Genomic DNA, 144,179 nt, shown 5'->3' with positions numbered 1-144,179 from the left:
GTTGATTGATCATTATTCAATATATATTCGCGAAGTTCCTAGAGTGTCTCTTGGAGGTGACAAGGAGAGAGTTGTGAGCAAGAAACCCAAATCTCTACTCTTTTACCTTTACATTCTATTTAGAGAAGAGAGAATAAAGAAATAAAGAAAGTTAAATAGAATGATAAGTAATTACAGGAGCCATGAATAAAATTTAACAAGGTCAACAGGATACAGAGCAATGAGAAAGGAAGGTACTTTACTGAGGCCCTAACCATGGGACTGGCTGTTCCGAGCCAAGGGTCACACCAAGGGCAAGGCACGGAGGGGCTTTGTGAGAAGGATGGGATGAATGTGACCTGAGAGTACGGAAATCCTGAGGATCTATGAGCATGGAAGTTAGATGGTTAGCTAGGGACCACTCTGCAAATTCTCACAGCCAGTGGTAAGGAATTTATTTTATTCTAGTTGCAATCAAATATAAAAAGAGTGCAAATCAGACGAGAGCCTTGAAAATTACATATTGTGTTTGATTTTGTGGATGCTATAGATGTATATTAGACATTTGAATGTATAATAGGTATAGTTTTGCATTCTTGTAAGGGAGAATGTTAATAAGGAGTATTATCAGAACAAATAATAATTTAAAACCTGATTTACTTTTTGTTATCTTATGGAAATTGAAATAGAGTTGCATTAATTTGGGTAGAATTAAGGAGCTTTTCTACTTCATATGTTTACCACGTTGTTTTCAAATCAGTCATTGAAATCATCCACGTATGAGATTGAGGTCAACTCCTAACAAAATTAGTCATCCACAGCACAACCCGAGCTCAGACAATTCTTTCAATGCTATTATTGAAAATGTTTTTTAAAGGATATTCAAAGAACTAAAAAGAGTTATTTTGATATTTTTCTCTTAATCTTCATAAAACTCTAATAATTGAAGAATAGCTCAGAATGTACAAAAAAATGTGAGATAATACTGGATTTAACAAGGTGAAAGTCTCTTTAGAGACTCCAAAATCTTGAAAGGGTTTCCTTAGTTTTTGCTTTTATTGTAACTACATTAGGTGCAGAATTACCCAGTAGTGGCATCTTACATCACTATAAAAATCCTGTTTTTGGCCGGGTGCGGTGGCTCACGACTGTAATCCCAACACTTTGGGAGGCTGAGGTGGGCGGATCACAAGGTCAGGACATTGAGACCATCCTGGCTAACACGGTGAAATCCCGTCTCTACTAAAACTACAAAAATTAGCCGGGCGCGGTGGCAGACACCTGTAATCCCAGCTACTTAGGAGGCTAAGGCAGGAGAATCTCTTCTACCCAGGGTGGTGGAGGTTGTAGCAAGCTGAGATCGCGGTACTGCACTCCAGACTGCTGGGTGACAGAGTCAGACTCTGTCTCAAAAAAAAAAAAATTCTATTCTTTTTTTCTGCTTGTGACTAATACTCTTTGAACAACATTTTAAGATACACAGTGTGTGAGTTGCTATATTAAAATAAACGGCATTGCATTATGGCACTTTTCCTTTTGATATATTATACAGCGCTTCCAAGATGTTCTAATGAATAGCAGATGAGCTGTGTCTCATAACAAATAGGTTAGTGTATATTCTCTCCTTGAACTCTGTTTTCAACCTCTATTAATCCTAATGTGAGTTATGTCTTCCATGTGGGCTTTAAAGATATCAACTACTGTAAAAATTACATTCAATGAAAATCAGCATTTGGTGATGCAAATTTTTTGTATTATACAAGAAATAAGCAATGGGAATGGACTCGAAGTAATTATTACATGCCAAAATCTAGTTTTTTCTTTCTTGTTTTTAGCAACACTTTCCTTTAAAGCTCTTGTTAGAAGATTAACATAAAGGTTTTTCTTGTGATGGCTCTAAAAAGCTGAAGTTATAATTGAATTATTTTCTTTAAAATGACTGACGTGACATTAGTAATTTATCCTTCTCTCTCATTCATCTCCAATATACCACACAGGTAAATGGCTTTGAACAGGTTTGGGACTTAACAGGTGCTGTAGCCCAGTTTAACTTATCAGAAAGATGTAATTAAAATTTTTTTTTTACTAAAATTATCTGATATGCTTTTCGTGTCATAGACAGATTCTTACTGACAGGATGTGGAAATGCCTGCTTGCGCCAATTTATTTTCTCCACCAGTTTGCTATATTACCTGAAATTCTTTTCATTAAAATCTCTTTTTGATCAAAGCATTGTGCCTCTAGATGGCTCCTTTAAAGTAAGGTTAATGCAAAATCTCAATTCATTATTTAATCTGTTATGTGATATCAAATACCAAAGTGAGAAGCAGAAATTTAGACACACCTCCAAGGCAATGAAACTCAGAAAAAAAAAATACTTTGTGATAAGAAAAAGGGAAAAGATGGATTGTTTTGTTTTTGTATATTCTATCCAGGTGAGCATAGCTACTCTGAGGATGTAAGGTATTTGGTGTATGCGCAGGTATTGTGTATGTGTGGGTGACAAACTTCGCCCATCCTGTAACATTTCTTCCTTTTCCATCTGAAGAAATGACGTTTGCTGATGCAAGTATTTGTCCTTCACCCCAAATAGAAGATAATGAACTATTATATTTAGAAAAATACAGTGGAATTACCATAGCCAAGTCTTCAAAATGAGGTTGTGGACCCTTAAGTGCACATGAAATCTTGGGGACGAAGTTATGTTAGGACAGGGATTTTTGATCTCAGCCCTGTTGACATTTTGGGCTGGATTATTCTTTGTTGTAGGTGACTGTCTTGTGCGTTGGAAATGTAGCAACGCGCTGCTCTTGCCAGACACCAGTAGCACCCCCATCCAAACTCCGACACCCAGAATTGCCTCCCTCTGTTCCCACACGTCCCCTGGAAGGGAGACAAAATTGTTTCTCTTCTAGAATCAGTAGTTTAGAAAAATCAACTTCTAGATGCTTCACCGCTACATGAAGTGTTTCTTTTAACAGATATGTCTGAGAATGTGGGGTGTGAATAAAGCATCCTTTAATAAGGCAACATGAACATATAGCTGAGCTTCGTGACTCAAGCACATTTCTGATAATTCTGAAGCTTGATGTAAGAAATGGTGTTTTAACCTGTGTTGAGATGTTCTGAACTGCAAACTGAGTGGCATGAATAATGGCAGTTTTTAATATACAAATGTACATTTACATTTGTCCATTCTAAGGAGAAAAGGAAAGAAGGAAGGAAGGAAGGAAGGAAGGAAGGAAGGAAGGAAGGAAGGAAGGAAGGAAGGAAGGGAGGGAGGGAGGGAGGGAGGGAGGGAGGGAGGGAGGGGCATTGCTCTCCCGGAAAAACAAACAAACAAAAAAACCCAGAAATACTGGTGTTAAATCTATTGAAGGCAATGACACATTGTTTTATTCAGCAAATAATATAACTATGGGCAAGTAATACTAAATCTATCTATTCATTTTCAAATTATAATTAGATGTGATTTTTAAAAATTACAACGGGATAACCTTTTTAAAAAATTATTTTAGGTGATCTTAAAGCAAAAGTTAAGGACTGTTGGATTAGCTATTTTGGATCTTACCAGTATTTCCATCTCTTTAGAATACGACACAAAAACCCACAGGATTAAAAAAACTATTTTGTAGTCAATTTAGATGACACAAGAAGTTTCAGTGCTTACATTTCATTGTATTTATTTTTGTATGCCTTATCTACAGGAAATTTCCTTACTCCAAGTTTACTTATTGTTAGAGTACATGAAATACTTACTGGCTGATACAGCATCTGTCTGAACCTGAAAACTATTGTCAGAGTTGATTCGGTAAAATGTCTTAACTTTAAATGTAAGATTTAGAAACGGATAAGAAATAATTATTTTTTTGTGGGTCAATTTCTCAAGCATCTTTCTTAAAGTGTTCAAAGGTATAAACGATTGTTTTCTGACGTTCTCAACATCAGTTGGAAACTGCTTTTACAGTGTTGCAAAACTTTGATGTGTTATGTTTCCCAAACTTACCAAGAACAAGATCTCATTAATCAAACTTGATTTTGAATAGCTTTGCTACATTTTAAAATAATGTTTTCTTCTGAGCCATCAATATTTTCAATAAATAAACTTGTATTTTATTTTATTTTTGGATTTTTTTTTCTTTTTTCTTTTTTGAGATGTAGTCTCACTCTGTCGCCCAGGCTGGAGTGCCGTGGTGCCATCTTGGCTCACTGCAAGTTCCGCCTCCCAGGTTCAAGCCATTCTCCTGCCTGAGCCTCCCCAGCAGCTGGGATTACAGGCACCCGCCACCATGCCCGGCTAATTTTTTTGTATTTTTAGTAGAGACAGGGTTTCACCGTATTAGCCAGGATGGTCTCCATCTCCTGATCTTGTGATCCACCCACCTCAGCCTCCCAAAGTCCTGGGATTACAGGAGGGAGCCACCGCGCCCAGACTATTTTTGGATCTTCTAATAAACCATAAGGAAAAGCAAGGAGAAAGAGACTTGTAAAATCGTGGATTTACAGAATGGTTATCTTTAGGCATGTTTTTGATTGACTATGACTATCATTTAGTTAACTGTGATGTAAAGAAGAAAAATAGCATAGGATTTGATAACTCAGTAAAAGAATTCAGAATTAAGTGAAGAGTATATATCAGTTTCTAGTTTTTGTTTGTTTGTTTTGTTTGTTTGAGATGGAGTCTTGCTCTGTCGCCCAGGCTGTAGTGCAATGGCATGATCTCGGCTCACTTCACCCTCTGCCTCCTGGGTTCAAGTGATTGGTCTGCCTCAGCCTCCCGAGTAGCTGAGACTTCAGGTGCGAGTCACCACGTCTGGCTAATTTTTTGTATTTTTAGTAGAGACAAGGTCTCACCAAATTGGCCAGGCTGGTCTTGAACTCCTGACCTCAGGTGATCTGCCCACCTGGGCCTCCCAAAGTGCTGAGATTACAGGATGAGCCACCATGCCCGACCAGCAGTCTCTAGTTCTTTAAAATTTAATGCTTCTTTTGCATATGTGACTTTCTCAAGACATATGATGCCATTGTCTTCTGAAGCTGGTGAAAAGAAAGCATTCTTTTTGGATAATATTTAGAAAGGCATGCGTCAGCCTACTCTCCTGGCAGTCAGATTTGGTTTCATCAAACATCGATGCTTGGTTTGAATATGTTCCTGAAAATAAATAGTATAGTGTAGGAAACTCTATTACTAGATATCATTTTCAAATAAAGGTTATTCTTTCTCTAAAGAAAGAATATATACTACTGAACATAAATTCAAACATAACAGTTATGAATTAGGATAGCTTGAGAAATGAAAACAAAGAGGAATTTCTTAATTTTATCACAAAAATAAGAGTTCATATTGAGCTTTGCAAAAGGACAGTTTCAGCACACATTGACATGTGACTTACCTCTTCTGACTAATGTTAGAATCCTTCATCCCTTAAAATACTGCTTTCTGCTAATTGGGCAAAAAAGTATGTAACAATTGAATGTAGCATTTTTAATGGACCCTACATATCTAGAGTCCCAAAGATATTGCAGTTTATCACAAATCCTGATCTTGAAGTTGTAATCACTTGAATTTGTGTATGTATGTATTGGATTTTAAGCTCTCAAAAGTAGCTTTGTCATGACAAACTGTTACCAGATCACATACTGTGTTTTCTCAGGTGAAATGATTACCCTATGTGAAATCAGACTTTGACAGTTGTATTCCTTTTTGTTCTGTCAAGAGGAATGCTTTCTCATTTCTTGAAGAAGAAAATAATATTCTTTAATTCCTGAAAGAAATTGTGTTTGCTAGAACTTGATTATTAATCATAATTTTAGAATGTTCTAGCACCTGCAGTTGAATAATTTTCACTGCTAGCCCACTGTGAATGGAAAATAGACATTTCTGAACTATAATCTATATGACATCCTAATGTGAGATCCCAACTTACATTGGTTCAATTTAGAACTTTTCTACTTGACAAATGGGAAGAAAGCAATACACATTCAGTACGCTTCTCAGTTTACCATGGGGTTATGTCTGAATAAACCTATATGCCAAAAACATACTTTTGACTTGTTATTTTCAACAGAGAATGGGTTTATTGGGACACAACTCCATAGTAAGTCAAGGAACACCTGTGTAGTGTTACAACTCAAACATTTCTTAGTGACCGAAAGTATTGACCCTTTTGGGGACTGCAGATTGTCCAGTTTGAGCTTTCTGTCCTGGAACTGTGGTGAATTTAATGATGAATCAGACCTATATTTGCTCTCAAGGAGCTTTTAATCTGGTTAGTATATCAAAAGGATCAATCCTGGGGCCCGGAACTTGTTTAAAGATTTTAAGAATTCTGAAAAATACACACACACACACACACACACACACACACACACACACACAGAGTTACTTTGAGCTTACTATAGAAAATAATAATTGTGGAGGGGGGAGGAAAAACTCTCACACATTGTGGAGGAACCTGAATTCAAACTGAATTTAGATGTGAATAGAGTAGTTCGTCATGGAAGAAAGTAAAAGGCGTAAGTTCTGCAACAAGCAACAGCATGAACAAAAAAACAAAAAAGGGAAATTACTATCACATACATCAAAGAATAAGTAGGTCAAGAAAAGTTTATAAAATATATATTACAACAATAATACTCTATGGGCACAGTTATAACTGTCAAAAAATACATAATAATGTGTGTTGCCTAATTGAGCACAACTTATTATCTATATCTGCTTGTTTCCCATGTATTACAAAAGTCATGTTTTATTGATAATTGTTGGGTTGTGTCATATGAGAAAGACCATTAGATATGAGATTAAATTTATGTATTAATATGCAGAAATCTTCATGTGGCATAAAAAATTTAACACACGAAAGCATACAGAGGTTTATCATTGTAGTGCGAATTGTCTCCTGTTCAAGGGCCTATTTCTTATGTGTTAGACAATACAGTGTAGTAAAGCTATATTCCTTTAAGAACATAAAAAAAAAGTCAGGATTATAATGATTTCATCAGTTTCCAAAGATCCAAATGGGTTTATATTAAAAATTCTGTGCTTTTTCAATAACATATAAAAAGTCTTGGACAATTTAGTCTTTCTCTTGCTGTCTTAGCATGCAGCTGCCAGCCACAGCATTTTATAAATAAAACATTTCAATAAATACTCCATAAAAAGGTATTTCCTCATGCATATGTGCATTCAGGCTGGAATCTTGTTTTAATAACTATTCATTGTTGAAAGTCACTTACTCTTACAATGCAACTGTTGACATAAAGTAGATATAACTTCTGTCTTACGTTAGGTTTGTAAGTAACACACACACTCTCCCTTTTATAATAACTTTCTATAATGCCTATCAGTCCCAAGAAATTGATAAAACATGTGAAAGATGTTACATTATTTGTAATGAGAGCCCTGAGTAGTGACATTTTTCTTTTCTGATAGTTCTGTTCACTAATTTGATTTTTCAGATTAACTGCCAAATAACTCCCACATAAATAAATCATTCTGGAATGACCTTGAATAGGTCCACTGAGATGAGACATATTTTTATTATTATACATATTTATGTACGAGATCACATGTTTATATTTCCACAACATGTCCTAAATTTAGATACTTCAAAAAAATCAAAAAGGGAATAATAATCCCAAGATTAAAATATTAAACCTCAGGAAGTTAATCTTTTTATGTTTTATATATGCAGAGTATTTTGAACCTTTGAAAACTAACTATATCGTGCTATCCGGCATGGGTTTCCATTTCAATTTATATTTTTAAATATTGATGTGGAATTCAGTGGAGAAATAGAACTCTATTCCTGAAAAATAGTATCATTATTCTACATAAAAGAGATTGGTGATCATATGGATATATATATGTATATACTCTTTTGACTACTATTAAATAAAGTTGCTAAGTGGCAAATAGCATACATCTATGACTTCACTTATTTTTTCTTCATCTTGGTTATATATATATGTGTATGTGTGTGTATGTGTGTGTATGTATATATATGTGTATGTATATATGTGTGTGTGTCTGTGTGTGTGTGTGTGTATATATATATATATACTCTTTTTGATGCCCATTAAATACAGTTGCTAAGTGGTAAGTGGCATGTATAATGGCTCACTCTTTCTTTGTTCAGACTTTCTAATATAAATATGCAGTCTAAAGTTCAGATTTTTTTTTTTTTTTTTTTTTTTTTTTTGCTCATTTTTATCAAACTTTAGACTCCTAGAGGACAAAGACCCTGGTTTTATTCTTATACTAAAAGTCCTATCATAATACTTGCAACATAGAAGCACTAAATTAATGAGTTGTTTAAATAATTTACATCAGATAATAGTCAAGAGCAAAATACAATAATGCAACAAAATACTACATACTTCTAAATGCACAATTTGCCAGACAGGGTATACACATTATTAAATTAAATATTTTAAAATATTTGCATAGATAAATATATACATACACACACATATATGTCACAAGAAAATATTGACAAATAAATAGATATTGTTTGAATTGTAAAATAGTTTAGTAATTGATATAACAAGAGTTTTTAAAGAAGTATGAATATAAGTATTTTGAATTGCACAGTTGTCATATCAGATCGTTTAATCAATTGTAGAACTCATTATTTAAGAATTAGAGAACACCCATGTTTTTAAAGTTCTGGAACACATATATTTTATTAAATGCTAGACTCCAGTGAGGCATCAGAAAACTATTAAAATTTTCAAATCAAATAATTTGATATAAATGCAATAATATTAACAAGCATTGACAAAAATTTACCTTAAATGTAATGGAGAAAATATTTGAAGAAATAATGAAGATAAACCAACCATAAATAAGGGTGAAAGATCTAACATTGAAAGGGCACATGATGTGCCAAAGAGATCAGTAAAGACTTGTATGTAGATACAAGTCATGTTTAACTATATACAAAAGAAGGGTAAAAAAACTTTTAAATAAAAATTTCCCAGCACACAAAATGTTTGCAAAAAACAAACAAACAAAAACGGATCTTCATCCGTGTTTCTCTTTTAACCACACTATGAGATATAAGAAGATAATTGGGTGGCATTTGTGAAGTATTAAAGAAATGGTACTTAGAATTTAGAATCTTCTTTTTTGAAATGGAGTTTCACTCTTGTTGCCCAGGCCGGAGTGCAATGGCACGATCTCGGCTTACTGCAACCCTGCCTCCATGGTTCTAGTGATTCTCCTGCCTCAGCCTCCCGAGTAGCTGCGATTACAAGTGCCTGCCACCATGCCCGGCTAACTTTTATGTGTTTTTAGTAGGGACTGGGTTTCACCACGTTGGCCAGGGTGGTCTCGAACTCCTGACCTCAGGTGATCACCCACCTTGGCTTACCGGACTGCTGGGATTACAGGCATGAGCCACTGTGCCTAGCCCTAGAATCTCCTATTTAGCCATAAAATCAAATCCAATAGTATTTTGGGAGAGGGAGTGATGTCAACCAGGCTAAAGTGCAGTGGTGAGATCATGGCTCACTGCAGCCTCAGGGTTCAGGCAATCCTCCTACCTTAGCCCCTGAAGAAACTGGGAATACAGGTACAACCACCATGCTCAGCTGACATTAAAATTTTTTCTGTAGAGTCTCACTATGTTGCTTAGGCTGGTCTCAAACTTCTGGGCTCAGGAGATCCTCCTGCCTAGGCCTCTCAAAGTCGTGAGATTACAGGCATGAGCCAGGAGCTGGCTCAATAGTATTTAAAAGGGTAAAGTATTTCTTAAAATAGTGGAGTAGGAAGCACCAGTAAACTATTTCCCTGCTAGAGAACAATCTCACTGGTGGTATCTAATCAATGTAACTATTTTGCAGCCCTAGAGCGTTCTGAATGCTTGCAAAAGAAGACTTGGATCACAAATGATGATTAAGTTTGGTCATTTCAACCCTGAGCAGAGTAGCAGCTACATACCTTCTCCCATCTCAGCCTTGAGGCAGGCAACTCTAAATGTATTCCTGGAGCAGCTTGCACATAACTCCTGGGAGCACGGGTGGACCAAAAAGACTCTCCCTTCCCAATACGAGGGGTTATTACTGATTGCCGCTTCTGAGCAGAGAGGTACAGACAAAGAGCAAAAGCCATTGTTGTTGCACCTCTCCCATTATCACAAGCCTCTCCCCCTCTGGCTGAAGTGACTTCCAGGGAATTTAAAGGGCTGGTGCTTCTTTATTGTCTTGTTTCGTTTTTCTCTTTTTTCTCTTTCAAAGGCGGGGCATTGAAGATTATGACATTTAAAAAGTATCACATAGGACCATGCACGGTGGCTCCTGTTATCCTAGCACTTTGGGAGGCCAAAGCGGGCGAATCACCTGAGGTCAGGAGTTAGAGACCAGCCTGGCCAACACGGTGAAACTCTGATTCTACTAAAAATACAAAAATTAGCGGGCATGGTGGCGTGGCGGAGGTAGCAATGAGCCGAGACTGTGCCACTGCACTCCAGACTAGGCAACAGAGCAAGACTTCATCTCAAAAAAAAAAAAAAAAAGGCATCACATATATATATATGTGTCCAGTTTAAGTCATCTTGGTCTCCAGGAGACGGAGGTTGCAGTGAGCAGAGATCGCGCCACTGCACTCCAGCCTGGCTGACAGAGTGAGACTCTGTCTCGAAAAAAAAAAAAATGAGAGACATTATAAAGTCACTTGGCATGCCTAGGGGAAGGAAGAGGCTCAAAAAGATATGAGAACATCTTATGCTCATATCTCAGACTGATCCTCAGTACAGAGACAGCTTACAACAATAAAAAATGAAAAACAAAAACAAAATACAACAAACCCTAGGAAAAAAAGGAAAACCTGATTTCCAGAGTTACCATATGCAATGGGCTGAAAGTTTACGTCCCCCAAAATTTGTATGTTAAAATTATACACTTGAAAGTGATGGTATCAGGAGGTGGGGTATGTGGGAGGTGATTGAATTATAAAGCGGGAGTCCTCATGAATGAGATTAGTGGCCTTAAAAGAGGCCCCACACAGCTCATTAATCTCTTCAGTGATGTGAGAACACAGTGAAGAAGTGCCATCTATGAACCAAAAACCAAGCTGTCCTCAGATCTTCTGGCATCTTGATCTTAGGCTTCCTAGCATCTAGAACTATGAAAGATTGTGATGGTTAATATTGTGTTAACTTAATTGTTGTGAGAGATGTTTACATAGCTGATAAAATATTGGTTTTGGGTATGTTTGTGAGGGTGCTGCCAGAAGAGATTGACATTTGAGTCAGTGGACTGAGAGAGGAAGACCCACCCTCAATGTGAGTGGGCACCATCAAATTGGGCTACTAGTGCACCTAAAACAAAGCATGCAGAAGAAGAGAATATAAGCAGCAGAATTTCCTCCCTCCCTCTCTCTCTTCCCATGCCAGACACTTGCTTTCTCTCCTCCTGCCCCTTGGATATCAGACTCCAGAATTTTGACCTTTGAACTCTGAGACTTGCACCAGTGGCTTTCCAGTGACTTTTGGGCCTTCGGTCTCAGACTGAGGGCTGCACTGTTGGCTTCCTTGGTTTTTCTTTTTTTTTTTTTTTTCTCTTTTCTTTTTTTTTTTTTTGAGACAGAGTCTCCCTGTATCAGCCAGGCTGCAGTGCAGTGGCACGATCTCCGTTCACTGCAACCTCCATCTCCCGGGCTCAAGCAATTCTCCTGCCTTAGCCTCCCGAGTATCTGGGATTACAGGCGTGTGCCACCATGCCTGGCTAATTTTTGTATTTTTATTTTTTATTTTATTTATTTATTTATTTAGAGATGAAGTCTCGCTCTGTTGCCCAAGCTGGCGTGCAACGGCGCGATCTCGGCTCACTGCAAGCTCCACCTCCCAGGTTCACACCATTCTCCTGCCTCAGCCTCCCGAGTGGCTGGGACTATAGGCACCTGCCACCATGCCCAGCAATTTTTTTTTTTTTTTTTTTTTGAGACAGAGTCTCGCTCTGTCGCCCAGGCTGGAGTGCAGTGGCCAGATCTCAGCTCACTGCAAGCTCCACCTCCCGGGTTTGAGCCATTCTCCTGCCTCAGCCTCCCGAGTAGCTGGTACTACAGGCGCCCGCCACCTCGCCTGGCTAGTTTTTGTATTTTTTTGTAGTAGAGACGGGGTTTCACCCTGTTAGCCAGGATGGTCTTGATCTCCTGACCTCGTGATCCGCCCGTCTCGGCCTCCCAAAGTGCTGGGATTACAGGCCTGAGCCACCGCGCCCGGCCCCGGCTAATTTCTTTGTATTTTTAGTAGAGATGGGGTTTCACCGTGTTAGCCAGGAACGTCTCCATCTCCTGACCTCGTGTTCCACCCGCCTCGGCCTCCCAAAGTGCTGGGATTATAGGTGTGAGCCACCATGCTGGCCTAATTTTTGTATTTTTAGTAGAGACAGGGTTTCACCATGTGGGCCAGGCTGGTCTAGAACTCCTGACCTCAGGTAATCCACCCACCTCAGCCTCCCAAAGTGGTGAGATTACAGGCGTGAGCCACTGCGCCCGACCGCCTTCCGTGGTTTTGAGGCTTTCAGATTTGTACTGAGCCAGGCTACTGGCTTCTCTCTGGCTTCCAGATGGCCTGTCATGGAACTTCACTTTGAATGTGTGTGAGCCAGTTCTCCCTGATAAACTCCCTTTTATATATGCATATGTCCCATTAGTTCTGTCCCCCTGGAGAACCTTGGCTAGTACAGATATTGAATTTCAGTTATTTGTAAGCTACCCAGTTTACAGTATTTTATTATAGCAGTTCAAACTGACAAAAAAAAAAACACATTATTAGATTCAAATCTCTAGTTTTCAACAAAGAAATCACAAGGAATACAAACTGGTAAATACAGCCTATTCAAAGGAAAAAACACACTAACAGAAACTGTCCCTGAAAAAGAACTAATAGCAGATCTACTATACAAATACTTACAACAACTATCTTAAATTTGCTCACAGAACCAAAGGAAGATGTGGAGAGACTTTCCAAAAACATAGGAACAACAACAACAAAAAAAGACTTGTCAACAAAATGGAAATGTCACAGAAAGAGATAGCAAACCTAAACAGAAAATAAAAATAAATTCTGGAGCTGAAAAGTACAGTAACTAAAATGAAAAACTCACCTGAGGGAATTAAAAAGAGGTGGGACACGGAACTAGACTCAGGACCAGACTGAAGACTGGCTGAAACAGAAAAGAGGTAAAAGCACCTTTTTATAAGACATGCCCACTAGCGCCATTTACCATTAACAGTTTACCATTGCCATAGCAACACATGGAAGTTACTCCCCCTTTCAATGGCAACCACCCAGAAGTTACCACCCTTTTCCTAGGAATTCTGAATACCCTATCCTTAATTTGTAGGTAATTAAAGGTGAGTATGAAAGTGACTGCAGAAGTGCCCCTGAGCTGCTGTTCTCTCGGCCTGTGGGGTGGCCCTCCTCTGCAAGAGGAGTCAGGGAGCTTTAACATTGCCACCTCAATGAAGCTGTTTTCTTCTACCACCAGTTCCCTCTTGAATTATTTCCTGAGTGAAGCCAAGAACCTTGCCAGGGAGAGCCCTAATTTGGGGACTCTCCTGCCCTGCATCAAAAGAAAACTTCAATGGGTAGAACAAAAAATCAACAAAGTTGAAAATAGTACAATAAAAATTATGTAGTCTGAGGAACAGAAAGAGAAAAGGAAAACTATACATCTGATAAAGGTCTAATATCGAAAATATGTAAAGAACTCAAACAACTCAAAAGCAAGGAAACAAGTAACCCATTTGTGAAATAGGGAAAGAACCTAAACGGTGCTTTGGAGAGAGTGGGGAAAAGGAAAGGAGAGAGAGGAAGAGGTGAGAGAAAAAACAGAGCCATTTTAAAATTCAGTTTTAGAATGCTTTTATTATACACTTTCAATTCATGGAAATGTTTTACTTTTCAATTCATTGAAATTTTTTTACTTTTTTCCTTCCAGCCATGTTTCTTCCTGAAAAGTCTTGCCCCTCTCACTACCAGCTTTTGTATGAAAACACACACAGACCAAAAATAAAAAAAAAAACCACACACACACAGAAACACACACACACACACACACACACACACAGTGGTCTCCTTGATAAAAATCAAAGCTGGTTGAGCAACTCTGTCTCAGTGCTTGGTTTTGTAACCAGAAATGTAAACAATATTAAGATATCTAAATATTGTTTACATATTCTCAATAATGATAATGGTGAAGCTGAAAGGAAGCTGAAAATTTATTAGAGACAATCCATAAATAACACCAAAGTGAGAGAATGGCAGCATCAGCGATATCCTGAATGATGTTGTTTCTGGTAACCCTCCAACAAAAGTCTTTTTGAGGTTTTATGCTGCTAATCCCATTAAATTGAGCTCCACAGACCAGGGCATAATGTTCTGTTCTTATTGCTGCATTTGTTTGTTTTGCTATTTGATGGCTCTCATTTTTAAGCTTAACCTAAATTAGGAGATGGTGCATAAAAAAGCCAAGCAACTTAAGGTTTGACCTGATGAATATATCCAGGAAAGCGTATGAGATTTGGAAACAGATGCTTAGGCCTCTGGATGAGGAGAACTTACTGCTGTGGAGTATGAGACTGGGGGAGTCAGGACTTTAGCTTTGAATTAATCAAGCTTTGTTCTCTAGATATTTGACTCAGTCTATTCTATAATACTTCTCCAAAATGGCTCCAATCCCCCTCACTTTTTCACAGCTCAAGTTGGAAGGAAGTCATAAAGAACAGAGTGTAGAAATATGGGGGATATTCCCAAGCCTAGCTAGTACAACATAGTTCCTCTGGGTCAGTAACACCTGCATTTCCAAGGAGACAGACACTTTGAGGAAATTCTTACCAAATCATAAATACGTATTTTTTTTTCTTCTCAGAAATTCTATCAAGCAAATTTAGTTAACTTGGCCACAGATCATAAAACCTAAATATTGTGAGGTTGTTGAATGTTTAAACATAACATCAATGGACAGTCCTACAGACACTGAAATGTTTTCTGAATTCAGATCCTCAATGCAGAAGGATAGAAGCTAAACATAAGTTGGAAAGGCATCAATTTCTCTTTAACCTGGGCACCAGGGAAAAATGAAAACCTGAGACAGAAAAAATAAATTTATTACAGGGCTTTCAGGAATCTACAGAGTTACGGGAAATTAGCCAATTATCGTACAGAGGGATAACACAGCATCTACATGTTTCCTTCTAGGCACACAGGCCATTTCACACATATTATTTCCCTCATGCTCCCCACAGCCTGGTAAAGCAGGAGAGGCAGGTGATTTCATCCCCATGACCCTCATCTAGTCTTAGACTTTGTCCTCCTGTCAATGCCTCAAGGGTTTCACTACTGAGTGATCAGTACATCTATACATTTCGCATAAGCAGAGCTAAAGTGCTGTCTCTCATTCAGCTTCTTCATCAAAGCTCAGATCCTCAGAACAATGATTGACTTTGCATTCATTTTTCAACTTCAGCTGCCTTATCTGAATGACACTATTTTAATGACAATAAATGTTGTATGGGCACTGGGAAGTGAGAAATATTACCCTACATTAATAACCATCTGCCTGCTATCTCCCTAAGATCCTGAAGCATGTTTCAAAGTGAGCATAGGAGAATTTACACCTCATTGAAACCACAGGGCGAATGGACTGTCAGAGGCAGAATTTAGTTCATTTCTTAGAATTAGAGTATTTCTGGGACTAGCCTGTCCACCAAAATTGCCTAAGGTGTTGGGGTAGAGCGTATGCATGAGAGTGGAAGTATCAAGGAAAGAGAGAGAGATGGGTTTGTTTTGTTTGTTTTTCATAAAAATGCCACTTAGGTCTTAAGGAATGAACGTGTTAGAAAATAAACTAACTGAACTAATTTTTGCCCTCACAATGTTCTGTTTTCCCCTACATGCCTAAGTCCTATAACTACCCTTTCAGTAGACTCAAAATACATATAAAGAAGTTTTGGTAGAAGTAACTGAACAGCTGAAGGATGAAGAAACTAGTCTGAACAATCCACGAAGCAACGACCTCAGATAATAAAAAATGAAAATGTCTTCTTTCGCCATTTAATAAGCTAAGGTACAAGGAGGAAAGGGACCTGGCCTTAACTGTTGTTGTTGTTCTAGTTTACTGTCTATCTTTGCCACTAGTTCTTAATTCTCATGCTGCAGAGAAAATGAAAGACCGAAAATATAAGTTTTCTTGTTTTCCACTTTCATGTTATTTTAAAGACTTAAGAGCTCATCTGATAAGACCTGTGTAGACTACCTCACATGGGGCCTTAAAGTCACAGCTAAGCAAGCCATTTTATTTTGTGTCCATCATTAAAATATTATGCTTAAATTTGTGCATTCAACAAACATTGGAGAAAATGAAGAAATGACATACAGAATAAGGACATATGGCCCCCAATAGGGAGATGGGAAGACTGGATTCAGGCAAGATGGAAAATTTTAAAACAGCACACGTGTACACACAATATGATAACATCTATGGGTGGGAAGCTTTACTTTGAAGGCTCACCTGGGGCTCATTAGGCCCTTTGCAGAAATTCTAGTCTCCCAAATTTATACAAAACTGCCCTTAAACCAGGGTTAGTCAGGACCACTTGGACCTGCAGGAATGACTTGACTCTGTCATTAACTTAGATAGTCCTATCTAGGAAAGAGCATGTTAATCACATTTATAGTGAGTATTCCTTTGAAGGGTAAGAGAGGATTAAAAAGTTTAACTTTCCAAAGGACTCTATTTTATTTTATTTCCAGTAAAAACAATCATAGCGCAGAATTTGCATCCCTCATTCAATTCAACTCAGACCTCTTTTAGCTGCCAAAGAAACATTTATAGGTTCAAATAATTAAAAGGTCATCCCAGTAGCCCTTCAGAGCAGATTTAACTTTTTAGTCATGTTTCCCAGATTCTTCCATTCACTCCCCATCTGAAAACATAAAATATTAAAGTTAAGATTTAATATAAAGTGGGAGTTCCCCTTCCTCAACAACCTCCAATCTCCAAGTAGGGATAGTGTCTGTACTCAATTTTGCCTCCCCATCATTTGTCACCAAAGTTGAAAAGTCTATCTCCCAGCCCTTTTGCTGCTCTCCTTTTCTAGATACTGTACTTCTCCTCTCCCATCCCTGAAATTCAGCCCTTGCCTTTTGCCATCCAAATTTCTTATCACTCTATCCATCCACCATCCATCTTGGCTTGTAGGTGGTGCCACAGGTAACTGGCTAATTTTTTTTTTTTCAGCTGATGACTTCTTGAAAGCATCAGGCTATTTCAGTAGAGCAATCATTCGTCCTGGAGACTCCTGATTTGAAATATTTTGTACACACCACAATTTTGGTTTGTACAAACTTGTTTTAAAATCAAGGCTGTGGTCAGGTAGTAAAGGAGAAAAGTTTTCTAACTCTTTTTCCTTCCCAAATCAGTGCTAGCCCATATATAAAGAATAAATGACAAAGCTCCTCCCCTTTCTTATCCTGGGTGTGAGTTAAGCAGAAATAACTGAGGAATGAAAGTTGGTGCCATTTGCCAAATCTCCCAGGGCAGTCCTTGCAACCCACACAATAGAAGAACAGGAACTGGGCACTGGGGTGTGTATGTCACAAGAGGATATTACTGTATAAATTATTTGAAGATTATTTACTGTTTGGGATTAGCTACACCTCAGTACCATTCCATTAGAATTTGAGAAGTGGTGAAAAAACACAAAGCTGGCTGTCTAATATCTGTAGCAGATGAAGACAATTAGAAAACATTCATTTTTGTTGTGTTCATACTTCTACTCCCAAAGCTAATCATGTACTTTCTAGATTCTGGTTTGAACACTCAGTTGATATCTACTGGCATGGAAAGAACGATTTTGCTTTTTAAAAACATTTTTTAAATGTTTGCATTTTAGAAATGCCTTTCGTATCTCCCATTATATGAGAAGGCTAAGTTCAGCCCATAAGCAATTGTGCTGGGAATTCTCATTAAGGTTAAAAGTCTGACAAACAAATATTAGCCTACACAATCAATTGTTTTAATGTAAAGACTACTAGGTTAATGTCAGGAGAACTCAGTTCTAAGTTATATGGCAACTTTGGATATGGCACCCTTTCTAAGCCTAGGTTTTCTGGGCCTACCACTAATTGTCTTACTCACCTAACAAAGGGGCTAGCCAGCTCAGATGATTGAGTTTCTAAATAGCTTTGAAACTATTAAGCTCCGCACAAAACAGGAGCATTATATTTCCCTTTTAATTCCTAGAGGTCTTCATTCTAATACAAGGGTGACTTATTCATTCAGTGACATAGCATGTGTACTAGGTACTATTACAAAGAGTTTCCAGAAAGTAGAATAACTACCTTTGATTTTTTTAATAGATTTTATAATTATTAGGGAAGGTAAGGTGAGTGAGAGGAAGTAGTTCAAAATGGAATGTTTTCAGAAAAAAAAAATGCAATTAGGAGAGTAAAGGGTCAATACTTGTGCTACATGAGGAATGTTTGATGGAATTGATGGGAAAAATTTAGTCTAGATATGTCTGGAGGTGGTAATGATGGATATGTTTAGAAATCTGAAGGGCTGTCACATGCAAGAGAGATTAAGATTTTTCATGGCAGAAGGCAGAAAAATGAAAAAAAAAAAAAAAAGTCAACCAATGGAGGTATGTCAAAGGGACACAGGATCCAATTGAAAAAGTTCCTAATGACCAAAACTGGAACAATTTTAAAAACAAATTAAAGCAGTATCTTACTATAGCCCAATGTGTAAAATACGTATTCACGAGTCCACAATAACATAAATAAATGATTAAACAAATAACTGAGAGAGAACAGACACATCTCCAGTGCAAAATAATTCTAAATAACATGTAAATACTCTGTCCTCAAGGTGCTGGCACATTACTCCCCGTTCTTAAAAGTGGGACTACCAAAAGTGATTCTTTCCAGACAGTACATTTTGGAAATGAGCAACAAACTACCTTCATACCTGGAGAAACTTGATGAACAACAACTGAACAAGGTCATCACTATTAACATCAATGATGTTTAGTTGTGCGGATACAATGTGCCCTTGTTAGGATGTGAAGAGAAGGACAATTTACCTCTGTGGTTTTCCTCCCAAAAACCCACTACCCTTGTTTAATCATGAAAAAAAAAAAATACGAGGCAAATTCCGGTGGATAAATATTCTACAAAATATCTGACCAAGAATCCTCAAAATTGTCATGGTCATCAAAAACAAGAAAAGCCTAAAAACTGTCATAGTTGAGAGATGACTAAGAGATAGGATAACTAGATGTAATGTGGTATCCTATATGGCAGTGGTCCCCAACTTTTGTGGCACCAGGGACCAGTTTTATTGAAGGCATTTTTTTTTCCATGAGCTAGGGGTAATGGGGATGGTTTCAGGATGAAACTGCTCCACCTCAGATCATCAGGCATTAGATTACCGCAAGGAGTGTGCACAACCTTTGTCTCTCACATGTGCAGTTTACAGTAGGGTTCCTACTCCTATGAGGATCTAATGCTGCTGCCGATTGGACAGGAGGTGCTCAGGCAGTAATGCTTGTGCTCCTGCTGCTCACCTCCTGCTGTGTGGCCAGCTCCTAACCGGCCACAGACTGATGCTGGTCCATGGCCCAGGGGTTAGGAAACCCTGCTATCTTGGATCTTGAAACAGTGAAAGGACATCAGGAGAAAACTGAGGAATTGTATATGAAGTGTGGAGTTCAGTTAATTATGATGCATAAATATCAATTTATTAGTTGTAACAAATATATTGCACTAATGGAAAGATATTAATAATAAGGAAAACTGGGTGTGTGGTATGTGAAAACGCCCTATACTGATATACCACTAATTATGTAAATTTAAAACTGTTCTAAAATAAAAAAGTTTTTAAAGAAACAAGGAAAATCCCAAAGATTCCATAAAACGAATAGAACTGATAAACTACTAGAAAGAATAAATTTAGCAATTTGCAGTATACAAAACCAATATGCAAAAATAAATTGCTTTTCTATACACTAACAAAAAATCAGAGAATAAATTTTTAAAAAAATTATTTAAAGAACCATCAAAGAGAAGAAAATACTTACGAATAAACTTAACCAAGGAGAAAGACGGCAAGGCACGGTGGCTTTTACCTGTAATCCTAGCACTTTGGGAGGCTGAGGCGGGCAGATCACCTGAGGTCAGGAGGTAGAGACCAGCCTAACTAACATGGAGAAACCCGGTCTCTATTTAAAATACAAAATTAGATGGGCGTGGTGGCACATGCCTGTAATTCCAGCTACTCGGGAAGCTGAGGCAGCAGAATCGCTTGAACCCAGGAGGTGGAGTTTGCAGTGAGCCGAGATCGCGCCATTGAACCCTAGCCTGGACAACAAGAGCTAAAAAAAAAAAAAAAAAAAAAAAAAAAAAAAAGGGGACTTGTACTTGTACACTGAAAAGTACTACATATTGATGAAAAAATTAGAGGAGCCACAAATAAATGCAAAGACAATCTGTGTCCATAGATTGGAAGACTTAATATTGTTAAAATGTAAATTCCACTCAAAGTTACCTACAGATTCAATACAATCCTTATCAAAAAAGTCCCAGGTAATATCACACTCAGTGGTGAGAAGCTGAAAGATTGTTAACTGAAATCAAGAGTAAAACAAGGATGTTCACTCTCGTCATTTCTTTTAACGTAATACTGGAAGTCCTACCCAGTACAATTAGGCAAGAAATGTATTCTAATAAAAGAGGAGGAAGTTTAATGGCTTCTCTTTGTTGATGACATGATTTTATATTTAGAAAGCCTAAAAACTTCACCAAAAAACTCTGTAATTTCAAAACATAGTATAAAGCCATTGTAATCAAAACAGCACAACACTGGCATAAAAATAGACACATTGGCCAATAAAATAGGATAAAGTATGCAGAAATCAACGTATCCACTTATCACCAATTTGATTTTGCCAAAGGTATCATGAAGACAATATGAAGAAAGAATGGTCTCTTTGATAAAAGATATTGAAGCTTTTTAGTTTAGTTGTTTCATTTGTCTACTTTTGCTTTTGTTGCTTCCAATTTTAAGTTCTTTGTCCTGAATTCTTTGCCTAGACCAATGTTTGGAAAAGTTTCGCCTATGTTTTCTTCTAGTATTTTAATAGTTTCAGGTCGTACATGGAAGTCTTTAATTCATCTGAGTTAACTTTTGTATATGGTGTTTTGTATATAGGAGTCTACTTTTATTCTTTTGCATATGGCCATTTCAGTTTTCCCAGCACCATTATGTGAAAGGGTGATGCTCCCCCAGTGTTTGCTTTTGTAAACTTTGTCAAAGATCTGTTGGCTATGGATATGTGGCATTATTTCTGTGTTCTCTATTCTGTTCCATTGATCTATGTATCTATTTTTATACTAGTAAAAATAGACTTTATGCTATGGTTATTCGTAAAAAACATTAACAAAAGATGTACATGTAATTAAGCAGTTCCACGTCAGCTATGTAATCAAAAGAATTGAAAGCAAGGTCTTAACAAGATATAGGCATGCAATGGAGACACTGTGGGCTCAGTTCTAGATTACCACAATAAAGTAAATCTTGCAATAAAATGAGTCATGCAATTATTTTGATTTCCCAGTGAATATAAAATTTGTGTTTACACTATACAATAGTTTGTTTACATGTGTAGTAGAATTATGTCTAAAAAATGTACATACCTTCATTAAAAATATAAAATAAATTATGTCTAAATTTTTAAACTAAAAATTGAAAATAAATTATGGCTAAAAAATGCTATCAATTATCTGAGACTTCAGAGAGTTTTGATCTTTTTGCTTGTAGAGGGTTTTGCCTTGATGTTGATTCTGCTGGCTGATTAGGTGGTGATTACTGATGATTGGAATGGCTTTAAGAATTTAAAAAAATAAGACAACAATGAATTTTGCCACATCTATTCACTCTTTCTTTCACAAAAGATTTCTCTGTAGCGTATGATTCTATTTGGCAGCATTTAACTCACAGTAGAAGTTCTTTCAAATTGGAGTCCTGCCTTTATCAAAAAAAGTTTATGTAATGTTCTAAATCCTCCATTGTCATTTCAACAATTCACAGCATCTTCACCAGGAGTATATTTCATCTCAAGAAACCACTTTCTTTACTCATCAGAAGAAGCAGCTCCTCATCCATAAAAATGTTATCATTAGATTGTAGCAAATCAGTCACACGTGCAGGCTCCATTTCTAGTTCTTTTAATTTTTGAAATTACATCTAGAGTTACTTCCTCCCCTGAAGTCTTCAACCTCTAAATGTCATCTATGAGGTTTGGAATCAACTTCTTTCAAACTTCTGTCAATATTATTTTGACAACCATCCCTGAGTCATGAATGTTCTTAATTGAATCTAGAATGGTGAATTCCTTCCAGACAGTTTTAAATTTATTTTGTCCTGATCCATTACAGGAATTACTCTATCACAGCTATAGCCTTACAAGATACATTTTTTAAATAATATAACATGAAAGTCAAAATTCTTAATCCATGGGCTACAGAATGTCTGTTGTGTTAGCAGGTATAAAACAAACATTAATCTCCTGGTACATTTCTATTGGAGTTTTTGGGTGACCAGGTTCATTGTCAATGGAAAGTAATATTTTGAAAGAAGTATACTTTTTATCTGAGCAGTAGGTCTCAACAATGTGCTTAAAATATTCAGTAAACCATGCTGTAAACAGATACAATATCATCCAGGCTTTGTTCTTTCATTTATACAGCCCACAGAAGTAGATTTAGTATAATTCTTAAGAGCCCTAGAATTTCTAGAATGGTAAATAAGCATTGGCTTCAACTTAAAAATCACAGGTTGCATTAGTCCCTACCAAGAAAATCAGCCTATTCCCTAAAGCTTTGAAGCCAATGACTTCTCCAATCAAGCTATTAAAGTCCTAGATGGCATCTTTTTCCTATATAAGGCACTTTCATCAACACTGAAAATCTGTTGTTTTGTAGGACTTTCATCAATGATCTTAATTAAACCCTTTGGATAACTTACTGAAGCTTCTACTTCAGCACTTTGCATTTTCACTTTGCATTTTCATATTTTGGAAGTGGCTTCTTTTCTTAAATCTCATGAACCAGTTTCTTCTAGTTTCCAACTTTTCTCCTGCGGCTTTCTCACTTCTCTCAGCCTTCACAGAATAGAAGAGAGTTAACGCTTTCCTCTAGATCAGACTCTGGATTAAAGGAATGCTCTGACTGGCTTAATCTTCTATAGTGACTACAAAAACTTTCTCCATATCAGCAATAAGGCTGTTTGCTTTCTTATCATTTGTGTGCTTACTGGAATAGCATTTTAAATTTTCTTCAATAACTTTTCCTTAGCATTCATAACTTGGCTCTTAGCTGCAAGAGGACTACCTTTCTGCCTAACTCAGTTTTTGACATGCCTTTCTCACTAAGCTTAATTATTTCTAGCTACACACACACACACACACAAAATCATATATAATATATACAAATATAATCATGGGGTAAAAGTGCAATTTTCCTACATTGATACATTACATGACGGTGAAGTCTTCAGTGTATCCATCACTGGAGAAATGCACATTGTACCCAACAACCAACCTCCTATCTTCCACTCTCCTCCCACCCCCAAACCCCTGAGTCTCAATTGTTCCTCATTCCATACATTCCATGTATATGCATTATTAAGCATGCATTTATAAATTAGACATGTCATATTTGACATTTTGAATGAGTCGTTTTACTTAAGATAATGCCCTCCAGTTCCATCCATGTTACTGCAAAAGGCAAGATTCCATTTTTTAAGGTAGAATATATTCCATTGCCTATATATACCATGGCTTTTAAAATCCATTCATTCATAATGACCCTTAAGTTGATTCCAACTACTTGCTATTATGAATAGTGCTGCAATAAACATATGAGTGCAAGTGTATTTTTAATATAACACATATTTTTTTCTTTTTGGTAGGCACCTAGTAGTGAGATTCCTGAATCAAAATGGTAGTTCTAGATTTAGTTCTTTGTGAAATATCCATACACTTTTCCATACAGGTTGTATTAATTTACATTCACACCAACAGTGTATAAGTGTTCCTTTCCTCCACATCCTCTCCTACATCTGTTATTTTTTGCCTTTTTAGTAATAGCCATTCTTATTGGTGTAGGTGGTATATCTCATTGATTTTAAATTCCATTTCTCTGATGATTAGTGATGTTGAATGTTTTTTCATATGCTTCTTGGCCATTTGATTTATATTGAGAGACATGATACTCTTCCTTTCATTTGAACATTTAGAGAGCCTTGTAAGGCTATTTATTGGCCTAACTTCAATATTACTGTGTCTCAGAAAATAGGGAGGCTTGAAGAGAATGAGAGAGACAGGGAATAGTTGGTTGACAGTAATAAAAAAGCTTGAAATTTTATAAAAATTACCAAATGTGACACAGTGACAGGAATTAAGCCTATGCTATTGGAAAAATGAATAGACTTGCTTGGCTCAGGGTTATCATAAAACTTCAGTTTGTAAAAAATATAAGGAATATCTTTGAAGCAAAATATAGCAATGCACAATAAAATAAGGTACACCTGTATTTGTATACTCATGTTCATAGTAGCATTTTTCACAATAGCCGAAATGTGGAAGTGTTCACTGGGAGATGAAAACATAAACAAAAATGTGATATGTACATACAATTGGATACAATTCAGTCTTAAGAAAAGGAAGAAAATTCTGACATATGCTGCTAAAATATGGATAAAGGTTGATGACACTATGCTAAGTGAAATAAGTCAGTCATATAAAGACAAAGGCGGTATGATTCCATTTATATGTGGTTACCTAAAGTAGTCAAAATCAAAAAGACAGAAAACAGAATGGTGGTTTCTAGGGTTTTGGGGGAGGCAGGTAATGGAGGAGTTATCATTTAATGGGTATAGAGTTTGGGCTTTGAAAGATGAAAATAATTATATTAATGGATGGTTATGATAGTTGTACAATAGTATGAACATACTTAATGCCACTAAACTATCCACTTAAAAGTGAAATAAGGGCCGGGCGTGATGGTTCATGCCTGTAATCCCAGGACTTTGGGAGGTCAAGGCCAACAAATCACTTGAGGTCAGGAGTTTGAGATCAGCCTGGCCAACATGGTGAAACCCCGTTTCTACTAAAAATTCAAAAATTAGCCTGGCATGGTGGCGCACACCTGTAATCCCAGCTACTTCGGAGGTTCAAGGAGCATGTCTTGAACCCAGGAGGCGGAGATTGTGGTGAGCTGAGATCATGCCACTGCACTCCAGCCTGGGCGACAAAGCGAGACTCCATCTCAAAAAAAAAAAAAAAAAAAAAAAAAAAAAGAAAAGAAAAAAATCAATAAGATAGCACTTTTTATGTACATTTTATGTTATGTTTATTTTACCACAATAAAAGCTGAAAAGTAAGATTAAATACCATGACTATGTTTATTTTATCTCATACATACAAAGAAGTTCAATCTATAAATTTAATTATCACATTAACAGAATAAAATAAAATCTCCAGTTATTTACACAAATGCAAAGTATGTATTTGAAACCTTTTATCATAAATTTGTGATAAAAATGCTCAGTATATTAAAAAATAGGAAAGTGTGTTTCTGTATCTAATATATTTTTTTAAAAGTATGTTTATTGCAGCACTATTCACAATAGCAAAGACTTGGAATCAACCCAAATGTCCATCAGTGACAGATTGGATTAAGAAAATGTGGCACATATACACCATGGAATACTATGCAGCCATAAAAAAGGATGAGTTTGAGTCCTTTGTAGGGACTTGGATGCAGCTGGAATCCATCATTCTTAGCAAACTATCACAAGAACAGAAAACCAAACACCGCATGTTCTCACTCATAGGTGGGAACTGAACAATGAGATCACTCGGACTCAGGAAGGGGAACATCACACACCGGGGCCTATCATGGGGAAGGGGGAGGGGGAAGGGATTGCATTGGGAGTTATACCTGATGTAAATGACGAGTTGATGGGTGCAGCACAGCAACATGGCACAAGTATACATATGTAACAAACCTGCACGTTATGCACATGTACCCTACAACTTAAAGTATAATAATAATAAATAAATTAAAAAAATAAATAAATAAAAGCAATATGTATTGTTCTAAATGTGCAAATGCAGAGCGCTTTTCATTTAAAATAAAAAACACAACACAAGGAAGCACATTTTCACAATTTCAAATAATACATATTTTGGAAACCCTAGCATGCACAATAATATGATGAAAAGAATTTGATGCAGGGGGATTTAAAATAAAGAAATAAAACTGCCATGTTTGTAAACTATATGACTATTTACTTAGAAAACTATTTAGACACATTATTACATATTATTGTACAGTTTATCTAGAAAGCAGAACATAAGGATAATACAGAAAGTTCAAATGCATATCTTTATATCAGCAACCACCAGCCAAAAATTATTTAAAATGAAATCTCATTAAAAATATTAGACAATATAAGTAAATAAACACAAATTTAATAAACGGAGTGCTGGACTTTCCAAGAAGTGCAATCAAGGTTTATTAAAACATGTAACACCTAAATTAATTTTTCATCTATAGGGTAATATACCATTTAGAGAATGTTAGTTATTTTGAAATGTACCTACAAATTACAAATACAAATGATGTGTAAACACTAATTTGTTTTAAAAGATCAGTGTTTCTTTGATGTAACAACCTCACAAAGACGCTGAAAAAAAGGGAAATTATAAACTAGCATTTCTCGTAAATACAGGCACTTTCAATTTAATTCAGTAATATATCTCAGGAATTTAAAGCTAGTTAGCATTTCAAGACCAGTTAGAGTACTTAACACATGAACTGTATAAAGGAGTAAACCATATAATCAACTCAACTCAATAGTCATCCATTCATGAGAAAATTTATAAGTTAATTACAATTAGGATGGTATTTCTTCAATCAAATAAAAAGCAACTATGACAAATCCTACAAGTAATGTCATTTTTAATTGTAAAATATTGAACATTTTTTCTCTATTTTGAGAAAAATGCAGACGCCACTTTTCATAACTTCCATTCAACATTGAAGTGGATTTCCTAGCTAGTGAAAGAGGGCAAGAAAAACAAATAAAAAGCATATTAGAAAAGAGTAAGTCTATATTCTCAAACAAGATTCTGTTGAAGGTATAAAAATATTAAATAATCCACCAAAACAAATCTCCTCTAGTTCTAAAAAGTGAATATTGCAACCTCTCAGGACATGGAGTATCCATTTTAGAGTCAATTGTATTTCTACATAGTAGCACCAAAAAAGTATAAAATTAAATAAAAATATCTCTTTCCAATAGCATCAAAAAGACTGAAATACACAGGAAGAAATTTAACAGCAGTCAAAGCAAGATATCTATTTTGGAAATTATAAAACATTGTTGAGAGTAATTAAAGAAAAAATAAATGAAGAAATATAACTATCTAAAAAGACTGAAATTGTGAATGTTTTTAAAATGATAAATCTCCAAAATTGGTCTATAAAATCAACAAAATCTACATCATAATCTCAGCAGGCTTTTTGTAGTGAATGACAAGATTATTCTATAATTAAAAATGCAAAATACTTAGATTAATCAAAATATCTTAAATAAGTACAAATTAATTTGAAGACTCACGTTATCAGATTTCACAGCTTACAAAGAAGCTACAGGCACTGTGGCAGTGTCATGAATAGACAAACAAATCAATGGAACAGAAATGATGGTGGAGATGTAAACTAATGCTTGTAAGTTCAATTGATTTTTAAATGAAAGTTCCAAAGCAATTCAATGGGAAATACAAAGACTTTTTAACAAATGGTGCTGGAACAAATGGATATCCATGTAGAAAAAAATAATCAACCCCATTTTATATACAACAACACATGCAAGCTTAATTCAAAATAAATCATGAACTAACTGTACAAACTGAAATCATGAAGGTTAAAAGAAAATAAGTGGCTTAAAACTTATCAGAGGGTGAGGAAAATTTTCTTAGGCAGAATAAAACAATTAGCATAAAAGAAAACAATGATAAATTATGTTTTATCAATATTTAAAAAGTTCTGATCATCAAAAGGCACTGTTAAGAAAATTAATAAGTGAACCACAGCCAGGAACATATGTGTTACAGAAGACATATATCCAGAATGTAGTTTTTAAAAATCTTATAACTCAAGAGTTAAAGTACAAAAAGTCCAATAAATAATTGGGCAAATGGCTTGAACAAACACTCTTAAAACAAAAATACACAAATAACTTAAAAGCTTAGGAAAAAGAATATTATCATTAGCCAAGAGGGAAATACAAATTATATCCACAGAACAACTTTATGTGTTCACCTTAATGACCAAGATTTTAAATAAACTATCAATATCAAATATGGGCAAGGGTGTGGAACAATGAGAATTCTCATATATTGCTTTGTTAATGTGAAATATAGCAACTGAAAAGGTTTGGCTGTGTCCTCACCCAAATCGGACCTTGATTCGTAGTTCCCATAATCCCCACATGTGGTGGGAGGGACCCAGTGAGATGTAATTAAATCATGGAGGTCACTTCCCCCATGGTATTCTCGTGATAGTAAGCAGGATCTCACAAGATCTCACGGTTTTATAATGAACTTCCCCCTTCACTTGGCGTTCATTCTTCGCCTTCCTGACACCATGTGAAGAAAGATGCATTTGCTTCCTCTTTCGTGGTGATTGTAAGTTTCCTGAGTCCTCACCAGCCCTGTGAAACTGTGAGTCAGTTAAACTTCTTTTCTTTATCGATTATTCAGTCTCAGGCAGCTCCTTTTTTATTTCCATAATCACTTTATTTTTTAAAATTTCGTCTTTTAATCATGAAAACACTTTTACATATTAGAGTCAACCTCTTAAGTAGCATTTCTTAAGTTACTATGGTACAGGTGGTATTTGTTTACATGAGTAAGTTTTTAGGGTAATTTGTTAGATTTTTGGTGTATCCATCATAAAAAGGAGCCCACACAGCCAAAGCAAAACTAAACAAACAAAAAAAAAATCTGAAGGTATCACACTACCTGATTTCAAACTCTATTATAAGGTCACAGTGTCACCAAAACAGCATGGTACTGTTCTAAAAATGGCACATAAACCAATGGAATATAATAGAGAACACAGATATAAACCCAAATACTTACAGCCAACTGATCTTTAACAAAGCAAACAAAAACATAAAGTGGGGGAAGGACCCCCTTTTCAACTAATGGTGCTGGGATAATTGGCAAGCCACATGTAGGAGAACAAAACTGGATCCTCATCTCTCACCTTATACAAAAATCAACTCAAGATGGATTCAGGACTTAAACTAAGAACTGAAATGATAAAAATTCTAGAAGATAACATTGGAAAAACCCTTCTAGACATTGGTTTAGGCAAGGATTTCATGACCAAGAACCCAAAAGCAAATGCAATAAAACCAAAGATAAATAACTGCGACCTAATTAAACTAAAGAGCTTTTGCATGGCAAAAGGAACAGTCAACAGAGTAAACAGACAATCCACAGAGTGGGAGAAAATCTTCACAATCTATACGTCTAGCAAAGGATTAATATCCAGAAACCACAATGAACCCAAATAAATCAGTAAGAAAAATACAAACAATTGCATCAAAAAGTGGACTAAGGACATGGATAGACAATTCTCAAAAGAAGATACACAAATGGCCAACAAACATATGAAACGATGTTCAACATCGGGCAGTTCTTTATACCAGCATGAGAATGGACTAATACAGTGAATATTCTATAAAATGCTTGGCAGTTTCCTGTAAAGTTGAACATACAGTTGAATATACAAAAAAGTAAATAAATGAATAAATAAAGCCTTTCCCTACCCTTTGACCTAGCAATTATATTCCTCAGGATTTATCCAAGAAACATTAAAATATGTCTACAAAAGGCAGGCACGGTGGCTAACACCTGTAATCCCAGCACTTTGGGAGGTCAAGGTGGGTGGATCTCGAGGTCAGGAGTTCAAGACTAGTCTGGCCATTATGGTGAAATCCCGTCTCTACTAAAAATACAAAAATTAGTCAGGTGTGGTGGTATGTGCCTGCAGTCCCAGCTACTCAGGAGGCTGAGGCAGAAGAATTGCTTGAACCCGGGAGGCAGAGATTGCAGGAGCCGAGATTGCGCCACTGCACTACAGCCTGGGCGACAGAGTGAGACTCAGTCTCAAAAAAAAAAAAAAAAGTCTACAAAAATAGAATATATTCACACATATTTATAGGAGATTTATTTATATTATCTTAAAGCTGTAAATAATACAAAAGTCAATCAATCAACAGAATAGATACACGCTGTGCATCAAATTCATATAATAAAACATTACTCATCAATAAAAAGAAAAACTGATTTCTTTACTATTTATAAATCTCATAGATATTTTGATGAACAAAATAAGCTGAAGACAAGAAAGTACATATGATAAGATTTCCCTTATATGAAGTTCGAAAGTATTCAAAACTAATTTATAGTGAAAAGTTAATCTAACTGTGGTTGCCTCGGGTTTGCGGGGGTATGGGGAGATATAATTTACTCCTATGGCAAATGAGAGAGTTCTTTGGTTTGAAGGAAATTTTCTATATCTTATTATTGTTAGTCATTGCATGAGTGTATTCACTTGTTAAAACTCATTAAACTCAGTGAATTTCAATATGTGTAAAGAAGTAGACAGGTAGTAAACTCTAGTTAATATATTGAAAATAATGAAATCCATGTTTCTCACTGTTGAGAGAGTTTCAGTATTGGAAAGGGGAAAACTAATATATGCTATGTGATGTTGGATTGAAAATATCAATATTTATTTACATCATATATATTTTGTGTGTGTGTGTGTGTGTGTGTGACAGAAAGAGAGAAAGAGAGAGAGAGAGAGAGAGAGAGAGAGAGAGAGAGAGAGAGAGAAGGGAGAAAGAAGAAGAGGAAAGGCCTGAGAGAAAAAAAGAATAAGCACACCCAGCATTCGTATTTAAATACCATTTCCCACTAAAAGAATCCAGGGCTTACTGGAGAAATGGTTACTATTTTCAGGGCTAGAAAAGAGCAATATAAGCCTGGAGCATCTAGTTGCATTGTGGAAGAGGAGCTCAAAGAATTAGAGAAATATGTCAAAATGACACAAATCAGTTTGACAGGGCTCCCTCTTGTCATATTCAAAGTAAATATTGAAAGGGTTGGATTGAAATAACTCAATAAAGTAACAAATCATGAACCCATACTCACAGAAGTAAATGAATAAATAAATAAAGCCATTCCCTACGCTAGAGTGCCAAATGATAAGCTCGGCAGAAATGATATATTTGAAATTAACAATGGATGCTAAACTTACAGGGTAGATGTTGATTGGAACAGAAATTATTTCAAAATATCTCAAAAAATCTACTCATTAAATTCAAAGGAAAAATTGTAATAATATCATTCAATAATGTAGGTAATACCACCTGAACCAAAAAACAAGTATAGCATAATCAAAATCGAGACAAAATTGTGTCTAATAAGATACTCAGAGAAAGATAAAACATTATTACTTCTGTTAATCTAATCATGAGGAGGCATCAGATAGACCTAAGTTGGGAGACAGTCTACAAAATAACTAGGCCCGTCCTCTTAAAAAATGTTAAACTCAATACACAGAAAGAAAGACTGAAATATGACAATTAAACACAATATGCGATTGTGGAATTTATTTCTGGAAAAGGAAAACAAATAGCTATAAAACACATTATTATAAAACTTCATTAAATGTGATATTGTCTGTAGATGGGATAATTTTCTTATTTTTCCTAGTATTTAAAATTTATCTGTGGTTTTGTAAGAAACTGTATAATTTCTGAAGAAATATGGACTAAATTATTTAAGGTTAAAGAATCAGGATACTTTCAACTTAACTATAAGATGTTTCAGTCAAAGAAATAAAATCCTGTATGTATAAAATCCTGTATGTATAAAATCTGTGTATTCACAGATATGTAAATAGTCTAAAATGAAATAAGTGTTGCATTTGGATAAAGGGTATATAAGACTTCCTGACATGATTCTAGCAACTTTTCTGTAAATTTAAAGCTATTTCAAAATATAAACTATGCTCCCTGTGATGGTTAATATTAATTAAATTAAGTATCAACTTGATTGAAGAATCCAAAGTACTGTTCCGGGGTGTGTCTGTGAGGGTGTTGCCAAAGGAGATTGACATTTGAGTTAGTGGGCTGGGAGAGGCAGACCCACCCTCAATCCAGGTGGGCACCATTTAATCAATTGCCAGCCCAGCTAGAATAAAGCAGGCAGAACAGGAAGGGACTTGACTTGCTGATTCTTCTGGCCTTCATTTTTCTCCTGTGCTGGATGCTTCCTGCCCTCGAACATCAGACTCCAAGTTTTTCAGCTTTTGGACTCTTGGACTTATATCAGTGGTTTGCCAGGGGCTGTTGAGCCTTTAAGGGCAGACTGAAGGCTGCACTGTCAGGTTCCCTACTTTTGAGGTTTTGAGATGCGAACTGATCCACCACTGGCTTCCTTGCTCCTCACCTTGCAGACAACCTACCGTGGGACTTCATCTAGTGATGGTGTGAGTCAATATTCCTTAATATACTCCTTTTCGTATATACAAGAAGCCTATTATTTCTGATCCTCTAGAGAAACCCAGACTTAAAAAAAAAAAAAAAAAAAAAACTCCAAAAAAAAAAAAAAAACCTGGTATGATCTCAGATCCCCTTCCCCACTCCACAGTCAAGGAGGGTGCTCTCCCATCTCCTACCTTCTGACCCTTCACACAATACTTGAGAATTATTCTCTTGCCTAGGTAAAACAGTATCTGTAGATCGGGAAACATAGACCTGACTTATCACAGGTGACATAGTGTAAACTGGAAATAAATGAGAGTTTACTTGATGAAGATGGAGACTCCATTATCATTTCATTCATACCAGCCCTCTTCCTCATTTTGCTGTCAAAATGCTAGCATATAGGTGGAAGGGTGAATCTAGTCTCTTCACCAGAATCAAAATTTAAGAATTGGTGATTATAGAGATCTTTGACATAATCCCAAGGTTTTGTTCCCATTGGAGCACTGTAAGGCTGAGTAAAACTTTTCTCCAGCCTTTTCCATCTCAATTAGTAACAACTGCATTATTGAAGTTTCACCTGCCCAAACCTCCAGCACCATCCTTGACTCTTTTCTTTCCCCACCACACACACCATCCATGTGAAACTCATCCTATGAGTTTCAGGCTTTTTCAACTTTTGTCCTTTTGGAATGCATTGCTTTTCCTCAGTTATTTCTTTCCCATCCAAAAAAAAAATGGACGTACCTTCATCTATTCTGCATTTTTATTGAGCAATTTTTACCTTATAACTTACAATATGAATTGTTTATTTCTTATGTTTAAGGTACGTCCCTCTCATTTAATTTAAGCTACAAAGAGTCAGGAGTGGTTTTACTTAAGTGTGAATTAATGTGTCTTGGGTGCATTGAATAATTCTGTTGACACACTAAACACTTAGTATTTGTGGAATAAATGTTTCTTTTCTACACAATTCTAATTTAAGTAACACCTATTCCATTTGAATCTAAACTGTTAGATTCACTGAAAAATAAGGTTTTAGTAAGATGTTTATACTTGGACTAACATTTTGGGCTTTAAACTATTGCTGTTATTTATTGAGCATTTTTGTATTTGTTAATGTTTGTGCCAAAATGTTTACAATTAATCTTTCAAACAACTATATTATCCTAACAATTTTACATATGAAACAAATCTAGGCTCTTAGACGTTAAGCAAATTGCCCAAGGACACAAAGTCAAGAAATTAATAACTTTTTAAAACTTTTTATATGAATACAATTTACATACATAAAACTGAAGAATCATAAGTATAAAGCTAGATGAATTGTTGTGAAATAAATATACTCATCGAAGCATAACCTAGGACAAGAAAAACAATTGGATAAAAACCTACTACTGTGATTCCTTGTTTACAATCTCTACTTCTCTCCTCTACAAAGACAACCACTATCTCTTAGCACCATGGATACTTTTCCATACTTCTGAAATTTATGTAAGTGAAATCAGATATTATTCATTATTTTGTGCCTTGATGATTTCATTTAACACTATATTTGTAATCACTGAATAATATTCTAACTGTATTGCTATACAACAGGTTGTTTATCCATTCACCTATTGAAGAACATCTCAGATACATTCAGATTTTGGAATTATGAACAAAGCACTATAAATATTTGCATGCAGGTTTTAGTGTGAACCTAAGTTTTTAATAATTATGTAAATATATAAGACTGTAAATGCTGGATTAAATGGTTTAGCTTATTAAAAAGCTGCCATCCTGTGTTCTAAAGTGGCTAAATCATTTTGCATTACGAACAGCAATGAAGGTGAATTCCATTTGTCTGCATCACCTGCAGCAATTGATATTACTTTAAATTTTAGTCATTCTAAATGATACGTAGTGTTATTGCATAGTTGCCTTAATTTGCATTTTCCTATAAACAAATAATATTGAGCATCTTTCATATGCTTATTTGCAAAAATGTATTTTCTTAGAAAGGGTCTCTGTTCAGATTATTTGCCTCTGAATATCGTCCTGGTGACTTCTCCTTTAGAATGCTATTAATTATTGAATCAATTTTAACAGGTACTAGGTTTTTAATAGATTACTTATTACTTAATATTTTGTGTCAGTTTGGTAGTTTGTGTCTTTCAAGAAATAATTACATTTCATCTAATTTATGAGAACGGTGGACATAGGTTTATTCATAATATTCTTTTATTATTATTTTAATGAATATGTATAGGATATGTTTAATGTCTATGGGCCACTCTTTTGTTTCAAATATTTTCAATTTATGTATTCTCTCTTTTTGTTCTGGATTAGCTTGACTACAGATTCCTTAATTTTATTGTTCTTTTCAAATAATAAATTGTATTTATTGATTTTCTCTATAGCTTTTCTATTTGTAGTTTTCTTCAGTTCTTCACTGATTTTTATTATTTATTTTCTTCTGCTTGATTTCAGCTATAATTCTTTCCCTGGAACTTATATGATGGAAGCTTAGACTATTATGGTTAGAATTTTTTTTTCTATTCTAACCTATGTATTTAATGTTAGTTTCTCACTAAACACATCTTTCATTGCATCTAGCAAATTTTGGTAAGTTATAGTTCTATTCTGATTTAGTTTGAAATATTTTAATTTCTCTTGATGCTTCTTTTATCAGTAATATTTAGAAGTGTGTTACTTAACCTCCAAGTATTTGGAGATTTTGAGCTATTCTTCTCATTGATTTTTGTTGTTGTTGTTTTATTACCCTTTGCTCTGAAAATGGATATTGTGTAATTTTAAAATGTATTTTATATGTTTTATGGCATCAATGTGATGTATCTCAATTACGTATCATGTGATATTGAGAAAAATATGTATTCGGCTGTGGTAAGACAGAATATTTTATAAATGTCAATTAGATCAAGTGGATCAGTAGATCTGTTCAGATCACTTATATCTTTAGTAATTTTTTGCCTGCTTGATCCATCAGTTATTAAAAGAGTAGTATTTATCTACAACTATAATCATGAATGTGTCTATTTCTCTTGGTAGTTCTATCAGATATTGCCTCACATATTTTGACACTGTTTTTATCGACATACACATTAAGCAGTATTATGCCTTCCTAAAGAACTGGCCTTTTAACATTATGTAATCTCCCTCCTTGTCTCTAATAATAGTCTTTATTCTAGAGTGTACTTTGTCTGAAATTAATATAGCTACTCTAACTTTGTTTTTATTATAAGCACCACATGTTTTTCTCCATTCCACTTTATTTAACCTATCTGAGTCTTCATAAAAGTGGGTATCTGGTACAAAATGTAGAGTTAGGTTTCTATTTAAGTCCACTTCATGGTCCTTGGCTATTAATGTCTCCCATTTTTGGTGTATTTAGACCATTCATATTTGAAGTGATTATTACTGTATTTAAATTAATATATATTATTTTTGTAATTGTTTTCTTTTCTCATTTTTAACATCTTTATTTCTTTAATTACGAACACGTAATATACTCATATAAATCCAAAACTACAAAGGCATATAGAGTCTTCCTTGACTCCAACCCCTCACCTCACACCCTTGATGTAACAGTTTGATTTGTATACTTTCAAGTGATTTTTCTGTGATGTACCAACAAATAACATCATGGTGGGGCTTATTGTTTGTACAAGTTTACACCAGGAGTCTGCAACTTAACTTTTTACTTAGTAATAAGTCCTGGATTCATACAGAAAGATCTTTTCTGTTCCTTTTAATACATGCATAATAGTCCTGAGCATGGATATACTATCTCTTTTTTAAAAATCCCTGATTGATTGATTTAGGTTGATTTCAATATTTTTGGCATCACAAAAACTCTGCAATAAATATATTGGAACACATAGTGCGGAGACCAGCTCGGTCGGGGAGACCCTAACCTAGCAGTGCTAGGGGAATTAAAGACACACACACACACACACACACACACACAGAAATACAGAGGCGTGAAGTGGGGAATCGGGTCTCACAGTCTTCAGAGCTGAGAGCCCCGAACAGAGATTTACCCACATATTTATTAACAGCAAACCAGTCGTTAGCATTGTTTCTATAGATATTAAATTAACTAAAAGTATTCCTTATGGGAAACGAAGGGATGGGCTGAATTAATTGCAGCAGGAACACGCCCTTAAGACACAGTTCGCTCATGCTAATTGTGGCTTAAGAATGCCTTTAAGCGGTTTTCGGCCCTGGGCGGGCCAGGTGTTCCTTGTCCTCATTCCGGTAAATCCACAACCTTCCAGCTTGGGCTTTAGGGCCATTGTGGACATATCACAATGCTGCGGAGATTTTGTTTATGGCCAGTTTTGGGGCCAGTTTATGGCCAGATTTTGGGGGGCTTGCTCCCAACACATAGTGTGCATGGTGACATGAATGTTTCCAAATGAGATGCCTAGAAATGGAAATGCTAGGCATCTCATTGGAGTATGTACATGTTACCCTCTGGTAGATCCTTTTCTCAGTGGTTGCACCAATTTCCCCTCATGCCAGCAATGGCTAGGAATGTTCATTTCTCCACATCTTTTCCTAAACTCCATGTTATCATCTCTGTGATTGTTGTCAATCTGATAGACTCAAAAAAATTGTTTATGATGGCATCTTGTTGTTTTTGTTTGCATTTTAAAAATTTTTGGTAAGGTTAAGTCTCTCTTCATATGGTCCTTAGCTATTAATTTCTCCCATTTTCAACATCTCTAATTATTAAAAAATTATTCTTGCTGGTGATTGTATATCTTACTTTCCATAAATTCTACTTATTGATCTTAGTTATGTTTCTGTACTCAAATGAAGTAGGTCTGCTCTAAACTCTTAAGTGGCAGTTCAAATATTTGGAGAGTTCTACCAAATGTCCTTCGAGTCTCCCTGTCTTTAGGCTAACATCCTTAACTCTTCTCTCCTATAAGAGCGATTTTGAAATAGTTGGAAATTCTAAGTTCTGCCCTCTGGACTACCCTGGTTATCAATGTCCCCTTTTACAACATTTCTTCAGAACTAATTACAGAACAACAGCATATATTTCTGATAAGTGCTGGGTACAATAGAAACTATCATTTTTGGTTATAATAATGTAAGTTTAAATGTGGGGTCCTGGCCGAGTGCGGTGGCTCACGCCTGTAATCCCAGCACTTTGGGAGGCCGAGACGGGCGGATCACGAGGTCAGGAGATCGAAACCATCCTGGCTAACATGGTGAAACCCCGTCTCTACTAAAAAATACAAAAAACTAGCCGGGCGAGGTGGCGGGCGTCTGTAGTCCCAGCTACTCGGGAGGCTAGGCAGGAGAATGGCGTAAACCCAGGAGGCGAAGCTTGCAGTGAGCTGAGATCTGGCCACTACACTCCAGCCTGGGCGACAGAGCGAGACTCCATCTCAAAAAAAAAAAAAGAAAAAAAAAGTCCGGGGTCCATTTTACTTGAGTATATAGTCAATTAAACAAAAAAGGTGTATTTTCGCATGGTTGACTTTTAAATCACATTTCTCCCTTTTCCTATTATGCAGCTGATCTTTTTCAGCTTTGCTACAGGTTTTTGTATTTACTCCACTCAGGCAATCATCTACTGTTTTTGGATCTTTTTTGGGGCCAATAGATTATTTATTTTTTAATTATTTTGTGTAGCATATTAGTGACTCCTGCCATTTTATCTGTTGTAGTTTTATTAGGCAAATTTTTATTTTAAAAAAATTAAGCAGAACAAGGCCAAAGATGTAATCTTACTTCAAAATCTGCATATATCCAGGCTCTTCCACATCCTTTGGACTTGGTCATGGAAGTAGCTCATTCTCATTCTCAGCCCACATTTCTTCATTTAGGTCAGACAGAAATATGATATGACCTTTTTGGAATGTGATATCTAAACAAGCTTAATTTCTGATTTTACTCTCATACCCCAGTCCAAAACTGCCCAACAAAGAAAATAAACCTCATTGAATATAGCTTTCATTGTAATGAAACTGTGCTAGGTCTCTCGTTATCATGACTTTCCATCTCTTTAAAAGGTTATATAAGTTTTTTAAATTTTTTTTTTCAATAGGTTTTGGGGGAACAGGTGGTATTTGGTTAGATGAATAAGTTTTTTAGTGGTAATTTCTGAGATTTTGGTGCACCCATCACTAGAGCAGTGTACCTGTACCCAATGTGTAGCCTTTTAACATTCTATGCAGGAAAATTTACCAGTGATAATTTTTTTTCAATTGCTCTTTGAGAAAGCTTTAATTTCCTCCTTACATTTGAAGAATAATTTTGCTGGAGGTAGAATTCTAGTTTGGTGAATTTTTTCCCAATACTCTAAATATTTTACTCCAGTTTCTTCTTGTTCACCTAGTTTCTGATAAGATGGCCAACATATCCTTATTCCTCTATAGGTAAGATGCTCCCAATACCCCAGCCTTTTCTATGATTTTATCTTTGTCTTTAGTTTTCTGAAATTTGAATATGATATCATTAGGGTGTTTTTTGTTAGTTTGGTTTGGATTTTTTATGATTTATTTTATGAATATTCTCTGAATTTTCTAGATCTGTGGTTTTGGATCTATCATTAGATTTGGAACATTCTGAGCCATTATTACTTGAATTATTACTTTTGCTCCATTCTTTCTTTGTATCTTCTTCAGTATTTCAAATGTGTATGCAAAAGATTTGAAATTGTCCCATTGTTTTTGAGTTTTTTTAATCTTTGAATTTAAAACCTTCTATTGAACTATCCTCAAGCTAATTTTTCACTCAACCATATGGCCTACTAATGAGCCCATCAAAGTCAATATTTGTTTCTATTTTAGTGGTTTTGATTTGGAGCATTTAAAAAATTTTCTTAGAGTTTCTGTGTTTCTCTTTAGTGTCCATCTGTTTTTTCATGCTGTCTACTTTTACCATTAAATCCCTTAACATACTAAGCACAGTTGTTTTAAATTTCCTGTCTGATAATTATAGCAGTTTTCTCATATCTTAATCTCGTTTTGAAGATTGCCTTTTCAGATTGTTTTTTCTTACCTTTTTTGTCATGTCATTCAATTTTTGGTAAAAGTCAGATATGTTGTATAGAGTAATTGGAATGAGGTAAATACACCTTTACTGTGAGAATTTCTGTTAATTTGATTGTGAGTTGAAATGTTTAATGTTTGCTGTAGCCATAGGCACTAGAGGCTTTGAATTACTTTAGTGTGCTTGCATTTGTTTCTCCTTGTGACTTTGGGCTTCCCTAAGTACTTTGCCTTAGAGTGGTACTGTGTTGTAAAGCTCAGATGAAGCCCACAGATAGTATCCAAGGGCTCCGTTGGTGCTATTCTTGCACCCAGCCCCACACCAAGGATGGAAGTTCTACCCAAGTCATGGCAGGCTCAGAGTACATGGCTGGGTTGAGTTTAAAATCAGAAAAAGTCAAAGCTGTCTTCTATACTGAGTCAGTTCCTGGGTGGGATCACAAGACCGATTGAGACAGTTTCTTGATATGGGTTACAGGTCCATGAGATATATATAATATATATATTTATATAAATTTACATATATAATTATATATTCATATATAACATATTGTATAAATAAATATTTAATTAATATATAATATATAAATACATTATATATTATTTAATTTTTATATATTATATATTATTTTTATATTTATATATATACTATATAAATATGTATTATATAATATATAATACATATTATATAAATATATATTTTTATATGTGTGTGTGTGTGTGTGTACATATCTCCAATGCTGTCACTTTGTTCTCCCTGCCCCCTACTGCCATATCTGATACCACCATGCTAAACCTATTTTCATGATGATCACACTCCTTATTACTTTATTTTTTTCTTCCTTAAATGATACAAGCAGGGTCTAAGGGGTTGGTACGGAAGAGAGCGCTTTTCTCAGCTAAAGCAAGGCTCCTGCACAATGTTTTCCTCTGCAGAGTAGGTCTTTGTTTTGGAGAATAAAAGCTTTGGATATAATTCACAATTATTCCATTTTTCTCCTGCCAAGGCCAAGAAAGCATCAGATTTCTCTTTTATTATTGCCTACCTTTCATTCTGCAGAAAATATCTGAGCCAGTACTATGTGTCCTCGGCAAACCAGTAGTCTCTCATATTCTTGCTTGGCATATCTGGTATGGAGCATCTGCCTTCTGAGTTAGCTGGGTAAGAGCAATTGAGACCCAAGCATTCTGAGTCTTCTGTGACTCAGGTAGAGTTTTTCATCCTATGTGTAGCACTGGGTGGAAGAAGAAAGCCTCTGAACTGTTAGCTGTACTCATGAGGCACTTAGCCAGTAAAATTCAGAGTTTAAGGAGATTAAGAATACTGGTGGCCTTCCCCAACCTCCCTTCACCCTTAGTAAGAGAAGTTAATTGTAATCACTCAGTTGGTTCTTCTTGACTGCTGCACAGATAAAGTTAATTCACTGAGATAGCAGTATTGCAGTAGAGAAAAAATTTAATGATTGCAGAGCTAGCCAAAGGGAAGATAGCAGTTTATTACTCAAAGCAGCCTCCCTGAAAGCTTGGAGGCTAGTTTTCAAGGATAGTGTGGCAGGCAGGGGGTTTGGGAATGGAGAATGTTGATTAGTTGGTTTGAGGGTGAAATCATAGAAGATCAAAGCTGTTTTTCAGTGCTGAGTCAGTTCCTGGGTGGCATCACAAGACCAGTTGAGACAGTTTCTTGGTATGGTTTACTGGTCCAGGTGATGCCAGTTGGTCTATCAGAATGCAAGGTCTGAAAAATAGCTCAAATACTAATCAGGATTTTTAATATTGATGTTATCTATAGGAGCAATTGGCGAGGTTATGTATCTTGTAATCCTTGACTACATGACTCCTGAGCCATCATTTTAATTTTTTAGCTAATTGCTAGTTTTACAAAGGTAGCTTCAGTCCACAAGAAAGGAAGGGGTTAGTTTGGAGAAGGAGCTGTTATCATGTTTATTTTAAAGTTATACTACAAACAAACTTTCGCCCATAGTTAGCTTGGCGTATATCCAGGAATGAACAAGGGCAGCTTAGAAGTTAGAAGCAAGGTGGAATCATTCAAATCAGATTTATTTTGCTATCATAATTATTTATGTCAGATTTTCCTCACTGTCATAATTTTTGCAAAGGCTATTTATAATCATTGATTGGTAGCTGAGAAGAAAGGGAACCCAGTTTTCTTTACCATACACTCTTGGAGTGGAATGTAATTCAAGTTGAACTGGAAACAGGAAAGAGTGGAAGTGGATTGTTGCTCAAATGCTAAAGACTTCTAGTGTTCTTGACATGCTTTAGTATATTTTCTTGAAGAAATTATTCTGGATTTGCTCTATGCTTTTAGCACATATCCCAGGGTTATAAAATGATATTTTAAATATTTTTGACTAATTTGGCTTATTTGGCTGTGGACTGGTTCCATGGAGCTCCTGCCATTCTGAAAGTGTAACTCCTAAATTTATTTTTATACTATTCATATTGGATATAGTAAGTATACTTTATTACAGTGAGGAAGTCTGGTGATAGCATGGTATAGAAATATGAGCACTGGCCTTGAAGCCACACACTGTTGGGTTTGACACGCAGCTCTGTCATTTACCATCTGAGCAGCCTAAGGCAAATTACTTTAGTCTCTCTGAACATCAATTTCCATAACTGACACAGGACAATTATAATGTTCTTTTAAGGTTGTTGTAAAATATTGACAAGACAAAGTATACATGCAAAGTGCCTTGCTCAGAAATGTCATTAGTGTTCAATTAATATTATTATTAGTGGATTAATAATTTAATAATTTTGTAGTATCAGAATCTTTTCTACTTTACATAAAGATAATTATAGTTTTATATGGCTTTATCCTCCTCTTTTTAGGTGTGTGTATACATATATGTCGTGTGTGTGTATATATATACATACTATACATATATATGTATACATATATTGATATATGGAAAAAACCAACTTTTATTTGAAGAATCTGAGCACTTTAAACTTCTTGGATCCAGAGAGACATTAAAACGAGACAGCAGTCACATGCTATATCCCCTCTTTTTAGCTATATATTGATCTATTGAAACTGCTTGTTACTGCCACAACTAGCAATGAACTAAGATAATAATGCTGCAAGATGGGACTCTGTAATTTGAATATTTAAGCACTTCAAGTGATTTTGATGCAGGTGCTATAAGAAACATTTTGAAACATCTAGAAACATTAGGGTTCTAATGATGGTGACTGAAATCCTGGAAAGGCTTCTGAGAAGGACTGGGAGGTATTTCAAACAAATTTTGAATATGGAACAGGTACTATCTGGTTATGATGCTTCAGTATTTCCCTAGCGAAAACATTTTTAGAGTTTAAAAACCCTTCCAAATGTTTCCAGTGCTTCTACGTACTTTGCACTTTGAGTTCTTAATAGAAGATACTTAATTTGCTTATATACAGTGGAAAAGTGGTGGATGGAAAGGAATGTAAAATGCTTCTGCATTCAGTGTTAACATCCCATAAACAAAGGTAAAATGAAGCAAACTAAAGTTTGGGGTTAGAAAGCTTTAAAAATTCAAATATACTTTGTAAAGGGTGCAGATGAATAATTTAAGTTTATTAAAGTGGTTCTGCTTTAAAAATGTGTCATTTTGAAGAACATTTTTAATCAATAGTTTATTAAAACAATATTCTACTTGATTTTTTATCTCTGGAATTTTAAATATGAATGTGACACATATTAATCTGTACTATAATACCAATTATAATAAAACACTCCACATAAGGCATTTTCTTACTTTATTATGTCCTATTTCATGAGATAATTTCTCATTATCTCCTGATGTTTAAAGCACTATAAGTATAAAGTGAATGCTACTCCAAACTATGTAAAAAGTGTGGCATCCATAGCTATTGATGTTCCTAATTTTACGGTTGTGTCTGTGATTGCAACAATAAGAAATTATATGGTAGTTTGATGTTTAGTGCAATATATATTTTTGTTAATTTTAACATCCCCAGTGAGAAACCTCCAGAAAATTAGAGTGGAAAGCTATGATGATTCCGATTATTTTCAAGCTGTACAGTCTCTCTTAGAGTAAGAAAGAAGAAATATGTTTACGCATAACACAGACACATATACACAGCACACACAAACAGCATGCATTGGTAATTTGGGACACTTTTTGCAAGTTAAAAATTTTGTTTTGTTTTTCAAAGAGTAACTCAATCCAGTTCAAACAACTCAAAGTACTCATTTAGAAAAAAATTGGGTGGCAAATAAAGACAATTTAGAATACCTGAAAACTGAGCTGTGGATTAAATAAAGAACAGATATGCGGGAGACCTGTAATGTTGGTCTGCTATCCATTAGTATTCAAGGGAAGTAATAATGTGGCCTTCCAGGAACAGAGACATACACATCTTGATCCTGCTCCTAACTCTTGCTGCTTCTGCTGTTGATATAGCAATATTGTTAATAACAGTCAATAAATTTTAATAACTTTTTTTGGAAAAGACTCATTTTGTTTCCTCTTTTAAATTGATCCCCCAAATTGATCTTTCTCTCTCTCTCTCTCTCTCTCACACACACACACACACACACACACAATCACACATCCTATATCACCATTCTTTAACTTGTGCTCATTTTCTAAATCTTTAATGATTGGAACAACCCTTCCAGAAACTTTCCGTTACTACCTAAAACTATATTAGATCCTGAGTGATGGGTTTGGCAGCACTATACTCATATTCCATCATAGCCCATATGTGCCTATTATTCGTCTTCTCCACAAGATTGTAAAAACTTGACGACAGAGGCTGTAGTAAGTTTTCTGACATCTCTGTGGAGTTCAGTAGTTTGTAATTAAATTGAACTCTACACAACAACTACATGAGGCATGTTTTACTCACCATTGGTCGTAGAAGCAAGGTATGGGCTGAAGTTCACTCAACGAATATATAAAGAAGGATGGCCCTGAAAACAGACCTGGTGGTTCTAAATGAAGTTTTCTTTGCCAATACAGAGACTGGCCTGTCGAATAGGCACAGATCTGTCCCTTAATATCTCATTAGAACTTCCTTACATTTACACTGAAATGTCCACTCTTAGAATTCCAGTTCACAGAGTTTTTTTTTTGCTTCACTCATTTTCATTGATTGTGGATTGATTGATTTTTAATATCATGTGTCTTTCATGGGAACTAGCTGGTTTGCTTTTAAATTTTATAGACTTCTCTTTTAGAAATGCAGGTACTCCTAAATTCATGGTACGTTACCATCATTGATTCACTCAGCGACATCCTGTATTCATGTATTCTCTTTAATCTCCATCACTCATTCCCTTTATTCCCCCTATCCTAAAAACATTTGTCTTGTATATTTATACATTTAGTGCATTTTGGCATAAATGTGTAATTTGTTTTGTGTTAACTCATATATAAATACATTATTCTCTATTAAAGGTCTCATGTATTGCTTATTTTTTTCATTCAGCAAAAAGCTTTTAAGATCTATCTATTTAGACCATATATATATAATTCTTTTCCACCTGTTGTATAGAATTCCATGATCTATTCTACCATGTTTTACCAGTTTACTCCCCTAGTAGTGACACAAGCAGATTACCACCCCTCCACCGCCAATAACACTGCAACTGACATCCTTGAGCATTTATTAAGGATATATTCCCAAAGGCAGAACTTTTAGACTAAAGATAGGCACATACTAAATTTGATGTTCATTTTGAAGAACATTTTTAATCAATAGTTTATTAAAACAATATTCTACTTGATACACTGTATTTCTGGAATTCTAAATTTTAATATGACAAAAATTAATCATATTATAATACCAATTATAATAAAATACTCCTCACGAGGCATTGTGTTACTTTATTATGTCCTATTCCACAAGATAATTTCCTGTATCTTTTGATATAAGAGCCAGATTCCATTTGAGGATGTGAGAATGTCTGTACCATTTTACAATCCTAACAGCAGAATAACTAACTACACTACATTCTGCCATTTGGAAAAAGAAGAGAGGTAACCTGGTCTACAGAAAATCAAATATTGGCCAGGCACGGTGACTCACGCCTATAATCCCAGCACTTTGGGAGGCCGAGGTGGGCAGATCACGAGGTCAGGAGATTGAGACCATCCTGGCTAACACGGTGAACCCCAATCTCTACTAAAAATAAAAAATATTAGCCAGGCATGGTGGCACGAGCCTGTAGTCCCAGCTACTCAGGAGGCTGAGGCAGGAGAATGGCATGAACCCGGGAGGTGGAGCTTGCAGTAAGCCGAGATCATGCCACTGCACTCCAGCCTGGGCAACGGAACAAGACTCTACCTCAAAAAAAAAAAAAAAAAAAAAAATCAAATATTATGGGGGAGATGTGGCAAATATCCCATTCCACAGGGAAAGGAAATGCTGGATTAAGCCCTGATTCTGCTTCCTGAGAGAAATAACTAACTATTTCATTGAACTCTGTAACCTCTTGCTCCATCTTCTGGAAGATTTCTCTGTATCTTTTAACCTACTCAGAGAATATCTAATTAAGTCAACATTTGGGCACCCAACAGTTATTTTTAGTCTCAAACAGTGGGCCGGGTTAAATCTTCAACCATGACTAACTTGGATTTGACAATGCTTGGAGTTTTGATTTCTTTGGTAGTACAAATCTCAAATGAACTTAGTTGGCTTCTAGATATTTGATTCCTGTCAGCTCCATGTGCAAATATCCACATCTGCAGTTCTTTTCCAGACATTCTTCTTATATTTCATTTATTTCTCTGTTTGCCTGCCCCCAGGCTTCTGCTCTCTCTCAACTAAATCATGGGCAACTTGGCCACATAAGTAGGAGAACAACCACACTTCATTCTGCTTTCTCTGAGCTGTTTTGTCTAACTGAAAGAATCTATCGAATGCCAACTTAGTTTATTAAAGGATCTTACCAATGGTTGTGCAATCTATACTTTTTTTTAGTAATCTTTGAGGGATGACTAGTTTGAATTTGTTTTTTTAATGTCAAAGATCTGTCTTATTATAGTTTTTTAGTGTTTGAAATAGAGAGGCAGTTGCCGTTCCAATCCAAAATATCCCTGAGTCTCTGAATTACGCTTCTTTTCTTGCCTGCTTCAAAGTAGCCAATTCTTTTCTGAGCTCAGCTTCTTGTAACACTTAGTCACAATGAACATTAAATGCTTCCAGCACGCTTTTCTGCAACCTGTTCCCTTAAGCTACTAGTTAATTGAGGTGACAATTTTACCAAATATTTCACCAATACAGGACTTGCGTCAACATCCTTCCAGGCTCTGATAACAATTTTCTTTTTGTCCATTTCTTGTTTCCCAAGCCAATATCACATGGCTATACTAAGCCATAACCAATGACAGTGACTGAAAAACAATAATGTTAATTTCTTGATCATGTTATATATGCATAGTGAATACACTAGAGACTGTGCTCTGTGTCCTTATTCCACATTTGAAATGGCAAGAGCAGCCACTAACTGGACGACTACTAATGGTGGTAGCAGAAGAAAACAAATCTGGGGTCTTGTTCCAGCAATTAAATGTCTGGTCTTGAAGTGACACTTTCTACTTCCTCACAATGTATTGGCTAAAACAAATTCCATGGTCTCACCTACTCAGAGAAAGGCAATGGATCCACGTGTTTATAAGGTGGAGAATTGAGATAAAGTAATTGGTGAACAATCTACTACAATTATAAAGTAAGATTTTCTTAGGACTTTTAAGATGGCTTAACTATAAACATGTATCAGCATATAAGACGGGATTCTGTATAGAACATAGAAGATCCTCTGCATTCTGTATTAGGTCATTCTTGCACTGCAATACAGAAATACCTGAGACTGGGGAATTTAGAGGAAAAGAGATTTAATTGGCTTACAGTTCTGCAGGGTGTACAAGAAGCATAGTGGCATCTGGTTTTGCGGAGGCCTCAGAAAGCTCTTATTCAAGGTGGAAGGTGAAATGGAAGTTTGCCTTTGCCACATAGCCAAAGCAGGAAAAAGAGAAAGAGAGAGTGGGTGAGGGGAAGAGGGGAAGATGCTACACACTTTTCAATAATTGGGTCTCACGATAACTCACTATCACAAAGACAGCACCAAGCCATTAGGCATCTGCCCCCATGATCCAAATACCTCCCACCAGGCCTCACTTCCAGCATTGGGGATTGCAATTCAACATGATATTTAGGCGGGGACAACTATCCAAGCTCTATCAATTCCAAATATAAATTTGTTAAATGCTGGAAACTAAAAGCTAATATAATTTTTGAAAGGTCTGATGGAGTAAAGAACAGAGGAGTTTCCAGCAAAAGTCACAGTCTACATGATGAAGTCAGGTAATTTTTAAAATAATTTACCTGTGACCTGCTGCTTCAAATCTAAAGAATCACTGGCAATCTCTTCTACTTTACTCAAATGCCAGTAAGAAACACCTAGTTCTCAAGAATCTCCCCTGAAAGCGACTTCAAATACCGCATTTATGTATTGTATGTTTGTAAATATCTACTCAGAGCAATACCTCTCTCTTCTTATGCTTTTGACATCTCCTGTGAAGTCCGTTCCCAGGCAGCCTTTAACCTACAACAGAAGCTAGATGAAGGAGATTCTGGGAAAGAACAGATTCTAATTACTCCTTTGTGAGGCAGAAAGTTATCTTAGAAGGGATTAATGTTATGCTTTGTTGACAACAGGCAATTCAGCATGTATGTAAAACTATGTGATCATATGACTAGATAGAGAAAAAACATTTGATGAATACCAACATTCACTCATAATATAAAAAAGAAAAGCATCTTAGCCAATAAACAATAAAGAAACATCACAGGTAAATTCTATTTATCAGAAAGCCATCACAAACATCATTCTTAATGGTTAAAAAGTAGAAGCTCTCACATTAAAATAAGAAACAAGAGAGGGATATCCACTATCATAACAATTCAACATTTTACCCAATAGCCTTAACATTTGTGCCTTCATGAATGAATGCTCTAGCCTAAATATCCGTCTCTCCCAGGGCTTGTTAGTTAGCCTAGTTGACGTTTTCACTTTGATGACTGACGACCATCCAACATTGAACTTGCAAAATAGAACTTCTGATTTGCCTGTAACCATTTCTCTCCCACTGCTCTGGTTCTCTACTGCTGTATAAGAAGCAATGCCAATAATTGTAAGCACACTTATTGATTGACTGATTATTTCATGGTTTTGTGACTCAGATGACTAGTCTCAACTGAGTGTTTTCGCTCAGGAACTCCCATGTGGTTGCGGTCATGGTGTCTGGGGTAAGAGATATTTGAAATATCACCATAGGTATACTTTTAAAAACCGTGGCCATCTTTATGTTTACGTTATTCATTTCATCTCATGCTTGTAAGTTAGTTGCTCTGATTACAATTATAATTGGCAATTTAATACACATTTGTAATATTATTTATTAATAAATGAGTAACAAGTTTATGATTTGTTATGTTTGTTTCTTTATAAAGTAATATCAAATATTTCATTTCTCTTTGCACTATTATAATATCATGATCAGTAATTTGTCATTGGTGTCAAGATAATAACTTTTTTCTTAACATATTCAGGAAGTGATATCATATAGACATATCTGTGAGATATATATATGTATGTTTTAATATAAATTTAGTGAACTATCTTTATGAAGTGAGCAAAAGCAAGTAAGGTATCATTCATAATCACAGGACATGTTAAGGTAAAATATTAAATTTTCGTGCATTTCCTTCCAGGAAAAAATATGCACGTGTGTCTCTGTGATGAGATACATAATTTTACAAATTACAATGTTTGACAGTTTGTATTATGTTCTTATTTTAATAAATTTTATATTTTATTATGTGATAATTTGTTCTAAGGAATGCATAAAATTATATTGTGTTACTAAAGTTATTTTATTTTGGTGTAATTTACTCAACTATTTCTTTAATAATGGACATTGTTCCTGATCCCAGGGTTTTGCTACCATTAATAATGCTACAACTCACGTTGTCATGCATAATTCATTGTGAGCATTTCTGATTATTTCCTTAGGATATATTTCTAAAAATGGAATAATTGGGTCAAAGTGTATGGGTAGTTTAATGATCGGATAAACGTTGCCAGGTTGCCCTCCAGAAAGTTTCCATACATTTGTATTCTCACAAGTAGTATATCAGACTATCCATTTGCATTTCTTTAATCATAAGTCATGTTGAGTATTTTAACACATTCATGAATGGTTTTAGTTTTTGAGTTTTCTCTATGGGTGAAGTTGGACCAGCTGATAATTTACTCATTGTCTATTTTTCTTATTTAATTAAGATTTTAATTTTCTGAGTGATATTTATAGCAAATTGTTTTCCAGTTGCCATTTGGCGGTTAATATTGTTAATATTTCAAAGTTGTAATACTTTAATAAACATCTTTTCAAATTTTCACATTTTTTCTGTTTTACTTTTATCTTTCTGTGGCTTATAATTATTTCCCTATCATGATATTATATATTCAGATACATTTTTTGTTCATTTTTACGTTGTTAATTTTTGTTTTATCAAATTAACATGTATTTCATTTTATATTAACTTTCTCTGTAACTTACTATTGTTGATATTATCATTATTATTTTTTTTGAAATGGAGTCTTACTCTATCACCCAGGCTGGAGAGCAGTGGCACAATCTTGGCACACTGCAGCCTCTGCCTCCTGGGTTCGATGACCCTTCTTTGAAACATTGATATGATTTATCATGACATTAAGGGTTTTTCTATGGATCATTATCAGAGACACATTTATAATTGTGTCTGTGCCAGTTAGGGGTGAACATGGAAGGAAATATCAAATATAAAGTTTTAAAAGTTAAAAATATAACTTCTATTATTAATTCACCAAATATGTTTTAAGTATCAGCTTCTACTTTTATCTTGCAAACTACTTGCTGGAAGCTAGGTCATATTTGAAACATTTTAAAACTTAACTTAGGAGATTACTGATTCTTCTTGACAGACAGCGTTGATTTTGACAAAAAGTGAACATTGTAAAAACCTCCGATACAGATCTGATTTTGAATTACTTAAGTGTACAATACTATAATTGTAGTCCATTGCTAGTATTTCCCATAATATTCTAATATCTAGATGACATCATATTGCATTTCTTCCTTCTCCTCAACCAGATATTGACTAACAGCTTCCTTCAGACCTTTTCTTTACATACAGTCATATAGAAAATTATTTAGACATGACTGGTGCCTAGCAATGACTTTACTCATAACATAAAATGATGATGATGATTATTCAGCAACTGACAGATTAGGAAGAGAGACATAAACTTAATGAACTATAATTATTTTATATTAAAATTTGAAAGTATTTTTAAGGAGTTGCCTTTTAAAAAGGTATTTTTGAAAAGTCTTTTCATACTTTTAATCCATCATCTTCATTGTTTTACCATGGTCTATGACTTACCTAGCATTAGCAATTGATCTGCACCTCCTGTTTCTTTCATCACAACCACCTGCATACTTATATATTTATAGTAAGACTATGATAATCTGGACATCCCAATGAGACTAAAGTTAAGCAGAACTTATCTAAACTACATTTTGCCCCATTTCTTTTTGTTTTTCTGATACACTGGTGTTACCACTGAATACTAACCCTCTTTGAATTTTTAGTTTCTGGTTTCTCCCTGATTCACATATGCATCTGTCTACAAAGTTCGTTGCCTGTTCATTTTTCTGCTTTCTAAATCTCTGGCATCTGATTCTTAATTTTGAAAATGAATAGATGTTTATGTGGTATGACTCTAAATTTCAACTCGTATCCCCTTATGTCAGAATGCTAGAAATATATTCTTGTTAATGTCTCTGTGAAAAGAAATACCTATAAATCTGTAATATATTCTGGGCCTAACACCTATCTGAGGCTTAATTCATTAGCTAGTTTATCAGTTGTTCACTGAAAGAAGAAACTTGAGATAATTACTTATAGAGGGTTAAATTTTGAGAAATAAATGAAGGAATGAAGCAGAGGATGGGACCTCACAGCTCTTTACTGGGCATACCTGGCCTGTTATCTTCTATAGGGTAAAGAACTATAAGGAGGGAAAGAAGGGTAGCCCTCCATGCATTTAAACACATAAACATCCATCTAATGAAGAAGTCAAGTGAATGATCTAGAGATAATTTCTGTTTAACAGCCAATTACTTTATGAGGATATGGCAGAGTCACTGATAAATTTCTCTCACATCACGGATAGAATATTTCCATATCCTCCTTCTGTGAAGACTGACCTTAGAGGTATTTAAATCAAGTAAAAGTGGCACTGGAACCTAGAGTTTTAGACTATTTTTTCATGTGTGTGCATCTTTATAATCTATTCAAAATTAAAATGAATTTTACTTGAAAAAATATAAAACAGAAGGTGAAATGATTTATGCAATATAAATAAATCCAAAGGGAAGAATGATCTCCTTCTTACATTTGTAAAGCAATCATGTTGTCCATGTCTAAATTCTAAATTTGCCTAGGCATCCGGTATGTCAAAAACTTTTGGATAAAGTTTGACCATTTTCCCACATACAATAGTATTCTGTGTCAAACCACCATACCAGAAAGCTGGCATAGAGTAGGGCCCCTTTTGCAATAGGAGAGCTGCAAACTGCCACCAAGGCTTCTCTTCATCAAGGTGTATGATTTGGCAGATAACTCACTAATTGGGCTTTATAGAGGTTACTGTCTTCAGAGCTGCCAACTGATTGTGCTGTTTCATTCTCAAATCTAATGGGAATGTCACAGCATTTGATATTACCTGCCAACTCTCAGATACTTCCAAGGACTCTGAAATAGACATCTATCTAAAGCAATCTGGACACAAACATCTAATATTTTATGAAAGCAGTACTCAAAAGTTTATCATTGTTTATTTTTTAATAACTAGCAGAGATAAAAATAAGCCGCTTGTCTCCTAGGCACATTATGGGAATAGATTAACTGTAGAAAAGCACATTGATCTCAGAAGAAGTTAATTTAATTTGAGTTTATGAAATTATTTTGATATCTAGGTACCACCATCTTTTGCAATTTTTCGAGTTTACAAACTTTTAATAAAAAGTGCATGCTTCTTTGAATTATGTATCTACTCTCATTTTATAGGATCTGAAAGGTCTATGAAACTGTTTAAAAATTCCATTCCACCTTTGAAAATGACACGGAAATAGAAATTTTTTATGATAACTATGTTCAAATCCATTTGTCTGGGTTAAACATGGTGTTGAGTCGATAGCTTTATCTATGGCAATAAAGTCATTGCAGGAGAATATTCATTATCAGCTCCATTGGTCTCATTCCCTCCTAAATAATCATTAGGTAAAAGAAGAACAACTGAGATATTTATTTCACCTTCTTTTAATGACACATATTACTGATTTTAACATGCATCACTCATTAAGGCAGATGCTAATAATATCATGAGAAATAAAGACTGAATATACTGCAAATAAGCCCAATGTTAGAGCCAAAAATAAACCTTGAAACAGGTTTGCTCACCCTCTCATTGTAAAAGCAAAACAAAAAAAAAGGCTGCCATAGTAGTTCTCTATGTTAGGAAAGAAGGTCAATAATCCTTCTGAAATGTTATTTCACACAGAGGGGGTGGCGAGTGAAAATGTTGTGTTTTCATTGTAAGAGAAATACAACAGCATCTGGAAGACTCGGGAAACAAGTACAGACAGTTCCTGACTTACACACCCACTGTAAAATAGAGACACATCTGGCCTTAATGGTAGTTTGACTTTTTTTTTTTAACTTTACAGTTTAATTTATGATATTTTCTTTCCATTTATTTATTTATTTATTTATTTATTTATTTATTTATTTGAGACGGAGTCTCACTCTGTTGCCCAGGCTGGGAGTGCAGTGGCACGATCTTGGCTCACTGCAATCTTCATCTCCCAGGTTCAAGCAATTCTCCTGCCTCAGCCTCCTGAGTAGTTGGGATTACAGGCATGTGCCACCATGCCCGGCAAATATTTTTATTTTTAGTAGAGATGAGGTTTCACCATGTTGGCCAGGCTAGTCTTGAATTCCTGTCCTCAAGTCAACCTCTGAAAGTGCTAGGATTACAGGTGTGAACCACTGTACCCAAACTAATTTATGATATTTTTGATGTATGATGAGTTTACTAGGACACAAACCCATTGTAAGCTGAGAAGCACCTGTATTTGCTTTAAAATAATCTAATGTAAGATAAACAAAATAGTGTCCAAGTAATTAGGCCAAATATTCATCAAACCCCTTTTTGTCTTCCCAGAAAAATGCAGTCGTGTAAAAGAGAATTTTTGCTCAATTTTGCAGGGTTCACAGACGCCTATTTATAATCCTCCGAATTCTTGAGCCCTAACTTATTATTAGTCTTTCATTACATTATTTATTGCAGGCTGCACAATAATTTAAACAAAAAATTTGATGGTATTCTACTATGGCATGCTGTCGTGAAAGGTATGTTTTCAGTATTACAGACTGGTTAAACTGAGAAAGAAAGTGTTGAAAGAAAGTTAAGCATCTTGAGTAAAGGATAACACTTGATATAAAAACCTAACAATATTCTCAACAAGAGTATAAACAAATTGACCAATGGAGCATAACAGATAGCCCAGAAACCATCCAAAGACACAAAAACTTGATTTAAGGCATTTAGTAGCCTTCCAACTCCATTTCTGCCCCCAGCCTCCTGCTGAATAACTATTGTTTAGAAGTTTCTTCATTGAATAGTTGTTCTTTCCTACTGATATGCCATCCTACTTGTCCTATATCAGATGTCTATATATGTGTGCATCTATTTCTGGGCTCTCTTTCTGTTCCATTGATCAGTTTGTCTTTCTACCAATACTATGCTATGTTACTTACTCTAACTTCAAGAGGCAACTTGTACTTGCTATTACATCTCTCTTTTTTTTAATTTTATCTTTTCCCAACCTAACTTAGCTGTGTACTTTTTCTTACAAAATTTATATCAGTTTGTTAAATGACATTACAATTGTTTTTGATATTCATCAGAGATGTTTTGTTGCTCCATTGGAGTGTTCTATGAACAACTGGGAAAACTGACATTATTTAATATTAAGACTTTTAAACAGGGGATGTCTCCCTTTTCTTAGGTGCTCTTGAATTCCTTTGTTACAGTTTCATTACTGATTATAAAAACACTCGGCATGTCATTTGATAAATTTCTTCCCAAATAAAGCATAGTAGTATTGCTATTGTAAATTATGTCATATAATCTGTGATTCAAATGTTTTTTCAAAATATGTGATGTTCAGAAATAAATCTGACTTTTAAAATTTTATATTCAAGGAACTTTCTAAAATCCTCAGTTATAATACATTTATAGTAAAGTATCTATATGTTTCTGAGTCCATGTGAAAAATCATTAATGACAAATAATGAAGGTTTCAGTTACCTCTTTTCATTTCCTATGCATGCATTGCACTCTATTTTCCTATTAGCTCTGTAAAATTGCCAGTGCAAAATTGAATAGAAGATATTTTAGTATTAATTATTCACCATTTTTAATGGGAATGTTGATAACATTTAACCACTTGTTTATTAATATTTTCAGTTGTATAGTTACTATTTCTCAAATTAAAAAGTTTCCTTTTATTCATTCAATAAAAAGTTAATTTGTCTTCTATGTATGAGGAACTATTTTTGGTGCCTGAGATATATCAATAAACAGAATAGGTGAAAATCCCTTTCTTCATGAAATTGACATTGTAGAGTTCCTTGTTCAAGAATAGTCTTTGTTTCTTTGTTTTGTTTTTCTTAATTATTATTTTATATGAAATTGTATAAAAATCATTTTCTGTATCTATAAGAGGAATTATATTTTTCTTTTTTAATCTCTTAATGGAATTGACACTTTAAAGTATAATATTCAAACCTTTTTGAATATATAAGAGAATCCTATCTTAATAACTATTGATATTTTTAAAAATACATTCCAGACTTCAATTTACTAATATAGTAAGATTAAGAAAATGATACAAACAGTTCTATACAGCTAGCTGGCAGACAATTACAGAAGAATTTTCCTGCATCATTTAAATATAGACCCAAACTCATTGGTACTATATGACAGTCGTTTTATAATGAGGTTTAAATATGTGATATATACATATATAATTTTATCATTTAGAAATGACAAACTCCTCGGCTTCCAAGACAACAGCAGAGATTTCAGAAATATCGTAGTTCTTTAAGGCTTGTATCATTGGCCCAATCAAGAGCTATTGGGCTGGGAAATGCCTAAATACACAAGGATCTAATCTCTGCACTGCTGCTCCTTAAAATAGGATTTCATGCCTCTACTTCAGAAGTCCATTCCGTCTCTGCATTTTCCTCCCACTCCTTACTCCTTAACAGATACACTTTTAATTTATTCATGAAGATAGGAACTGACTGTAGGATGGCTGTAACTCACCAATTGGTTTGTTTTCTAATTTGTGTTATTGAAGCTTTACCAAATTTAATCAGGAGATTTGCTTCTCTTTCTTTCTTTCTTTCTTTCTTTCTTTCTTTCTTTCTTTCTTTCTTTCTTTCTTTCTTTCTTTCTTTCTTTCTTTCTTTCTTTCTTTCTTTCTTTCTTTCTTTCTTTCTTTTTTTCTTTTCTTTTCTTTTCTTTTCTTTTCTTTTTTTTTTTTTTTGAGACGGAGTCTCGCTCTGGAGTGCAGTGGCGCGATCTCGGCTCACTGCAAGCTCCGCCTCCCGGGTTCACGCCATTCTCCTGTCTCAGCCTCCCGAGTAGCTGGGACTACAGGCGCCCGCCATCGCACCCGGCTAATTTTTTTTGTATTTTTAGTAGAAACCGGGTTTCACGGTGTAAGCCAGGATGGTCTCGATCTCCTGATCCTCGTGATCCTCCTGCCTCGGTCTCCCAGAGTGCCGGGATTACAGGCGTGAGCCACCTTGCCCTGCGGGAGGTTAGCTTCTATATTCATGTTTCAGGTAAGCCTGTAATTACCATTTATCACACTTTCTTTTTAAATATTGGTAATACAGTTTACTTTATTCCCACAGAATGAGGTGTAGTGTTTATTTATTTTCTCTGAGAAATCTAGTATAAGATCATATTGATATGTGTCTTGAAAATTTGAATTCAATATCCTCTAAAACTTAAAATTGTTGTTTTCTTTGTAAAAATATATTAAAATATGGTTTCAGTCTATTTAATAAGTATAACAGTATTATTCAGTACTTTCATTTCTCTTGGAGTCAGATTTAACAAATTAGATAATCTTATAAATATTTTTATTTCAATCTAATTTATCAAATGTATTGCCATAAATTGTTAAAAGTATTCTCTTATCATTCTTATAATGTCTCCTAAACTATAGTTTTGATTTTCTTTTTATTTATAAGTCTACTGACATGTGGATTCTTTTCTCTTTTTCTTGGTTATGTTTACAGAGGTTGGTCTATTGTTTTTCATCTTGCCAAAAAATTAACTTCTGTCTTTATTAATTTCTTATGTGCTTTCTACATTTTATATTTCATGGATCAATAGTTTTATTTTTATTTGTGTTTTATAATGTTATTTACTTATTTTATTTATTTCATGATACCACCAACCTCTATTCTATTCCCTTAGAAACTTGAAGTTATCTATGATTCTTCTTAATGGACCCTCCATATGCATATTTTAACCCCATAAATGTGCTTCGAATCTATATACTACTGTCCCTCATCCTAAAAGGAACACCATAAATGTGGCTTCTATGCATTGAGTTAACTTTTTTTCCATTCATTTTATTAACTTTTCTTCAAGCTTTTAAACTTCTCCTAACAAATAAACCTTTTCTTCATAGCATTTATACTAGTTGTGATTTCTTATTCTTTTGTGAATTATTTGATCAATTCTCTCTCACTAGACTTAAATCTTTAGGGACCCTGGGACCCCATCTGTCATATCACCAATATGATTGCATATCTGGATAATCAATAGTTATATTTTAAATACATGAACACATTAAAGCATGAGAAAATGAACATGGCTACCACATGAAATTGTAGGAACTGAGATTTTGATCCTGCAAAGTACATTTTAATTCAGATTAGTAGAAAATTGCTGCGTTTGGGAAGTAGTTTCTTAGCCAGTTGATAAAAATATCATACAGAAGATTCAAGAACCAGACAAGGATTAAACAGGTGTCTTTTATGATCATTCCAATTTGAAGGTATTAGGATTAGCATCAAGTAAAAAAAAAATTCTAAAGAGAAAGGAAATAGAAAAGTTTACAGATGAGAATTTTTGTTCATTATTTTCAGGGCACTTGATATGGTGAATCCTTTGTCAGCTAATTAATGAAGTAATTGTCCCCAGTTTATATGTGTTGAGTGAAAATGTGAAATCCCTTAGTGCAAGTTATTAATTTAAAATGCTGTTTTATTTTCTTAACTTATTCAAGTGTCGTGATCATTAGGTCGATGACAAGTGATAAGCTATTTACAAGGCCTATATGGTTTTGCTGTACCTTCTTCTCCAAAAAAGAAAACATTAGAAGTATCAGAACTGGCACAACCAGAGAACTGGACACAACTTACTTGAAAAATGAGCAGGCAGTATTTTTATTTGGTTATATTGGTGCTATTGGTACTATTGGATTTATCCTCAGGGTTCAGGGTTAAAAAATGAAGTAAAAAAAAAAAAAAAAAGAGTCACCATAGAGTTTATATTGAAGAGTGGAATTGATGGATAATGTTTAGAGAATCTCAAGGTGGTTGTTTTGATTTCAGGTTTTATGTCACAGCCTTTGGGAAGAGTCTTTAAAACTCTCATAGGCAACATGCTGTGAGTGAAGTACATACCTATGCTTTAAAATACTATGAATGAAATATTTCTCTAAGAAAAATCAATCAACACTTTTATTAATGCAGATCAGGCTATTTCCACACTAGGGTTTGCAAAAATTGTTACTTAAGGAACTTTTTGTTGTTGTTGTTGTTTATTGTCACTGCTTCAAAAGCATTTGAAATAACATAGTTTGGCTCTTCAGAGATGCGTGAGAGCACTCTCCATGCCAAATGTCTGGTCCTTGAACTAGGGAACAAACAGACCAACACAGCAACACAATTCATGAAAAGAAATGAATAATGTATTTTACTATATTATATTATTATATTATTGAATCAGGGTCTTCCCTTTTCACCCAGGCTGGAGTACAGTGGTGGAATGATGGCTCACTGCAGCCTCAAACTCCTGGGCTTGAGCAATCCTCTCACCTCAGCTTCCTGCGTAGCTGGGGCTATAGATGCACACCACCAGGCTTGACTGAAGAGTGTACTCTGTTTTATCTTATTTTATTTTTTATTCTTTTAGGTTCAAGGGTACATGTGCAGATTTGTTAAATGGTAAACTGCATACCACTGAGGCTTGATGTATGAATGATTTCATCACCTAAGTAGTGAGCAGAGTACCTGATAGGTAGCCTTCCATTCCATTCTCCTCTCCCTTCTTCCCCCTCAAGCAATCCTCAATGTATGTTGTTCTCATATTTGTGTCCACATGTATTTAATGATTAGCTCCCATGTATAAGTGAGAACATGTGATATTTAGTTTTCTTTTCCTGTGTTAGTTCACTCAGGCTAATGGCCTCCAGCCATATCCATGTTGCTGCAAAGGACATGATTTGACTCATTTTTATGGCTGCCTAGTATTCTGCAGTGCCATATGTACCACATTTTCTTTCTCCACTCCACTGTTAATAGGCATCTTGGTTGATTCCATGACTTTACCCTTGTAAATAGCACTGCAATGAACATATGAGTGCGTGTGTCTTTTTGGTAGAACAATTTATTCTCCTTTGGATGTATACCCAATAGTGAGAAAGAGCTTCTGCACAACAAAGGAAGCTATTGACAGAGTAAACAGACAACCTTCAGAATAGGCGAACATATTCACCAGCTATTCACCTGACAAAGATCTAATACTCAGCATCTATAAGGAACTTAAACAAATCAGCAAGCAAAAAACAAATAAAGCCATTAAAACACGGCAAAGAACATGAACAGACACTTCTTAAAAGAAGATATACATGCAGATGACAAATATATAAAAATATTAATCACTAATCGTCAGAGAAATGCAAATCAAAACCACAATGAGATACCATCTCACACCAGTCAGAATGCCTACCATTAGAAAGTCAGAAAACAACAGATGCTGGCGAGATTGCAGGGAAAAGGAAACACCACTTATACGCTGCTGATGGGAATGTAAATTAGTTCAGCCACCGTGGAAAGCAGTGTGGAGATTTTCAAAGAACTTAAAACATATCTACCATTCACCCCTACAGTGTATTTTGTATAATCAGATGACAGGCCGATTGTAAGCTAGTTGGTTCACTGAATAACCAATGACACTTTTTTTGAAGCTGAAGAGAATTTGACTTAATTTTGTGAAGACAATTCAAGTTTTGTTTTTCATGTGGACATTACTCTTTCAACAGGAGACACTGTCTGTGGAATTTGAGCCCTAAGTCATAGATGAATCATGGCATCTCTATAATTTTATTTAGTGAGCTATTGACTTTCTGGTAGTCCATACCACAGATGATAATTCCAGGAAACTAATTCCATTGGCCACTGCCCTTATTGAAAATACGATCTAGAGAAAAGGAGACAGATAAATACTTGCAATAACATTCATTTTGCAGGAAAAGAGAAGGACACTCAACAAAAAGCAAACAAATGCTGTGAAGGCAGAAGAGGAGTCTATTTTGTCAGATAGCTCTTTAAGGGACTGGTTCAATGAGAATGTGAGATTAAAAAATCAATATATCTTAGATATTATTTTATGTTTCAGTCTAAATATGAGCATTGGGTTTTTGTTTACTTAATGAATCTACATCACTAGGTAAATTAGTTGTAAATATTAAAATATATTTTTCAAATTGTTTAATATTTGAATATTTTACCACAATGTAAGTTCAATGAGAAAACAGAGGGGAAATACTATATTTTATATCCCCAGTGTCTCATATACATTTTTGACAAATAAAGATTAAATAAATGAATGAAGGCTAAGTACCCAATATTTAACAGAAACATTATTGATCAAAATGCTCCAATCAACAAAAGCATATAATTATGTGGTAATTGCAATTTTTGGTTCATTCATTTGCAAATCACTCATATGTTATTTTGTGCATAATTTGTTACCAGTAAATAAATCTATAAATAATAGGAATATTTAGCTGTCTTCTCATAAAGAAAGAAAAAGTGCTTATGCATGCAGTCTATTGTAGTTACTTCGAAAAGTGACCTTCTCTGGCTTGATGGCTAGAAAAAACAAATTTTATTATTATAAATCAAATGATAATAGCTTACATTTTCAGGGTAATCACATCTGGATATGTCTGTCATCTTAATTTAATGCTCAAACAACTATAATAAATTGGTAATATCATGATTGCCATGTGATAGATGAGAAAACTGAGATACAGATGGCTTAATGAAATTATCAGTAGTCAACTAGCTATTTAGTGACTAAACTAGGATTTTCTCACAGAGTGATGGATTCCAAAATGTCTGTACTTTGCATTATTGTATTAGATAGCCTTCTAATTAAAGTAATAATGATGATTATACGATAACATATTTATTATTTACCTTTTGTATGGTACCCTGCAAATAGCTAAATATTTTTCATATACTTTATTATAATTAAAACACAAAACTCTTAGGATTGTGTTACTCTTTATTATCCCCACTTTACTAATGAAGTTACTAAAGTATAGTGTGTTTACATTTACAAGAATCTTGTAAGTTTCAAAAACCAGAAATTAAATCTGGTTTAGTTCATGCCAATATCACTTTTATTTAATAAAATATGAGTGAAAATATTCTCAAAACTACAGAAAATACTCAATTTTATTTTCAAATCGAGTGCTGAATGAAATATGTCTACCTTGGTAAATGCCCTGCTTGATATAAACAGCAGAATCTTTGCTTTTTAAAAATGAAATGCATACAGTATTGCAAGGATGGGTATGACATATTTTGGTTCCTGCCATTTGTTATAACTCTACACACACACACTTGTGCACACACACACACACACAGCCTGGGGAGTGTATGTCTAGGTCAGAAACATATATATGAAGCAAACAATTTAGTTTTCTACTCACTCCTAAAAATTACAATTCATGTATTTATATTAGACAGGAAGAATAAGAAATATATTTGTATTTTAATTTAGGTTTTGATGGAGTAAGGACAGCTTAATGAATGTGAAAGATTTTTAAAATGATGGGACAGAACATAAAACCAAAGAGCTTATCTTAAAATATCTTAAAAGTTTTCTCATTTTAACACTTCTAATGCCTTAATCAACTTAAAACACCTTATATTTTGTTATAAGTCAATCTGTTCTATTTTCAGAAGGCTTTAATTGTTACAAATGTCTTCCCCATGATGCATTTAAATCTTGATTCCTATAGCTTCCAGGCTTTGATGTTATTCTTCCCTCTGGGATGATATAGATTAAGGTCATTCCCTCTTCTATAACTATCATCCTGAAACTAATATATTCCTCTTGAATTAGACACTCCCAGTCATATCATTATATCAGCCCTCACCTTTACTTCTCCTTATTGTCCGGGGATTCTATGACTTTACTCTGTTGATCCCAGAATTTTAATTCTACACTGTGGTCACACTCTTGATTACTCATAAACCATAGCAGGTGAATAATACCTCAAGTATGGCAAAACCAACTGGCAAGTGATATCAAAGAGGGTGGGGCAGAGAACAGATCCCTGAATTGTGCTATAAAACTACAATCCAGAGCAACACTGTAGAATGTATTAAAAAGTCCACAATTCCTTGCAGTTCCTTCATTAAGGGGGGCCTCTTTTCCTCCTCCTTAAATTGAGGATGGCACTGGGACAGCAACAATGCATGATTTCCAAACCTGGTCCTCAATAGCCACATGAATTTCCATTCTTGCTCTTGGGATACCTGTCTAGATCTCAGCTGAGCTGAAAAGGACTAAGCTAAGATGGCAGGTGTGGAAATGCAGATTAAGACAAGAAGCCAAAAAGAGAGTAACAGCTAAGCCTTTAATCACTTTTTGCAATAGCATAAGCAAGAAGCTAAATCTGACAAGATGCCAACTCTCCCAGGTACCTGAAGGAATGGCATAAAAAAGGAGGATCGGGGTCTCTGCAGACTACACTTCTAACGCCTGAGTAAGCCAAGCCTGGCCAAGATCAACAGAACATTCCAGCTAAGACCAAGCCAAACTGTCAACCCATAGAATAATAGATTGAACAACTGTTTGCAGTTTTAGTCTACTCAATTATGTTAAGTTTGCTTTGTTACACACATGCACACAAAGTTAACTGACAGGTATTTATCAAAACCCTTGAAATATGAACTATTAACATAGTCGAAACCACCCAATCATACTGTTTACTGGACCTTATTTTCTTAGTTTTATATTCCCAAAGCTATTTTAAAATCAGTGCTGCATGCCTGTCATATGCTTTTTTCTTAGATTTCTATAATCACTTACTTCAGCATTGCTTAAGACACCTTCTCCTCCTCCTCCTCCTCCTTCTTCTTCTTCCTTTTTTTTTGCAGAGGGGGGACTGAGTCTCACTCTGTCACCCAGGCTGGAGTGCAGTGGCGTGATCTCAGCTCACTGTAACCTCCGCCTCCCGGGTTCAAGCGATTCTTCTGCCTCAGCCTCCCAAGTAGCTGGGACTACAGGTGCATATCACCACACCCAGCTCATTTTTGTATTTTTTTTTTTTTTTTTTTTTTGAGACAGAGTCTCGCTCTGTCGCCCGGGCTGGAGTGCAGTGGCCGGATCTCAGCTCACTGCAAGCTCCGCCTCCCGGGTTCACGCCATTCTCCTGCCTCAGCCTCCCGAGTAGCTGGGACTACAGGCGCCCACCACCGCGCCCGGCTAATTTTTTGTATTTTTTAGTAGAGACGGGGTTTCACCGTGTTAACCAGGATGGTCTCGATCTCCTGACCTCGTGATCCGCCCGTCTCGGCCTCCCAAAGTGCTGGGATTACAGGCTTGAGCCACCACGCCCGGCCCATTTTTGTATTTTTAGTAGAGCAGGGGTTTCACCATATTGGCTAGGCTGGTCTCGAACTTCTGACCTTGTGATCTGCCTGCCTCAGCCTCCCGAAGTGCTGTGATTACAGGTGTGAGCCACCGCGCCCAGCCAAGACACCTTAATTCTGCTGTTTGTGTCTCATATTTAATTTCTGCAACTTTTCCCACCATTCAGATGTTTTGACCTCCATATCCCAGAGAAGAAGAAAAAGCTAAACAGTCAAACGTTATACAATATGCATTTCCAAAGTCATAGCATATTGGCCCAAATTTTCATAAACACGTAATATTTTATACTCTTAAATATCAAAGATGAAAAAACAGCAAAAATTGATTTACAGCTCTTTGGAAAAATGACATTCGCTTTCTTAGAATGAGAAAACTGAGGTCCAGAAAGAAAGGAGACAGGATAAATCTTTGAAACTAGTAATGACAAAACTGTGATTTAAACCTTGCTTTTCTGAGCGTGAGCTATCAACTCTCTCAGAACTTCAGATTCTGATAGGAGGATATGTTCTAAGATAAGTTGTTGTGTCTCCCTACACTGTGGGATGTGGAAAGGCATGATAGAAATGACATGGAATTCAGTGGAAATGAAAGCTCACACATTATTGATCATCCATTGTTCTGAATGTACCTACTAGTTGTAAAAATTTTGGGCAGTCTGTGGAGAATAATGTCTGCAGATTGGACTGAATTGTTGTTTCAATACTGATTTTCAATGTAACTACAGGCCAATTATTTGCCTTTCCACATTTTAGATATTTAAATTTGTAAATTGAAGGTGATTTTACTTTTAGTCTCAAAGTTATTGTAATGATATATATAGAGAGAATGCTGCAAGGCAGTGCGAAATGTTTACTATCATCCTTCCTGCTCCTTCTACTTGCACTGTCCTGAATAGGCTCTAAGTTTCTTGAGGACAGGGATGCCTTTGTGTTAGTTTTAAGTCCCCAGGACTCCTGTCAGATATTATGTGCTCAATAAATATTTGTGAAAAAAATTTTAAAGATGCATGGTAGGAAAAATGCATAGAAAAATAAGTGAAGGAAAAAAGGATGGGAAGGGAGGGAAGGAACTATAGATAAAAGGGAAGGAGAGGGATGGAGAGAGGAAGAAAGTCAGGAAAAGGGGAATTGTGAAAAGTATCAATGTGTTGATTAAAGTCCTTAGAGTCAGAGTACACAAAAGTACTGCAAACCATTGATGAAGTAATTGGAGATAAAGAATTCCATATGTTAGTAGATGCTCATAATTACTGTTACATAAGCATTTGGACTTAGTAAGAAAGAGTAGATACCATCCTCTTAGCTTTGGTTTAGAAGCAGGACATGAAGCTGTGTATATTGATTGGAGTGACTTACAAGGAAAGACAATTACAAGGTCAGGGAGAGTTAAATCGTTCACTTCTACAAATACGCTTATCTGCCTGCCCACCCAGTTTACATTCCATGGCCAATCATTATAATCACTTTTGCCTGCACAACAACTACACCTCTCAGTTTTGACAGGAATGATTTATTTCATTAATTTTCATGCAATCACATCTCAGTTTGAAGATTCTCTCTATTATTTCTGTTTCAGAATTTATGCTATTTATTATTTTTTGCTTTATTAATTTATCATCTTTTAAAAATTTTTATGTTTCTTTGCATGGGTATATACATACATATTTATAGAGTACATAAGATGTGTAATACAGGCATGCAATGCATATGCATAATAATGTCATGACAAATGGGATATCTATCCCCTCAATTATTTAGCCTTTGTATTACTAACAATTCAGTTAAACACTTAATTATTTTATAGTGTGCAATTAAGTTAGTATTGACTATAGTTATCCTCTTGTGTTATCAAATAATAGGTCTTATTTGTTCTTTCTATTTTTTTGTACCCATTCACTGTCCCCAACACCCTGCTGCTCCCACCCTACTATCATTCCCAGCCCCTGATAACAATCCTTCTACTCTGTATGTACATAAGTTCAGTTGTTTTGACTTGTAGACCCCACACATAGGGGAGAATATGTGACATCTGCCTTTCTGTGCCTGCCTTATTTCACTTAACATAATAATCTCAAGTTCCATCTATCTTTTTGCAAATGACAGTATCTCATTCTGTTTTCTGAATGAATAGTACTCCATTGTGTATAGATACCACATTTTCTTTATCCATTCATCTGTTGATTGACACTAAGGTTGCTTCTAAATCTCGGCTATTGTGGACAGAGCTACAACAAACATGGGAGTGTAGATATCCCTCTCTTTTGTGTATATATCAAGCAATGGAATTACTGGATCATATGGTTGCATGATTTTTAATTTTTTGAGTAATATTTTCTCCCACTCTGTGGGTTATCTCTTCACTTTGTTGATTTTTATTTTTGTTGTTCACAAGCTTTTTAACTTGATGTGATCCCATTTGTCCATTTTTGCTTTGGTGACCTGTGCTTATGGGGTATGATGCAGAAAATATTTTGCAAAGACCAGTGTCCTGGAGATTTTCCTCAGTGTCTTCTTGTAGTAGTTTTATAGTCAGAGGTCTTACACTGAAGTCGTTAATCTATTTTGATTTGATTTTTGTGTATGGTGAGAGACAGAGGTCTAGTTTTATTCTTCTGCTTGTGGATATCCAGTTTTCCCAGCAACAGATATTAAAGAGACTGTCTTTTCCCCAATGTATGTCTTTGGGACCTTTGTGGAAAATCACTTCACTGCAGCTGTGTGGACTTGTTTCTGGGTTCTGTCTTCTGTCTCATTGGTCTATGTGTCTGCTTTTATCCTGGTACCATGCTTTTTTGATTATTGTAGCTCTGTAGCATAATTTGAAGTCAGGTAATGTGATTCCTCCAGTTTTGTACCTTTTGTGTAGGATAGCTTTGACTTTTCTGGGTCTTTTTGGTTCCATAATAATTTTAGAATTGTTTTTTCTATTTTTTTGAAGAATATCATTAGTATTTTTATAGGGATTGCATCAAATCTGTAGATTGCTTTGGGCTGTATGGACATTTTAACAATATTGATTCTTTCAATGCATGATCTGGAATATCTTTCCAATTTTTGGCTTTTCAATTTTTTTCATCAGCATTTAATAGTTTTCATAATAGAGATCTTTCACTTCTTCAGTTAATTCCTAGGTATTCAATTTTATTTGTTGTTATTGTAAATAAAATTACTTTTTTATTTCTGTTGATTTCCTGTATCACATTGAAAAGTTGTATACGTTGAACCATTCTCGCATCCCATGGATGAATCCCACTTGGTTATGATGCACTATCTTTTTAATGTATTGTTGAATTTGGTTTGCTGGTATTTTGTTGAGGATTTTTGTCCCGATATTCATCAGAGATATTGGCCTGTAGTTATTTTTTAATATGTTTGGACTGGTTTTGGTACCAGGATAGTACTGGCCTCATAGAATGAATTTGAAGGTATTCCTTCTTCCGCTATCTTTTGGAATAGTTTGAGTAGAATCAATATTAGTTGCTTTTTAATTGTTTGGTAGAATTCAGCAGTGAAGGCACTGGGACTTGGGCTTTTCTTTAAAAGGAGACATTTTATTATGGCTTCACTCTCATTGCTTGTTACTGGTCTGTTCAGGTTTTGGCTGTCTTCCTGGTTCAATTTTGTAGGTTGTATATGTCAGGAATTTGCCCATTTCTTCTAGATTTTACAATTTATTGGCATATAGTTGCTCATAGTAACCACTAATGGTCATTTGAATTTCTGCAATATTAGTTGTAATGTATCCCTTTTCATCTCTGATTTTATTTGGATCTTTTGTCCTTTTTTCTTAGTCTGGTTTAAGGTTTATCAATTTTGTTTAACTTTTAAAAAAGCACAACTTTTTGTTTTGTTGATCTTTTGTATTGTTTTCTTCATTTCAAATGTATTCAGGTTGTTTATTAGAAATTTTTCTTTTTTTATGTAGGTACTTAAAAAATTTTTCCTCTTCATACTATTTTTGGTATATCCTATATGTTTTGGTATGTTGTGTTTCCATTATCTTTTGTTTCAATTTTTCCAAAATTTTCTTCTTAGTTTCTTCATTGACCCACTGGTTATTCAGAAGCATATTGTTTGATTTTTCTCTTTTTATATTTTGATAGTTTCCAAAATTCCTCTTGTTACTAATTTCTAGTTCTGTTTCATGGTGCTCAGAAAAGATGCTTGATATTATTTCAATTTTGACTGTTTTAAGACGTATTTAGTGACTTAACATATAATTTATATTTCAGAATCATCCTTGTGCTGAGATTAAGAATGTGTATTCTGCAGCTCTTGGATGAAATTTTTGTAAATATCTATTAGATCCATTTGGTCTATACTGCAGATTAAGTCCAATATTTCTATGTTGATTTCCTGCCTGCAAGATCTTCCAATGCTGAAAGTGGGGTGTTGAAATCTCCAGCTTTTATTGTTTTGGGGCCCAAATCTCTCTTTAGCTCTAATGATATTTGCTTTATATATCTCGGAGCTCCACTCTTGGGTACATATATATTTTAAATTGCTATATCCTCTTGATTAATTGACCCTTTTATCATTACATACTAACCTTTTTGTTTCTTCTTATAGTTTTTGTCTGGATATCTACTTGTCTTATATAAGGATAGCTGCCGCTGCTTCTGCTCCTTATTGGTTTCCATTGGCATGGAATATTTTTTTCCATCCTCTTATTTTCAGTCTATTTGTGTCTTTATAGGTGATTTGTGTTTCTTATAGGGAACAAATCAATGGACCTTTATAATTTTTATCCATTCAGCCACTCTATGTCTTTTGATAGAAAGGTTTAGTCCATTTATTTCCAAGTTATAGTTGAGAAGCAAGAACTTACTCCTTCTCTTTTGTTATTCACTTTCTGGTTGTTTTGTGGTGTTCTCTTCTTTCTATCTATCCTTCCTGTCTTCCTTCAGTGAAGGTGATTTTCTTTGGTCATATGATTTACTTTCTTTCTTTTTATTTCTTTGTGTAACTATTGTATATTTTGGTTTGTGATTGCCTTGAGGTTTGCAAATACTATCTTATAACCCATTATTTTAAGCTGATAACACAATTTGCATAAAAAACAAGCAAAAAGAAAACTAATAAAAATTCTACACCTTAACTTTATCCCCTCACTTTTTAACTTTTGATTGTTTCTATTTCTATCTTATTCTACTATGTTGTTATTATTTTTTAATGGTTCATTGTTTATTGTTTCTACTTTGGATAAGAGTAGTTTATGCACCACAGTTACAATGTTATGGTATTCTGTGTTTGTGTGTGTGTGTCTGTGTACTTACTATAACCAGTAAGCTTTATACCTTTAGGCAATTATTTATTACTCACTAGCTTTCTGTTCTTTCTGATTGAAGTACTACCTTTAGCATTTCTTAAAGGACACGTCTAGCGTTGATGAGAAACATCAGCTTTTGTTTGACTTGGAAAGTCTTCGTTTCTCCTTCATGGTTGAAGGATAGTTTCATCAGATACACTATTCTAGGGTAAAAATTTTGTTCCTTCAGCACTTTAAATATGTTATGCCACTCTCTTCTGACCTGTAAGGTTTCCACTAAAAAGTCTGCTGCCACACATATTTGAGTTTCATTGTAAGTTATTTATTTTTTTTCTCTTGCTGCTTTTAGAATCCTTTCTTTATCCTTGATCTTTGACTGTTCGATAATTAAATGCCTTGCTGTGGTCTTCTCTGGGTTAAATCTGCTTTGTGTTCTATGACTTTCTTAGTCTTGAATTTGGTATCTTTCTATAAGTTAGGGAAATTCACTGTTTTTTTTTTTAATAAACTTTCTGGCCCTATCTTGTTCTCTACCTCCTTTTTAAGTCCAATAACTCTTAGATTTTCCCTTTTGAGGCTATTTTCTATATCCTGTAGGCATGCTTCATTGTTTATCATTCTTTTTTTCTTTTGCCTTTTCTGAGTGTGTATTTTCAAATAACTTGTCTTCAAGCTCATTAATTCTTTCTTCTGCTTGATCAGTTCTGCTATTTAAAGACCCTTATGTGTTCTTCTGCACGCCAATTGCAATTCTAAGCTCCAGAATTTCTGCTTAATTCTTTTTAATTATTTTAATCTCTGTGTTAAATTTATGTGATAGAATCACGAACTCTTTCTCTGTGTTATCTTAAATTTATTTGAGTTTCCTCAACACAGCTACTTTGAATTCTCTTTCTGAAAGGTTACATATCTCTATTTCTCCAGGGTTAGTCTCTGGTGGCTTATTTAGCTCGTTTGGAGAGGTCATATTTTGCTGGATGCTGTTGATGCCAGTAGATGTTCTTTGGTGTCTGTGCATTCAATGGTTAGATATTATAGTCTTCACTGTCTGGGCTTTTTGTATCTATCATTCTCGGAAAGGCTTCCCAGATATTCAAAAGGACTTGGATATTGTGTTCTAAGCTGTATCTGTTTTGAGGGCACCCCAAGCCCCGTAACACTGTGGTTCTTGCAAACTCGTACAGGTACCTTCTTGATGGTCCTGGAGAAGATCTGGGAGGATTCTCTGGATTTCCAGAGATTATTGTTATCTTCCCTTACTTTCTCCCAAATGAAAAAAAAAAAAAAAAAAAAGTCTTGCTCTCTCTGTTCTGAGCACTGAAGCTGGGGTTGTAGTGACATAAGCACCCTTGTGGCCACCACCACGATGACTATACTGGGTCAAGTCGGATGCCAGCACAGCACAGCACTGAGACTCACCCAAGGCCTGCTCTAACCACTCCCTGGCTGCTGCCTATGTTTGCATAAGGCCCTGGGCCTCTACAATCAGCAGGTGGGAATGTCAGCCAGGCCTGTGTCCTTTCCTTTAGGCAACAAGTTAATGCAGTCTCTAAGCAGGTCCAGAGGTGCTGTCCAGGAGCCAGGGTCTAAAGTCAAAAAATTTTAGAAGTCTACCTGGTATTCTGTTGTATTGTGCCTGAGCTGGCACTCAAACCACAAGTCACAATTCTTCCCATTCTTGCCTCCTCTTTCCAAAGGCAGAGGAGCCTCACTCATGGCCACTGCCATCACAGATCCACAGGAAGTGCTGCCAACTTGTGGATGCTGCCTGGCCTGGGACTTACTTTTCAGGGAACTGTGCTTTCCTCTGGCTTAGGGGGCAGGTCCAGAAATACCATCCAAGTGCCAAGTTCTGGAATTGGGAACGCCAAGAGCCTGCTAGGTGCTCTAACAACCTGTGGCTGAGGTAGTATTTAAGGTGTCAGATAAAGTCCTTTTTACTTTTCCTCTGCTTTTCTCAAGTAGAATGGGTTTTGACCCATAGCCACCAGAGCTGGTAATGTGCTGATTACTTACCTGAAGCCAGCAAGTCTCAAAACCCAACCCAACACCCTTGATGTAGTATTTGGCTATCACTGCTGCTTATTCAGGGCCCAAGGGCTTTTCGGTGAGCAAGTAATAAATCCTGCCAGTACTGGGCCATTCCCTTCAAAGCAGCAGGTTCGCTTCTGGCCCAGGGTGTGTCTAGAAATGTCATCAGGAGCTAGTGCCTGGAAAGAGGGCCTCATGACTCTGATCAGTGCCCAGTCCTGCTGTGGCTGATATGGGGTACAAGATGCAACACAAAGTCCTCTGCACTCTTCCCTCTTCTCTCCTCAGGGGGAAGAAAGGGGTGTCTTTTCATGCTGCAAGCAGTACAGCCTGGGGCTAGGGGAGGGGTGACACCAACACTCCCTTACCTCCCCAGCTGGTGTCCAGTAGGTTGCATCCGCTCCCACCCACTGTCTCTGGGCCCAGTTCAGCACTAGGAGTAATGTAAAACTTTCAATCCTTGTAGCCTAGATTGCCTTTCAAGTTTATTAGGGCCCCAGAGCACTTTAGCCTTCAACGGCAAGGCTTGTGGGAACTAAACTTGTGACACATCATCGTCAATTCTTCTCTGGCTAGGGCTCGTTGAAATACTCCCTCAGTTGGTGGACATCAGTTGATTTTAGTCCAGTTTTCCTTTCTGCTATAACAGGTAGCACTAAGTTCGATTTCATAATTGCTGTGCTCTCCATCCGCTAGCACCCAGAGATGCCCTCTGCACTATGCAGTAGCTTTTGGGGGGTAGGGGTGGGTGGCATCGGTAATTCAAGTCTGTTTTTTTCTACCACTTCAGTGCCTCTTTCAGTGATATGAAGTTAAAAACCAGGTACTATGAGTGCTCACCTGATTTTTAGTTCTTATAAAGGTGGTTTCCTTGTGTAATAGTTGTTAAATTCATTTCCTTGGGGTGGGGATGGTAGGCAGAGTCTTCTATTCTGCTATCTTGCTTTGCTTTCTCCAAATCTGCTATTTTACTCATTTCTTAGAACAAGCTTCTGTGGTGAACTACAAGGTCTTACAAGATCTCTCTACACCAATAACTTCTTGAGGTAGGTGCTTACATAACTGATTTTCCAACTTTCTTCTCTTTAAATATACACATTTGAAGGTGAATTGGTTTTCTGTTCATGGCCTTAATATCTTTCCACTGTTATATTTTCATTATCTTTTAGTTGAAACGACTTCCTAATTTCAATTATAACTAAGCCTCCAATATGATTATAACTAATTTGACTCACGGGTTATTTAGAAATGTATTATATAACTTCCAAAAATATATCAAAGAATGTTCAAATTATCTATTCATTATTGGTTTTCTGCTTAATCTTCTGGTGTCAGAGATCATAGCCTATTGATTTCAATGTTTTTGAAGATGAGATATGCTTTATGACCCATGTGCATAATTTTTTTAAATGTTTAATGTGTTTTTTTAAAATAAAATATGTTGGCAGTTATTGGGTATATTCTTAAGAATATTAGGCAGGTCCATTTTTAAAGTTTTATTTTAAACATTTTCTGCTTTTTGTTTGATCATTCAAGCTATGATAACAGAAGCTTGTTAATATTGCTCACTCTGCAAATAGATTTGTCTATTTATTCCTTTACATATGTCCCTCTTGATTTATTTGAAGACTAGTTTATCATTACACAAAATTTAATTGTTTTTTAACTTTTCTGATGTATTGACCGTATCATTATTATAAAATATAATTTTTTTTATCCAATAGTACTGTGATATTGGAATAAGTGGGCCTTTTTTATTTTGGTTGCTTTCACATGTAATGCCCTTTTCCATCCATTTACTGTGTACATTTCTGTATCTTTTCTTCTTAGATCTGGAGTAATTTCCAAGGCTTCTCCCTATTGGAAGGTACTGAACTCCTGTTTTTCCCCTCTCAGCCATGGGAAATTGCTCAAATTCCGAGACTCTCAGATATGATTTTTGAAAACACAAATGTTTCCAGAGAAAACACATTTTCAAATATTAAGCTCACTCCTCTGTGTTTCACTTGGTCTGAGATTTTGACTCATCAGTTTTTTACTGTATTGGTAGCTCTTCTACTTTTTCCAAATAGATAATATTTGGTTTGTCTAGCCCCAGCAGAAGATTTGGCCTGAAATGAACTACACTGCTACTGACATTAATAAAAATTCTCCCTTTATTCTACTTTTTATATATCAGGTTGCACTTTCATATTACATGGACATTCATATCATTCTGCTCAAAATTGGCCCATGACTTCCCATTACAGGATAGAAACACCTGTCCCCAGGAGGTATACAGCACTTGACAAGACCTGCTGGTTTCAATACCCCTCTGAGCACATCTTTCTGCTTTCTCCTTCCTCATACTGCTCTAGTCTTTTGTCCCTCTGTCATTTCTAGGACATGTTAGGCATCTCCTAACACATTTTAGGCACACTTTTTGCTTGTTCTTCTATGCAAAAAAAACCAAAAACAAAAACAAAAAAAAACTTTATTCTCAGATATTCTGAAAATCGTCTGCCCTACATATGTTTGTGTTAAATCAAATAAGGGATTTCTTGACCAGTAATATAGAAAAGCTGTGACCCTACCTTTTCATACCAAACGTCACCAAACCTCTACCCTAATTTATTTTTCTCTTTAGAACTTATATTCACCTAATATATTTCATGGTTTATTTTATTCTTTCTTCCTCTCACAGAATGCAATCTTTCTGAGACCCAGGATTTGATTCTCTGTTTTAGTATCTTATCTATCCACGGAAGCTAGAACAGCACTTCTCACAGAGCAGCATTCCGTAAATTTATGTTGAATATTGTTATACTACTAAAATATTTACTTAATCAAAACTTTAAGTTCTTTCTTACTTGTGTAATTATGAGGAATACACAAAGAACAACTACAAAAAACAAATCCAGTGTACATGCTAAATATCTAAATATATAGTGTATTTAGAGCTTCGTTAATTGAAGAGTATGCAAAATGTATGTGATTTTTCTAAATTGTTTTATTATGAAACTGAACCACTATTATCATATTGCATTTAAGATGTTTAGTAATTGAGTTTAAATTATGTGTTTTCTCAGTTAATAAAAGTGAGACCTCTTTTTTTAATGGAGATTTAAAAGTAGGAGCAAGGCAAAAATGCCTCAATGGTACTGTTTCTGAGCCCAGCATTTTTCAAGATTTTACCTTGTTAACTCATCGTATCCTCCTGCCAATACACCAAGGGTGATATTATTATAATTATGCTATTATCCCCATTTTACAAGAAGAAAATCGAGACAGGCAGATTAAACAAATTGTTTATACACCTTGTAAGAAGTTGAGGCTCCCAGGTAACTAGGTCAAATTGTTCATACAACTTGTAAGAAGCTGAGGCTCCCAGGTAACTATGTCCAGAGGCATAGAAATAGACATTTACAAGGCATATCCTTGCAAACCCAAGTGATGTTGTTTTATTTATTAAATAATAGAAATACAAAAGTTACCTTAGGTAATGAAGTAAAAAACAGACCAAAAAAAAAAAAAAAAAAAAAAACCCTTTTAAGTTGGGTTATACATTGAGAAGTCTAGAAAGCAGAAGACTCAGTAGTAAAATGATGTACAGATATATGAAAGAAGAATTAGATTTTTCCCCTGTGTGGCACCAATAAATATGATAGAAGTAATAAGGGGAAGTAGCACAGAAATAAAAATAAATCACACTGAACTTTCTAACATACAGGGCTATCCAGAGAAAATAGGCTCCTTTAAGAATCATGAGTCTCCTTTAATCTAAGACTTTCAAATGAGCTGATGGACCACTAAGTATAACGAGGAGAAAATCAAGAGCAATTGGGCTTATAGGCCACATACATTTAGCCACTATCAGCAATAGCTTCTGCAGGCAGGAGATTCTATGATTATAAATACTGGCACATTAGCTAATGTTTCATATTCTTACTGATCCCTTATATTGCACTTGAAATATTGGTGTTCCCAGAGAAATAATATCTGAGTTGGCAGCACTACTGAAGATCATCAAACACTGCATTTTTGTCAAATGTTAAGTACAAGAAATACTGTGTTTTTGTGTTATGCTTTTTAGTCAATAATAAAAGCTATAAAAATGATTAAACCATAGGAAAAATAGAGTCCCTGAAGAAATATGAAAAACAACATATATCTAAGAAAAGAGCAAGCTGAGGAGAAGCATTAAACATTAAAAGATAAAACAAAAACTCATAAAGAAATACTAAAATAATTTTTTTTTATTTTGTCTATTCACCCCCTTCCCTTAGTGACAGATCATTTATGTTGTGACTAGATTTAGAAAGGAAGATTTAAGGTCTAAAGAATTGGCAAACATCAGGTAAGGAGCAAATGCAAAGTAAATTATTAAGTACCGCAATAGCAGATACTAAGAGAAGATTAAGGCTGTACAGAAAAACCAAACTAGCATATACTCTGATTATGAGAAAATTATCTGTAACAGGTCCCAAGTAGCTACTAACTCTGTGAGTAACTCTATCAACTTCCTAGTATCCAGTCTCTGAAGGGAAGAGGCTCAGCTTCTCCCATGTGTTTATGGTTAGGGAGCAGGATGGTTGTGGTGGTTCTAAAATGTATCAAGCTCTTGCAACCAAGATATGAAAATTCATGAAGTTATGGAGTTAATCTAGGCACTCCACACCACTCCCTACTATTGACTCTGCTCAGTATCCTCAGATCTGGCCAGTAAAACCAGCTCAATTGATCAGGGCACACTGGCAATCACAGCCATCATCTTCAATATCACAGCCAGGCTCAAGATGTTAAAAAAGAACCAGCAACTGCTACCCATGGGTACCAAACTGTAGCCAAAAACAGGGCTGTATATGGATGGGTAGCTCAGTGGGCTCTCTGGCTAGCTTAGTGTCTAGCTTAGTTATACAGGCTCAACTTGGCTATTTCATTAACACAGAATTCAAAAATCTCTTTTTTGTGTGATTAAAAATTTGAAGACCACTTGTCATGTTGGAATAGAGTTGTCCTGTACTTAAACTGGAGTTCTGAAGTAGATGTCACATGCATGACCTTGCATGTCTTAGCGATACTTATTTTTTAAGTATGCAGTTTTTAAATTTGTTATCCAAATAGAGAGACATAATTGAACATGAAAAATTATGTTCATCAGCAATAATTGCACTTTTGCCTTTCTGTTTACTACATTACTGCTTCCAGTACGGAAGCAAAATGGTTACTTGGTGGCTTTTCTTGTGAAGTTCTTAAAAATGCTACACGGCAATTTTGATTGTTTATATAATTTAAGCATTCCAATACAAACGCAAAGTATTGTGACTTCACACAATATTATTGATTTATATGTTTTGATATATGAAGATAACAGTCTCACTATATTCCAAGCACTCCATTTAGTAAACAGCACCCTATATTATGAACAGCTTTGACAAACATAAAAACATCTAGGAGGTTAATATCCAAGGAAAGGACTTAGGATATAACGGCTTATAATGATAAGTGGAGAAACTTAAGGGACTTTAACTTAGAAACATGATAAATACTTTCAAATATCTGAAGTTCCTTTGCACAGAAGAATGAATTTTGTGTTCATTCGGATTAGAAAAGCCATGATAGCCAGGCGCGGTGGCTCACGCCTGTAATCCCAGCACTTTGGGAGGCCGAGACGGGCGGATCACGAGGTCAGGAGATCGAGACCATCCTGGCTAACACAATGAAACCCCGTCTCTACTAAAAATACAAAAAAATTAGCGGGGCGTGGTGGCGGCGCCTGTAGAGGCGGAGCTTGCAGTGAGCCGAGATCGCGCCACTGCACTCCAGCCTGGGCGACAGAGCAAGACTCGGCCTCAAAAAAAAAAAAAAAAAAAAAAAAAAAAAAAAAAAAAAAAAAAGCCATGATAAATAAGCAGATATTCCACGGAGCAAGATTTTGGTTTATTATTAGGAAGAACTAAACACTAGAATCCATTGAAAATGGGAGTCGCCAGAAGCATCCACCCGTAAGTTTAGTGACAACTTGTTAGATGCAATTATACTACTGTGGGTTGTAGATTGAACCAGTTTTTACTAGTATTGTGTTTAACTCCAAATTTGTGCTGTTTTCTGAATAATATTTCATAAGAATGAGACTGGAATTAAAGTTGCTAAATCCACTTAAGTTACAACTAGAGAGTATATAAAGAACATAGAGGAAAAGCACTTCATTTTCCTTGAAGACAACAGAAAAATGAAAACAAAACAAAACAAGATTCGATGATAGCTATGTTAGAAAACCGCACTACATGAAGTCACAAGACTTGCATTTAATTTTTATAAAATGAAGTAAAATTTGATTCTAAGCCTCGTAAACTACTGAAGTTTATTACATGCTTTTGACAATTACAGTAACAATTTTAGCATTGGTTCAATTCATACAAGGAGAACATAAAAGAAAATGTCATGAGTTCAAAAATCAGTTTTTTGGTAAGGGGAAAAATAAGTCCAACTTGTTGCAATACTTTTTGAATTATGGAAATTACATTTGATCTATTGTGGCCTTGAATTGCCAGGCAGAGATTAGGACATATTAATATAGATAAAGATATCTTGTGAAGGTTACTAAATATCATGTTTGGTTATTTATCAGATACTTAGCTAAACTTCCCAGAATGACTATGACGAAATTTTCTCATGGTCTCATTTAAATGTCTACTACATATCAATTACAATAATAAAAGAACATAGATGAAAATTTAGTAAGTACTTAGAATGGAACACAGTATAGGTTTCTCTCTTGCTATCTCTTCTGCTCATTTGGATTCACCAGAAACTGACCTACAGTAGTCATTTGATAAATGTTGGTTAAATTACCATTGAATAAGTGGATTCACTTATCTTTGCAAATGGGCTTTAGATAAATAAAATATAGGCTGATGGGCAAATAATCTACTTTATAACCAAGCTAAATTATCTATTTTAAGCCAAAAGCCTTTTAGTTTTCAAATAACCCTACTACAAATTTATATGCCGTAACACTAGTTTTCAATAACACTTTATACTGGTGCAAAAATACCACTATATATTGGTGCAAAAGTAATTGCCGTTTCAAAACTGCAATATAATATAATCTATATAACACTAATATAATCAGTGTTCTGTGGTAGTGAATGAGTGTTCTTTGCTGCTGTTATTGTCGCTTTCATTGTGGAATCCTCTTTTAATGAATTTTTACTGAGATAATACTGCTCTCAAAATTTCAATGACTTATAACAACTTATATTCATTTTTCATTCCCAAACCTGTGGATCAGATGCAGAAGCTCTGCTCGAGGCTACAGGTTTGGTTCTGGTCTGTTCCTTACGTTCTCATTCATCCGCCCAGGCAGAAAAGTCAACTTCTGCGTGTTGTGTGCTTTACTTACTGCAGATGAGAGTGGCCAAGAGGCTAAGCCATACCCAGCAAGAGCCCAGACTTGATATATGTCATGCGTTCTGACAATCCACTTGTTCAAAGCAAATCACAAAACCAAGTACAACGTTCATAGGGTGGGGAAATATATTCCTCAAATGGGGCTTGGGGACTGATGCCCATTTGCTTCCCATTAATCCCATCCAACAAAGTCACATTTTATATGCTTTCTGTGCTATCCTAATAATGCAACATTTCACACATTTTGAAAAAATCTTTTTAAATAAAAGTTGAGAAAATCGTCTTGGCATTAAGCTATTGTAATAATTGGACTTACTCAAACTGTAGTTTAATTATGTATGATGTTGTTATATTTGGTAAACTGTGGGAATGAAAAATAACCTCATAGAAAATGTATGTCAATATTATTCCTTAAAATTAAGTGTGTTTCTAGTTATCTTCTGGAGCCAAAACTCATCTGACATGAAAATTCCAACACAAGTCTTTATTTTTCAAATTCAATTTTTAAAATTTAGATTAAATGGTAGCAAGACATTTAGATCACTAGTTTTGATCTTTTGTAGTATTTAACTTAATAATTTATAAAGTTAACTAAATATATAACTAAAATATTGTGAGTAGTGGGTTTATAAGAGCCTAAGAGTATTAACTGAGAAGTTAACTGCCCCCTGTGTCACATGTTGCCTCCAAAAAACCATCATGATGAACTCTAGGCCACATTTATGCAACAAAAATAGTGGATAACTCATTTTAAATACCATTACTGACTTAATAGTTTTAATTGTATTTAAGAAAAGTTTACTTGCTTTTCATATATTGTTTCTCTCCCTCTCTCGCACTCTCTCTCTATATATACAACACAGATATATTTTCTATTCATACTGAATATTTTCTAAGGAAATGCATGATTTTCTAATTACCTTCTACATTAAGAGAATCACATTTTCACTATACAAATGACTTGTACATGATTTTAGCAGGTTAAACCTTTGTCTAAAAATTACATATCAAACCTGAGTTCCTTATGAATTCCAAAATGAATTGCCATTTTCCCCAAGCTCTTTACATCAGTCAGCAACATGGGCTTATATCCGGTAAACATATTTATACATACGGTATTGATAAGAATATCGATAATTAGAGAGCATGGATGCAAATTATGTCTCCATTCAGTAATGGTATTTTTATTTCTTGTTAGAGATATATGGATGTTCCTATCTATAAAATGTCTTAAGACTATGTATTTCTCATAATATCGAGTTTGCTATTGTTCCATATTTTCTGCCGCAAAAAATGGAGCAAAACTTTGCTAATTATAACTATATTATATATAACTTTAAATATACTATTTGCTTATAATCAAATGATCAAAATTTTCAACAGTTTTAAAATCATTATAAATAAATGAATTTGATTTTTCCAAATGTTATGAGAATTCAAGCCAATGCCTTATGTGAAAACATGGGCATTTTTTGTTGACTATTTTTGTAATGAAGATGTTTACAACTTAAATCCCAGAATAACTGAATAATGAAAATGAGAGAGACAGAGAAAAATATAATTTCATAAAATAAACTAAGTAAATAGTAAAGAAACATTTCTCAAACAAGCCCAACACTGAAGGTTTGCTTTAGGGAGAGGTTTGATGAGTTCTAGCCTTTTCTCTAACTTATCTCATGTTTTAGTACATGATGCTTTGAAAGAGAATTTGGACAGGACTGATGATCTCAAAATCCAGATATACAAGATGAGGCTTTCAGGAATAGTATTGTCTTTGGTAGAACTGAATGAATCCTTCCTTAACCTCTGACTGACATTTAATAGATGAGAGTACATTCAGGGTACTAGAGTTATGGTATGTAAATACAAATAGGGTTGACATAAAAATGCAGAGTCATGGTGAAATTTGATATCAAGGCCATGCCTAGACAAACAGAAATAATTGCACAACGGTCTTGAATATGCTATATCTACCTCCTTCATACTGCATTTGACTTTCTGTAATCAAAATGATTATTTAACAATCAAATAGAGCAATGTCACTGCAAATCCACTGAGTGTGAACTGACATAACTGACAACTGAGTTTTGAGTTAAAATGATCAGGTAAGACTCCGTAACTCTTAATGACTTGCAAACATTTATCACACTTTTTTTTTCTTAATTCAGTATTTCTTGCATGACGTTATTCTAAGTTTTGCTCCAAATTGATTTATGTGGCTCAAGAAGTACATAATGTAAGTGTTTGACTATAGGCAAGTTTAGCACTGAAAATTTAAGAATACTTAAACAATACAATTGACATAATTACTTCAAAGGAATATTTATTAATACATGGGTTAGTGAAAGAAAAAATACAATGTAAGCACTAAATATAACATTTCAATTTCCACATATACTTATGGAGTTTTCTGTCTAATTTATTTATACATTTTTAATCTTGGGGTGCTCATGTAAGAACCCTATCAATAGTACTATGTCTCTATGAGATACAGAACACCAATATGCAATTTGCCCATTGTTACAGACTAAATGTTTGTGCCTTCCCAAAGTGAACATGTGGAAATTGAATCCCCAATGGGATAGTATGTGGAGGCAGGGCACTGAAGGTAGCTAGGTCATGGCGATGGAGTCGAAATCAAAGGATTAGTGCCTTATAAGAAGAGACGAGAGAACTAGCTTGCTCTCTTTCTGCCATGTGAGGATGCAAAGGGAAGTCAGCAGTCCACAGTCTGGAAGAGGGCCCTTAACAGAATTTAACCATGCAGACATGCTGATCTTGGACTTCTGTCCTCCAGAACCATAAGCAACAAATTTATGTCATTTGTAATTTACTCAATTTATGGGACCTTGTTACAGCTACTTAAAAGAACTGACACTTAGAATTTTTTTTTTTCTTCAGAAAACAATTGGGTGAAGGGCTATTTTTGTTTTACTCTTAGCTTTATTTTAAATTTTTGAGTAGATATTCTTGACATTTGACCACACTGAACTGGTGAAAAATAATCATTTTTCTCTCTGGCTTTTTGATACATTTTATTTAAAAAAAATAGCAGTAGTAGGTTACCAATACTCCCAATTATTTACTTCATCTATCTATTATAAAATTATACTTATCTACCCCATTAATATGAGGTTTGCTCATATAATTTGTTTGGTCAATGGATTGTGAGAGAAAGCATCATGTGACTCTTACTCACATGAGCTTTTAATAGCCATTATGGATTTAATCTATTTTTAAAAAATATCAGCCACAATACACTATTCACAGTAGCAAAGACTTGGAACCAACCCAAATGTCCATCAATGATAGACTCGATAAAGAAAATGTGGCACATATGCACCATGGAATACTATGCAGCCATAAAAAAGGATGAGTTCATGTCCTTTGTAGGGACATGGATGAAGCTGGAAAACATTATTCTCAGCGAACTGTCACAAGGACAGAAAACCAAACACTGCATGCTCTCACTCATAGGTGGGAATTGAACAATGAGATCACATGGACACAGGGCGGGGAACATCACACACCAGGGTTTTCATAGGGTGGAGGGATAAGGGATAGCATTAGGAGAAATACCTAATGTAAATGACAAGTTAATGGGTGCAGCAAACCAACACGGCACATGTATACATATGTAACAAACCTGCACGTTGTGCACATGTAACCTAGAACTTAAAATATAATAATAATAAAAATAAAAAATTGGCCACAATAAAAGAATGGCCCAAATCATTTTTTTATTTTTCCAGTTCAGGAAGAAGAAGACACACAGGGCAAAATTTTAACCAATGTAGAACTGACATGGCAAAAGCAAAATATAAACATTTACTGTTATAAATCACTGATATTTGGAAATTGTGTGTTATGACAGGATAATTTAGTAAAAGTGATACAGAGGCACATTAGTTTTAGGTCTGTCTAAAATAATGAAACTAATTTTAGATTCATCTTCATCTCAGAAGTGAGTATTCAAGAGTTTTTAGAAAAATATCTTTAGTGCTATTTGATATTTATATTGTTCTTATTATAAGCATTAGACTCATTAGAAAACCACAAATATGTGATGAGTTGATTGAAGTCCACAAGAATGATACAGCAGTATGTTTGCTTGGACTACACAGGCATTTGCAGAGTGGTACCACCAACAACTAAATCAACCAAAACAAAATTTTCACTATTTGCTGTTCAGTTGCCATGTGCCATGTTCCACGCTAAGTGTTTTATGTGCGTTATGCCATTTTTACCTATGATTGTACCCTACGAAGCAGATACTCTTGTTATTTTCATTCACATATGAGGTGGTTGAGATATATAGTGTTTAAGTAATTGGCATAAAGAGGTAATCTAGAGGTGAAAACGCCTGTATCCATACCTAACTATGTCTACTTCTAAAGACCATGCACACACACACAAAAAAGAAGAACCATAAAATTAATTAAATAGCTTATTTATTAAGGTGTGTAATAAAGGCAACATCTGTACCTGGAAGAGGTTTTGTGGATAATATCTTGAAAACATTTTGAAAAAATACACAAAAAGCTATGAAAACCATGTACTCTAAAACTATAATAAACAGAGGTGTCTGCACTTTACCAGATCTAGAATAGCAAAGTTGGTGAATTAAAAGAGAAAAGTAAAGACTAAAAACCTCTCTAAGTATTATAAAAGTTGAGTATTTGACAAAAGAATTTCTAATCAGTAAGGCAAAAGTATATATTTTTAAATAAACTGATCTTTAATAAACTTGTTACCTTTTGGAGAAAGCAAAAATTTAGTACCAGCTTAATATAATGCATTAAGCCTTAAGATAAATTAAAGGGAGATAAGCTAGAGATTTAAAAAATTATATACATATATATAAAGTATTCTTTATTATACAACTATATATATGAGAGAAGAATGTAAGTTAATATTTACTAATATTTGGCTTAAAGAAAGTTCTATTTAACAATATTTAACTAAAAAAATCTCTAAAATAAAAGAGATATTTCTTACAAGATAAATGGGTCTGCAGAAAATTCATAGAATAAAATAAGAAGCAAAAGATAAAATATGAAGAGAACAAAACACATATTTAAAAAGATTATTATGATCCTTATTTTTAAAGTCTTTCATCATAGAAAACAAGTATCTTAGTAGACTAATAGACGATGGACAAAAAACTTGAAAGAATTCACTAAGGCAAAGACATAGAAAATAATATATTAAAATAAGTTAACCTCATCAATAAGCTATATGAATTAATTTTAAAATGGCAGCTTTAACCAATCCAATTGATAAATTATTAGATACTATAGCACATAAATATTGTGAGTTCAGTAAACGGGGCAATTTTGCTGACAGATGTTAGAAATGTAAAATGATACCAGATAGAGGATCCTAATTGCAGATTATATGGCTGAATCCGTAAGATTTTTTTAGTTGTGTTTTAAACCAAAATTCTACCACTAAGGTTTTATTATGGGTTAATAATAAGAGATGAGATACAAAAATATACCTGAGGAGATCTTGTGATTTTATTAGTTCTAATGCTCATTGTTAAGATATAATTATAGTAGAAATGCATAATCATTAAAATCACAGTTTTGTTTTGTTTTTTTGAGATGGAGTCTTGCTCTGTCGCCCAGGCTGGAGTGCAGTAGCGTGATCTCCGCTCACTGCAAGCTCCGCCTCCCGGGTTCACGCCATTCTCCTGCCTCAGCCTCCCGAGTGGCTGGGACTCCAGGCGCCTGCCGCCATGCCCAGCTAATTTTTTGTATTTTTGGTAGAGACGGGGTTTCACCGTGTTAGCCAGGATGGTCTCGATCTCCTGACTTCGTGATCCGCCCGCCTCGGCCTCCCAAGGTGCTGGGATTACAGGCGTGAGCCACCGCGCCCGGCCAAAATCACAGTTTTTAACAATATTTAGATATTTATATGAATTAAATACACTCCAGTGAAAAATATTATAAGGTATGTATTTAATATGTTCACATATGTGCAATATGTAACGCATATATACATATATTTTAGTGATGAAAAATAAATGTACATAGTTTCAGAGTGCCTGTGAAAATTTAATACCTTCATATAATTTGTGAAGGTCAAATCAGTGGACTTCATATATTCATTACTTTAAATATTCATCTTTTCTTTATGCTAGAACCATTTGAATTCTCCTTTTCTAGTTTATTTTGAAATAAACAATCGATTATTGTAAACTGTAGTCACCCTATTGGTCTATCTAACACCAAAATTTATTTCTTCTATTGAACTGTATATTTGTACACATTAATCAACTTCTCTGAATCCTTCAATCCCCTGCCTTCCCTGGCCTCTGGTAATCACTAGTTTACTCTTAGCTTCATGACATTCACTTCTTTAGCTCCCACATATGAGTGAGAACATGAAATATTAGTATTTCTGTGCTTGGCTTCTTTCACTTAACAAAATGATCTCCAGTCTCATCTGTTTTGCTGCAAATGACAGGATTTTATTCTTCTTCATGGCAGAATAATATTCCATTGTGTATATATGCTACATTTTCTTTACTCAGCTGTTGATGGGCACTTAGGTTGCTTTTATAGTTTGGCTATTGTGAATATTTCTGCTATAAACACAGGTGTGCAAATGTCTTTTCAATATATTGATTTTCTTTTTTTTTTTTTTGGATATATACCCAGTAGTTAAACTGCTGGATCATATGAAAATTTTATTCTCAGTGTTTTGAGGACCAAGCATATGATTCCCCATAGTGGCTCTCCTATTTTATACATTCCCACCAGTGTGCAACAATGGTGGGACGGTGCAACAAAGGGGAACGGTGTTCTCCTTTTCCCATGTCTCTGCACTATCTGTCATTGTCTGTCTTCTTAACATAATTAACATAATTTACTTTTACTAGGGTGAGATGACATTGTGGTTTTGATTGGTATTTCTCTTATGATTAGTGATGATAGGCATTTTTCATATCCCTGTTGGCCATTTGTATGTCTTCTCTTGAGAAATATCTATTCAGATATTTTGCCAATGTTTTACTTTATTGGCTTCTCTGGTTATTCAGTTGTTTGAGTAGTTTGCAAATATTTTCTCAAATTCTGTAGGTTGTCTCCTATGTTGTTTGTTTTTGCTGTGTAGCAGCTTTTTAATTAGATGTGATCTCATTAGACTATTTTTGCTTTGGTTGCCTGTGCTTTTGAGGTATTACTCAAGAAATCTTTGCCCAGATCTATATATCCTGGGGAGTTTTCTGAATTTTTTTTTCCATTAATTTCATTGTTTCAGATCTTAGATTTAAGTCTTGAATCCATTTTTATTTGATATTTGTTTCTGGTGAGAGATAGTAGTCTAGTTTCATTCTTCTGCATATAATTATGCAGTTTTCCCAGCACTTTTTATTGAACAGACTGTCCTTTCTCCATGGTATGTTCTTGGTGTCTTGACTGAAGATGAGTTGACTGTAAATGTGGCAATTTATATCTGAGTTCTCTATTCTGTTTCATTATTCCATGTGTCTATTTACATGTCAATACCACACTGACTTGGATTACTAGAGCTTTGTAGTAAATATTAGTATGATGCCTTTAGGTGTGTTCTTTTTGCTCAGGATTGCTTTTTCTATTCAGGGTATTTTGTAGTTCTATATAAATGTTAGTATATTTTTTCCATTTCTGCAAAAAAGGTGGTCATTGTTATTTTGATAGGAATTGCACTAAATTTGTAAAATACTTTGGGTAATAGTTATTTTAACAATATAAATTCTCCCAATTGATGAGCATGGACTATCTTTCCATTTTTTTGTGTCATCTTCATTTCCTTTTGTCAATGTTATTATAATTTTCCTTGTGTAGAATGTCTACTTATTTGATTACGTTAATTCCTATATATTTATGTTATTCTCTGTAGCTACTGTAAATGGAATTGATTTCTTAATTACTTTTTCAGATTGTTTGATGTTGATATATACAAATGATAATGATTTTTGTATGTTGATTTTGTATTCTATAACCTTATTGAATTTATCAGTACTAGCAGTATTTCAGTAGTCTTTAGGTTTTAGTAAGTGTAATGTTAAGTCATCTATTAACAAAGCTAACTTGACTTCTTCCTTTTCAATTTGGATGCTATTTTTTTTTTCCTCTTGCCTAATTGCTCTGGCCAGGACTTTCAGTACTATGTTGAATAAAAGTGATAAAAGTGAGTATCCTTTTTCTTTTCCAGATCTTAGAAGAAAGACCTTCGATTTTTTTCCTGTTCAGTATTATGTTAGCTGTTGGTTTGTCTTATATAACCTTTATTACTTTGATGTATGTTCCTTCTATACACAGTTTGATGAAGGTTTTTATCATAAAGACAAGGTGAATATTACTGAATTCTTTTTTAGCATTTATTAAAATGATTATATATTTTTTGTTATTGGTTAATGTAATGTAACATATTTATTGATTTTTTAATGTTAATCCATCCTTGCATCCCTGAGATGAATCTCACTTGATCATGGTAAGTGACGTTTTTAATGTTTTGTTGAATTTGATTTTTTTGAAGATTTTTGCATCTATGTTCATCAATGGTTTTGGCCTGTTGTTTACCTTTTTTGTTGTGTTCTTCGCTAGTTTTGATATCAGGGTAATGCTGGCCTCATAGGATGTGTATGGATGTAGTCCCTTCTCCTCCATTTTTCTGAAGAGTTTGAGTAGAACTGGTGTTAGTTCTTCTTTAAGTGTTTGGTAAAATTAAGTAGTAAAGCTATCGGGTCCTTGGTTTTTCTTTGATAAGAAATGTTTTATTAAAGCACTCATCATGTTACTTCATATTGGTTTATTGAGATTGTCTGCTTTGCCATGGTAGGCTGTATGTGTCCAAGAATGTATCTATTTATCCTAGATTTTCCAATTTATTGGCATATAGCTGTACACAATAGTCTCTGAGTATTCCTTGTGTTTCTGTGGTCTCAATTGTTTTGTCTCGTTTTTTATTTCTGATATTATTTATTTGGGGCCTCTCTTTTTTCTTTAGTCTAGCTAAAGGTTTCCCAATTTTGTTTATCTTTTCAAAAAACTTTTCATCTTGTTGATCTTTTGTATTTTTTGGCCTCATTTTTATTTGTTTATCCTCTGAATTTTTTTTTTTTTTTTTTTTTTTTTTTTTTTTTTTGAGGTGGACAGAGTTTCATTCTTTTTGCCCAGGCTGGGATGCAATGGCGCAATCTGGGCTCATGGCCACCTTCGCCTCCTGGGTTCAAGTGATTCTTCTGTCTCAGCCTCCCAAGTAACGGAGGTTACAGGCATGCACCATCACTCTAAGCTAATTTTGTATTTTTAGTAGAGATGGGTTTCTCCATTTTGGTCAGGCTGGTCTCAAACTCTCAACCTCAGGTGATCCACCTGCCTCGACCTCCCAAAATGCTGGGATTACAGGTGTGAGCCACCTCACCTGGCCCTCTGAAACTTTATTTTTTTTTTCCCACTAATTTGAGCCTTAGTTTGCTTTTGCTTTGCTAATTCCTCGAGGTGCACTGTTAGGCTATTATGTGAAGCCTTTCCACTTTTTTGATACAAGCATTTATTGCTATAAATGTCTGTCTTTCTACCACTTTTCTTGTATCCAATAATTGTTAGAATGTTTGACTTTTTTGAATTTGTTCAGACTCATTTTGTGGCCCCAAATAGGGTTTATTTTGGAGAATGTTCCATGTGCTGATGAAAAGAAGGTGTATTCGACAGCAATTGAATGGAATCTTCTGTAGATGTCAGTTAGAACTATGAGGTTTAATGTGTTAGAACTATGAGGTTTAATGTGTAGTTTAACCTCAATGTTTCTTTGCTGAATTTCTGTCTAGATGATCTGTCCATAATAACATCGTTTAGATCTGTGTTCCTGAGCAAATATCATGTGATCCCTGATGTTGGAGGTGAGGCCTGATGGGAGGTGATTGGATCATGGGGGCAAAGTTTTCATGAATAGTTTGGCACGATCTCCTGGAGCTTTTCTCATGATTTTGAGTAAGTGAGTTCTCATGAGATCTGGTTGTTTAAAAGTATGTGGCATCTCCCTTCTTTTTCTCTTGCTACTGCTCTGGCCATGGAAGATGTGCCTGCTTTCCCTTCACTTTTCACCCTGATTGTTAGTTTCCAGAGACCTCCCCAGAAGCAGAAGCTGCTATGCTTTCTGTGCAGAGTACAGAACCATGAGTCAGTTAAAGTTCTTTTCTTTATAAATTACCCAGTTTCTGGTATTTTTTTTACAGCAATGTGAGAATGGACTAATACAATTACTGAGAGTGGGATGTGAAAGTTTCTAACTAATACTGTGTTGCTGTCTCTCTCACCCTTTATATGTATTAATATTCATTTTGTATGCTAGGGATCTGTGGTGTTGGATACATAAAGACTTGTAATTGTTATATCTTCTTGATAAATTCACAACTTTATCATTATACAGTGGCCTAGTTTTGTTTTTACAGTCTTTGAGTTTTATTCTATTTTATCTGTGGCTATGGATATTCCAGTTGCATGGAATATCATCTCTAACCTTTCACTTTCAGCCCATGTGTGTCTTTATAGGTGAGGTGGGTTTCTTATAGTTGGGTCTTATTTCTTTATTCATTACCCAATCTATGTCTTTTAATTGGAGAATTGAGTTTATTTACATTTAGTGTTATTACTGATAACTAAGGACTTACTACTGTCATTTTGTCACTTTTTTCTTTATTTTTTGTAACTCCTTTCTTCTGTTCTTACTGTCTTCCTTTGTGATTGACTTTTTTCTAGGAATGTGTTTTAATTCTTTTTTTTATTTTTAGGAAATTTATTTTGGCTTTTGCATTGTATCTACTATGAGAGGCACAAAAACGTCTTATAGTATAACAAATTATTTTAAAGATATGACAACTTATTTTAGATTTCAAAGAAAAGAACAAAAACAAACAAAAACAAAAAAAACTTCCACAATTCAGCTTCATTTTCCCCACATTTTGTGTATCACTTGTCTCAGCTACATATTTTATATTATCTGTCTCTTAACAAGTTGCTGTGGCTATTCTTGATTTTGATAGATTTGCCTGTTAAGAGTGGATTATAAAATTAAAATTATAATATTAGTGTATTCCAAATTTATCCATGTACTTAATTTTACCAATGGGTTTTATACCTTCCAATATTTTTTGTCTATTTTTTTCCTGCACATTTTTCTGCATGTTTGTTATTTTTTTCTTGCACATTATTATTATTATTTTTTTTCTTTCAGACTGAAGAACACTCTTTAGCATTTCTTATAAGATGGATGTGCTGGTGGTAACATTTCTCAAGCGTCTGTTGGTCTGGGAAAGACTTTACCCAGTCTTTGTATTTGAAGGATAGCTTAGCTGGACACAGTGTTCTTGAATGGCAGTTATTTATTTATTTTTTTTCTTTCAGCATTTTGAAAATGCCATTCAACTCCTTTCTGGCCTGTATGATTTCTGTTGAGAGTCTGTTGGGGCAGATAAATTGGGGCAGCTTTATTTGTTATTTCCCCCTTTTGCTGCTTTTAGGATTTTCTCATTGTCCTGGCCTTTGAGAGTTTGAGTATTATATGTCTTAGGGGAGTCTGATTTTGGTCACTTATGTTTGTCTTCTCAGACCTTCCTCTACCTGGCTATTTATATCTTTTTCATGTTTGGGAAAGTTTTCTGTTATTATTACTTGGAATTACCTTTCTGAAACCCCTCATTCTTGCTCAACTTTCTGTTAAACACCAATAATTTTTAGATTTGATATTTTGAGGGTTTTTTTCATATGATAGGTGATCTTTTTATTTTTTATTATTTTCTTATTTTTTATCCTTGAGCTATATTTTCAAATAGCCTGTAAACGAAGGTCACCGATCCTTTTCCTATTTGATTCTTTCCATTGTTGAGAGCCTGTAATAAATGTTTCAATTCAAAAATTATATTTCAGTTGTATGATTTCTGTCTGATTTTTAAAAGTCATTTAAATCTCGGTTAAATTTATCTGACAAATTTCTAAATTGCTTTTCCATGTCATCCTGGAGATTACTGGTTTCTTTAAAACTACCATATTGAATTATTGATCAGAAAGCTCACATATCACCACCTTATTAGAATCAGTTACTGGTTCCTTGCTTTGTCCACTTGGGTTTTGAAACCATTCCATAATAGTTTCCTGTTTGCTGTTATTTCTTGGCGATGTACATCTATGTCTTTGCATTAAAGAGTTGTTTATTTCTCAGTCTGACTCATTTTGATTTTTATTGAATATATTTGCTTACAGTTTTTTACCATTTGTTCACTGCCTTCTTTTCAGCTCTAGGTGATGCATTATGCCCAAGTTATTCTTTTCTCTAGTAAATAATTGAAGCACTACCATTCCAGAATGGAGGAGGCTCCAAAGGGGTTATCCGGTCAGTGTGGGAAGGCTAGCAAGGGGTTCATGCCAAGGGAACCTGTTCGATGGACCTCTGATAGCATGGTGCTGCCGAATGACCGCACTGATTTGGTACTTTCTTTGAATGAGTGAAAGTACAGTTTCCAGGTCTGAGGATAATAGTCCCACCTTCTCCCTTTGTCTCTCCCTGTCCTCAGGAATATTTCTTTCTTCAAGAACTTGTGATACTTCCAGTGGGTTTAAGCAGGGATAGGTTCCCTGTCAGGGAAACAAAGATGGTGAAGAAGCTAGTTGTCCACCTTTTCAGGTAGAAAAAGTGAGCTGGGGGAAGATTTTCTATATTTTTGTGCTATTCAGAATGGGAGGATTGATATTGCACATGTGAACGTCTGATTCTCTTACTTTCTGCTTGGAGATTTTTCTCTTCTCTATGGTTCCATAAACTGTCTCATCTTCATATTTCAATTATGGGATATTTCTAGTGATAATCTTAGTGCTATGTATTTGTTTTGTTTTGTTTCCTGTGGTGGTTGAGGAGAAGTGAAGCCAGCTTGCTTATAGAATCTGAAGTCAATACATACATATTTACATGTATTCATTCACATATATGTGTAAAGAAAGCAGAAAAGAAACTGCTGCACAAATATTAATAGTGCTTCTGTGGAATTATGTGATTTTTACTTCCTTTTAGTTCTTTTGTAAATATTTTACAATGAGTATTACCTTTTAGGCAAAGAAATAGAATTGTTGTTCTTTGAATTTTGTCTCTCAAAAATTATATATTTTAGCCCTAACCCTTAAGACTAGGACCCCTAACCTCCAAATATGACCTTATTTGGAAATAAGTTCATTGCAGATTTAACCAAGTTAAGATGAGATCATTAGAGTGGGCCCTCATCCAATATGATTGATATCCCTACAAAAGGGAAAAACTAGGACATAGAGATGCATACAGAGACAAGATAATATGAAGACACAGAATGCCATGTGAAAGCACAGGATTGCAGTGATATATTTCCAAGTCTAAATGCATCTATACCACTAAAGATTGTTGGCAAACCACCATAAGCTACATAGGGGCAAGGAAGGATTCCCCTACAGGTTTTGGAGGAAGCATGGCCCTGCCAGCACTCTGACTTTGAACTTCTGGCCTACAGAACTAGAAGAAAATTAATTTCTGTTGTTTTAAACCACTCAGTTTGTGGATTTTGTTAAAGCAGGCCCAGGAAATTAACAGTGATGAATATCTTTGATAAATGACCTAATATTGAGCCAAAATAATGTAAAATCTTTTGATCTGAAAGATACAAATGATGATTTTCCCAGAGCTAAAGTGTCCCTAGAAGTTTGAATTCTGTGAAAGAATAATTGATTATTAAATTGACATGTTTTTATCTTCCAGAATAGTTACTGTAGGTTTTCTTAGCCTTTCTATTGATTATACACCTTTCCAAAGGAAAAAAAGTCATATAATGATATTTGTGTTGTGGAAATTGTTATATTTGTTACTGGTTTTGTTCTTATTTGTTTATTGTGTACATCAGTCTCTACCATCCCAGTTTAAATTGGACATAGTAATTGCTTTTTGGAAATATTTGTTGCTATGATTCTATATATGTAATGTGTAAGAGACAAAAGCAGTGATTTTGCATTTAAGCCTTGTCTTTCTCTTGAACTCTCTCTCTTTCTCTTTAGTAACTAATACTTAAAAACAGTTACAGTCATAGAGATTGTCTGCAGTTTCCCTTTTTTATGCCCTGTTTTTGAATTTCAAAGTGCTAACCACAATTTTTTTGATAAGTGTATATTTATTCATTTCCTATACAAATATTTTAGTTGTAATTCCACCTCTCTTGGGTCCTGCCTTATGTTGGTTTATCCCTTTAAGAAACTCAATCCAAATTGGCAAAGACCTCAAGTTTACTTTATAACTGATGAAAGAGAATCAGGAGTTTTGAAGGTACTTTACCAAATTTTCCCAGTCCATATTATCATAATCTGGTTTCATCTGTACAGTTTTAAAGAAGATATTTTGTACAGAAAGATTTTTCAGTGAAAAGTAATCAAATGAAATGTGTAATGTTGAAATGGCTAGTTTTCTATGAAAACAGCTGAGTAGGCCCGGATTTATTTTCTGATAGCTAGATTTTTCATGCTTTATTCAGCTTTTAGGGTTTGAATAAATATCAGATTATTTTGTTAAGTATGTATATTTACATAAACTGATCCACAGAGAGGTTAATTAAGAGATTTATCCAGAATTATCTAGGGGCATTTCACATGTTGGATATGAAGCCAATGCATAAGAAGAAAGATTTCTACCATATAACTTATATTTTATCAGAAAGTGGATTAACTATTATTCGATTTTGTTTTAGATATTTGACCTTTTCTGATATGACTATGTTTTCGTCAGTTCTGTTGGAATTCTTATATTCATTAATGTATTCAAACATCATCACATTTTTCTAATCAATGTAATATTTCACTGTCTTCAAGTTGTATTTAAAAGAAGTATCTGGGAATTTTTAAAAAATCTATACAATTATCAAATAAATAACTTTAGGAAATTCCATTAGACTAAAATTTCTGAATAGAGAAAGAAGAAAGAAACAGTGCAAAAGATTAAACTCTTATTCTTTCTATCTTTGCTTTTCTGTTTGCATTCATTGGCTTTCTGTTGTTTTTCTTTTTATGTAATATGGAACATTCATTCTAACTAACTGATGTACACAGATGTAAACACAAGAAATCTTACTCTCTTTCCTTTTGTTTTTGTTCTTGCATTTTGCTTCATAGATAATACGATAAGTATTTCATAATTCTTCCCAACTAAGTATACTCCTGAATACTGCATTTTCTTCTCCCGCATTCTCCATTAAATTGCCTTTAGACATAAAGTTCAATTAAAAGAATCCTAGATTTGGGGTTAAGAAATCTGAGTTGAATTACCTGTGTATGACTTTGAACAAGCAAATTACCTCGAAATCCGTGTTTCTTCACATATACAAAAACATCAGAGTGTCTATCATATCCTTCTCAACTGTTTGGAACAAATAAAAGGACTTTAAACATGTAAGGTTGTTAATATAAACTGTATTCAGAAAACAATCTTCCAATTACTAGACATTCTTGAGATAAAATTAATAATCACTCTCACTGTTTAGCTAAATATAAAATATATCCAAGGTTATCCCAGGAGTATATTAAAAGCAATATTATCTAAAACATTTGTCCAGCTTTTGCTTGGTTATTAGCTGAATGCAGTAAGCCACTTATGTTAACCTAAGGATAAGTGGTTTTAAATGAGAATGAAGTCAACGAGACAACAGGGAATTAAAAAGAAAATCATATCATGATGAGATTTAAAATATTAAGTAGCTGATGGGAGTTAGGGTGATATGTAAATCTACTAGTCAATTTATAGGTAGGTCATGTGTAAAAGCACTAGAGAGAAAAATCTCCCCAAGATGACAGGAAACAAAGAAAAGAGAACCACCCATTATAATCTTCTAATCTCCACTAGTATCATTCCATTTTATATAATAAATGGAAGATTCGTTTCTTAAAGAGTAGCTTTGAATGGATACATGAAAACTCCATCCTTAAAAAAAGGAAGCAGAATAAAATGTAGATTTCATTTATTATATAAAGTGGAGTGGTACTAGTGGAGATTAGAAGATTATAATCACTTGCTTAACAGTGTGCTTACATTACTTGTTTAATAGTGTACTTTAACATTAAATCATGTTGTTTTAAATACAGTAATTTATCTGCATATGTGGAAAATTTAATACAGAAGCACAGAGTTAACCCTGATAACTGGAACTGCATGTATCTTGACAGGCATTCTCTTTTGTTTTGCTATCTCCTCTTTATTCTTCAATTCTCATCATCTACTGAAAATCCACTCTGAAGTTGGGCACTACTGTTTATTCCTATTTGTCTTTCTTTCACTAAGTATTAATTTCAATTGTATATTAATTGTTATATTTACCTGTTTAATATTCAGCCTTCCAAATACATTGTATGTACCATGAGTAGAGAGGTCATGTTTGATTTCTTTATTATTTTAAACTCAATGTGTAGGACAGTATTAGAAAAGCAGTAGTTACCAAGTAAATGTATGCAGGATAAAAAAATGAATGGCCCTACAATTATTAACATTTTAGGCACTACTCAATCCTTAATTTATTCATTAATAAATATTTATTGAGCACTTTGTAGACACTCAGAATATATCGGTAAACAATACATAAAGGAGGCCTTGTCCTGTTGAACTTACATGGTATTAGAGGATAGGGACTATAATAATAAAGAGTAAATAAATAATTTAATAATAGGTTAGAAAAGTACCAAGTGATTATGAAGAAAAAATAAACTACTATAAGGGAATAAGAAATTTGGGGACGTGGTCCAGGGCATCTCTTACGTAGTATTAAGAGACTGAAATGCTAGGTCATGTCTTCGCTTTGCCATTCAATGGCTCTATGACCTCATTTTCTTTTTCTTTGACTTTTTTTTTTTTTTTGGCCTCATTTTCTAAGGTACCTCTGCAAAATTAGATATTTGAGAGAGATTTACTCTCTCATATATATAAGTAATATTACTTATAATATTCTATGATTCTGGCTTAGCTAAATAACTCTTGCAGAGAGCATGAATTGGTGATATTAATGCTTGTTACAATTTAAGAAAACAAACGGGGGCATCAGATTCAAACAAGAAAATCTAGCTTTGATGGTAGATAAAAAAAACCCTCTTTTCTTGTTTGAGATTCAGTACTAATTTCATTCATTACCTAGAACTCCTGTATATGAAAAGATGCTAACTATGTTATACAATTTCTGCCATTTTTGAAAATAATACAATGGTAAACACAAACAAAATCACAGTAGAACATGAATAAAGTACAATTTTACAATGTTACATGATATTATGCTGTGTTACATTTATGATGCCGTATTATGTCAGGTTTGCTTGGTTTTCTGAAATATAAAATTATGATGGAAAATACGTTAGATATTCATATTCTGGTTTTATTGTGCTAGATGTACTGCCTGTCTGTAATTTCCAGGTGGTTCTTCAAACTAAAGCTTAACTACTTAAAAATTTCAAATATGACAAATAGCTCTTTGAAGTTGACTTTTGTGTGTGCTTCAGAGAAACACAAGATGGAACATAAATAAAAACAACTCACAGAAACAAGGTTTAAGATCTGACATTTCGAAGCAGCAGGTTTCTTCTGTCCTCGGGGAGATAAACAAAACTATTGAAAACCCCATTAGGTATATTTATAGCCAAGGTTTAATGTCCGAGATGTAAACTAAGATGCCAGACTGCCAGCCACCAACTTTGGGACGGAGGAAAACAGCTTCTTAGAAGGAACGTTTTCATCCTTTTCTCATCAATATTCCAAAGACATGACACCTTAATCTTTTATACAGTGCAGGGGGAGCCTTCTTTTAGATGACTTTCCATGAAAAATTTTATTTTTTGGTGAAATGTTGTCTAGGGGAAGTTCACTAACCTGTTTTCTGATATACTGTACTTACTTATTCTTGGGTATGGAAAGAGGGGGCTGGAGAAGCAGAATTCAGAATTTTTCATGGCTCCTCAATGGAAAAGAAACATGAATGAATAACTGATCCCAAAGAAAACATACCAATGAGCTGTCCTAGCAAGAACAATTATAGATCCTGTATTAGTCTGTTTTCACGCTGCTGATGGAGACATACCTGAGGCTGGGTAACTTATAAAGAAAAATAAGTTTAATGGACTCACAGTTTCACGTGCCTGGGGAGGCCTCACAATCATGGTAGAAGGTGAAAGGTATGGACAGCCTACATGGCAGCAGGCAAGAGGAAATGAGAGCCAAGCAAGAGGGGTTTCCCCTAATAAAATCATCAGATCTCATGAGATTTATTCACTACCAGGAGAACAGTATGGGGGAACCACCCTCATGATTTAATTACCTCCCACCAGGTCCCACCCACATCAAGTGGGAATTATGGGAAATACAATTCAAGATGAAATTTGGATGGGGACATAGCCAAACCATGTCAGATGCTGCGAGGTATGTGACAGTCAAAGGGTATCTTATAAGATGTGTCAACAAATCAGTGTAATTTTGTAGGGCATCTGAAATAGACTTTTTCATATAGTTCCACAGGGCCAAATTGGTGTATGTTATGGCCTGATGTTTGTGTTCTCTCAAATTTCATGTTGAAGCTCTAACCTTTAGGTCAGCTGCATTTAGAGTAAGCAATAAGGTTAAATAAGGTCATAAGTGTAGGCCCCTGATTCAATAGAATAAGTGTCTACATAAGAAACGACACCAAAGAGCGCTCTCTCTCTCTCTCTCTCTCTCTCTCTCTCTCTCTCTCTCTCTCTCCACACAAAGGAGAGTTCATGAGAGCACATGTGGAGATGCTGGCCACCTACAAGCTGAGAGAAGAGGCCTCAGAATGAAGCCTACCATGCCAGCACCTTGATCTGGTACTTCTAGCCTTTGGAACTGTGAGAAAATATGTTACTTAAAGTCACCCAGACTATTTTATGTTGTCTTTCTGTCTTTCTTTCTTTCTTTTCTTTTTTCTTTTCTTTTCTTTTCTTTTCTTTTCTTTTCTTTTCTTTTCTTTTCTTTTCTTTTCTTTTCTTTTCTTTCTTTCTTTCTTTCTCTCTCTCTCTTTCTCTCTCTCTCTCTCTCTCTCTTTCTCTCTTTCTCTCTTTCTCTCTTTCTCTCTTTCTTTCTTTCTTTCTTTCTCAGGCTCTTGCTTTGTTGCCCAACCTGGAGTGCAATGGCACAATCTCAGCTCACTGCAGCCTCGACCTTTCTGGCCTCAAATCATCCTCTCATCTCAGCCTCCAGAGTAGCTAGGACCTTAGGCATGGGCCACCATGCCATGACAATTTTTGTATTTTTTTTGTAGAGATGAATTTTACCATGTTGTCCAGGCTGGTCTTGAACTATATTGAGCTCAAGCAGTCCACACACCTTGGCTTCCCAAAGTGCTGAGATTATAGGTGTGAGTCACCACACTCAACCTGTTGTACTTTTTTATGGCAGCCCAAGGAGGCTTATATGGTATGTATAATGTAGAAATAATAATTTTATTTATATATAAGCAAAAATTTCTAGCCATGTGCTCAGGTGAAATTGACAAACTTGAATAGCATACTGAGTCTACTTTCATTAAGAGATTTTAAAAAGCCAAATAATCCACTGAGGGTGTTTATGGCATAAAGAGGAAATGGATTAAATAGAGCATAGAGTTCTGTTTCAAACTTGGATGAAATTTCCTGGTTGTGTTGACTGAACTGGAAATGCTGACCAAGGAATATGCTTATAAAGAAATGTTATTCATTGTAATTGTGTACTTTTAACATGGGAGAAAAGGGAAATCTAGTAATAAAGAGAAAGAAAAAGCAGTGAGTTCCAATGTTGTGTAAGAAATGTTACTGGAAAAGGTTAAGAAGTGACACTAGAATCTGAAAAGAAACTCTATTTGCTGGTAGATGCAGGAAAATTGGTTTAATCAATGAATTTACTAATTAACAATCGACTGTGATAATTGCTGTGGATTAAAAAAAGATTACTACTGCTTTTATTTTTCTGTCTCATATAAATCTACATTTTTAATGCCTTTTTTTTTTTTTTTTAAGGATGGAGATTTCATGTATCCATTCAAAGCTACTCTTTAAGAAAAAAGATCAAATTCTATAGGGCAAATTACAAGACATTCGTCCTAAATTAGAAGTGGTTCTAATCTTTTCAATGTTCATTGAAACAAAAGAAATTAATCTTAAAATATTTGATCATCTTTAACGACTGACTCTATAAGTAATAATCTTGGACTTGTCCAAATATTGCTATGCTTTTTAAGTATCCAGATTTATCAGAAATTTAACAATTATTTTCTCTTTCATACAAACTTCTTTTTCTTCTGGACTGATTTTTTGGAATCATTATCTTTATGCTGAACTGGTATTTGTCTCAGGATCACTCTAAATATAGCAAGAAATATAGCCTAGAGAAATCTACTACCCTATGGATTAAACTAACAATCCAAGTAAGAATCTTGAAAAGTAAGCAAAATTCACATTCAAGCAAATTTACACATTTGTTAGCCTTTGTATAAGTAGATTCCTTTGAGTATCAATTTTCATGCACAACTTGCCAGTTACTTAAAATCCTTTGCAGCTGTGGTATGACAACTTAAAAATAAAATATTTGATGTTTTGTTTAGAAAGCCGTGAATAAGAGCATAGCACAGCAAGACTTCTGAGCTAAGATATTTAACAGGCCAAGTTTGGTTCACATGAACATTTGGCACAGATCTTTACATTCTCTCTTTACACTGGCAATGGCGGAAATCAGAAAACTCATTTCTACAGATTCTACATGTCAAGCCCCCAGCAACTGAATGTCAAATCTGGTACCAAAGACTATCAGGTGTGCATGTTCACTTTAGAGAACAAAAATTTCTTATTACCACATTTGTCTATTAAGAAAGCTATTGAGGCTGGTCCACATCTATAATCCTAGCACTTTGGGAGGTTGAGGTGGGAGAATCACTTGAGGTTAGGAGTTCAAGACCACCCCTGGCAATGTAGTAAGACCCCGTTTCTACATTGAAAAAAATAAAATTTACAAATCAGCTGGGCATGGGGGCTCAAGCATAGGCATGGTCTTATCTACTGGGGAGGCTGAGTGAAGTGGGAGGACTGCTTGAGCCCAGTAGTTCAAGGGCTGCAGTGAGCTAAGAATGCTATGAATGCATCACTGCACTCCAGCTTGGGCAACAGAACAAGACCACATCTCAAAAAAATAAAAATGGAGAAAGAAAGAAAGAAAGAAAGCTCCCTGAACTTCTGAAAGTGTAGGTTTTCTCTCTTTGATATTCTTATGATCTAATTCACTGAGATTACTTCAATCACCATTTGCTATTCTGGCTTGGAAGTTTACATTCCTCTAATGTAGTTCCCACACTGCTGCCATGGAAGTTTTTCAAAAACACAAGTTTATTTTATTGCCAGTTTCAGACAATTCAATGTCGCCCGTGGGAGAGAGCCTACACTCTTTAGCCAATCCTATGAATGTGGACATGATTATGTGTTTGTGTGTGTGTGTGTGTGTGTGCGCACGCGCGCAGATGTTTGCCTTTGTGGGTGTTTCTGTGTGTGCAATCAGGTTCATATACATCTTCCACTTCCTTTGCAAACTACTTTGTACTCATGTAAAACTACTTGTAGTTTTCAGAAAGTGCTACACTGATTTATCCTTTTTTATTTTTGCCTGGGACAGCATAACTCCCACTTTTGAATTGCCTGTCCCTTCTTCACCACCAATATCCGAGAAAGCAGGCTAGATTATTTTATTCACTTCTCAAAATTTCTGGCAAAGGTCTCTTATTTAAGAGTATTAAGGTTTGGTGCAGTGACTCACACCTGTAATCCCAGCACTTTGGGAGGCTGAGGCAGGCAGATCACCTGAGGTCAGGAGTTCGAGACCATCCTGGCTATAATGGTGAAACCTCGTTTCTACTAAAAATACAAAAAATTATCTGGGTGTGGTGGTGCTCTCCTGTAATCCCAACTACTAGGGAGACTGAGGCAGGAGAATCGCTTGAACCTGGGAGACGGAGGTTTCAGTGAGCTGAGATTGTGCCATTGCAGTTCAGCTTAGGCAGCAAGAGCTAAACTTTGTCTCAAAAAAAAAAAAAAAAAAAAAAAAAAAAAAAGAATGTTAAACACCTTCATTTGACAATACAAAATTATTCAAACAATCCCTTGTGACTTTGTTGGAGTTTGTAAAGATTTCTAGCACTTTATTGCACTTACTTATTTTTGCCTAACTCTCTCTACAAAACTAATGACTCCCAACAGTTGTAGGTATGTAAAATTACTTATGTTAGTGGGAGGTGATAGAGTTGGGGGGCAGGCATCAAATTGAGGGGTTTAATTTTGTTTTCAAGTTGATGTGTGCCCTAGTTAGAGATCAACTTGAGCCAAGGATAGGGTCTCTTTATAACCACTTCTCAGCAAGGTACCTGGTAGACATAATGTGTATAATAAATACACAAATGTATAGATGGTTTTTCAAAAGGTTACAAAGAGATCTTCATTGTGTGCAAACATTTTATTTTTTCTTCTTTTGCTAAAATTTTATGTTTTGAAAAGGAAACTACTCTATTAATTTGCATGAATATTTCAGAGCATGTATAGTTATAGATATATACTTCTAGCTCTATCAATATATATGTTTGTTTGTATGATGTGTATTTGTGAATCCAGTAAATTCTGAAAGAATGGAGACATGCCATCCTTTCTGTCATGCATGATAAACATCTTTATCTCTCCCAACTTTTATGAGAACTCTTAAGTGGGTGCTCAATAAATGTTGATTAAACAAATGTATTTTTTGATATGTAGTCGAATGGTAAATAATTCCTGTTTTAAAAGCTGCCTCTGGTTTTCTTAGGTGCTACAGTGTAAAGCAGTTGTGATCCAGTGCCCCAGTGACCAGCTTGTCTGAGGGCAGTGAAACAAAACACCCCCACACACAATTACCTGAAACAAGTTCATTACTTCCAGACAGGCAGCAAGGGGCAACCTAGGATGTATTGCTATCCAGGCCTCCAAGGCTCGGGAAAGCTGCTTGGGGTGGATGGAGATTAATCTGCATATGTCCCATTTGCACAGCTGCTGAGGGACCCTGGAAAGTCACCCACTTTGGGTTTTATACCTTGGGGTCACATGATGCACTGGGCTGAAGTGTTAAAGTACATCGTGTTTCTAAAAGGGACTAAATTAGAGCCCAAGGTGTTCGGCCAGTCTCTCCCTATTTGAGAACGTTGCATTCCCAGCACATTCTACACTTATTCTTAGGAACAAGCAAGGAAGGGAATTGGTAAAAGGCCATGTAGAGAACTATTCTACATCTAGGAATAGAGATAAAATTCATCTTTGGAAAAGACCTCTTCATTATTAAGTCATCAAAACCAAAGCAGCATACAGACACACACACTCAAATGTGTCTTTTAGGTAGGCAAACATAAAACCTAGAGTCCAGGTTTTATAGTCTAGGGAGAAAAGGTTGATAAGAGAAGTGCTAAATTGCTCTTCACATAAATGTAAAATGATTGCTTGTCTGTCTCACTATCCGAAATGAGGTCATCTTTTATCTGAGTTTTACTTTTCTTTATCTGATATAATTGTGCTTATCTGAGCACAATTTTTGGCACTCGTCAACTACTCACTAAATCCCAGTTGATGAACTAAATGTATTGACCTGAACTGTTACAGTGCTCAACAAACAGCAGTAGCAAACATTTGCACATCTAAAAGTTTATGTTTGCATTAAAATATGCAAACAAAATGATTACAAAATGTACAAAACATTATGATATATAAAACAAGAATTTAAACAATCATAGAAAGTGTGTACTTCAAACCAAATGGTTATATTTATATATTAATTGACATTTCTTGGAAAACCACTTGCCTGGCAGTAACTTCCTGTCATTTAGGAAACTATTTGTCAAACACAATTCTAAATAGTTTTTAAAGATCATCATGACATTAATTAATAAGGGGGTAAATCACCATTACTCTTATTTTACCAATAATGACATTTAGACTCACAGTTTAAGAAACTATTGCAAGGCCCGACATGGTGGCTCATGCCTGTAATCCTAGCACTTTGGGAGGCCGAGGTGGGAGGATCACTTGAGGTCAGGAGTTTGAGACCAGCCTAGCCAACATGGTGAAACTCCATCTCTACTAAATACAACAATCAGCCAGGCCGAGAATTGCGCCATATGCCTGAAGTCCCAGCTATTCAGGAGGCTGAGGCAGGAGAATCACTTGAACCCCAGAGGCGGAGGCGGCAATGAGCTGAGATTTCGCTACTGCACTCCAGCCCGGGTGACAGAGGAAGACTCTGTCTCAAAAAAAAAAAAAAAAAAAAAAAGGTATTGCAATTGCAAGATGGCCCCCTAGGAAATTTACCTGATTTCACCTTTGTCTTTCTTCTAGGATAGTAATATCTTTCAGTGCTTCGTTGAAAATAAAAACACAAATTTAGGGTTAGAGAATGAAGATGTTCTCTCCTGCCATGCCTGTTCTAATTTCGATGCAAAGAGACATAAAGCAGTGGCTAGGATTTTTAAGCCATTTGCATACATTTAATTTTTGTGTCCAAGACTGAATATTTGTATTGAACTTTGAATAAGAAAAAAGCCATAATTATACTTTATATGTATTTTATATTTCTAGATTGTAATTGTTTCTACATAATAAACTATGAAGGAGATGTTTCAGAAATTTTGATTGATATTCTCTTTCCAATTAGTGATGTTTCAACAGATGTCTTCAAAATGATAAACTGGCTTCATCAACCTCATTAACATTGGTATTTGAGAAATTACTTGCTGGTAATATACTGAAGGCTAGAGCACAGTTAATTGCTATATTGTACAAAATTGCTAAGTACTACAAAAATTCTCTCAGCTTTAGAAAGATAGTGAGCAGTACACCCACAACTCTGTACAAGCATTTTTAAAAGCAAAATTTGGTATTTAATAGAAAGAATGTGATACTTTTCTCAAATACGTTTTTAAGTTCTCTCCCTCTCATTGTCACTGGGAAGTTTCTCAGTTATTTTGATAAAGGCATATGACCTATTTTGTCTTATCTATTCATATACTTAAATTCTAAGAGTTACAAATTAACCTAGAAACTTAGCTTGACTGGTTGAAATTAGAATCCTGTGGTATGTCTTAATGAAGGACAATATTAATTTTCATAAGAGCTTAATCACTTATTAAGCATATTAATGTTAAGGGTTTTACGTCTTTTTTAATCAATACAACCTTGTAAGCAAGCTAATGTTGTCTTCTAGAAAATGTGCTATCTTTGATTGGACAGTGTGTCTACTCAATGGTATTATATACGACTGTGTCACCTCTATGTATTGCTGCATCCCATTGACTCATTCTCTGATTCACTCATAGAAAAATATTTTTGAGTGCCTACTATGGACCAGGTACCACTCTGGGTTTGGGAAGTAGAGTAGGGAGGAAAACAAAGTCTCCACCCTGCAGCTTACATGCCTTCTTTGATAATAATTTGATTAGAAACAAATTATATTTTATCACTGGCCTTGATCAGTTATTTTTTTTTATTTTTTTAAATTTATTTATTATTATTATACTTTAAAGTTCTAGGGTACATGTGCATAACGTGCAGGTTTGTTACATATGTATACTTGTGCCATGTTGGTGTGCTGCACCCATCAACTCGTCATTTACATCACGTATAACTCCCAGTGCAATCCCTCCCCCCTCCCCCCTCCCCATGATAGGCCCCGGTGTGTGATGTTCCCCTTCCCGAGTCCAAGTGTTCTCATTGTTCAGTTCCCACCTATGAGTGAGAACATGTGGTGTTTGGTTTTCTGTTCTTGTGATAGTTTGCTAAGAATGATGGTTTCCAGCTGCATCCATGTCCCTACAAAGGACAGAAACTCATCCTTTTTTATGGCTGCATAGTATTCCATGGTGTATGTGTGCCACATTTTCTTAATCCAGTCTGTCACTGATGGCCATTTGGGTTGATTCCAAGTCTTTGCTATTGTGAATAGTGCCGCAATAAATTTTTATCCTACAGTTGTTTTTCATAGAATTAAACAAACCTCAGCAGACATCCTTGTTATTTCAATTATGTTAAATTACACTTTGTCTTAGGACAGAAACCAAAGCAAATGAGCTACACAAGGGCCTATTGCCTCTCAATCCATGTAGAACTGTTGTAGGACATACATTTCATGTATCTGTAGCTTCAGTATCTAAATATTTTGGACCAAGACTGCTCTGGTAGTAAGTATTGAATCAATAGTTTTCCAAGTAGGATGTTACAACAGAAGGCGTTTTCGTGGTCTGCTCTTAAGCAATCAAATATAAAAGCAAATAGATAAGCTAGAAACTTCTGCTGCACACTGAATGAAGCGCAACTGATTTAAACATCTACATGTGTGTCATTTTTTGTTTGTGTATTTGTTTGCTTCAATTATCTAACTAAAAGAGAAGATTTGCCCTGAATAATCCTGATGATAGAATTGGTTGTATCTTTAGTTCGTGTAATCTAGATCAATGGTTCTTAACTGGAGATGTTTTGGTCCCTGGAGATACTAAGCAATGTCTGGCGACATTTTTGGTTGCCACAACATGGGGGGATGCTCCTGGAATCCAGTGGGTAGGTGTCACAAATGCTGTCAAATACTCTAAAATTTATAGAACAACCTCTCACAATGAAAAATTATCTGGCCCAAAATGTCAGTAGCACTGAGGTTGAGAGAGACACAGTGTAAAAACCTAGATAGAGTTTGAAGTGAAACTTGAAATTTTCATTACCGATGAAAGGTCATCGTTTTTTGGAGGGCATTGCCAGATTGAGACAACAAAAATATAGGATATAAAATTAAATTTGAATTTCATATAAAGAAGTTTTCTTTTCCTTTCTTTTCTTCCTCATTTTTAGTATAAATGTTTTACATGAACAATTGGGACATACTCGTACTAAAAATGTATTTATGTTTTTTCTGAAATTCAAATTTAACTGAGTATCTTGCATTTTATATTGAATTTCTCTTTGTGGGGCATTTAATATCTACAAACCTTGTGTTATTTGTTTATCAATGTAGCACTGAACATTTTCCCACGTCTCTTTCATCAGAACACATTTTTAATTTATATCCCTTTCACTCCCATAGTGCTTTGTCTGAATATTTGTTATAATATTTATACAAATATGCTTTATATTATTAGCAATTTATAATAACTTACCACTACTAACTTACAAGTCCATGTGATATGGAAGAAGAGGAGATAGCAGTGGGAAAACATGTACTGTTTACTTTTAAATTTATCATCATACCTTAAACATCTAAATTGAACATCCTAGGCTATCAATATCAATATTTTTTACTTAAACAAAATATCTGAAAGTCAGTTTAATACTTCTTTTTGAAAAAATACACTCATTTTAAATATTTTTTTAGATCCATTTTAAACTCATTTTAAAACTATGACAAATTCTATCATAGGAATGATTTCAAGAAATCCTGTATATGGTAGACGGCAAAAGAGCAAAGTTTAATCCATGTCACTTCATTTGTGACCTTGACAAAGTTGCTTTGGGAGTACAAAACATTGACATAACATTCAGCATATATATATATAAAAAATGTAATGTATATTAAACATACATAATATATATAATGTATAAGCATATGTATGATACATAAAAGCATATAATACATACACAAATATATTTGTACATGATACAGACCTTGTCCTATTTGCTTATCAATGTAGCATTAAACAAACCCAGTCACATGTATCTGCCTCACAAAATCTCAATATGGCCCGAGGAATAGTTTTGAATCAAAAACAATTAGTGAAAGGAAGCAGGAAGCTGACTGACTGGAATTAGAAAAATAACCAGGAATTTAAAAATCTAAAAAATTTTTCAGGGCAATGTAACATCTAAAATATTCAGATAACTTTTATTGGAATCAACTTATAGTTCCAGCAATTATGATGAATTCCATTTTAAATGAGTTTATGAAAGGTTCTGATATGCATATTTTACCAATTTTACATGATTATGATGAGTAATATGACAGTGGAATAATACCTCTCTGAATTTTTTTATACAAAAATAAGATAGATGATGAGTATTAGGTGAAACATCAACACCACATTAGATTCCTAGAGGAGCTGATTCTAGGATTTGTTCTAAGAAACAAGTTAATCTGCACTGTGGGAGGAATGAGCTTTACTGCCTGTTGTGATAAGACAAACTTTCCTCCCTTCAGGACCAAAACAGGATTCCTCAGGCATCTTGGAGTGTTGTGTCCAGATGATGGTCCTATACTAAGCCTCTCTTAGGATATTGCCCTGAAGGGACCCACTTGGTCCATGTTAGTGCTCACTCCCCAGCAGCCCACCAGCATCCATGTTAGTTACATGTTAGTTACATGGTATGTATCCCGGCCCCCTTGCCTTAGTAGGACCACTAGGAAGGGCCATTTCAGCTTAGAGCCCCTGAACAGTCAGCAAAGTTGTCCTTTGCATCTGCATCAATTTTCAGCACCTTCCTCTATCCATTCTTTCTTCTTTTACTTCCACATAGTGTTGACCCCAAGGAACTTAGGCTTCTGCTTGCCAATATCCATCTCAGAATTTGCTTCCTTGTTAACCAAATTAGGGGCAGATGGGTTGTTCATTTGTTGCCAAGTGCCCCAAATAGTGAAATATAGAAATTCGTATAGGTTTTGACATTTGCATTTCAGACAATGGGACATTTCTCTTTTTTGTGTGTTGGGCTAGAAAATAGATCTGGGCAGAGTTTTGTCTTTTCTATGTAGAAAACAATATAGTATTTTAAACTTCATCTTTCATTGAATCGAGCCATTGTTCTGTGCATTAGCTACATGTTTGTAGTTCATGACTACATCGTACTACACTGTTCAATCTATGTTGTACATGACTAGGTACTGTGTAAAATCTAATGATGAACTAAATAATAATTGAGGGGGAAATATCATGTTATGTTATTTGCATTAATTTTATTTGTAATAGATATTGTGTAATATGGTTAACAAGGTGTTTATATATATATATATATTTTTTTTTTTTCCATTTTATTCTCATGAAATCATGGGAGCTGGCATGCATTACTATTCTCCCTCAAGAGGAATAAACTGAGATTTGGTAAGACTGATTATCTTGCCCTAAATCACCCAGGTAAAACTTACTAGATCCCTTTTCTTTCTAATGTATTTATTTAATAGATACATGATCTTCCTCTGTTACTATATTAGTCTGCTTTCACACTGCTAATAAAGTCATACCCGAAACTGGGCAATTTACAAAAGAAAGAGGTTTAATTGGTCTCACAGTTCCACATGCCTGGGGAAGCCTCACAATCATGGTAAAAGGCAAGGAGGAGCGAGTCACGTCTTACATGGATGGCAGAAGGCAAGGAGAAAGTGAGGAAGACAAAAGCAGAAACCCCTGATAAAACCATCAGATCTCATGACACTTATTCACTACCATGGATGAGTATGGGGGAAAGTGCCCACATGATTAAGTTATCTCCTGCCAGGTCCCTCCCACAATGCATGGGAATTATGGGAGTACAATTCAGGATGAGATTTGGTTGGGGACACAGAGCCAAACTCTATCATTCCACCCCTGGCCCATGCCAAATTTCATGTTCTCACATTTCAAAACCAACCATGCCTTCCCAATAGTCTGCCAAAGTCTTAACTCATTTCAGCATTAACCCAAAAGTCCACAGTCCAGTCTCTCATCTGAGACAAGGCAAGTGCCTTCTGCCCATGAGCCTGTAAAATCAAAAGCAAGCTAGTTATTTCCTAGATACAGTGGGGTACAGACATTGGGTAAATACAACCATTCTAAATGGGCAAATTGGCCAAAACAAAGGGGCTACAGGGCCCATGTATGTCTGAAATCCAGTGGGACAGTCAAATCTTAAAGCTCCAAAACCAGCTCCATCAACTCCATGTCTCACATCCAGGTCACACTGATGCAAGAGGTGGGTCTCCATGCTCTTGGGCAGCTCCACCCCTGTGGCTTTGCAAGGTCCAGCCTCCTTCCCAGCTGCTTTCATAGGCTGGCATTGAGTGTCTGCAGTGGAATTTTCCAGGTGCTTGGTGCAAGCTGTCAGTGGATCTACCATTCTGGGATCTGGAGTACAATGACCTTCTTCTCACAGCTCCACTGGGCACTGCCCCAGTAGGGACTCTGTGTGTGGGCTCTGACCCCACATTTCCCTTCAACACTGCCCTAGCAGAGGTTCTCCTTGAGAGCCCCACCCCGACAGCAAACTTCTGCCTGGGCATGCAGGCATTTCCATACATCTTCTGAAATCTAGGCAGAGTTTCCCAAACCTCAATCTTGACTTCTGTGCACCTACAGTCTCAATGCCATGTGGAAGCTGCACCATCTGAAGCCATGGCCTGAGCTCTACATTGGTCCTTCTACATTGGAGAGGCTGGGATGCAGGTCACCAAGTCCCTAGGCTGCACACAGCTCTGGGATCCTGGGACCAGCCCACGAAATCACTTTTCCCCCTAGGCCTCCAGGCCTGTGATATGAGGGGCTGCTGTGAAAGTCTCTGACATGGTCTGGAGACATTTTCCCCATTGCCTTGGTGATTAAAATTTGTCTCCCCATTACTTTTGCAAATTACTGCAGTCAGTTTGAATTTCTCCTCAGAAAATGGGATTTTCTTTTCTATCTCATTGTCAGGCTGCAAATTTTTCAAACTTCTATGCTGTTTTCCTTTTAAACCTGAATGCTTTTTACAGCACCCAAGTCACATCTTGAATGCTTTGTTACTTAGAAATTTCTTCCACTGGATACCCTAAATCATCTCTCCCAAGTTGAAAGTTCCCAAATATCTAGAGCAGGGGCAACTTGTTAACAGTCTCTTTGTTAAAACATAGTAAGAGTCACCTTTGCTCCAGTTCCCAACAAGTTCCTCATGTCCATCTGAGACCACCTCAGGCTGGAACTTATTGTCCATATTGCTATCAGCATTTTGGGCAAAGCCATTCAACAAGTCTCTAGGAAGTTCCAAACTTTCCCACATTTTCCTGTCTCGTGAGCCCTCCAAATTGTTCCAAGTTTTGTCTGTTACTCAGTTTCAAAGTTGCACCCACATTTTCAGGTATTTTCTCAGCAGCGCCCCACTCTCCTTGTACTAATTTACTGTATTAGTTCATTTTCATACTGCTGTTAAGATATACCAGGGACTGGGCAATTTACAAAATAAAGAGGTTTAACTGGACTCACAGTTCCACATGGCTGAGAAAGCTTCACAATCATGGTGGAAGACAAGGAGGAGCAAGTCACATCTTACAGGGATGGCAGCAGGCAAAGTGAGAGTGAGAAAGAAGCAAACGTGGAAATCCCCAATAAAACCATCAGATCTCATGAGACTTATTTACTACCACAAGAACAGTATGGGGGAACCTGCCCACATGATTAAATTATCTTTTGACCAGTTGTTCCCACAACACATTGGAAATATGGGAGTACAATTCAGGATGAGATTTGGGTGGGGACACAGAGCTAAACCATATCAGTTACCCAAGCTGGAGTGCAGTAGTACAATCATAGCTCACTACAGCCTCAAACTCCTGAGCTCAAGCAATCCTCCTGCCTCAGTCTACTGAGTAGCTAGGATTCCAGGGGCATCTTAATTAAAAAAAAAATTGTTTGTAGTTATGGGATCTTGCTATTTTTCCCAGTCTTGTCTCATGCTCTTGGCATCAAATCATCCTACCTTGGCCTTTCAAAGGTCTGAGATTACAGGTGTGAGCCACCATGCTTAGCCTCTTTCTACTTTAAATCCATTGGAGACCAGGCCACATCAGCACTGAATCGGCTAGTAGCCCTGGGACTATAGAGCAGAATCTGCTACTGGACCCTGGAAGTACTTTTGTTTTGGGAGCGATGAAGACAGGATATCTGTGGGGTGAAAGGAGAAAAGCAAATAAGAAGACTTTGAGTAGATTTAATTCTATGGGCAAATTCACCATGTAGAATGTTATAAACTTGTGTAGAGCTGCTGGGATCTGAAAATCAGTGCCCAGGCGTGTAAGTCAAGATTATGGGAAAATTCAAAGCGCAAAATGGTATGTAACCAGAGATCCTCCATGGGCCTAATACACAGTAGGCCTCAGTAACTATATGTAGAGATAATTACTGAATAAATCTATAGGGAATGTATAAGTCCACTTTGATCTGGTAACCTTATAAGACAATGCATTCTTTACTGTCTGGAAGAGTCAGTCTTGTGGGTACCCTGGATTATTACACAATAAAGTCTTTGGGATTAATGACTTAAGCCCAGGCTTCCTGGTAATGTCTCTTTCCTGAGTTTCAAATGTACAGGGGTTATGGTGCCGTGAGTTGGGTGGTAAGGAACTGCCTTTGCACTTGGTTCACTTAATATGCAGAAATAGGGGTCATTTGGGGGAGGACATTCAGTGTCCATGTGTCTAATATCTTGCCTGAAAACAGATCGTCTCCCTCCTGGAATACAGCCATCATTTACATATGGTTTGGTCATGCCATCATTTGCATACCATAGAATTCCAGAGAATTCTAAGTATTGGTAAACTTACTGATAAATAGTTCTAATTTGCTCTGATTAAACTGTAATATCCTTGAAAACAAGAAAGTTACTTAAATGTGCCATGTTTTTAGCATGGTTAATAAATCTCTTTAAAAAGACCTAGTGAAGACAGAGTTAGGTCATGATAAAATGTAAGCATTCAGCTGGTAGATACCAATAGAATAAGTGTTCACAGTGGCCAAATGCATAGGTAGCTTAGGTCTATCCAAAACATGGTCTGAAAAATAATCTTACCAGAGATCATGCACATGGTAAAGATTTGAAAGAGGGAATATGCAATTAGAAAATATATGAACAGATCATATAGGGGTTTAATTGTAAGAAAGTCGATGTGGTTGGACAAAAAATAACTGTAACAGTTACTTGGGAGAGAAGTCACCTGATACAGTGGAGCTTTAGGAAAAAAATATTGGTTTTGCAATAAAGTAAGAATTGGGATATAGCAGCACAGAACATCTGAATACTATGAAAACTGTTATTTGTGTAGAGAGCATATTATAAAATATAAAAGACACAAAAATTATTCCTGTTCTTTTAGTATTACATTTTAATTTCCACACCATTCTTTTGAAAACTACATTCCAGTTCTAGAAACTTGACAGAAATTTTACAAAATATAAAAAATCTTCATAAAATAGAATATACCTCTGATTAATAAATCTTCAAAGATAGATCATTAGAAGGCCTGGAATATAGTTATCTAAGGTCTTAAATACTTCTGAGTTCTCTAAATTGTCAAATATGAGGTTACATAGTAATCTCTGATTTATGTTAGATTTTTCAAAAAGATGTATTTTTGCCTCATGGTTAGGACAAGAAAAATGACTACATATTTTACAATGGTGTCTATTAAAATTAAGCTTCAATAATGTCAGACAAAAGTTTCCTTTCATTTATAGCACAAAAGCAGCATATTTGAGATGAATTTCCCCAGTTTCTGCTTCAAGTCTATGACAACTGTTTATATTGGTTAGCACTATATTTTGTTGCACGATTCAGTGTTATCAATTTATACCATATGTATATAATTTGATTTTTTTTCCAATGGACATTCCTACTTATTTGATGTGACTACCTTAATACACATCTATCTATAACTGTTGATCAACACGTTTTTCTCAAGGTTCAAAGTATGCTCGTTGTTGAACATACCCTATACAATTCTACTCTTAGATGTAGTGATGAATTGTCTGAGTATAATCTCAAATCTCTGAATTTTCTATTTCACCATGGTAATTCTAGAATGTCCTATACATCCTCTGTCCTGTAGTTTTCTATTTACATTGACTTCCCTTCAGTGCCATCAACTAAGACACCTTCCCACATCACTTTAATCAGAACACATTTTTCATTTACAACCTTTTCACTCCCATAGTGCTTTGTCTGAATATTTATCACAATATTTATGCAAATATGCTTTATATTATTAGCAATTTATAATAACTTGCCACCAGCATTAACTTACAAGTCCCTGTGATATGGAGGGAGGAGAGGAGATAGCAGTGAGAAAACATGTACTGTTAATTTTTAAATTCGTCATCATGCCTTAAACTTCTGACTTGAACATCTTAGGCTATCAATATCAGTGTTTCTTGAATTAAACCAAATATCTGAAAGTCAGTTTTAGTAATTTTGTTTTGAAAGAATACACTCATTTTAAATCTAGTTTAAATTGATTTTAAACCTAGGACAAATTATATAATAGGAATGATTGCAAGAAATACTGCATATGCTAGACAGAAAAAGAGCAAAGTTTAATCCATTTCTCTTCTTTTGTGACCTTGGCAAAGTTACTTTGGAAGCACAAAATATTGACACAAGATCCAGCATATAACACTGTCTCAAATATATATATTTTAAAGATACAGCATATTATTTGTATGTTTCATTTTGGTAACTATATGAAGTTTACCAGTGTCTACCTATTGGTATTAGTTTTGCCATTTAAAAACTTAGAAAAATAATAATATCTACTTTTTGTTTCTTACAGGGTCAGTGTGAGCATCAAGTAAGACAAAATGGGTGGAGCTACATGGTGTTATACAAACTGACATCATTGTTAGCATTGTTTTCTATTTCATCATATATATGTAGGATTAATAAATACTCTCTCCTTTTGCCTCATGTACATGTTGAGGAGATTAATCAATGGCTGCGTTAGAGTGTTTTATAGTTGGCATATTATGTGTGATATGGTTTGCATGTTTATCTCCTCCAAATCTCATGTTGAATTGTGATTCCCAGTGCTGGAAATGGGGCCTGGTGGGAGGTAATTGGATCATGGGGACAGATCCCTCATGAATGGCTTAGCACCATTCCTTTGATGACAAGTGAGTTCTTAGTTCATGTGAGATGTGGTTGTTGAAGAGTCTGGGACCTTCCCCCTCGCTCTCTTGCTCCCTCTCTCACCATGTGACCTGCTTGCTCTTGCTTTGCCTTCTGCCATGCATAAAAGGTCCTTGAGACCTCACCAGATACCAAGCAGATGCGAGTGCCAGGCTTTTACAGATTGCAGAATCATGTGCCAATTAAATCCCTTTGTTGATAAATTACCCGGCCTCAGATATTTCTTTATAGTGATGCAATGGAATAGCACAATTGTGTTTATATGTATTATCTCAATTCTCATGTTAGACTTCATGACTGACTTTAAACACTACTAAGAAATAGGCTTAAAAATAAAATTTTAAATCTGTACTCTACAGTTGTTTTCCCCTCTTCCCCTTCCCCTTCCCCTTCCCCTTCCCCTCCTTCTGCTTCTCCTCCTTCTCCTTCTCTTTAAATCCGTACTCTATATTCTTTCCCCTCTTCCCCTTCCCCTCTTCCTCCTCCTCCTCCTTCTCCTCCTCCTTCTCCTCCTTCTTTTTCTTCTTCGTTGTTATAGGGTCTCACTTTGTCACCCAGACTGGAGTGCAGTGGTTATGATTATGACTCACTGCAGCCTCAAACTCCTGGGCTCAAGCAATCCTCCCACAGAACTGAGACCACAGGTGTGTACCACCACATGCAGTTAATTAATTTATGTGTTTACTTTTCGTAGAGACGAGGTCTCAATACATTGAGCGGGTTGTTCTTAAACTCCTGGGCTCAAGTGGTCCTCCTGCCTCAGCTTCCTAAAGTGCTGAAATTACAGATGTGACCCACGGTGCCCAGCTCTGTGTTTCTTTTTGCTTGCTTGTTTTCCTTTTGCCTTAAAATTTTTCACTTATTTTTGTTTTGTTTTTCTTCATGAGCCTTAAACATGGTATAAATATACACACAGACATACACATATTAAAATCTCTCTTAAACCTTTATTTGTAATTTCAACTCAATATTTGACATTACCTCAAAGATGTCCCAACTCTTTATCTAAATAGATCAAACATATTATTTCAGTATCACAACTGTCCACTCTCTTTTCTATCTTCATTTCTGTTAATTACACAAACATGACCCTGGATATTTTTAACATTTCAAAGCAATTCCTGACACCAACTTCATATTTTACCTCATACTGTAGAAGCTGAAGAAATTATATAGATTTTTCCTCCATGAGACATCATGTATTTATTTATTCTTTCAGCAATATTTCTATCCATGCATAATTTATACAACTGGAATTAGCAATACTTCAGTCGTCTTCTAGAAAGGCTCTCTTTCTCCTTTCTGTTAACATTTTAAACTATCCTAACCTAAAAAGAAATTTGGTTTTCTAAAATAATTCTGCACATTCACATCATGATTAAAAATTTAGTAATTTTGTTACTTTTCAGTCAATATGAAAGCTTTGCATTGGCAATTTATGGTTCATAACAAGTCAACTAACCTGGCCTGATTTATTTTCCAGGGCATCTGTGTATATAATCTGTGTTCAAACAAATCTAGATTATCTGCTGTTTCCTGAACCTGCTTGTGAGTCTATGGTCATAATAGTTTCTCCCTAGTTCCAGCACCACCACCCATCTTCATCCGTCAAGGCTTATTTCAAATGTCATCTCTTTAAGGATCACCTTTGGGCTTCCCTTAACTCAATGCTATCTTTCTTCCTAGAAAACCCCATAAATCTTGATTTTCATGTTTCTCCCTGAATTTATCATAATCTAGCTTTTCAAACTGAAAGTCAGAGAGCTGAGCATTTTCTCTTAGCTGCTTTGGAAATTGTCTTGTAGGACCAGGGATAGTAATAAGTAATATAGACATGAAGTCTAAAACTCAAGCTGGAATCAGAGCCAGTATACTCTTATTGGTTATATAGCGTGTTTTCACATGATATTTATTTTGAAGATAGTGTTTCGCAAATTAAAATTTTAAGGAATAAAGATCCCTTTAATTAGAGCTGTTTTGTGTATTTATGTAGCATGAATTCATTACACTGCAAGTTTCTTAGGAGCAGAGGTTGTATGGTATGCTTAGGAGCAGAGGTTGTATGGCATCTAACACAGTTTTCCAGTAGTAAAATAATGCAGTGCTAGATTGACTTGGTGATTTTTCAGTGTGTATGCCTAGCAGAAAAGACATATTTCTGAACATGGATCATGATCTATCTGTGAGACCTGAGTTGAATCAAAAGGACAGTGTTATTCACAGGGAAGAAGTTCAACATAGTAGTGATTCAGAACCTGGTCTCCAGAAGCTGACTCTTGTTGTAAGTCCTGTCTCTGCCATTTAAAGGCAAAGTGTTCATAAAATTTTCACATTATCTCTCTGTGTCTTCATTTCCTCATATGGAAAACAAGAGATAGTAATAAAAGTATCTATTTCACATAATAGGGTTAGTGCATATGGAGTTAAAATATGTAAAGCCCTCAGAACAATGTCTTGTACGTGTTTTTTTTTAAAAAAAGTTATTTTCATTGGTATTTTATTAGTGTATGTGTCTCAGTTCATTTTGCATTGCTATAAATGAGACAAGATGTTTTATAAACAAAAAAGGCTTATGTGGCTTATATTCTCCTGGCTGAAAAATTGGTATCTGATGAAGACCTCAGGCTGTTTTCACTTAAGGTGGAAGGTGAACAGGAGCAGGTGAACAGGAGTAGGTGTGTGCAGAGATCGCATAGCAAGAGAGAAAGCAAAAGTGGGGAGAGGTGCCTTACTATTTTCAGCAAGCAGCTCTTTTGAGAACTAATAGAGGAAAAATGCACTTATTACCATGAGGATGGCACCAAGCCATTCCTGAAGGATCTGGACCCATGACTCAAACATTAGGCCCTGTCTGCAACATTGGAGATCAAGTTTCTATGTGAGGTTTGGAAGGAAAAATGTCTAAACTATAGCAGTATGCATGTATCATTGCTGGCCACCCAGCATCTGCGTCTCCTTTCTATGTTTAAAAAATTCTCACTTGATAAAGGACCAAAAGTTGTCCATTATGCACAAAAAAAGAATTTGTGAATACGAAGTCATTTGCTCTATTGTATTAGAAGATAACAATAGCTTGTATTCACAAATTCTGGTAGGGCAGGCATGTAATATAAGCTTCACCAATTAAATAAGCATTTTTAGTACTTTGATGTAAAAGTTAATGATGCAAACAAAGTAGATTTGAGAGTCTCTTTGGGTGGGTGTAGCAATGACAGAAGTCCTTGTATGTAATATCTAAGGCAAACTAGTAGTAGCAGAGCAGATTGTAGTGTCCAGGCATTCATGCCTCTGCTGTTATGAATTCCTCCCAGTTGTGACTCCAGTTTCTTCCTGATCTTTTTCAGAGCCTGTTTCTCTGGTCATCACAGTGATAATGTGAAACACCAAATATCTATTTTACAAATCACAGCTTCATTGAGATATAAATCATATACTACACAATTCATAGTTACACAACAATGATCACATCAAGTTTATAATATTTTTATCACTCCAAATAGCAACACTATACCCATTAGCAGTCACCCCCTATTTTCCCCAATGCTTCCACCCCCAGTCCTAGGCAAGCACTAATCTACTGTCTGTTACTATACATTTGCCTATTCTGGCTATTTCACATAAATGGAAGCATATCATATGTGATATTTTGTGATTGGCATCTATCACTTAGCATATAATATTTTCAAAGTTCATTCATGTTGTAACATATATCAATACTTCATCCTTTTTAATTGTAAAATAATATTCCATTGCATGTTTATACTTTTCTCCTATTTATTAGTAGTTAACATTTGGGTTACTTCCACTTTCGAGAGGTAATCTTGGAGACCAGTCTTTGAAGTTTGTCCTGACTCCAGGAGGGCTGTTCTCAGCTGCCTCTTTCCCTGCTTTTCTCTGGTGATTTAGTTGGCCTACAGTTTAGTTTGCTGAACTAATAGAGCTACCAACCTCCTCTTAATCACTTATCAGCAAGTCTCCACTGTTTTTATACCACCGGTATATCTGAACTTCCTGTACTGTGTTCCAAATGAAGTCAGTTCCTTTGGAGAGAGCTTCAAAACTCTCTATATAGCTTGCCTCTCTGCCTGGGCAAAATCTCTGAACTACTGTTACAGAGCTAGGAGCAGGGACATGACCCACTTTCTCAGATGACATTCTGCTTTACAAGCAGGATGCTCAGAGTGGGTGGTGGTCTAATTTTCTCTGCTTGCCTCCTCCAGCATAGATACTCCACCCTAGTAGTGAGCTGGCTGAAGGCACTGGAGGCTCCAGTATTCTAGTCCTGGCTGTGTCTATGACAGACTCTACCCTACAAATGGGGACTTACAGAAGATGGGAGCCTCAGCCTCTCCAAGATGCTAACCTAGAATATAACTTCTGCCACAGAGATAAGGATGATGAGAAGTGCTGGTTGACTGTGGCTCTTAAATAAACATGGCAGTTCTTGATTGGGAGCTGGGATTAGAGAAAGCCCTATCTTGGTAGACATACCCAAAGTGGTACTTCCAGTCATGCCAAACTCTGACTAGATGAGGGTACAGCAGAGGTTGAGAAAGTCAGTGGGTTTGAGAGTAGCTCGATTCCCACAGTTTCTTGGTGTTTTTCACTGAAGTTTAGTTTCTCATTTTTTGTTTGTCTTTAGGATCACTTGCACAAATGTTAAATGTTATTTTTTAACATAATTTCACCACTTGTGGTTGTTTTGCTGAGAAGGAGCAATTTTGCAGATCTCCTCACATTGCCATTTGAAATAGCACCACTCAGCCATGGGTGGTGGCTCACACCTGTAATCCCAGCACTTTGGGGGGCCGAGGCAGGTGAATCACCTGAGGTCAGGAGTTTGAGACCAGCCTGGGCAACATGGTAGAACCTCGTCTGTACTAAAAATACAAAAATTAGCTGGGCGTGGTGGCATGTGCCTGTATTCCTAACTACTTGGGAGGCTGAAGCGGGAGAATCTCTTGAACCCAAAGGGTGGAAGTTGCAGTGAGCTGAGATAGGCCACTGCCCTCCAGCCTGGGTGACAGAGCGACACCTTGTCTCAACAACAACAATAGAAGGAAGGAAGGAAGGAAGGAAGGAAGGGGGAGAGAGAGAGAGAGAGAGAGAGAGAGAGAGAGAGAGAGAGAGAGAGAGAGAAAGAAAAGAAAGGAAGAAAGGAAGGAAGAGAAAGAAAGAAAGAGCAAGGGAGGGAGGGAGAGAAGGAGGGAGGGAGAGAGGGAGGGAGGGAGAGAGGGAGGGAGGGAGGAAGAAAGGAAGAAAGGAAGGAAGGAAGGAAGGAAGGAAGGAAGGAAGGAAGGAAGGAAGGAAGGAAGGAAAGAAGGAAGGAAAAAGAAAAGAAATATCACAACTCAATGTCCTACTGCTAAGTCCCTTTCTATTAAATACTTATATCATCAAGATTCAGTGTTTGTATGTCACAAGCCTAACCAGCATCTTATGAAAGCTCTGCATTTAGATATCCATATAGCGAGACGTGCTATGGGTGTGTCTCGTATTTCTCACTGTTGACAAATGTTAAGCTAGAACTTACATTAATGTAAGAAATATAATACAAATCCACCTCAAGTCTGTGAGGTTTAAGCTACTACTGTAGGGACCTTCTTAATGAAATGGTCTATCCTGTATGTCTAAATCTTGATATATGAAAAAATACTTTACACTATCTCTCTTTAATCTGCAAGTGAATTACTATAATCATGCTGCATTTAAAAGTCTACTTCTCCATAATTAATTGCATTTACTATTTAGCTATACATTCTTGAATTTGAAAAATGTTGTGTAAAAGTATTTCTTATGTGAGATTAGACCATATTTATGAAGAATAAAGAAAATGTAATAGTATGACTGCACGTTTATTCCCATCTTGCAACTTGAATTTTTTTAAGTGGCAGATTTTTCTAAAGAGAACATTTAGGACAAGGTGTTTGGAAGGTGTGAGCTTATTAAACAGAATTCTAACTTAATTGTGAGAACATTTTGAGATAATCTGTATTTTCTTCTAACAAAGTTATCTTACTACATAAATTTATACTCGTTCTGAACAAAGGTTCTGGGTAGACTGTGAACCTAAAAGACAGATGCACATGTCAGACCCCATCATGATTAGACATACCAGCCACTCATCAGAGATCTGAATCTCCACACATTCCATATGGCTATAAATAGTGCAATAGAACGAGGTCCCCAGATTGATAGTCCCACATGTTAGGTGGCACATTCTAGTGAGATACTTGCAGTTTTCCCACTAATAAATTATAAAATTCTTGTTGGCAGGGATCATGTCTTATTTGAACTGTTGCTCCTCAGTAGACATCATAGGATCTTATAGGTGTGTATCAATCCTTCGCAAGTAGGTGAATAGTTAAGATTCTAGTTCTAATTTTCTGAAAAATTTTTTCATTATTAAGTTGTAAATGCCAAAAGCAAAATAAAAAAAAGCATCATTTAATAGAGAATTTGAATATATAACTCACAGTGTTTATAGTCTAGAAAATTGGAAGGAACATTGCTTGGGGGTTGAAGACCTGCAGCCAGAATTCCATTCTGTACTATTTTGGGTAAGTCACTTATCCTCTCTAAACTTCAGCTTCATCATTTGCAAAATTAAATTATTTACATTTAGCGATGTTTTTCGATTTTAAAAAGCTGTAATTATGCCTTTTTAGTACTCTGGTTCCAGTTGAGACTTTTCAAACAAGCAGTTTTTAGTAGTAAAGAAAATTACTAAAATATGTAAAAGCCAGCCTTCTCTTCTTCCTCCTCCCCTCCCCGTGTGTGTGTGTGTGTGTGTGTGTGTGTGTGTGTGTGTGTGTGTGTGTGTGTATGTGTAGGTATGTACATAACCTCTTTAATACCTATGTGCACAAGACCTACCTTTTTAAATTATTTGATCATCATCTTGAAAAGTTAAGCCAGGCCACTGATAAAGGAAAAAGTCAACTTTAAATAAATTCTCCTAAATTTACCAATCTTTTCCAGAAGGAAATAGACTATGAACTTTTGCCAGAACATTCTCCTATGAATCTGTGATGATATGAGACTGTCTTGCACCATTATTCAATTCACAAAATAGCACTTCATACAAATATATATCCTCTGCATTCTTTGTGGTTTTAGAATGGACATTTATTTAAATGTAACCTACTACAGTTATTTAATGAGATTATTCACTATTGGTTAGATTTTTAAATTTTTATTTTATCTTCCTATGAGAAGAAAACCAAAATGATCTGACCACTTATATCAATTTTTCTGTAAGTTATTGTCCAAGGCAAATGTGAATATACAGATAAAGAGAAGATTTAAAGGAATTATTCTATTTGCTTAAAACATCCGGCTTAGATCATAAATGATGCTGTGTATAATAAATTTTGTACATTTAGATGTCCAGCTGATTTTCATTTTGAGTATACTCATGTGAATTTTTTTTTTACTTTATGTTCTTTTTTTCAAAGTCTATTAATGTAGGAAGATGGTTTTTAAGCAATTATCATACAGAACATGTTCCATTAGCAGGATCAAGGTGTTCTGCTGCTAAAACTGAAAAATGAGTATTCTCCCAACTTGTAAGACAAAATACTTACTGGAGAAAATTTTTGTCAACGATAAGTTTTTCATATGAATATATTTGTCTTAGAACATTGACTATTATTGCATCTTATTGATCCTATATGTATGTAAGGTATCTAATATGGCAAAAAAAATTGTGTGTTTGGATTTCATTAGTACATAATACTCAGTATCTCAGATTTTTTATGGTATTCCACAGATAGCACTGTGTTAATATCATTTAGTGCTAACCAACTGAACAATATTGACAACAACTGATCTAAGTAAGAACTTTAAGAAAGCAAAAGGAAAATTGTAAGTGTGAAAAATATGAAGTGAGGAAGTGAATATTCCTGGTGAATAAACCTCTTTGAGTACTATAGATATACTAAACTGTCTAGTGCACCTATATCAAATTATTCATCAAGTGCTCTTGAAAATTTTCCATAAGGAGAAACTTAGAAACTACCAGCTTAACAGAGTGAGTTTAAAAGCTTGAGCTCTCCTTATTGGGATGAAAAAACTTCTCAGCCTGACGCGATGGTTCATGCCTATAATCCCAGCACTTTGGTAGGCCGAGGCAGGCAGATCAAGAGGTCAGGAGATAGAGACCATCCTGGCTAACACGGTGAAACCATGTCTCTACTAAAAATACAAAAAATTAGCCGGGTGTGGTGGCGGGCACCTGTAGTCCCAGCTACTTAAAAGGCTAAGGCAGGAGAATCGCTTGAACCCGGGAGGCGGAGGTTGCAGTGAGCCGCGATCCCGCTACTGCACTCCAGCCTGGGTGACAGAGTGAGACTTCATTTCAAAAATAAAAATAAATAAAAAAAGAAAAAAATTTAAAAAAGAAGATGCTTCTCATAGTATACTATAAGAAATTTAGAAAAGTTTATTTACCATAAGTAATTCTGGTAAATAGTGGCAATTCAAATACTAACACTAATTTGATTTAAACAATTACATTTTTTAAAGGCCTCGTTTAGATAGTCATAATTTTGCAGAAGAAGAGTTAGAAATGTATTTTCAATGGTGGGGATGGTGTTCCCTGTTTCTAACACACAGAATCACAATTATTAAAAATAAAAATAAAAAGCCAAGCACGCAAGCCAGCCAGAAAGCAAGAAACAAACAGACAAAAAAGCAAGTTTGAACAAAAGCCTATTGGGAAGGCAAGGGGCTCACTAGACTATAAGTCATTAATTGAATCTCACAATGATGCCTTAGTTCAGATAAGTTTTATTTTATTTTTTAAGGTTTTAGGATGTTTTCTTCATTACCTTGATTTAGACCCATTATTAAAAATAATTTAAGAAGATAATGTCATTATTTGCATAACCAAGAAATAGAAAAGCCTTCTGCTCCCATGAAAGCCACTATGCATGAAAAAGACAGAAAAATACAGAGAAAGACACTCAAAAAGTACAAACATCTATGGAAAATTTCTCACAATAGTGAATGCCAATGACACAATATGGATTTTTGTATTCAACTGACACTTAAAAGTTTCTTTTCAAATATAACATTTTTGTTAAAAGTAATTATTTAAATTCTGCCATTAATTAGTTTTGCCATTTATTCAACAGGGCTTTTTAAAAATAATTTGAGGTTAAATTATTCATCTCTTATAAATAATTTATGCATACATTTCTTAGATCATACCTGTGCATGATCAAGTACATCTATTCTTGTTTTCCAGATAACGTGATTTCTCTACAAACAGATGCCTTTTCCAAATTTACAATTTATCATAGGTAAAATAAATCACCCTCATGAATTCTAGGTAGAGTGAGAGAAGACTATAGTGTAAAACTAAGTTCAATGCTCAGGGATCTTCCTTTCAAAATCGTCCAATCTCCCTTAAATAAAATTCTACAATAGCACTATTTATAGCTGTAGAATGAGAAAAATTTGGAACTTGGTCTCACTGAGAAATCATATTATTGTCCTTAGTCATGAAGCAATAAGAACAATCTTGAAGCTAGAAGTTGCCTAAAAAAAAAAAAAAAAAAAAAAGGAAAAGAGCTAGATTCTAAAGAAAAGCATCCACAAGGCTGCTAGACAATTTAGAGCTTTAGAAATACTGAAATCAGTCATCACCCTCGTAAAGTTAGCAATTCCTTACTGAAACTCAGACTTTCTGTTCTAAAATCTTAACAGGAACTCAAATTCTCATTATTTTAGATGGAAAACATTATAAAAAGTTACAGGAATATTTAAAACTCTTGAAACAACTTCCAAAAATGTAAATAAACTCTTTAGAATGCCAAGAACAAGTATCAAACTACTATTCAAAAATACGAAATGCTGAAACATTCCTACCTAATCTCCAAAATGTCAATATGGTTATTAACAAACAGGCTGGGCACTGTGGCTCAGGCCTGTAATCCCTGTACTTTGGGAGGCTGAGGCGGGCGGATCACCTGAGGTAAAGAGTTTGAGATAGCCTGGACAACATGGCAAAAACCCGTCTCTACTAAAAATACGAACATTAGTCAGGCATTGTGACACATGCCTGTAATCCCAGCTACTTGGAGGCTGAGGCAGGAGAATTGTTTGAACCTGGGAGGCAGAAGATGCAGTGAGCCCCGATGGCATCACTGCATTCCAGCCTGGTTGACAGAGCAAAACTCTGTCTCGAACACACACACACACACACCACACACCACAGTTGTTTTATATACAGAGATATGATCATGATAATTACATTTTGTTTATCTGTTTTGCTGCCTTTCATATGATTTCTTTCAACACTTTGTCAGTTTTAGGAGAAGATTCATTGTATAGTAATAGACGAAAAGAAGGGCTAAATATAAAGGCACAGTGTAGTCATTTCCAGGATGAGACCAATACAGCAGAGAAAGGTTCAGGTTGTATATTTTGCCATATGCTTAAGAGCCCAAAATGTGCAAAAATCCTTTATAATTAACGTATCAGCTTCTCGAAGTTTCTATATGTGATTATGACATACTATCAATTACATTTGAAATGTCACTTTGATATTTTGTTAAAAATGTTGTTTTATAGAAAATCACCTTTGGGAAAATAAACATAAATTGTTCCTATCTAAGTTCCAGTTGAAAACCATGGTAATGAGAAACATGTATGTGTTAGGATATCGGGATTTAAAAAACAAAAAATATTTTATAGGGAAAATGTTACTAGAAGAAAGTCTACAGAAATTTGCCCAAATTGACATTTAGATTACAGAAAATTGGCAGAATCTTTTCAGTTTACATACAAAAGACCCCTCAGAAAATTCTGCCTAAGTTTTTTCTGCAATATGGAGCATATAGAAATGTTTATTTTGGAGCTGAAACAGGACAAGTTCCCAATCTGAAAATGTTTGCTCAGAATTTCCACGCATTTGTCTAAAAGACTTTGGAATATTGTAGTTGTTTAAGCTTATTACCTGCCTTCTAAGTCTCATAAGCAATAAAAAGTTTTTGGTGCTACTGCTTCAAGTTTTTAATCTATACCTTGATTACTTCATCCACCTTGACTGCATTCAGAACAGAAAGATTCTCTGTTCTAGACTTTCAGCTTTGTCTCATGATCAGTTATTGTGGTATATAAAAACACAATAGCATTTCAGTTTAATTAGCTATATGGCTTTACCAACAGCTGAATTGAGATCTTTCTTTCTTTTTCTTTCTTTCTTTCTTTCTTTCTTTCCTTTTTTATTTATTTTTACTTTGGTTTCATGCTCTTAGAAAGGCAAGCTGTTTCCAGATTGAAACTACTTCTGGTCATTTCTAAGAAAAACAAAAAGCTAGCAAAATAGGAACAGGAAGCTATATATAAAGCACTTAAAAATGTAAACCCAAGTTATTGAAATAATGATTGAATTAATGCTAAAATAATTTTATTACTAATTAATGAAGACATACATTAATTTATAATTTGAATGAAATAAACTAGTTATAAAATTAGATATAGCCACCATCTGTGTTTAGGAATGTTTAAGAGAGGAAAGAAAACACAAGTATTTCAATATGCTTTTGGAGATAGTTATTTATTTATTTTTTTTCTCAGCCTCCCAACTAACTGGGACTACAGGCGCCTGCCACCATGCCCAGCTAATTTTTTTGTATTTTTAGTAGAGATGGGGTTTCACCGTGTTAGCCAGGATGGTCTTGATCTCCTGACCTTGTGATCCACCTGCCTCAGCCTCCCAAAGTGCTGGGATTACAAGCATGAGCCACCACGCCTGGCCTATTGACAATCTTTTATTGCATCATGTATATAGTAACCAAAACAATCACTGTTCTCTGTTAATTCATCCTTCTTTCTCAATTTCTCAACTTAAATTGTACATGAATACTGATCAAATTATTATATTAAAACAAATTAACATTTATGGATAACATACAGATTATATACAATAACTAGACATAAACATTGCATGCATACACATATTGCAATCTATAATGTTATGCTATATATGTTGCTATTTACAAACATTAGATTAAGCTTTTATGTCATCATTTGATAACCATGATAACCATTTACTGTTTTTGAAATCTTTGAGCCGAGGATTGCTTTGAAGACATGTATAGCTAACTATATAGGCCCTGTTCCCCTTTTGTTTACTTCATGCCCTCATTTCCAATGAACATCCAAAAAATGAACTTCAGTTTGCTATCTCTGATGTTGAACCACCTTAAGGACAAGATATAGAGTCTATAATGTTTCGGTATTAGAGGCGCTGGAGATACCACCAAGTCTGTCAGGATTGAGGATAATCACTCTCTTTCTCTTTAGTATCATTAATAAGGATTTGATCTCAATCTACATGTCATCTTCCAAAAAACCTGTTGAATGCAAACTTTAAACTGCATAAGGTAAAATCTACCCATAAATACTCCACTTGAGATTTACAGTGTAAATGTTTGTTTTAGTGGAAATCCCTACTTTCCATTTGGATATAATTAGTAACTTAGGCCACATTGATTTTTCCTTTCTTGTTCAATTAATGTTATTTGTTTGGTTGTTGTTTTTATTGTACATTACTGAGAACATTTTCAAGTCAGTTTGTACTCTTAGATAACTTGAAACTGATGATATAGGCAGTTATTTAATATTTTGTCCCTGAGTCTCATCTTTTTTCTCTAATACATGTTGTTTTATCCAATTCCAACCTATAAACTTCTCCACTTCTCCCCTTGTCGATTATTTGCATGAATTGAAAAGCATTTCAAACGTTTGCCAAATCTCTTTTTATCTTAGTGTTTCTCAACCTTAATCTATTTTCCTGTACTAAGTCTGTAATTCTGTCTCCACATTCTTTTCTCCCCCGTGAACTTATCTCTAATCGCAGGCCTTTTTCATGCATAAAGCCTGTAATGCCTTGTGTTACTATTCATGCCGTGTGCTCTCACAGATTCAGGAGATCAGCGTTTATATTAGCACTCTGGGCCACATGAATCCATTTTCCCAGCTAACAAATCTTCCTATAAGTATGTGCCAAATGAGGGAGAGTGGCTGTAAACAAGTTTGTTTATCACTGTTAATGCTATTTTTAAAAGTCATTTCAGACAATATTGTCATTTGCAACAGGATTCAAAAAAAAATAACAAATTGGACTAGAATATGAGTATCTCCTACCTTTTCACCTGACCTATGTGATTTCCAGATTTTATAGTTATCCCCTTCTGTTTAAGACACTTGATTCACACCTAAAGAGACAGCTCAAACACTGGCACCTGTCTTAAGTAGGTGGTTCAGAGAAATGCTTAAACCAGCAGTCAGAACACAACATCAAGTACCTATTGTTCTAATTCTGAATTTGCTTCTTTATCTGATTTTTCTGATTTTTAACTTATCCACCTGAGAGAATTCTCAAAATAGCAACATGCATAATATCTTTTCATTTCCAAGACCTTGGTCCTACCTTCTTTATGCTATTTCATCCTCACTCCGCTACCTCCCCTCTTTCATTCCTCTGTTATGGTGCAGGGACTTTATACTAACATCTAGCTTGTTAAAATTAGAACCACAACACCTCATGCCAGGTTTCTAATTCATAATGCCTGCTCCTGTATTTGCCAGAATTCTGCTGTAAGCTCTGTGGGGAGATCCTGCAATATGGCACTAGCCTTCCAGCTACACAGGCCCACATTGCTTTTTCCTGCACCTACCTATGAATATCGGATATAGAGGCTGCTTATACTTCTTTTTATTTCCTTATACGTCTCATACTTCCTTTGACTGGTTCCCCAGAGCCTATGCACTTACAGTGAGGAGAACTAATTCCAAGACTTCCCACTTATTCATTGGCAAACTGAATTGAAATGATCCTTGACTACAAATATGGCAATTTGGGTACTAGCTATGGCTCCTTTATTTTTCCTATCTTACCTTGTTGATGTGTGTGATACTCACACTTTCCTCATTTAGCCATCTCCCACTCTTTTTTGTTCTTCCTGTTGGAATTTTAGCCTCTCAGTTTCTTTCTACTTCATTTTCCTTCCCATGTGGTTAAGGCTTTCATGGATCATTCATTCATTCATACATTCATTCATTTATTCATTCATTGATGTAACCAATATTTAACAAACACATGTGCCTGCACTGTTTAAAGTACAGGGGATGCAAAGGTAAATGAAACAGACTGTTCTCACTGAGATTTTGTAAGATGGACTGTAAAAGTAAATAGAGAAAAGTTACAATAATTTATTATTGCAGTAAATTTCAGAAAGGAAATAAAATGGCATGATATGCTGGAATCAGGAAATAATGAGAACAGGGAAAGGAGCTGCTTTACCTTATATGGTCAGGACCAGTCTTGGGACCAAGGGTTTGAAGAAAAAATTTGATTAAGTCAAGAAGTGAGCTCTGTAAATGTACAGAAGATCAATCTTCCAGGAAAAGAAAGAGAAAGCAAAGGGCTTGAGGTAGAAAAGAGTTTAGTTGTTAGAAAATAAAACAAGAAAACCTGGCTAAAGTGGAGTGACTGTACAGAGGTATGAGTATGCAGTGAGTTTACAGATATTATTAAAACCTTGTCAAACATGAATAAAAGCTCACATTTTATTTTTAATGAAATGAGAAGTCAAACGAGGATTCAAACCAGGAAGTTCAGATTTTTAGTTTAGAAATGATGATGTCTTGGATCTGGGAAGTGTTAGTGCTGATGGACAGAAATAGACAAATACTTGGGTGTATTTTGTCAAGTTGATACATCATCTAATGATTCTCTGGGGAATTTCATTCATGTCTCAGTGCTCCTTTATAAGTTTTGCATCTTCATAATATAGTCAAAGATTTTACATCACATGCAGAATGATGCAATTTGGATATTCACAGTGTTCTCTGCTTCAGTAACCATTTATTGTCCAGGAAGAATAAAGTTACTTAGGCGTAGAGAAAAATATTCATAACCAGCTAACATTGACAGGTAGAATAAAATGACAGGTCAATAGAAGATTCGATTGTTGAAAAGGAATGACAAGAATTATAAATGAAAATGGCAATATTTTAAAGAGAAGATAAATCAACATTGTATATAATAATGCAGGACTTTCAACATGAGTATAAATAATTTAGTTTTGATATAAAATATAATATTGGAGAAACACATTTTCACATTGTCTTCTCCCAAAATAAGATTAAAGTCCTAAAATGTAAAATATATTAGTTTATGGTTCATTAATGTTTATAGTACACCATTTAAAAGTTCAGCACAGTATTCAAGACCTTCCAAAAATCTATCCTGCTAACCTTTATTTGTTATTATTTCTAACACATAAATCAAGCTTTTTCTACATTTTTTTTTTCATTATTCTCTGACTACTTCATACGTTCTTTTGAGAAGTGCTCACCTTTACTACTTCCCTACTTAGAATGTTTCCTTTTTTATTCCAACTCTAAAAATACTGCTTCATGTACCACAACAGATATCACTGTCTCTATGAAAACTACTCTGAGAGTGCCATTGACTTCTTTTGCCTCTATAATCCCACAGCACTGACTATAATTTGTCTAATTTCTATCTAGATAAATGTATATCGCTGTTGTATCCACTGACTTTCAAGCTCTGTAAAAACATATACATCATTTACTTTTTTCTTTCTACAATGACTACACAGAACAGCACATTTTGTACAATAGGCTCCCAAAAATACGTGGCAAATTGAATTGAAATCTTATTTCACATAACAATAATCTAACCCACAAACCACAACTACTAAATTAATGTATACTCTGGAATGAAAGTAGGAACCGTTTTGTTGTACTGTTCTTAGAGTCACTCATCAAGGCAGACTACATTACTAACTTCATAGAGACTACAGTACAGTTTATATAGCATTCATATATTTCCTTGGTCTTTTGTAATAGTGAGAAGATCACATCCTTTATAAATGTTCATGACCATAATCATCATCATCATGTGAATAACAATAATAGATGGCATGTCAGATGGTTTGCTAGCCATTCTCCTTCATTTTCTGAATTAATCCTATAGCACTGGTTTAGCAAGGTAGTTGCTAATTCCATTTTGGAAGGAGAAAATAAAGTTGAGAGGGGTTAAGTGAGTTTCCCAAGATCACACAGAGAATAGCAGAGGGGAGAGATAATTCCAGCTCTGTCTGATCCCAGAATACTTGCTCTTTCTCTGTATTACACAGACTCAGAGAAAACAAAGCATCATCTTAGAAGAGGGCAGGTCTGCACATTAAGTCTCTGTTGTCTGCTCTAAGAAGCAGAGAGGAGGGCCTGCATGCCCTATTTACCTATAAACCTGTGATGTTAGGTAGGTATTTAAAAGGTTTGCTGTTGGCCAACCACTAAGGGGCAGTGATACATAACAATCGGCACGCTGTGGCTCTGAGCAGCGAGTCATGGCAGCTATAAGTCCATTGCAGAAAAAAGAATTGAATCCTCTTGGTTTTATTTCTCAGTAGAGAACTGGAGCAGAAACAAAGCAAAACACTTTGTCTCCCCCCAGGATCTACTTATACCTTTTGCTAAGACAAACACATCACATTCAATTCTCCGATCCCATTGCTGATGAGAGAGAAATACAGAGTACCAACTGGAGCATCCAAATATCCCTCACACAAAAATAAGCAGCAGCTTTGTTTACAGATCTCTTTCTTTTCTTTACCACCATCCTATGCTCATAGAGGCAAGCAAGTTAACTTGTATGAAAACATGTTCTCTTTTTGTTACTGAAGTTTAAGATTTCAGATGGGCTATAATGTCTGAATGCTTGGACCCTAGCAATTAGGGTACTGGTAGTTAATGTCCTTCCAGCTCTATCAGCTCCAGCTCTTTTACATAATATCCTCAGATATTGCTTTTACGCTGGACAAGGTTGGGTGCATGGAAATTGCTATTATAGAGGTTAGAGGGAAAATCCTTGTACTAGAGTGGACATGCTGTATTGATCCATATGAAATCCAACCATTACTGAGACAGATGGGGGAGCTCTGAGACTCTCAATCCAAAAATTGCATCCGTTATTGCTGATGCTGCTGTACATGCTGACAATAGCTACAGTCTGAAAAGCAGGGTTTACATGCCTGAAATAAATTGTTTTGATTAGAACCTTTAGGAGAGAAAGTCATAAGGTACAGTTTTATTGACTACTTGCCATACAACGCGAACCCATGCACCGTAAGCTTGTTTTGCTCTTGTAAGTCAAGCAACAACTAGGCTTTTATTTTCTAACGTTATGGACTTATAATAAAATATATTGTCATTTACTCTGAATTATTGCACGCGTGGCATTTTAGGGAGTTGAATTAATTTTCAAGTATTGCTGACTTCCGTTCATATCTTTGTTTATGTATTTGCTTGTTTCCTTATAGCAGGTATACTTTAATTTCGTGTGATAAAATTAGACTTCTTTGATTGTATGATAAGTGTTGTGGCCAACAAAGGGAGTTCAAAAAGCTGCCATTGGGTCCTAAGAAACAAATTGTAAAGAGAATAACTATATAACTAACTATATTAATAATGCCTTTTCTGTTCTTTCCTCTGAAGCTTTTTTTTTCCTCTGTGCAGAGAGCTTTCTTTTAATCTATTGCTGTTTTTCCAAAACAAAACAATTCAGTGCAATCAACCAAAAAAATTGGACAAATGGCTGTAAAATGCAAAATGAGAAGCCAGCATCCTTGTTGTCTGAAGCTGGACCTGTGTTACTTTATCCCCCACTAAAGCAATTTATCGTGATGTTCTTTTCCCATTGAAATGCATGGAGCTCATTCTTCTTTCTTACATTCTTAGCATGCATATGTGAATTTCAGCGTTGGCTCTTACAGATAGAATTGAGAGTACAGAAAGTTCACTCTAAGTACTACTTATAATGATACAATTCCTGTGTCTGTTATACCTCCACGAAAACAAACAACTTGCCTAGAGAGAACAAGGGGTGCATGTTTTCCATACAACCACTTTTATGAATACATAAAATTAAGTGCATGAATAAAAGGAAAATACATGTATTATATAATATATTTTATGATGGACACTGTATTGCCTATTTTATATATATTATACACCAAATTTTATGTCTAATTTACTACAACAAATAAAATAATAATTAACAAATATATAGTGTTGTGCCTATTAAGTGCAAACTTGACTTAATCAGTCTTGTATTTATTAATCCAACTACACCCTAACTTTGTTCAGATTAATTAATCAATTAATAAAATGCATGTAGAACATGATGACTGCCCTCTAGGATTTTATAATCCATTCAACAGATATGAATCATTGCATTCCATTGTTAGCTAGGAAATGCTAAATGTAAAATGATTATTAAAGCTATGTACTAAGATAGCAACAAAGGCCAAATATTGCTAGCTGAATAGAATAATACTTTTTTACTCATACAACAAATGCCTGTTTAAAAAAAAAAAGGGCATGTATTAATTAATATGGCAGAACCAGTATACACAGCTAACATTTGACCAATAGCATTTCAAGGTTTCATAAATTGTTCTTAGTATGTGCTGACACCACCAGATTCTAAAATGGTGAGATCCAGGGTCTCAATTTTTAATAACTCATTTCAATGACAAGTTGCCTAGCTTTCAGTTTATATGCCATAGGAGAGCTAAAGGTAGAATTAAATTTGCTAGGATCTGCACCTTGGATGTGGGTTAACACTGAAGTTTGGACCACAGACTATATTTTTCAGTATCCAGTCTGCATTACCAGACACCCACAGTAATGCTAATTGCAAGGGTCCTGTCATCTTTCTAAATGATACAGTGTTGCAACTTATATCATGAAATTTTATTATCATTATCATTACAGGATAAATAAAAAAGATTATTACATGAAACTAGCTAACACCTGTCCATATGTCAGAATGGCAGGTGTGATTGTAAGGGGCCCACTTACCTAAACAACTTAGTTTATCCATTTACATTCTTCAAGAATTTCAGACCATTGTATGCACAGCACGAATATGTAGTAGTCTCACTGCAATGCAAGAGTTAAATCCTGTCTCTTTGCTCTTAAGCAGTCAGGAGGGTCATAAGCATTGAAACAAATGGAGCATCCTTTATTACCTCTGTCTCCTCTGCTGTGTTTTTGAGAGGAAGTATTGGCACTTACTTTGCAACAGATTTGATCTTCTGTTCTCTGAGGAAATGCTGTCACTGGTATTATTTACTCTCTGAGCAAGAAATCCTCATAAATTATAATGGTTCTCCAGACAGCCATTTACAAATTTAATCAGGGATGATTTCCTTGCCTTTTTCAATTATCCCCAAATTATATTCAGGCACTGTCCTGTGCCACATTTATTTCAGAAATACAACTACAGCAAGCTTCCAATCTAAAGATACACAGCTGGTAGCCTATTGGAAAAAAAAACAAAAATTATTCCTCCTGCCTAAGAGTATAAAAGTGCTGCAAGAGATTCTAGGGCACCCTGTGTGTCAACAACCTTTTTTGTTTCCTGTTGACAACACATATCACCCAAATAACCAATAATCATAGAATGTGAACATGAACAAGAACCATATCCCAACAGCACAGACTTCGAATACAGAGAGACATGAGTTTTTGCTCTGCCTCCACTATTTACTAGATATGCACCCATGAGAATGTCTTAGCTTCTTTAGGACACATTTTTCTACAAATGTAAAATTAGATCAGCATAACTCATACAATTATTGATAAAATTAAATGATATAATGTATATAAGAAATATAGAGATGTCTAGATAAATACTCAATAAATGGCAGCTATTATTAATGGCCCACCTCTCCTCTCTCTCTAAATGAAGCAACCTAACCAGGAAGTATTTGCCAAGGATCATACAGAGTTGGGAATAACCTCAGAGTTTAAACATGTGTTTCCACTTCTGCGTCACTTTCTATTAAACTCTGTAGTGGTTTATATTATGTGACACTCAAATGTAAATAATGCCCTGAGCACTCTACTCACTGTTTAGTGGAAATCCTAATAATTTTGTGACATTTCAAGTATGGACACAGAGGAATGGTAGACTGTTGCTTCTGGATATATTTTAGGCTCATTTCTAGCTGTTTTTACATTTAGGCATAGTGCTGTTGGATACTGATGCAGGATGAAGTTGAGCTGCCTCAAAACTAAAAACTCAACAGGGCCAAACCGAAGTTAATAAATGAGATGACTACTTTTAATGTGTCAACTTGGTGGGAATCATGGGGGTGTCCAGATACCTGGCTTAGCCATATTCTGGGTGTGTCTGTGGGGGTGTCTGGATGAGAGTTACATTTGAATCAGTAGACTGAGTAAAAAAGATTCCTTCCCTTAATGTGGGTGGGCCCGATCCAAATTCCTGAGGGCCTGCATAGAATAAAAGGCAGATGAAGAAGGAGTTGATCCCTTCTTTTGCTGTGCTGTTTGAATGAGATATCCGTCTTGCTCTCCCCTCAGGCTGTGACTTAAATCTGGTTTTCAGGCCTTCTGACTCAGCATGAATTACACCATTAAGGTTTCCTGGGTGTCCAGCTAGCAAATGATGTGAAACTTCTCAGTCTCGTGTGAGCCAATTCCTCATAATAAATCTCTTTCTACATATACAACCTATCAGTTATGTCTCTCTGGAGCACCCAAATACAATAAGCTAAATAAAGGATCCTGGATCAGGAGGCCAGAGTACGGCAATCTCGAGAATTGAAGGAATAATAACATTTGTCTTTCAGAGGCCACACATAAAGAGGGGGCCACAAGCAGATCGTTGTATTCGATTTATTTTTGCTTTCATTTTTATAATGACATTTGGGGTCCAATAATGGAAACACCAAAGAAATTGTGTGAACAGGCAGAGATGAAGACTAAGTACACAAAATTACCTAGATCTATTTCCTTTCAAATAATTGATAACTAGTCAAAATTGCAACAAGCAGACATCAATAATTTCTTTAAAAATAAAGACAATAATTTGCAATGTTATTGTCAGTGATAATCCAGTCTTCTAAGTTACAAGGTTTAGAAAGCCAAATAGATATTCATTTTAAAAATAGGGCCCAATTCAGAAAGTGCTAAAAATGAAAACGTTTATGCAAAATAAATTAGTGTTCGTTTTATCATGCCACAGTATTATACAGAACCAAACTGAGCAAAATGGTAAAATAATTGCGTTCTACTCCTGTGTCCTTACTATTTGCTTTGGGATGACATTATATTTTTGATAGATGCAGGAGGTAGATATGGGGGATCGTCCCCAGAGAATCCCTGACCCACCTCACAGTGTTTACATCAGATGCTTTTGTGCAGATGAGGGAAACTGCCCAGGATATTGTCTGCGCATGACAGGAACAGACTGGGGACCCTCCTGTGCACTGGGAGAATGAGGTGGTGACATAGGAAGTTCGTGTCTTGTGCAGGGAGAAGAGCCGGGCCTCTTCAACTCCTGTGTGGTGGCCTGGTACTCAGTCTGTGACGTGGGAGCCTGTTAACAGGACCCCTTCTTTTTTCACTGAGAGTTTTCTTTTAATAAATTCCCCTCTCCTCACCTTTCAATATGTCTGCATGCTTAATCTTTCCTGGTCATGTGACAAGAACCCGGTTTTAGCCAAACTAAGGAGCAAAACATTTACATCATTTTGATCCTATTCCATAGATTACAGGGGAAAAAAGGCAACATTCAGTGATTTCCAAATAAGAAATGATCCAAAATGTACAGACTTTCAAGCTCTAAAGTAATTTAAAATGTTGTGTATATGTATTTGTATGTAGGAGTTGAGGAATACTGATAGGTATTGAAAGCAGTGTATTGAAAGATAAATACTTATACATAATGAGAGCTGAAGTCTCTGAGGCATCCCAATGAATAACGCTTCTCTTCCTTGCTCCGATTTTTTAAATTAAGGTCTAAAACAAAAGGAAGGTGGAAGACAATATATAATCTCTCTCTGTGTGTATTTCTGGTGTGTGTGTGTGTGTGTGTATATATATATGTATGTATATATATATTTCTATAGAAATTTTTGGTTTCATTATGACTGTATCTCATAGACTCTAATTTTTCTAAATTATTATGTATATTAATATAAATCCTGGATTGTCTACTATACAATGAAGAACAGGAAAAGTGTCAATGATTTTTAAGTGTCACTAGTGAAAGACAGCCGATTTACCCTAAGTTACCAATGGCCTATCTTTATGGGTCTGTAACAACTTGAGTCCTTGCTTCCTCAGAAGAAAGAATTCAACTGAGGGGCGTAAAGCCAAAAAAGAGACCTAGCAAGTTCTAGAGCAGGAACAGAAGTTTATGTAGAAAGTCCTCAGAACAGAAAAGAAAGGATGGTGCGTTTGGAAGGGATTAAAGCAGGCACGTGAAGGTTAAAGAGAGAAGGTCAAGTGCCCCATTTAACTGTGATCCTAGAACTTTTATAAGCTTGTCTCTTTCCCCTGATTCTTCTCCTAGGGTGAGCTTTCCGCATTCTCAGCGCTTTCCTTACCCTTCAGAAGTGAGCACGTGCATTGTGTTTAGGGAGTTACATTCATGCCCATCCAAGGCTTTCTTCCCTTTTCTGGGAGAATGTGCCCCAGAAGATCATACTTCACCGTTTTTATCTCTTAACATGCATGCCCAGGAAGTTGTTTCTCCCTGGGTGGTGTTTTCAATTAACATTTTGATCTTAACAGGTGCGGACCGTCAGGAAATGGCCTCTCCCTGGTGCTGTGGAATTATCATTTTTAGAAAGGCAATGTGATATTTGCTGAACCATCACCGGACATTTCTAGTGGGTAGGAGGGGAGAGCCCTCTCCTGCCCCACTCATCCCTAACTACCTGTATCAATATTTCAGTAATTCAATCCAATAAGAGCTAGAGTTCTCTTCTGATATTTTGCCATCTCAAAGTCTATGGTACAACAATGTCAATGATCTTCAATATGGCGTCCATTTCCCAATTATCTTAATAATTATATATTTATTGCCCATACAGTATTTACAGTGCATTGGTAGTCTCCCCAGGTAACATGAATATGTCACTTTTGTTCAGCTTTAATGAACTTTGCATAAAAGATAATTTCTGACCAGGTGCAGTGGTTCATGCATGTAATCCCAGCAATTTGGGAGGCCAAGGCAGGCAATTGCCAGAGGTCAGGGGTTCGTGACCAGCCTGGCCAACGTGGTGCAACCCCATCTCTACTAAAAATACAAAAAAATTTGCCACGCGTGGTGGCATGCACCTGTAATTTCAGCTACTCGGGATGCTGAAGCAGGGGAATTGCTTGGACCAGGGAGATGGAGGTTGCAGTGAGCCTGCACTCTAGCCTGAATGACAGAGTGAGACTCCATCTCAAAAAAAAAAAAGATGATTTCTGTATCTGTCATGCCCTTCCAACTTAATACTACAACAACACAAGTTTAATAAACCCTAAATGCTTCACTTTGTATTCAGTTTTATACATTTCATTCACATTTACAAGTCATCCTGTCCATCCCTCAGCAAATATTGTGAGATAAGCCTCCTATCCCAGCATTATTGTTTAACAGAATCCAAATGTTATTGTCTCTATTCAAAATCTTAGCTGAGGAATAAATGGAGTTTCATTGCAACTATTCTCAGAAAAGCACCATAGATTTCCCTCATTGCCTTGTGAACTCCTTTGTCTCTCATTTCCTCAACCCATCAAACACATTAGACAAGCAAAGGCCCATGAGGACAGGCTATAGGGACAGTTTTGAAATGTGACATCTAGGTTGCACATCCCAGTCCTTCTCTTTGCATATGCCTAGCATAGCAGACAATGGAATCTGGAGTTAAATGACTAGCTGTTAAACATTTAATAACAATAGCTCAAGCATTTGTTAATTGTCGTCTTCTTTTGTAACCCAGTTAAAAGAATGCCCAAGTGAGAAGGTAATACAAAGTAGCTATTATCCTATCCATATTTATTCTACCAGTCTAACTGGGACCACAGGGTTGAAACAGAATATTCAGATGGTTCATCTCCTTAATTCCAAACGTGAGTGTCTTTAAATATCTCAGGAGGTGATTGTTCCTATTATTATTATTATTTTTTTAATTTCCATTGATAATAATAGTAATAGTAATGCTTCCAATAGAGTAAAATAGGGATTGCTTTCTGACTTTATATTCACTCTTGCCCATGAGAGAAATAACTTCCCATGGGTGATTTTGAGGGAAGATAAGTAATAAGTGTGACCCAGCCTCTTTGTCACTGGAATATGCCTACTAGCAAAAAGCACATACTCTCTGCATCACATTCCTTAAATCTTTAAAAGAGCAGGACCCCATTGAGATGTCTTGTAAATTCCCAGCAATACTTGGAACTGGCTGAGCAAGTTCAACTTCAGGTTATAGTCTGAGCAAGTCAACGTGGCTAATAAACTAAAAGACACATTCTCTAATTTAGGTGTTATCAGTATTCTCGATGCTCTTTTGATCTCTATCTGTCTGATCCCTGTGTTTCTTAATTGGTTCCCAACTTCAGCAGAAAAAAAAAAGACGCTATTAATTATTCCCTCCTCAAGTTGCAGCAATAGATCACATTTACTGATGTTTCATTTATTTGAATTTTATACATTTATATTGTTCATAAATGCCACTGAATTACAATTTAGTGTTTCACAAACAATTATCTACATCTACAGAAAAGTTGTAGTTTTCATTATATTTATAATGGCTTTATTAACCTTTCATTACTTAGATGCAATTAAGCATTAGTAAAATCTCAAACAATGATCATAGATAGAGGACTTCAGTGACAACAAACTCTAAGAAATGTGGAAGAAATTAACTCAAATAGAATCTAAATTTGCTGGAGGATTTGGAAGCAATGATTGGAAATTGCCTTTGTGTGTGTGTGTGTTTTAATTATCTCCACCTCCAGGAGATCACAGTACCACCAGATTTTTAGTGAAAGAGTTCCAAGTTTTTCAACCTTTAAATATTATTGGAGATTTTCCAATTTGTCTTTATTTTCCTAGAACAGCATAGAATCACCACCCTGGTATTTCCTCAATTCATCATAAATTTAGTTATACAGTCAAAGTATCTTCTGAATAACATATCAGTGCCAGAATGTGTCTAGATACAAACCAGATTCAAAGGATCTTTAATATGCCTTTGTTTAATACACACATAAATGAATCACCAGGGAGTAAACTGATTTCCGTAATTGTTCATAGCCATGAATTATAACTCTTCCTCAAGAATATATATTTAGTGTATGTATTTTGGCTTTCCACTTTTAACTCTTTAATTGTATTTAATTATATTTGCTACATTGTATTTTACATTTAAACTGAACTTCACTACCATCCCGCCACCCAAAGTCAGGAGAAAAATGATAGAAAGAAGAAGAATTTTCAGATTCCCATGCCTCCCAGTTGTATTTTCTGTCCTTCAAATATAAAGTGATATGTTATCTGTAGGCCAGGTGCTTTGAGTTCATTTTCCATTTATGAAAATCCAAGCATGCAAATATCCCTGTGCTCTCAGAAATGCAAGCTCAATTTAAGCTATGTCACTGAGGAACAAAGGCAATTAAATTAGCCTTCCCTCTTCTCCTCGATGCCTTTCTTCTGACCCTTCCACTTTACTGATAATTTGTCTCAAAAACCATGTCAGGAGAGCTCAAGATCAAACTCATATGCTACTCACCATTGTAAGCCTCACTTGACCTCTGGAAAAAAAGGCTTGGATAAGACTGATTTCTCTCATTTACTTCCCACTCTGATGAAAACTTTTCTCATGAGCTCGGGATCGCTGTTGACACTGATGTTATCTCACCTAAAACTTAAATTTTCATTTCCACTTTAAATGTCATTGAGGTGACCTTCTCTATGAAAGCATAGTGATTAGAACAAATAAATGTGCCCAATATTATCTTCGATTTACTTTTATGCTGATAGTTTTTCTGGTTCATCTGAGAATTTTAAAGTTGGATGGAATCTTAGAGTAGGTAAATTGTGTCTTTCTATGACTAACATGTAACATTTGATGACTACCACAGATTCAGTGAAGAACTTGAATGAGAAAGTTAGCAAAGTAGGATCTGGGAATGGCACCTACGTTATCTGATTAAGACAGTAAAACAAGGGGAGGAATTCCATTTTAATATCCAGAGCTTTAATCATGAATAATTTTAGAATTTTATTTGGAGTGTCTGCACTTACAAAAGATTGTAGTCCAGGTTCAGTGTAAAAACTATTATATGAACTAGGTAAAGTTAAAGCCAGCTCATACCAACGTGACTTACACACATCAGAATTTGATGACTGATTCATTCATCAACATTTTTGACGTGATTAATTTTTTTGTCTTTCCTAAACATTTTTATGAATTAGTCTTGCTCTGTATCCCAATCATCTGAGAGTACTTGCATGTCTACTCTGATATCTGAAAAACAGTTATAAAATAGAAGAAATATAATTAAACCCACCAAGATAGATCTATTCATTACAAAACTATGTAGATAAATGCACAAAAATTAGATATACATAGGATTGTTATTCTGGTGGATTTGTGAAACTGGTTATCTTTATATAATATTTTATCTATTTTTTTTCTTTTTAAGAAAAACAGAGGTAATATCCCTTGGGTGATCATGGAAAACCGTAGTTAATGCTGAGAATCCATATTCATACCATGGGAAAAAAACGGAATAAAATTCTAACTATTGCTCTGAGTGGGATCAAGGAATGCTGAAATGCTTAACTGTCACTTTTTTTAAACCTTTTTCAGCCAACCTGTGCAAAATATCAGGAAGAAATGTCAACCTAGAGACACTGTCCTTCAGACTATAGCAAAGTACAAGTATCTGGTAAATGTATTTCAAGCCCCATGAGGAAATCACTTTAGGCATTGGCACTTTATATTTTTGCACATATGCTAAAGGCTAAATTAAATGAAATTCACGCACGTATTTGTTCATATGTATACAACAATCTAGATTATTTGGGAAAAGATGAAGCTGAATCAAATATAGAGAGCCATAACATGCATTTCATGCTGTGACAAGGGATAAGTACTGGCCTCCTCAGCGGAATAGCACTACCATATTGAACCTATTCTCCCCTTGTGGCTCCAAGGGGCTGTTCCTAGTGGGGGTAGGAATGGATAACAGCTCTGCTAACCGCACAGTGGGAGGAGGAACCCAGCTAAACTCTTCTGCCCTGTCTTCTGAAGAGGCCATTCTTTCAGGCAGTAGCTTTAGCAATTCACTTCAATTTGGAAGAAATGAATTTCTGTCACTTGACTATCCCAGTCTCAGAAATACCTTCAGCTTGTCAATGGGAAAGTTCCACTTGGGGTGCATTCATTGCATAAAGGAGGTTTTACAGTCACAGGAGATCCTCCTTACCTTTCGATAGAACTACTTTCCCACCTTTCCTTTCCTCGGTAATTCCCAAGCTCTCTCTCACAGTTGCATTGTTTGAAAACCATTACTTTTAGTAATGGTGGGAGGATTGTGATCTAAGACTTGACTGCAACCATTTCAAAGTGCTAAAGGTAGTGGTAATGTCACCTCAGTGACTAGAGAAACACAAACTGAATTGAAATGTTCTCCTGTTAATGGAAGGGGAAAAAAAAAAAAAAAAAAAAACACTACAACCTCAGGGAGAGTGAGTAACAATGACTCTCACAATGCCCAGAACAGCAGGGAGCTCTCCTGTACATACAAGTGAAATAACCATGCCTTGGTCATATTGGGATGAATTTCTATTAAGGGTTGACGTGGGTCTTTATGCTGTAGGCTACTGGGCTCTCAAGAGGAATAAAAATGACTCCCTGGAAATCCTGGGTACCATTAGACAAAGGATATCTAAATGGCCTAGGGTGAGAATATAACACATTTCCTTATATGTCAGAACAGAATCAGAATTTGACATTAACCTCCAAATGGCACTAATTCAGAGCCCATTTTTTAATCAACTTGGCTATTTCCATATGTCTATTTTTATACTTCTTGCCTGTCACCATAATTTGAAGTTACTTTGACAAGAGTACTATTTTGGGATTCTACATCTAGTCCCTCCCTGTGCTTTTGTGTTTTCTGTCTTTTTAATATCAATTATAATCCCTACTAGATATAAGAATAAGCAAGGCAGCTTGTGTCTTTGCAATTAGAATTCAGGAAATACTGACAATGTCTTATAAATATATAATTCATATTATTCTTTAATTAATTGTGACCTCATAATTACAACAGTAGCTTACATGACTTTAGATCAAAAATCAGTATTCTAGAGAGATCATGTATTTTGCTACCATGGCATAGATGCTTTACCTATTGAAGGAATATTCATCAATATTAATAGGAGATAAAAGATGACACTGGCTAAAATGAGGCAGATAATTGATCTTTTAACTTAAACTATGGATTTTCAAATAATAATAAATGGTATGCTACTATTATCTAATTGGGAAAGGAAAAATATCCTCCCCTTCTTTTTTTTTTTTTTTTAAAAGTATTAAATCTCAGAGAGTCATTTAAGGACTGAGGGCTCTATCCCTCACTAAAAAATACCTTCCCATATGTTACCGTCTGTCTAATTCTGAAAGAAGTCAGCTTTCAAATTGCATTGTCAAGGGAGTAAATTTCTGCACATACATTCAGCTGCACATTAAGTTCAATAGTAGTTATTTTCAAATGAGTAGTTTACTAAAGTTGCACCAACTATCTCCAATTTTAAAAAGATATATATGTAAACTTTTTAATTTTTTAAAAATTTATAGGATCTTGGAATAAATAATTGCTGAGTTATAAGATTCACAATAGCCATGTTTCAGATTTATAGAGTATGCATATATCCTTCAGAATGCGGAAGTCTTGCACAGTGTGATATGCGCTTTGGGCATGGATCAAAAAGAATTTCCAAATTCTATATTGGCATGTGGAAGGGGAGGGTGAATTATTAGTGATATTGAGATATTAATGATTCAGTCTTACTGCCATGCATTATGAATAATGTACATGACATTCAACAGCAGAACAGCAGTTCCCATCAGTATGCAGTGGTCTGTAAACATATATCGGGACACCAAAGCGTTAGTACTGTAATTAATTGGTCCTGGATCTTAGTATGAAGACTTCATCTTCATCAGGATTAGTAGGACAGGCCTTTGTTTTCATATACCTCTGGTGTTGACCCAGCGGGTAGCATGAGATGAAATAAAGTTATGCTTGGTAAAGTGTATTAATTCTGTTGGGAAATAGAGCTTAGAAAATAAACTGTGATATGCAGCAACTAAGGTAGAGAAAAAGAGGTACAGAATATCTTTCTTTTATCTTTTTTTTTTTAGTTCTCTTCCTTTCTTCCTTCCTTCCTTCCTTCCTTCCTTCCTTCTTTCCTTCCTTCCTTCTTTCCTTCCTTCTTTCCTTCTTTTCTTTCCTCCTTCCTTTCTTTTCTCTCTTCCTTCCTTTTTCTCTTTCATTCTTCCTTCTTACTTTTAACCAATAAATGCTTGCCAGTGTTTACTCAGTACCAGAGGACAACAGATTGTAATGACTACAAACCTAGATCCTGACTAGTTCAGATCTCGGTTCAAATGAAAGCTCTGGGATTCAAGAAAAGTTATTTATCTAATAATTTTTTCATGGAAAAAGTGGCAAAAAATAATATCTAAAATAATAGTTTAATATAAAGACTAAATTAAATAATTTTTCAGAACAAAATACTGATTAAAATAATCACTACTGTTAGTGAGGATGCATCTTAGTTTCTACACAGCATGCCAAGTATGATGAGCACATCTGGAAATACAACATGCCTTAAATTAAAAAAAAAAAAATTCAATTCGGGGCTAAAAATAAATAGCAAAATTTTATAGAAGTTAATTAACATGTGTTAAAAGTCTATGAATATATGGCGAAATAAGTTTTTTATTTCTGCCTCAGTCCACTGGCACAAATACAAGAAAGACGGATGAGAAGAAACTTTAACAGTTTCCTGAAAAGATAGCACACAGCAGGAGTTTATGACTCCCTCCTCAAAACTCAGTGCTGGGGAAATTAAAGGCAGGCAGGAAACACGGACGCTAAGAACTAATCAATCAAACAATAACAATAACGGTAACTAAGCAACAACACAAGACATCCACGGGAAGATCAGATGTTGTTTTGGACTTGTGTGCTTAGGCAGAACACGGCTGTCATCTAACAAATACTTCCCCTGGAACCTACAGAGAGGTTAGAGAAATTGTTTTAAATTTTGTTCCTGCATGGACTCCTGGCAATACTGTTTCTTCAGAACAAAACCCTAAGCAGTAGCCTAGGCCATCTGTGCTAGTGTCCTGAGGTTTCATCAGTGCATTTAAGAAGCCTGGCAGGGGTGAGAAGTTGGAGAAAACAGTTGTCAACTGAGTACTCTTTGGGCATTATTTTAAGATTGTAAGATTTTTCTGAAGGACTGACATAAAACAGTATTAATCAAACTGGCTGAGACTGTCAGAAAAAAAAATGGTCTGACTTTCCAGCCTTACTCAATGCATATTAGCAGATTATAGCTGATAACCTTAAGGCAACTTGAGCTCAGAGACCAAAACCTAGATATCTGAGAAGGACAAACACTCTAAAAGACCTTGACAAATGCAAATGTGAAGCCAAATTATTGCAACAGGCAATGGTTTTAAATAGGAAAATAAAGATATTAGCAGTAACCAACAATCTGAAATATCATATATGAAACTGTAGTGGGTGAAATAAGAGCAAAATATATACAGCTCATAATAGCAAAGATGCAGTGAAGAGGAAATTGGTGGATTGAATATCAGATTTTGAGAAACTCCC

General features: G+C 35.3%; 1 long non-coding RNA gene across 1 annotated transcript; it reads left to right on the top strand.

Annotated features, from left to right (window-relative positions):
- The first annotated feature begins 56,542 nt into the window (after positions 1–56,542).
- Positions 56,543–97,263, top strand: LOC105487801 (uncharacterized). The gene is made up of 3 exons (XR_011620640.1): positions 56,543–56,639; positions 72,054–72,116; positions 97,231–97,263. It is a non-coding gene; the product is annotated as an uncharacterized lncRNA (long non-coding RNA).
- The last annotated feature ends 46,916 nt before the right edge of the window (positions 97,264–144,179 follow it).

Source organism: Macaca nemestrina, chromosome 3 (genome assembly GCF_043159975.1).
Source record: "Macaca nemestrina isolate mMacNem1 chromosome 3, mMacNem.hap1, whole genome shotgun sequence".
Lineage (NCBI taxonomy): Eukaryota > Metazoa > Chordata > Mammalia > Primates > Cercopithecidae > Macaca > Macaca nemestrina.
The sequence above is the reverse complement of the archived record's forward strand: the minus strand, read 5'-3'. Positions and strand labels throughout refer to the sequence as shown.